The sequence below is a fragment of the Salarias fasciatus genome, chromosome 16, assembly GCF_902148845.1.
Source record: "Salarias fasciatus chromosome 16, fSalaFa1.1, whole genome shotgun sequence".
Taxonomy (NCBI): Eukaryota; Metazoa; Chordata; class Actinopteri; order Blenniiformes; family Blenniidae; genus Salarias; species Salarias fasciatus.
The window spans coordinates 4,052,898-4,170,481 of NC_043760.1; the positions used below are offsets into that span (position 1 = coordinate 4,052,898).

The following is a 117,584-nucleotide window of genomic DNA, read 5'->3' on the forward strand; positions in this document are numbered from 1 at the left end:
TCGCTTGAAGTATAAAATAGGCTTGATGATGTTTAATAAGTATTTATGTCTGTAGCTACAGCTTAGTACTTATAGTTGCACTTGTACTTAATGGAAATCTTGTCGCTCGTCCTTAAATTTCTTTGAAAAAGAGAGAGGAAAAAACAAAAAACATGCTGGTGTCGGTGCTCCATTTTCTGGCTCTTTTCTCCGTGTGTGTGTTTAAAATTTCCTCCATTATTCGTATGACATTGTACTAGAACACCTTTACTTTTTACACATGACCAGAAGACAGACATTGCAGTAAATGACATCCACATGTCCACAGCATCTCCAACATTTCTGTTTTAACTGTAATCCATCTGACTTCATGTGCGGGGCGATAAAGTCATTTTTCCATCCAAATTCCTGCCATTTTCTCAAGTCGGTCGAGGACTGCTGGATGTTATACAGTGAAAACCAATCACTCTCAGACAATGTGACATTAAGTTTTTGTTCTCATTTTGATGTGAAATAGAATCATTTTCTTTCGATACATACTTGAAGACTGCGACACAGTTTCAGTCTAATGTTTGATGCCTCCTTATTTTGAGGTCAGTGGCTTCAGTCCCACTCCATTACGTTGGCCTCACCAGATCGAGGCCTCAGGATCTGCAGAGTCACTATCAGTTTCACACATCTTCTGAACCAGGGATAGAAAAAAGCGTAGATCAGCGGATTTAGACAGGAGTTAAAGTACAGCAGATTTAAAACAAAAGCGATGGATGAAAGATTGTACGCTGTGTCCTGACCTGAGATTGTGACGCAGTAAAACGGACAGAGACACAACAGAAACACCAGCACCACCACGCCCAGAGACCGGGCAGCTTTCAGCTCTGATTTCTTCACCAGAACCGTCCCCGAGCTCTGCAGGGTCACCACTGCGACGTGAGACCTCATGGCCCGAGCCTGAGACACCGCCACCACAAACACTCTCATATACAGAAGAATGATGACAGCAACAGGACCGATAAATGTCAGGATGAGATTCATAATTCCAGCAACAGGAGTCATCCCTAACACACACTCTCCAGCGCAGGATTTAAAGCTTCCTGGGTGTTTCAGGTTCTCTTTGAGCAACAAAGTGTGACAGAGAGCAGAACCTAACCAGCACTGCAGCACGATCAGCTTCACTCTGTTCTCCGTCACTTTGCTGGAATAATGTAGTGGATCACAAACTGCAATATAGCGATCGACCGATATCAGCACCATGGTTCCCACAGAGGCAGATGTGACAATGTAATCAAAATATAAATATATTACACAAGTGAGGTCACCAAGATACCAGCAACCATTGATGCCAAGAATCTGAAATAACATGATGAAGCCCACAAGGAAATCTGAGACAGCCAGAGAGAGGAGGAGGATGTTGGTGGGAGTGTGGAGCTTCCTGAAGAGGAAACACAGCAAGAATTAAGACACAACATAAGGAGTCGAACACAAAATGGGCATTTTCTCAAAACATTTGACTACTTGAAATGAGAGATGGAGATGATGACCAGCAGGTTGAGGGCCACAGTGAGCAGAGAGATGCAGGACAGTGTGACGTAAGCCGTCATTGACACTGAGTGAGGATTCACGGTTCTCCTGCAGGAAGAGTTGGGGAGTGTTGGGAAGCAGAGCTCAGTTTCATCAGTAGCTTCCATGTTCCACTGAGGAGAAGATGGTGGCTTCTGCCAGCTTTGTGCCTCACACTCGATCGTATAACTGACTCATTCTGCTTCCAGCTCGCTGCTCCGCCCTTCAGGCAGAGTGACGTAGAACCTGGAGACTTAGACCCATGACAACCGCTCAGCACAGGAGCATTACTGGATCAATGGACTTCATCTTTATCCCACTAAAAAACAATGTCTTCCCAACACTCAACCTGAACCAGGGATTGAATTCCTCCCCAAATCTGTCTGTCTCTCCCCTCCTTTTTTCTACTCTCTTCTAACTCCGACCAGAACAGCAGAAAAATTCCACTTAAAGGGGCTGTATCATGCTTTTTTAGCTAGTCCAAACCCTAGAAATGGCATTAACATGGTAATAGTTTATTTTTGGCGCTAAGGAAAAGTCATTTTGTGTGAAATAAAAGATTTTCTGGGGCTAATTCTGAAACCCGGAAGAGAAAATGCTCTGTTTCACTGAAATCCCGCCTCTCCCCCTGTGGACTTTGACTGACAGTGTACTTCAACCAATCAGCGCTTCAAAACAAATACGCTGGCTAGCTTTAGCTCTTTAGCTCTAGCTTCTCTACACACAAAGACACGCGAAAACGTCTTTTCTTGTTAGAAACTCACCAAGCACAGACCCTTCAGACTCTTGCTCTTGCTTGATTGTTGCTTTCAGATGATGGTTAAAGTTTATCTCCGTAATCAGGGTTAGAAAAACCTCCCGCAGGCCCTCGGCAACGCTGATTGCCGAGGGCCTGCGGGAGGGGGGGAGGGGGAGCCATCTTCACCGCGTGACGTGAATGTGGGAAACAGAGCGTTTTCACGGGTACGGGAGGGGCTGCCTCTCTGAGCAGTTGAAACATAAGGAAAGCTCAAACACGCAGGCATGGAGGAAAAAATGCTTTGGGGGTGTTTTTGGTGAGTACATAGCTATATAACAAGGTTAAAACATACAGAAAGTGAATTTTGCATGATACAGCCCCTTTAACAATTCCAAAACCAAAAGGGTGTTCCTAATAGACGTCACGGTCACGTGACCTTCCACAACAACCGCCATGTTGGAGGACACACACGGTGTGGTCACACAGCAGTTTCAAGCAGACTGAACAGTTTATCCGGTACATATCATCGCCCCTGCATGACTAGAGTAGTCCAGACTGACAATGGTGAACTTTTGTGCTGTTTTGGGATGCGGGCAGACTGCGATGTGGGTCGTTTTTTTTTTTTTTATTTTTGTTTTTTTTTTCGGATACCGGCTGTTTTCACGCACCAAGGACAGCAGACTCCACAAGTCTCACAAGGCTGGCTGGCTAACGAGGATTTCAGGAGCTGATGTGCAGGAATTAAGCATAAAGAACATGAGAGTCTGTGATCTCCACTTTGTATCCGGTAAGATCAGTATTGTTACTTGATGATTTTATGCAGCATTTGAGTAGAATGACTATTGTGTGAACCCCGTTCTCTGCACTGTGGCGCAACCGAACTTATATTAGACTACTGTCTAAAATTATAGCATGTTTTTGGTGCTGGAGTTAGAATTGACTATTACTTCGGGTTATTGCTGCTTTTAGGAACAATTTTGAATCAGAGCAACTGATACTTGAGAGCAGCCACACCTGGGGGACCCTCAAGTAAATGTGCCCCAAAATAACAAATCAACTTCCAATGCACCATATTAATTTTTTGGTATTGTAAGGATAGAGTTCAGCATTTCTTAAACTTCAAGGTTTAGAGTAATTCTGTGAGCATGTGTGGATGTGTATATAATACTATAGCCTTTATTTATCTCACCATGGAGAAATTTACCATTACAGAGTCTCAAAGAACACACAGGGGGGTGCAGGACAGTGAGGAAATGTGTAAATAAGGAATGAGAATAAATAATAGTCCAAATCTTAATAAGAATATCAATAGGATAATATAATAATAAGGGAGGAAAGACCTAACTTTAAATAGAACATAAATCTAAAATATAACAGGAGCTATTATATATGTGTGTGTGTGTGTGTATATATATATATATATATATATATATATATATATATATATATATATATATATATATATATATATATATGCTAATATGTACGGTGTGTTTTAGTGCAACAGAATGTGTGTATGATGAAGTGACTATGATTTATTATTATGGAAGTTAAAAAGTGACCATGTAATGATCTGTTTGTGACACAGATTTTTTTTTTTTAATTTATTTTTTTTTTATTTTTTTTTTATCTTTCCACTCCAGGACATCCATCAGACCTGTTATCCCCAGAAACAACTGACTGGTTGCCATTAGTGGAAATGGGCCACAACAAGGTCCCAGCACCACCTCCTGGAGCCCAGGCCCGTGCTGAACGTGCTGGAAGCTGCAACACGAGGAGGAAAGATTGAGAAGCTGCTGAGAGTTTAGTGGACATGTCACAGAACATGTCATGAAGTGACTGTGCGACTGGTGGTTGTGAACCAGTGGAGGAGCAGATCTACATGCTGCAGCCAGAAGAGGATGAAGACGAAACTGTGCACCTGTGCTGTGCAGTGACAAACATCAGTGACACCGTTGTGCCTTTTGACTGAACTGTAAATGTTTCTGTGCAGTATTAAAGAACAGCTGTATTCTTTTTCATGAAAACTTAGGAGTCCATGCTACTGCTTTTTATGTTTTTTCATAACATGTTTCTCATGGCTTGTATTTGAACTGCCAAATAAATATATGTCCTTCCTTTTAGTCGGTTACCAATTGAATGATAAATGCAAAGAAACAATTCCACTCGAAAACACTTTTATTTGGTATCAGCATGCCTGCAGATTCACGGACAATTAAGAGGTAAGAACCAATTACATTAGACACATATATTGTAGGTTCCTGAATAATGAAGCCCAAGCTTGACGTTCCTATCTCCTCAGTTTACTCATCAATCCTCAGTTTACTCCATAACATCCAACAAACCTTATCCATATGGATTTTTAACCTAAACTTATTTATACACATATTTTCAAAAGTAATTAACCACAAAATGAACTGTGCCTAATCATCTGTGAATATTTTAACCTGTAATTGCAGGTTAAATGCTTATTTGTGGTTGAGATGTGAAGTGATTATTTAAATAATCACTTCACACATTATTTAAATAATCACTTCACGTCTCAAACACAAATAAGCATTTAAATATGAAATGGCAATTTTCACATTGATAAACTTGAACTGTGTTTAAGCTCCTGTATATATGTTGGTATGGATTTTGTCACAATCACATCAGAATATGTAAAATGTTTCAGCAAGCTGAGTAGACATGAAAACACATCTCCAGCATTTATATAAAAACAAACAAGAAAAGGCCAGATAACTTAAAAATAACACATATAGATCAATTACTACCAAAACTTGAGTCACATGTCACATCAGACTTCAGTAACACCTCTAGCAGGTGTAAAGCAACTGAGGAGCTGTAATGTCATGAGCTGCTTTAACGACTCTTTTTCCTGCTACCTCTGCATTCTGGACAGAACCCAGAACCCCGCACACCCTTTGGGGTTTCCTTGATGTTCACACAGCCTAATGGAACTGCTGCATTTTGCAGTTTTCGTTGTCACAGCGTACAGACGGTTTAGCGAGTAGACCAGGTAATTAACGATGTCGAAGTAGCTGATGTCAGCCCATTTCTCCTCCTTCCGGGTAAATTCCATGCTTGCAATCAAGTATGGGTGCCCTTTTCGCGATACAGAATCCTGTATTTTTCGCTCAAAAGTCCGCAGTAATCCGCCACCGTCTTATCTCATGTGTTTATAACTCTGTGTATGCCCTCCAACATGGCGCCTGAAACTGTTGCTCAGCAACTGATGACATCATTAGGAACACCCTATTCCACATGAACAAGCATTGGAGACAGAAGAAAAGAAAAAACACAGACTCAGAGGTGCAGACTCTGTGACAGAAACTTTCTGCAGAACCAGATTTTGTAATCGGGTTTCGATCCATCTAGTCTGATTGGAAGTTTCGAAATTGGTGAAAATAATATCATAGGAAATGTAGAAAAAAAAATCGACAATTCACCAAAAAAAGTTTTTATGGTTGGAGGGTGAGATTTGCTCAGCAATAAAAGCAAACTGGTGTTGACTGGAGATCTTGTCATACATAGTGTATGTTTTGGCGGCCACAGATAAATCTATGTTGGTGGCTGACCTAGAGAAAGCGCTCGGGTGCAAAATAAACTGTGATACTAAATTAGGGATGTGCGAGTACCGATACCAGGTATCGGTATCGGGCCGATACTGGCCTTATTTCAAGGTATCGGGTACTCGTGAAGGCTACCGATGCCAGCCGCCGATACTCACGGCAAGAAAACCCCACGCGTAGTAAGCCCTCCTCACCAGCAGTTGGCGGTAGTGCAACTAAATGGGATGCAAGCTGCCGACAAACATGAAAGAGGAAGAAGCTCCTCTCTGGAGCGCTGACAGGCGCAGGGCTGCACTGCAGCGGGCTGACTTCTCCATGAGTCTCATCCAGAGCAGAGACAACAGGATGAATCCAGAACGGCTGCTCGTCTCACCAAAACTCCGCCGGGGTGGAAATTCTTTTATACAAGTGAAAACGAGCCGAGCTTTGCAGAATGCTAACTCTGCAATGCTAAAATTGCTAAAGGAGGTGCGCGATGTTGTTCATTTACCACTAGTAATTTGTTTAAACACCTCAGGGCGAAGCTTGTGGACGAGAGTCTGACGCTGTTGTGCTGGAAAAAAGAAAACTCCGGCAGCAACTCGACAGCAAACTCTGCAGAAGACCGAGAAACTGAAGAGCAGAGATCCAAGAGCAGCACAAATAACACGAGCAACTCTTTAAACTCAGGGGTTTTTCTATCTTTGACTTTAGTTCATAAAAAAATCATTAAAATTAGTACATTTAAAAACCTTAGTTAATGTAAAGTGTAAAACTCAGAGAAATTGTTTTATCTTGCATTTAATTTCATTTAAATAAGTGCAAACTCAGAGTTGCTTGTTTTATTTTTCAGACTATTATTTTGGACTTAAACATAGTGGCTGGGCTGCCTTTTTATTGGAAATAAAATTCATTTTCAAAAATAATCTCATTGCATTATTTTACATTTTATGTATATAAAGTATCGGTATGCAAGTATCGGTATCGGTGAGTACTGAAGATGAAGTACTCATACTTGGTATCGGTCTGAAAAAAAGTGGTATCGCACATCCCTATACTAAATGATATTAAACCAATATAAACCAACAATCTATGTGCCTCATTTTCAATAAACAAACTACAATATAAAAGTGGATAAGCAGCTTGAGGCCCCCTCCAGGGCTAGCTCACGATGGCCCAGAAGTCCAACCTACACAGGGGATATCTAGGGTGAAGAATCTCTGTAGACTGGGCACAGGGATGACCCAAACGCCATAGAGCCCTCTTGGGGAAGGGACTCCAGGACTCTCTTGAAGAAGCTGAGAGGGATACAGACACTGGTCTGGTGGGCACTGGCCAGTACTAGAGGCTGGAACACCAGAGCTAGAGCCAGTGCTGGAATCAGAAGCTGGAGAGCCAGAGGCAGAGTAGGAGTCGGAGGCTCGCGAGCTGGAGCCGGAGATCTGGAGCCAGAGCCTGGGGAGGCGCAATCAGAATCTGAGGGGCCAGAGCCAGAGTTTGACCCAGAGACTGGAGCACTGTGGCAGAAGCTATCACCCAAACCTGTTTTCTGCGTCTGTGTGCTGCACCTCACATTTCCATTTTACCTTATTAACTAATCCCCTTCCAGCACCTTTCCTCGTGACTGTATTTAGCTCTGTCTCTGCTGCCTGTCTGTGTCGGGTTGTCTGATATGAGTTATATGTCTGACGTGCTCTGATGTATCCTGTCTTTGTGGAGTTTCTCTGTAGAAACAGACTCAGAGGTGGATACTTGACTTAGTACAGTTGTGTGAGGACTCAACATTCAGTTTTTCTGACTTTTGGGAATTTTTTAGGCCAGAACACCTGGCAGTCTAAATGACCCAACTGCTAAGAGAAGGGAACCAGCCACAGTGGTTGGCCCCAAGTCCAACAGTCCTCTTCATGAAGGACCCCCAGAAGGGAACAATACCATCCAACTCCCAGCCTATATGTAGTGCCTCAGCAATACATGGAAGCTTTTATCTGGCATCATAGCTGCTATGATGAGCAGTCACAAGGAGCAATACATGAGCAGGGCCCAGAAAGGAATTGGCAATAACAGCAGAGAAGCCAGGTACCAGTTACAGATCGACAAGACAGTAAGACCAGAAACCCCAACATGTGCACTGCCTGGATTAATTACAAGAAGCCTATGACTCAATGCCCTACACATGGACACTGGAATGCCTGACTCTGTATAAAATCAACAAGGAACTGAGAACCTTACTGGGAAACTTGATGAGGCTATGGAAGACAACTATGGAAGCTTACCTTGACATCAGTGGCAGAGCTGAGCATCAAACGTGGCATATACCAAGGAGACACTCTGTTCCCCCTACTGTTCTGCAGAGGCCTGAACCCCCTCAGCCAGATCATCACCAAGAGTGGATTTGGGTACCGATTCAGCAATGGAACAATCATCAATCACCTCCTCTACATAGATGACATCAAACTGTATGCCAAGAGTGACTCCCTGATTCACCTCACCAGGATAAACAGCAATAACATTGGGATGTCATTGGAACTAAATAAGTGCTGGTGGATGGTACCAAGAAGAGGGAAGATGATCACTACTGAAGGGGTTCAACTACCTGAAGGCAACATCAGAGATGTGGAAGACAGCTACAAATACCTGAGGATACCACAGGCAAAAGGCAACCAGGATGAAGTAGCCTGGAGGTCAGGAGGTCAACCACAGCCAGATACCTACAGAGGGTGAGACAGGTCCTGAACAGTCAGCTGAATGGCAAGAATCAAATCCAGGCCATTAACATGTCTGCTATACCAGTAATCAGATACCCAGCTGGAATAATATCCTGGCGACTGGAAGAGATGCAAGCTACTGACATCAAGACAAGGAATCTCCTCACAAAACACGGAGGGTTCCACCTGAACTCCAGTGTCCTGACGCTGGACACGAAGCACAGTGAGGGAGGCCGAGGACTGATGAGTGTCAAAGCCACCATCCAGGAGGAAACATCATCCCTTCAAGAACACAGCCAGAAAATGGCCCCAATGACAACCTGCTCAGTGATTGCCTCAGACAAGTAAAGAAAGAGGAGCCAGAGGTGGGATCATGGAAAGACAAACCCTACACGGCATGAACCACCGATAAATTGAAGAAGTGGCTGACATAGAGAGAGCATACCGGTGGCTGGAAAAGGCAGGATTGAAAGAGCACAGAGGCTCTGATCATAGCTGCAAAAGAACAGGCCCTAAACACAAGATCAATAGAGACTCTAGACAAACCTGCAGGAGCAGACTGTGACAGGAAGTCCCCAAAACAGTACAGCACATCACAGCACGGTGCAAGATGCTGGCAGGAAAGGCAGACATGGAACACCAAAACTTGGTTGCGGATATAGTAAACAGAAACATCTGTGGCAAGTACGGACAGGAGATCCCAGAGCCTAGATGGAGAACACCCCCAAAAGTGGTGCAGAACAACCAAGCCAAGCTCCTGAGGGACTTCAAGATTCAGGTTGACAAACGTATGATGGCCAGTCAGCTGGACATTGTGGTGGTGGACAAACATGAGAAGAGAGCAGTAGTGACGGATGTAGCAATCCCCTAGTGACAGCAGCAGCAGAAAGAAGGAACAGGAACAGCTGGAGAAATACCAACGGCTGAAAGAGCAGCTGTGGGCTGTAAAGGCAACAGTGGTGCCATGCAGCCTATGATCAGGTCAGCTGGGGATTCTAAATTAAACTAAACTAAACTAAACTAAACTAAACTAAACTAAACTAAACTAAACTAAAACAAACCAAACCAAACTAAAGTAAACCAAACCAAACTACAGTAAACCAAACTAAACTAAACTAAACTAAACCAAACTAAACCAAACTAAACCAAACCAAACCAAACTAAACTAAACTAAACTAAACTAAACTAAACCAAACCAAATTACACTAAACAAATTTAAACTAAACCAAACTACATTAAACTAAATTAAACTATACTAACTAAATACTAGTTTAAACAGTTAAGTATCCACAAAGCTGCCCTCGGAGCTAGAATGCTGTGGGAAGTACGGTGCACTGAGCCCTGTCCTCTAATGTCTGAATGTTATTCCCTTTAGTCCGTTCATTGCTTTTCACCTGTTGTCCCCCCCCTTCGAGGGGGAGTCTTCTCCAGTTTCAGTTGCTGACTCCACTATTACGAGGGCCTATGAACAAGCTCCGTCCGGACCGGGAGGACACTCCTGTCGGTCCTGCCCGTGGACTGGCTTCGGTTCTACTGCTGGGATCCGTGGTTCTTGTGCTGGACCGTCCAACGGACTGTACTCAACATTGTCCTAGGCTTTACTTCTTATTGTCTCATGCTAGCTGTTGCCAAAGCTGTCCATCCCTGGGAGAGGGATCCCTCCATACTGTGGTTCTCCCCAAGATTTCTTCTTTTCCCACTGGGTTTTTGGAGTTTTTTCTTGCCGGATGTGAGGGTCGAAGGCGGTGGTTGCTTCGTTCTGTCTCGTTACTGTAAATATTGACATATTACCATTATGCTTATTCACTGTTTTTACTTTTACCGACCAGTGTAACATCTTGAAGCCCTCTGAGGCAACTGTTGTGATACTGGGCTATACAAAAAATAAATTGATTGATTGATTGAGTAGTGATGGGGGGGGGCAGGAACCCCCAAGCTGGATGCATGGCTCTCGGAAATACCAGGAACAACATTCCAGAAGAGCGCAGTGCTAGGAACAGATAAGATCCTGCAGAACCTTCAAGCTCCCAGGCCTCTGGTAGAGGATCCCAGCTTGAAGGACGTACCACAAAGGAAGGGCCAGAACCTTCCATTTTTAATACTTTGGTTGATTATCTTGCAAATTGTGTTGCATAATGTTTAAATCAGGGGTGTCATACTGCATTCCTGCAGGGCCACAGCCCTGAATGTTTTCCACGTCTCTCTGCTTCAACACACCTGAATCCCTGTAAAGTTTCATGGCCGAGTCCAGCAGAAAGCCTGATAACGAGCATCATTACAGTCAGCTGTGTTGAAGCAGGGAGACATGGAAGACATGCAGGACGCAGGCCCTCGAGGACTGGAATTCGACACATTTGTTCTAAATCAAAGAACCTTTGCTGGATGTGCATGACTTTCCATGCACAGTGTGGCTGGAGAGCACATATTGTCAGTGTTGCCACCACCAAGGAAGGGCGAGAACACAGGTTTTTTTTTTTTTTTTTAAAGGGATACTTCAACATTTTGGCAAATTGGCCCATTTAGCACAATTCCTTTGTCATTTCGAACAGCATACTTACTTTTTTTGTGAAGGCGAGCTATTGTTTATTCAGAGGCGAGTTGGGGAAGGTTTTCGGGACGGACACAATGGAAGTGGATGGTATTTTTGGTTCCCCTCGTCAAACTCATCAAATACAAAATCCAACAACCCCAAAACACTTTGGTGGACACATTATAATCCACACATTCACTACGCAGTGGAACACCAACAAATAATATTGTAGCGTTACGACACTGAAGCAAATACTGGGAACTACTTTTTCTTTTGAGATCACTACGCTCAGACGCCATGTTTAGTAAGTAGTTCCGTCTTAGCAATCTTCGCATACACAACTCAATCTCGTAATTTTGCATTAATATTTCACAGCGTAGTGAATGTGCGGATTATAACGTGTCCACCAAAGTGTTTTGGGGTTGTTGGATTGTGTATTTGATGAGTTTGACGAGCGGAACCAAAAATACCGTTCACTTCCATTGTGTCCATCCCGAAAACCTTCCCCGACTCACCTCTGGATAAACAAGAGCTCGCCCTCACAAAAAAAGTAAGTGTGCTGTTCGAAATGACTAAGGAATTGCGCTAAAAGGGCCAATTTGCCAAAATGTTGAAGTATCCCTTTAATGACAATGTTTCTGAAGCTCAGCAGTCTGCAAGTCTTGCATGTCCAGTCAAACCATTTATTCATCACAAGCACAAGTATGCACACTTTAATACGTATGCTGTGAAATGTGCACAGCACCCTTTCCCAGACTTTCACTAATATAGTAGTTAGAATCACGAATAAAGATAAAAATTTAAAACAGGTAAAAAGTGAGTACTTCACACAGTTATGTGTTTCTTTGGGCATTACTGCTCTACAATTGAATACCTGTCTTTCACTTCGTCTGGTGAACTGTATCTTCAGAAAAATGTGAAAACATGATATCTTTTGAAAAAAAGCAAAAAAACCTCTAAATATCTCCCTGGTGTATCAGAACATTTATTCTTCATAGGCAAATGTGTCAGATTGTTACATTCATCTGTCAGTGATAATCCAGGTCCATCAGCTGCTGGACACATTTTTTATTTATGTGTTCGAGACATTTTTTATTCTTCTTTCACAGGGGGTTGTTAAAATCTCTTGATTTTATTGTTGTGTCTAATAACGAGGTGGATTGGCATTTTATTCATTTATATCACAAATCAGTTTAAAGGTTTGAGAGTCTGTCATTTACTCAAAGATGAGCTTTTAAAGAGGCTAAAGAGAAAGAAGAATCACAAAAGGATAAAAAAAAGAACGTGCCAAGAGAGTTCCAGAAGACAGGGTTTTATTGAAGCTCAATTCTTACTGAGCTGGTGGAAGCTCATAGTTCAGCCTCATCGCCACAGAACATCACAAAAACAAGACGTATTTCACATTGAGTGTGTTTCAAGATTCATTCAACTTTGCTTTATGACTGTACAATGTGTGGTCGGGGGCCGTTGACTGAAGAAAAAGGTTGAGAATCACTGACATAAACTGTTTATGCTTCAATTTACTGCTTCGACTCCAGTCTGTTTCCTCACTGCTGTGCTATAAATCACACACAGTCACACTGATCAGAAAGATTTCATCTGGATGGATGATTAAAGAAATACAGCTTATGAACGGATGCATCTCATTTAATTCATTCATACAGCGTCAAGCACAACACAGAGATCTCTTAGAGGAAAAACCAGCAATCCTACATGAAGAGGAAACCCTCCCCAGAGAGGAAATATCTCAGAGGGGACAACCATTCTGTGCAGCAGCAGGATTTCAGGGTACGAATAATGATGTCTCCATTCCGTCTGAAATGTGACTTAATGAGTGACAGCATGAATCCTAAAGGTTTAAGAATATGAACACAGACAAATCAAACACCTTTCCTTCTACTTGATTGAAATCCCTCATCAGTTCATGTCTACATTATCTTAGCGTGGCGAGAGTTGGGCTTCAGGATCTGCAGTGTCACAATGATTTTGATGGATTTCCTGAACCAGGGGTAAAACATAGTGTAGATCAGAGGGTTCAGACATGAGTTCAAATACGCCAACCAGACCACAAACGAAGAGGTGAAGGTATTTTCCTCCACACCCTGACCTATGAAGGTTGGAGCGTAATAAGGACACAGACAGATCACAAACACCACCACCACCACGCCCAGGGTCTTTGCTGCTTTCAGCTCAGATTTCTTGACGGCGAGGGAGCGCTGATGTGCTGCGACGTGAGAGCGCATGGCCTGAGCCTGAGACACCGCCACCGCAAACACCCTCAGATACAGAATGATGATGACCGTGATGGGAGCGCTGAAGTTCACCACAAAGTCCACGGTGACCGTGGCGTTACTGAGGATCACCACACACTCTCCCCTGCAGGCGCTGTGAGAATCCGACTGTCGGAGGAAGTTTCTCAGGATGAGGGTGGTGTTATAGATGGAGGAACAGACCCAGCAGAGACAGATGCAGACTTTAGTTCTGTTCAGAGTGACTCTGTTGGGGTAGTGCAGGGGATCGCAGACAGCCAAGTAGCGGTCGATTGATATGAGCACCGCACTTCCTACAGAAGAAGAAGTGATGATAAAAGTGACAATGTAGTACAGAGCACACGCAGCATCACCCAGGAGCCAGCAGGTATCGGAGGAAAGGATTTCAACCGGCATCAGCAGGAGGCCCACCAGGAAGTCTGACACTGCCAGAGAGAGGAGCAGGAGGTTGGTGGAGGTGTGGAGCTGCCTGGAGGAGGAGGAGGAGGAGGAGGAAGACATTACTCCTCACACCATGATGTGAGGACGCCACCAAGTGATTCTAAACTCTGTATTTATAGACATGACAGAAACACATTCACATGAACAACATGACGCGAAGCGTGTTAATGTCTGAAGACTGATGTGCCTGAAGTGTGAGATGGAAATGATGACCAGCATGTTGAGGACAGCAGTGAGCACAGAGGCGAAGGACAGCAGGACGTGGACCAGCACGGCCGTGGCCGTGGACGGAGGAGCTGGAGGCTTCCTGCAGGAGGAGTTGAAGAGCTGAGGAAAGCAGAGTTCAGCTGGTTCTGCAGCGTCCATCCTCACCGAGAGGAGGAAGAGAGCTGCTGAGTCCTCTGACTCTCCTCTGATCAACCCCAGAAACCGCCCTCTTTCTCTCTCTCTCCCCCACCTCGCGCATCGCCCCCCCCCCCCCCCCACCACCACCACCACCACCTCTCTCTCTCTCATGTCACATGTAGCGCAATATTAGCTTCAAACTCCCTTTTTTTCGCGCCACAGTTAATGTTTGTTTCAGAAATAGCCTGAACTTTGTAAACATGACAAGAAGGCAGGCACAATATATCTGACAGTGGAAAAATCAGACATATGAGTAAAATATATATAACTGCCCAAAGAAAACCAGTCTGGGAATCAAGACTTGCAGGGCAACTGCAGTGTTGTGCTTGTTACTGAAAAACAGTAAGTACTTACAGTTGTTAGTTACTTCATGAAAAAAGTAACTCAGTTCGTAACTGAGTTGCTTAAACCAAAAAGTAATGCGTTACTGAAAAAAGTAACTTTTTAGTTACTTTTTTCAGTGCTCTGAAAAAAGATGACTGATTGAACTCCCCTGTAGCCCTTATTTAAGTCTGTACTGATGTTATACAACAAACTGTTGATTAAACCGACCATTTCAGTTCATTTGCATCCACATAACTGAATTTAACTGCTAACTAGCCATGGAATATTATCCGTTGTGCACCAACACAAACACCAAAGTATTTTTTTTCAATGCCTATTTATTTTATTGAACAGCCTGCAAAAATTAATGTTACTTCAAGCAAATATAGACATTCTGATATAATCTATTATTCAGAATCAAGTTGGACAAATGAATGTGCTTTCACTCAGCGCCTACGAACTTCTGTTAAAGACAATGAATGAAATATGACATGCATACTGATGCATAACACCATATGCATATCAATACAAAAACAGCCAATGATATCACAGGGAAAACAAAAAAAATCCCCTTAAACGCAGTAACATATTGTGGCGGCAGCAGGCGCTGCTGGGGGCCGCTGTACTATTATACTGTGTGTTTGGTGTCGCAAGGCATCATGGGAAGGTATTGTTCGGGCCGTTTCATTCCGTATTTTGTGTTTAATTGTGTTAAAATGTACTTTCTTTTGTTCTAGATGTGTTAATTTTTTTTTTATGCGTTGATGCCATTTTTCCGGTCTTTTTATGTTAAGCTTCATTTACGTTATGTCGGACCAGGAGTGAGAAGGGTCGGTATGAGAGTGACGTGGCCTGTCTGCCAGCAGCGAAAAGCCAGAGCCAAATGCATAGTTATTGTAACAATAAGGTTTTCGTTTGTTAAATTCTAAAAAGCTTTCACGCTGCTGCTGCCGTTGCTGCTGCCGCTGCCGCTAACACTACTGCTAGGGCTGCCACCACAGCCACTAGCGCTGCTGCCGCGGTTAGCACTGCCACGAGCCCTACTACTAGCACTGTGGCTAGCACTGCTGCTAGCACTGCCGCTGGCACTGCCGCCGCTGCACCCGCTCACAGCTTACTTGCTTTAACAATAAAACAGCGGTGTCTTGAGACTGCCAGAGCATTCACAATCCTCCTGCTGCTGCCGCCGCTCACAGCTCAGTTGTTTTAACAATAGAGCTGCAGTGTGCTGGAACCTGAATAGCATTCTCAATCCTCCTCAAGTTGCCACTCTGTGCTACACTGGTGTCAGAAGTCGATGGAGCTGCTACAGATCCAAGAGAATCGCCTGCGGGAAGAGAGAGCAGCATGGATAGCTGAGCAGCTGCGGACGCTGAGCCAAACAGATGGGTCCAGTGGCCGGAGAAAGCCTCATCTGGAGATGGTGCGAGAGGCCAAGGATGGAAGCAGCCACGGGGGCAAAGGAGCCAGTTTCCCCGCTGCTGCGGCGAAATCTGCCGTCAAGCTGCCGAAATATGACGGCACCAGCCTGCTAGAGCTGTACCAGGCAAGTACAAGTTGCAGCTGCTCACAATGGGTGGAGCGACCAGGACACCGCCACACACCTCGCCCTAGCCTTGGAGGCCCAGGCTCAGCAGATCCTTCTTGACCTGGCGCCCGGTGAAGAAGGACTCCTGACGGTGCTAACCACCGCACTCGATCATCGCTTCGGCCGGCGCACAGCAGAAACGTCTGAGAGAGAGAAACTAAATAACCGCCGCCGCCAAGATGGGGAAAGCCTGGGTGCATTTACTGCTCACGTCCAGCTGCACGCACGGCAAGGCTTGCAGGGCTTCCCCAACTTCCCAAGGGACACCCTGGAAGAGTTAGCCCTCCACACGTTCCTGCAGGGGCTTACACCAGAGCGGCTCCACCAGCACGTCCGACTCACCACACCCCAGACCCTGGATGAAGCACTCTGGGAGGTGGAGCGTGCCGAGACAGTCCTCTCCACGCCGCACCGCAGACCCGGGGTGCAGCCCTACGCCCGCCTCGCCGACTGTGACGACGAGACAGAAGAAGGAGTGTTGTTGTGAGGGGATCACCCCTCCCACCCGTCTCCCCTCGCTGAGAGCAGCACCTGCTATAGTGCGGCCACGGAAAAGGGCTGTTCCTGTCCTGTGTCATCGATGACTATCCCTGCCACGCATTGGTGGACACCGGATCCACCATCTCACTGGTGTGCCCCGGTCTCCTCCCAGGCACGGCGGGTCGCCCCTCCGCTGCCTGGACTGCTACCGACGTTAAATTGATGACTGTCTCCGGCGAGAAGATTGGTATGGGCAGGAAAAAGCAGCTGACCGTCCGCGTGGGCGACCGGGAGGTGAGTCATGAATTCTGGCTCGCTGATATCCAGGACCTGTGCATTATAGGGCTGGACCTGTTAGACCGCTGGAAAGCTCGCCTCAACATCGCCAGAGAAACCGTCATCCTGGGGTCCCGCATCTTCAAGCTGTGATCAAGCCCGGAGAAGATCGTCGAGAGAAAGAGAGAGGTTCACTCCGCCGCCGTTGAGCGAGAGGTTCACTCTGCCGCCGTTGAGCGAGAGAATAACTCTGCTGCTACAGGGCCAGCTCTGTCGTCAGTTGCACCGCCGAACAGCCGCAGAGCATTGCTGAGACCACGCCCCCCGTCAGCCTCTCAGTGACACGCCCCCCCACGCCGGCAAGCTACTGGCAGCGTAGCCACCACGGGCCAACTCCTAGCCAGCAGCAGCAGCAGCTGAAAATGCTCCTGGAGGAGCACAGACATCTTTGCGGCCAGTGTAAAAGATTGCCGGCGGACCTCCATGGTTCAATATCGCATCGAAACAGGAGATGCTGCACCCATCCTTCTGCACACCCATCGGCTCACGTTCACCAAACGACAGGCTGCCGAAGAAATCGTGAAGGAGATGCTATGGCAGAGTGGTGGAGCCGTCCGATAGTCGCTGGGCTGCGTCGGTTGTGCTGGTGAAAAGAAAAGGAGGTGGGTGGCGTTTCTGTGTGGATTACCCGCGGCTGAACAGCGTAACAAAGAACGACTTGTACCCCCTGCCACACATCGACGATGCCCTCGATTATACCTCTGGTTCCAGCTGACTCAGCTTCCTCGACCTCCGCAGCGGCTACTGGCAGGTGGAGCTGGCCCCCGAAGCAAAGCTAAGACTTCACCTTCAGCCAGGGGCTGTGGCAGTTGCGAGTTATGCCTTTCGGTCTCTGTAATGCAAACTCCGTACTGCGCCACAAGGCAGGCGCAGTGAGTGGGGGCCCAATGCTCGCGACGTCTCTACTGCTGTGCCCACTCCGCCGGCAGCCTCCCATCATCGCCTGAAGCAGCGCCTCGTACAGGCCGCTCCCTCAAGAGAGTGATGTGTCGCGCTCAGCGCCGGGCCCCGCGCTCCCTCGTCAGCTCTCCCCCCACAGCGGTTTCGCTCTGCGGCCGGGGAGTGAGTCACAGTGGCGAGTCGGGCCTGTTTTGCCCTCATGTAAATGAGGTAAATTGCAATAGGCACAGTTCATTAAGTGGATCCAGCATCCAAGAGGAGTGTCGGTAAGAACACACGGAGGGAGGTTTATTGCTCTTCAGATGTGTTTATTAGTTGATGAATCCTGATCCACAAGCAGTTCTGCAATAAACAATAATAAGGAAAAATCAACTTCAGCCTCTATATTCCACTCACATTAATATAAATTATAAATAGTCATAATCATGGATAAAGGTAAATTATCTACGTCTACTATCCAATAGGCACCAGAACAAAGAATCATCTCATCGAAGGCAAATAACTAAGTGGAGCTGAAGAATAAACACCGCCCGCCCGGACACACAGGTGAAGGAGACGAGCGCTCTAACATATATGCAGGGTGGAAACAATACAGATGAATCACGCGGAATAGAAACCTAAGGGGATCACCACTGCCTGCCTGGCACGAGCCGGTGTGGAAACAAAGGCTCCCGCCCCACCGGGGCGGAAACAACACCACTGAACGACGAGTAAACGTATTAGGAGTTTATCACCGCCCGCCTGGACTGCACAGGGGGAGGAGAACGAGCGCTCCCGACGGCACAGAACCCGACACTCCACCGGTCTCTCGCTCAGGAAATAACATGTCTCAGAGTATTAAACAAGTGCCCCGGCACCTTCACAGCGACAGGAACGGGAACAAACAACATCTTCCTGCGGTGCGGAGGCCGTCACGGCTTGCACAGACGCACAGATCACGGGAACAAACTCACACGGCGGATGAATGGCACTCACGTTCTGTCATTTACTGGGATCCGGGCATCAACAACAACGTACGCGTCTGTGAGGTAAGGCAAGTACCAGACTCAATGGCCGGTCTGGTCCAACCCGCAGGTCGGCTAGTCCACAAACTCACACCGCCGGCGAACAACAGCTGACGCCTCACGTTACTTCCGCCTGCTGAGAACCAACCCGGACACTCCCCAACCCAGCCTTTTATACACCTCATGCCATGCGTTACGCACAAGAGGAGCACCTCCGGTGACTTACTGTCACCTTGCAAGCGCCCCAGGCTGCGTGTTCCGCTTGCTTGCATCTCCCTGTGTGAGTGCAGCGCAGCCTCAGAGCTTTGGGACCCCGCTCGGACCCTGACATCATTGGCGAGGCTCGTGGCCCGAAATGTCTCGGGATCACACCGCCTCCGCCGGCTTCGGCAACAGCAAAGCGCTGGTGCGCGCCCCGAGGCAGCCGCCCACGCCGCTTCTTAGGATGCCCCATCTGCAGCCCTTTCGCCAAGGGCCCCTCGTCTCCCGAGGCCGGGAGGATGGGTGGGCTGCCTCCCTCGGCCATGGTCATGGTACAGTGGCTGTCGCTCCACTTCCAGACATGGTGTGCGATGCTGGGTCTGCTCTCACCTTGGCTGTCCAGGACGCTGAGATGCAGTTACGCCCTGCAGTTCGCGTGTCGCCCACCTCCTTTCAACGGTATCCTTCGTACGCGGTTCGCGTGCCCTGCGGGGGTGGCCGCTCTTGAAGTAGAGGTGTCCTCGCTCCTACGCCCCCTACTTCTTGGTTCCCAAGAAGAGCGGTGGGATGAGACCCATTCTGGACTTGCGGGTCCTGAATGCTCATGTGGCCACCAGGAGGTTCTGTATGCTGACGGTCAAATACCTCCTGGAGAGCGTCCGCCCGGGGGACTGGATGACGTCAGTCGATATCACGGACGCCTACTTTTACATCCCCATTCTGAGGAGACACAGGATCTTCCTCATGTTCGACGTGGTAGACTGGTGTTTTCTATACAACCGGCTCCCCTTCGGCTGCTCTCTTGTTCTACGCACCTTCACCAAGTGTGTCTAGGCCGCGCTGGAGCCAGTCCGTCGTTGTGGTCTGAGGATTCTCACCTACATCGACGACTGGCTCATACTAGTGCCCTCTTATCAGGAGGCAGTGGAGCATACGGCCCAGGTCCTGCACCACATTGAGCTCCTGGGGTTCGTGGTGACCCAGGACTAGAGTGCGCACATCCCTGCTCAGCAGATGGCTTATCTGGGATTGGAGCTGGATGCTCTCACCATGACGGCCCGCCTCTCCAAAGAGAGACGAGTCTCTCTCCTGTTGACCCTGAGGTCCCTGATAGCGGTGCCCATAGTTCGGGTCCACCTAATAATCAGGACCGTCCTGGGACTGATGGCTGCGGCCCACCTAGTAGTTGGGTTGGGTCTTCTGCACATGCGCAGTGCGCAGGCTCCAATGGTGGTTCAGTTGCCTCCGCCTCTTGGGGAAACAGAACAGACACAAAAAGGTCTTGATCACCCCCCAGGCGCGTGCCCCCCCCCCCCCCCCCCGCAGGCCCTCAGCAATCAGCGTTGCCACTTTTTTCTAACTCTGATTACAGAGATAAACTTTAACCATCGTCTGAAAGCAACAATCAAGCAAGAGCAAGAGTCTGAAGAGTCTGCACTTGGTGAGTTTCTAACAGGAAAAGACATTTTCGTGTGTCTTTGTGTGTAGAGAAGCTAGAGCTAAAGAGCTAAAGCTAGCCAGCGTATTTGTGTTTGAAGCGCTGATTGGTTGAAGTACGCTGCCAGTCAAAGTCCACAGGGGGAGAGGTGGGATTTTCAGTGAAACAGAGCGTTTTCTCTTCCGGGTTTCAGAATTAGCCCCAGAAAATCTTTTATTTCACACAAAATTACTTTTCCTTAGCGCCAAAAATAAACTATTACCATGTTAATGCCATTTCTAGGGTATGGACTAGCTAAAAAAGCATGATACAGCCCCTTTAAGTAAAGTCGCTAATGCTTTATATTCTTTATCAGGGTTCAGTAGCATTTGGGCTAGCATGCTAACTTGCTACTCACCTTCGTATTTTTCTTTGAAGTTTTCGTGGAAAAACTTGTATCCTTTCTTCATTTTTGTTTTTTTTCGTGACTGACTTCTCTTCCACGATCCTCTCCACATCAGCGAAGGAAATGCCGGGCAAATGTTGAAGAAAAGTACTGAAAACACGATCCATCTCAAAGGAAGTGAATGGATTTGGCACTTGACCGGAAGAGAAGTTACCCACTGATTGCGTATTTCCAGTTTTTGTGAAAAACTATTTTGTGTTTTGGCCAGATGGGGCGTGTGTCCTACGGGTTCGCCATGAGGCATCTGATTGAGTATCCCCAATTCCCCACTAAAGAAAAGTAACCCTTTGAATATGCCAAAGGCTACTCGATAGTAGGATGCCTAATCATTTTATTTGTGATTTTAATTTTTTTTATTACAAATTATTTTAGTAATTCAAAAACCGTTAAGTATTTGTACTTGGAAATGATGTTTAATCACTGATATACACCTACTATTAGTATACACACAAATAACAACTGTTAGGCCTAATATAATTTTTTTTAATCCCCCCACCTGTGTTAGATGTCATTTTGACATCCAAAAAAGTCAGGTGAAATTATTAACTATATTTAGACGTCTAATAGAGGTCATAGTTTGACGTCGAAATAGTAGACCTAATTTGCACGTCATTTTTTGGTAAAGAACTGGTCTTAGACGGACGGATGCGATGTGGACATGATCTGAACGTTTATGCGACGTCCTATGTTTAGTGGGTTCAAGCTCCTGCTGTGTGACATAATTTTCCGCTGAGCATCCATTCCGGACCCGTAACGAAACCACAGCGAAATGGTCCCTTATGCTTGCTCACATGGAATCATTGGGTTTCTCTGTAAAAGTGCCTAGAAATGACTGCTGCACCTGGCACTCGATGAATAGAGATGAATTCAACAAACGCTGAGTCTCACCCTGAACTGTGAGCAGATCTGCTCTGTGACAGGAAATATCTCACTTTTTGGTTCCTGAAAAGTTGATTTGAATTAGTTAGATCAACTCTGAATAGTTTAACCCGGAGTGACACCCGTGCACCACTGCTTTAAAGGTGCCTTAAGGAGTTTGCACGTTTTATGCGAAACAGCGCCCCCTGCAGGCCTTGGGCGTAATGCAGCTTAGTGAAAAACTCCTCCCTGTGGCTTGCGTGCACGGAAGAGGGGGACTCCGTCTTCGCTCGTTTAGTAGCGCTCAAGTAAGATTTGAGTTTCTTTTACCTGGTGGAGTCTGTGCTGGAGCTGTGGCAGTGCTAGAAGCCAGTCTTTTCTTACTTTCTGGAAGATCCTGCTCAGTTGTTGCTCTCTAAGCATCTGGCAGAGTAATGGCGGACAAAATGAAACCTAACCAGCCGGCGCGCGCATTACGTCATTCCTTTCAAATTCTCCCCCAAAAAATTCTGGTGCCGGACCGGCACTGCAACTTTCAAGTGACAATTTAGCGCTGTTAGCGGTACTTGTAATGAATATGTCAGGGAACATTGTACACATCATTAAAAATGTGTAACATATTTATGGTGGAAAATAAGTATTTTTAAGGTTGAAAAAATCCTTAATGCACCTTTAAAAAGACAACATAAATGCAACCCTGTCACCATGGCATGTGGGAGGGGTTTTCATTTTAATGCGCTCATACAGAACATTTGAATATGTTTTTATGAAACAGTGTAACATGCTGCAGCTGCAAAAAACAAACAAACAAACAAAAAAAACATTGCTGTTCGGTTCATTGAATCAGTTTGAATGTAGTCTGTTGCAATCACAATAATGTTACATGGAAATAATGTAATGGGAGCACCACGCAGATTTTCAATGTTCTACAATGCAAAGTAAATATTAAGTGTCTGTTTGATAGTGCATTATGAATCATCCGACTTTCCTCTATCCCATTTTTTTCCAACCGGATCATGATTAGTTCATCCAAAATAATCAAGATACCCCGGCCTAATCCCTGATCTTGGCTTTGTGCAACATGTCTGAATCCAACTTTTGTGCAACAGGCTGTGTGTCCATTCTTTACCTGTGGTCCAATTCATATGTGTGTCCTTTGTGTACATGTGTTCCAATTTGAGTGTATCATTTGTGTTTATGTTTTCCAGTTCGTGTGTGTCCTCTTTTTACCTGTGTTCCAGTTTATATGTGTCCGTTGTTTACCTGTTTCTTCAAGGGAATGTGTATCTACATGTGTGTTCTTCGCATAATGTCCTACTTTTGTTACTGTGGTTATGTTGTGTTGTTTTTACATGTACTGTGTATACATACATATATTGATGTAGCACTTTGCACTTTGCCCAAGACAAATTTCCGCTGTTTGACAAACAAGTTTATTTTATCTTATCTTATCTTATCTTATCTTATCTTATCTTATCTTATCTTATCTTATCTTATCTTAAAGAGGCCTTTAAAGAGGCTAAAGAGAAAGATGAATCAGTCACAAAAGGATAAAAAAAGAACACACCAAGAGAGTTCCAGAGGACAGGGTTTTATTGAAGTTTAATTCTTCCTGAGCTGGCGTAAGCTCATAGTTCAGCCTCATCACCACAGAACATCACAAAAACAAGCCATATTTCATATTGACTGTGTTGTAAGATTCATTCAACTTTGTTTTATGACTGTACAATGTGTGGTCGGGGGGGGCGTTGACTGTGTTTACAGTTGTAAAAATGTGGGTCTCTGAAGAAAAAGGTTGAGAATCACTGACATAAACTGTTTATGCTTAAATTTACTGCTTCAACTCCAGTCTTTTTCCTCACTGCTGTGCTATAAATCACACACAGTCACACTGATCAGAAAGATTTCATCTGGATGGATGATTAAAGAAATTCAGCTCATGAAAAGATGCATCTCGTTTAATTCACTCATACAGCGTCAAGCACAACACAGAGATCTCTTAGAGAAAAAACCAGCAATCCTACATGAAGAGGAAACCCTCCCCAGAGAGGAAATATCTCAGAGGGGACAACCATTCTGTGCAGCAGCAGGATTTCAGGGTACGAATAACGAGAATTATCAGAAAAACAGAGTTCAGAAACAACAATCAAACCAGTCTGAGCCTGGCGGTTGATTTTGCAGCTAAAGATGATCTAATGTCTCCATTCCGTCTGAAATGTGACTTAATGAGTGACAGCATGAATCCTAAAGGTTTAAGAATATGAACACAGACAAATCAAACACCTTTCCTTCTTCTTGATTGAAATCCCTCATCAGTTCATGTCTACATTATCTTAGCGTGGTAAGAGTTGGGCTTCAGGATCTGCAGTGTCACAATGACTTTAATGGATTTCCTGAACCAGGGGTAAAACATAGTATAGATCAGAGGGTTCAGACATGAGTTCAAATACGCCAACCAGAGAACAAACGGAGAGGTGGAGGGGCTTTCCTCCACACCCTGACCCATGAAGGTTGGAGCGTAATAAGGACACAGACAGATCAGAAACACCACCACCACCACGCCCAGGGTCTTTGCTGCTTTCAGCTCAGATTTCTTGACGGCGAGGGAGCGCTGATGTGCTGCGACGTGAGAGCGCACGGCCCGAGCCTGAGACACCGCCACCGCAAACACCCTCAGATACAGAATGATGATGACCGTGATGGGAGCGCTGAAGTTCACCACAAAGTCCACGGTGACCGTGGCGTTACTGAGGATCACCACACACTCTCCCCTGCAGGCGCCGTGAGAATCCGACTGTCGGAGGAAGTTTCTCAGGATGAGGGTGGCGTTATAGATGGAGGAACAGACCCAGCAGAGACAGATGCAGACTTTAGTTCTGTTCAGAGTGACTCTGTTGGGGTAGTGCAGGGGATCGCAGACAGCCAAGTAGCGGTCGATTGATATGAGCACCACACTTCCTACTGAAGAAGAGGTAATGATAAAACCTACAATGTAGTACAGAGCACACGTAGCATCACCCAGGAGCCAGCAGGTATCGGAGGAAAGGATTTCAACCGGCATCAGCAGGAGGCCCACCAGGAAGTCTGACACTGCCAGAGAGAGGAGCAGGAGGTTGGTGGAGGTGTGGAGCTGCCTGGAGGAGGAGGAGGAGGAGGAGGAAGACATTACTCCTCACACCATGATGTGAGGACGCCACCAAGTGATTCTAAACTCTGTATTTATAGACATGACAGAAACACATTCACATGAACAGCATGACGCTAAGCGTGTTAATGTCTGAAGACTGATGTGCCTGAAGTGTGAGATGGAAATGATGACCAGCATGTTGAGGACAGCAGTGAGCACAGAGGCGAAGGACAGCAGGACGTGAACCAGCACGGCCGTGGCCGTGGACGGAGGAGCTGGAGGCTTCCTGCAGGAGGAGTTGAAGAGCTGAGGAAAGCAGAGTTCAGCTGGTTCTGCAGCGTCCATCCTCACTGAGAGGAGGAAGAGAGCTGCTGAGTCCTCTGACTCTCCTCTGATCAACCCCAGAAACCGCCTTCTCTCTCTCTCTCTCTCTCTCTCTCTCTCTCTCTCTCTCTCTCTCTCTCTCTCCCACCTCGTTCACCCCCCACCACCCTTCTCTCTCTCTCATGTCGCATGTAACCATGTACTAACCTTAGTTTCAAACTCTCTTTTTTTCGCGCCACAGTTAATGTTATGCTTCAGAAATCACCCGAAGTGTGTGAACACGACAAGAACGCAGGCACAATATATCTCACAGTGTAAAAATCAGACATATGAGTAAAATATGTATAACTGCTCAGAGAAAAACCAGTCTGGGCATCAAGACTTTGTGACCAAAGCCTTATGCTGCTCCTTGGCCCACCTTCATGTCTGTGTTCTGGTCCTGGTCTTGATGTGTTTCACCTGTGTCTGAGTCTGTGATTGTCTTCATAAATATATTGGGCTACTGTTGTGTGTCTTGTTGTGGTCTGCTGAGTGGGATCAGTCCGTTCTCTCTTTTCTCTCCTATTCCTTCACCCCAACCGGAAGAGCCTGGTTCTGCAGGTTTCTTCCTTTCCACAGTGGGGCTAATGGTAGTAGCCATATCTATGGCCATTTATCGGTGTTTCAAGCTCCTGCTGTGTGATGTAAATTTTCCGCTGAGCATCCATTTCAGATCCGTAACGAAACCACAGTGAAATGGCCCCTTGTGATTGCTCACATGGAATCATTGGGTTTCTCTGTAAACGTGCCTAGAAATAACTGTTGTACCTGGCACTATATGAATAGAAAAAATTTCAACAAGCTTTGAGTCTGCTCTGTAACAGGAAAAATTTAACTTTTCAGTTCCAGAAAAGCTGATTTGAATTAGATCAACTCTGAATATTTTAACCCGGAGTTACGCTTGTGCACCACCGTTTTAAAAGGACAACATAAAGTATGACTGGGTATGAATGGGTGTGGTGGAGGGGGGCGTCTAAGTGGCCTCAATCACTGCACCCTTCGGTGGCTCGCCTCTCAGTTTTAATTACATCTAGACATCTAACATGACCAAATACATACAACACACACATCTGGGGGACTTGGCACGCCGTGTCGGGGGTGGGGCTGCTCAGGTAGGTGGGACTGCTCGTTTGGCCTCGCTCTCGGCATGGTGTGGTTACTGCCCCTCAATTTTAATCACAAACAACTAGGGATGGGACGAGATCTCGTGTCACGAGATCTTGCGAGATCGAAACGCCGCGAGATCGAAACGCCACGAGATCTCGCGAGATCGAATGCCGCAAGATTGAGTACGTTTATATGCAGGCAATAACTCTTTATTAACTGGAATATTGACGGAATAATACATTACATGACGCACAGCAATATAAACACGTGCAAAACCCTGAATATGCTCATATTCATATTTAAAAACCCAGTCGAAAGTTCTGCGCATGTTCTATTCGCAAGGAATCTTGGTCTTTTGAGTACACAAACTATTTATCATACAGTTTGATTGATACGACGTAAGAGAAATGTGCTGAAACGATCGTTCAGTTCTTCTCTTTTATTGAAAAAATGGTGCATCGCATCAACGAACATTTTACCACGTCTTGCCGGCTCACACTCTTTTTCTAACAACATGCAGAGAGAGCCTGCAGAGGCTGCGGCGCCCTTCTTCCTCTGTGGTGTCTGTGTAAAATAAGGTTGAACATGCAAACAGCACACCTAGTGGCATGAAGTGCAAATGCAGTCATGGCATCGTCTGTGCGCCGCTGTTTGAACGTGAATAGCCCGCCCCCGGTCTCGTCTCGTCTCGATCTCGTGGACTCAATCTCGTGAGACATCTCGTCTCGTGGAATTTGTGTCTCGTCCCACCCCTACAAACAACATATACTTCATCACTACTCATAAAGGGGGGAGGAGAGGGAAACGGAGTCTTCTGCACCCCTGTTTCTGGGGGGGGTTGCAGTGTTCTGCTTGCAGGTCTGCCAGCGACTGTGCGTTAGTGTTGTGTGGCACCTCTTTCTCACAGATACTCTTCCAGTATTGCTCAGTCTCCCCCCTGGGTGGGTCTGCTGTGGTCTTACTGTCCTGCCTTTGAGAGGATACCTTTACTGGATTGTTGGAGAATGCTGTTTATTTTCCTGGTTTCTACTTTTCTTGTATATATTATGCGGGTAGCTAGGGCTGTGAATCTTTGCTTAGCAGTATCCAGTGTCTGAGCTTTTGAGGTACAGGCATTCAGGGCCCACCTGGTTATTCTTAGCCCTTACCAGGGGTTGAGCCCACAACCTTCCGATTTCAGAGCCAACGCTGGAACATGCTCATAATGACAGCGGGTGTTGTTGAAAGTGGAATAAATATTGGTTTTTGTTTGTGAGGACTTCTGACTGAGACTGAATAACAAATTCTGGAACAGATCCTGATCTGGAGCAGACAAACTCCACAGAATAAATCTCCATGGTAACTAATGTGAAAACATGCCCCACTTTCCCCTGTCCTACTTTAGAGCAACTCGATCATGGACATGTTTGTCCAGGATAACAAAGACACCCTGACTTAATCTCTGATCATGGTTTTGTGCAACAGGCCCCAGTTTATCTGTATACTTTGATTTCCTGTGCTCCAGTTACATATAAATCAATTAATTAATCAATTAAATTAATCAATTGCTCTGTCAGGCTTTTTGATGCCTCCCTTGACTGGAGACAGATTAAAGCAGCACTGAGACACAGCGCGCAGCAGCACTGACGCTTGGAACCTAGGCGGAGCGGCAGCTCATGAGTGGCGAACCGGTAGCGGTGAATCCAGGAGCGGTGAGGCAGCAAGACGGCGGTTACACCAGTAGTGAACCCGGGCACCAGGGACAGAGGTGTGTGCCCGTGGGTACCAGTGTGCAAGGCCGTGCCGCCAGCCCAACATGGCCACAGCGTTGCACCGCGGACCTCGCCTGCACCCCCTGGTTGTGAAGGCGGACAGGATCGTCGCTGACCTGAGGGAGGACATCCGCCGGCTGTCGGAGGAGCTCAGGGAAAAAGACGATCTGCTGGAGCAGGCCCAGATGTTGGCCGAAGGACAATCCATGATCATCTCGTCCTTCATGAACACCACCGCTCCAGCACCCTGGGCTCCCTCCTGCTCTACTCTGGACCATCAGCGCTTCTGGGTGGAGGTGGTGGTGCGGGGCCACAAGCCTACGTCCACCGCGGCTTTGCCTCCACTGCCCCTCTCGAACTGCTTCCATGCCCTGGTGCAATACGACAGCCCAGCAGGTGGTGAGGGTCCGCGGCCTGCTGTGGCCTCTGGCGGGTCCGCAGCTCGCCGCCACGACACCCTGGAAGCCACGCCACCAGACACCGCTAGGCACCGCCCTCGCTCCGCCACAGCTCCGGATCACTACACCCCGGCCCCAGAAATGGCTCTCTCCAACGCGGCCCACTCCACCTCGGCCCCAGAGAAGGAGCTCCCCGCCGCGGCCACAGATCACTCCGCCGCGGCCCGGGCCCACTCCACCTTGGCCTCGGAGAAGGAGCTCCCCGCCGCTGCCCCGGCGAAGGATGTCCCCACTGCGGCCCTGGATCGCTCCGCCACGGCCCTGGAGCCGGACCACTCCCCGGCGGCGATCGCCCCGGACCGTGGCCTCCACTGCACACCTGAGGCTGATCAGGGAGGCGGTGAGGAGGCATTCCGGGAGCCACCACCACCACCGCGGGGAGAACCGGGACCAGGGCCAGGACCACCGCTCCAGCAGCGAGGTTGCTGCCGGCGGTGCCGCTGCACCAGCGGAGCGCTCCCCAGCCCCGGAAACCGACATCGTCGCCCCGCAGCCGCCCCCGCCCCGTCCCCTCTTCTCCCCCATGTCACTCCTCGTTGGGGAGTAGCATCAGGAATATTCGCTTTTTTAATGCCATCACACAGTGTATTCCTGGTGCTACTGTCCCCACGATTCTCCACGGACTCCCGGAGCTCCTGCAGTCCCTCCCCTCCACTGTCCGCTGGGTCATTGTGCACGTCGGCACTAACAACACGGCCCGGTGGCAGTTGGAGGTCACCAAGCAGGATTTTAAAGACCTTTTTAACCTGTTGGCAAGCTGTGGAAGGTCGGTTTTTATCTCTGGACCTTTGCCGACCTTCTCCAGGGGCGCTGAACGCTTCTCCAGACTGCTCAGCCTAAACACCTGGCTTCAGCGCTCCTGCACAGCCCCCAACTTTTATTTCATTGACAATTTTAACCTTTTCTGGAACCGCCCAGCTTTTTATCCCCCCTGTTATAATCCGCACATTCACTACGCTGTGGAACACCAACAAATAATATTGTAGCGTTACGACACTGAAGCAAATACTGGGAACTACTTTTTCTTTTGAGATCACTACGCCCAGACGCCATGTTTAGTAAGTAGTTCCGTCTTAGCAATCTTCGCAAAAACAACTCAATCTGGTAATTTTGCATTAATATTTCACAGCGTAGTGAACTTGCAGATTATAACATGTCCACCAAAGTGTTTTGGGGTTATTGGATTTTGTATTTGATGAGTTTGATGAGGGGGAACAAAAATACCATCCACTTCCATTGTGTCCATCCCGAAAACCTTCCCCGACTCGCCTCTGAATAAACAACAGCTCACCCTCACAAAAACAGTAAGTATGCTGTTCGAAATGACTAAGGAATTGCGCTAAATGGGCCAATGTGCCAAAATGTTGAAGTATCGCTTTCAGAATATAGCCAGAGTCCGCCCGTTTCTCTCTCAGGCCAGTACAGAGGTGCTAATGCATGCTTTTATCTCCTGTAGATTAGATTACTGTAATGCCTTGCTCTCTGGTCTTCCCAAAAAGAATATTTCAAACCTACAGTTATTACAAAACTCAGCCGCAAGCGTCCTGACGAGGACCAGGGGGCGGGCCCACATTATACTGGTTTTACAGTCGTTGCATTGGCTCCCTGTCAGCCTCAGGATCGTTTTTAAAGTTCTCTCATTAGTTTTTAAATGTCTTAACAGCCTTGCGCCTTCTTATTTAACTGACTTGTGTTTACCCTATCGACCCTCTCGGCCCTGAGGTCCTCTGGCAGTGGCTTATTGTGTGTTCCTAAAGCTAGAACCAAGACTCATGGCGAGGCGGCTTTTAGCCATTACGGCCCCCGCCTGTGGAACAGCCTGCCGGAGAACCTCAGGACCGCAGAGACTGCTGATATTTTTAAAGGGAGGTTGAAAACGCACCTTTTTAATCAGGCTTTTAACTGACCTTTTATAGTCCTCTTATTCCATTCTTATTTATGTAATTTTATTCTATTTTATTATGTACTTTCAACTTGTTTTACTTTTTTTACTTTATAATCCTATTTGATTATTTTATTTTAATTTCGTGTCATATTTTATCATGTTTTAGCTGTTTAATTCCAGTGTTTCCTCAGGGGGGGTCCTTCACACCGGGAGTCGGTCCTGGTCCAACGCTGGGGTTACTGTGCCCGGGTCCTCGGGTCCTCGGGTCCTGGCTGGCCTGGGGGGCTCCACACTTTGGTGTGCGGGTTCCCTTGGTCTGTCGGGGTCGGGGGTCGGGCGCTGGAGCCCCAGTATTAATTGACCCTTGATTTGTCCTGGTGTGGGCGGCCCCACTGGTGGTGTTTTCCCAAGATGCTCAGTGCCATGCCATGTCTCCTTTGTTCTGTGCAAATTAATGGGAGAATGTGTGCGTGTGCGTGTGTGTGTGTTTGCGTGCGTGCGTGTGTGGTGCATACTGTTTGATGGCGCGGTTTTTATTCTTTTTATTTTTATGACTGTTTTTACTGTTCAGCACTTGGCGTTGTTTTTATTAATATGAAAAGTGCTATATAAATAACATTTGATTTGATTTGATTTAAAAGCAACACTTCTGTTTCAAATACCATATCACTGCACTGCAAAAATGCTTCATTGTAAAAAAGACCGCATGAGACTGGTTCCACTAAAAAGTGATGGTTTTGCAGTGTTTCAGTTATTTCTCTGCTGCCCCCTGCTGCTCTCTTTCTGATCTCCCCATGCAGAGAATCAGACTCTTTAATCATCAGTGGTGGAGACAGACAGAACAGAAGTCTGATTACAGAAACAAACAGCATTTTAAGGAGAAGCATTTTAAGCAAACCTAATATCAGGCCTGATTGACTTCCACAAGGACCGCTTTATTATTAGTGTGGATTTTTCCCCCTTTTATACAACATTGTTTTCAAGTGAATCACTTAAAAAAAAAAAAACCTCAAAATTGCAGTATGAAGCCTATTTTAATGAAGCCTTCTCGTGCAAAATCCAGTGAAATGTCCTTGAAACGTCTTTGGCTTTCATTCTAAAGATTTATCCAAACTCCCCCTGACAGCATGGCTTTGAGGCAACTTTAATATTAAGCAGGTAGTTAGTTTTCAGGGCAGCATCTCTCATGTCTCAGCTCGGCTCTGAGTGTCGTGTTGTGTTTCTAACTCTGGAGAAAATTATCAGAAAATCAAAGACTTGATTGAATTGGTTAAATTTGTCCTGGTGTTTTGGTCTGATGGGAGCCTCTTGCTCTGGCTGCTGAGGGGTGAACACAAAGGATGACTGCAGCTGGATCAGGTCAGTGAGACGCCGCAGCGGAAGTCAGGTTTATTGCGTAACAGTGAACTCAACATTCATTTAGTTCAACTTGAACTTTATTTTTTCTTTTAAAATTCAACCCAAGAAAAGATCCATCACAAAGAAATTTAATGAAACTTGAATGATTTATTACGGCAACCTTGATTCACACACAAGATATTTCAATGACTCACTGAATCCTGAAACAAGACTTCTGATGTTTGTGGGAGTCAACGCTGAAAAAGAAAGTCTTTTACTTCAGAGGATGTGTGAACAGTGCAACATTAAAAGGTTGTGCTCTTCCAGTTAGAGACGATCTAAATCAGGTTTCACTGAGATGTGAGAGAAAGTCATGACATGAAAGAGATTCATGTTGGATTTAGTTGCGCAGGACAGAGTTTGGTCTTTTTTAAGTTAAAAAAAAAAGCAGCATTTGTCTGACAAAGTGACAGTTTTGCATAAGAAGTTGGCTTTCCTTTTGAAAAAAAAAAAATTCATGCCATTTTTAGGAAAATCTACAATGTGAAAGAAAACTACCAAGACTCTGACAGCAATCAGCCATAACATTATGACCACCTGTTTCATTCTCTTTGTGCAGCGCCTGCAGTGATTTGAGCAGCAACACATTTCATCCTTAAAGTTTCAATTACAAGCAGAACAATAGACCTTAGTGCCTCCTTAGTTTGAGGCCAGTGGCTTCAGTCCCACTCCATTACGTTGGCCTCACCAGATCGAGGCCTCAGGATCTGCAGAGTCACTATCAGTTTCACGCATCTCCTGAACCAGGGATAGAAAAAAGCGTAGATCAGAGGGTTCAGACAGGAGTTAAAGTAATACAGATTTAAAACAAAAGCGATGGATGAAACACTGAACGCCGTGACCTCATTTGACATTGTGACGCAGAAAAAAGGACAGAGACACAACAGAAACACCAGCACCACCACGCCCAGAGACCGGGCAGCTTTCAGCTCCGATTTCTTCACCAGAACCGTCCCCGAGCTCTGCAGGGTCACCACTGCAACGTGAGACCTCATGGCTCGAGCCTGAGACACCGCCACCACAAACACTCTCATATACAGAAGAATGATGACAGCAACAGGAGCGATAAATGTCAGGATGAGATTTACAATTCCAGCAACAGGAGTAATCCCTAACACACACTCTCCAGTGCAGGATTTAAAGCTTCCTGGGTGTTTCAGGTTCTCTTTGAGCAACAAAGTGTGACAGAGAGCAGAACCGAACCAGCACTGCAGCACGATCAGCTTCACTCTGTTCTCCGTCACTTTGGTGGAATAATGTAATGGATCACAAACTGCAATATAGCGATCGACCGATATCAGCACCATGGTTCCTATAGAGGCAGAAGTGATGACGTATTCTAAAACTCCATAGAGTGCACACATAGAGTCACCAAGATACCAGCAGCCATTGATGTTGAGAAACTGTAACAAAATGATGAAGCCCACAAGGAAATCTGAGACAGCCAGAGAGAGGAGGAGGATGTTGGTGGGAGTGTGGAGCTTCCTGAAGAGGAAACACAGCAAGAATTAAGACACAACATGAGGAGTCGAACACAAAACGGGCATTTTCTCAAAACATTTGACTACTTGAAATGAGAGATGGAGATGATGACCAGCAGGTTGAGGGCCACAGTGAGCAGAGAGATGCAGGACAGTGTGACGTAAGCCGTCATTGACACTGAGGGAGGATTCACGGTTCTCCTGCAGGAAGAGTTGGGGAGTGTTGGGAAGCAGAGCTCAGTTTCATCAGTAGCTTCCATGTTCCACTGAGGAGAAGATGGTGGCTTCTGCCGGCTTTGTGCCTCACACTCTGTCGTATAACTGACTCATTCTGCTTCCAGCTCGCCGCTCCGCCCTTCAGGCAGAGTGACGTAGAACCTGGAGACTTAGACCCATGAGAACCGCTCAGCACAGGAGCATTACTGGATCAATGGACTTCATCTTTATCCCCAAAAAAACTATTGCAATATTTAAAAGTAGAAATAAACTTAAGCAAAATGAAAAGAAAAGAGTGAGAAAAGTTGTCTCCTCTTGTCTTATCTTATTGGGTCTTGTCCATTTGGTTATGACATAGAGTTTATGATCATAAATGAAGATAGAAAACATAGATTGACTAGCAAATTGAGAGCTTTACCTTCTGGCTCAGTTCCTTTTTCACTTCACTGGTCCCATATAGCTCTGGACTTTGTTACTGGTCTGCCCCCCTTCAGTAGTAAGCCTGCCCATCTCCATTGTGGATAGGTTTTCTAAGGCTGCTCACTTTGTTGACCTCGGTAAGCTCCCTTCGACCAAGGAGATGGCAGATCTTTGTCTTGGAGGTGTTTCCCCACTTCACTCCCAAGGTTTGAAGGACATTCTGTTCCGCCCTGGCCTTCCCGGTCTCCTGCTGGACCCCTAGTTTTTGTCTCCACAGCCACTCAGGCTGCAGTTCACTTGGCCTGCCAGTACCCGTCAACTGGAGGCACACTGGACACAACAACAAAGTCAATCATCAAACCTCTGGTCTAGAGTGTCCTGGTGCCACACTCACTCATGGACGCCCCTGTGCTCGAACAACATGTTCATTATAGATAAGCTGTGACTAGCACAGACATCCAATAGCAGAACACCACTCGGGCTCAGATCAGGGAAGCCGTGTGTTCCAGTCACCTCCAGGTCTCACTGTCTCTGCTCAAGTTGGCGTTGAAGTCCCTCAGTAGAACGATGGAGTCCCTAGTCCAGCACCCCTCCCAGGGACTTCTAGAAGGCCGGGTAGTCTGCACTTTGAGAGTGGAGGGTGGTGTGAAGTGAGCTGGAGGTGGGCAGGGTGGAGGTGGGAGGGAGGGGAGGGTGGAAGTTGGCTAGGTGGAGGGGGGGGGGGGGGCGTCGACCAGGGACTGCCCTGGTCGACCGGATGGCTGTCTGTGGGAACCGGTTCTCCTGCAGCCAGACAGCCATGACCTTATCATGGCTGTCTGGCCGCTCTGTTGGTCAGACTGTTTCTGCAGGGGATAAACAAGTCATGGAGGCTGGACCCAGCGGCCAAATACCAGACCATTGTGAGTCTGATACAGTCTGACCAGTGGCATCAGTCAGTGAGGGGTACACCAGGAGCAGCATTTTACTGACTCTAAAGGTTAACAGACACTGTAGTGTCAGGGAAAGTCAACAGACCTATAAATTCACTGAAAAGTCTGGTTGGATGACTCTTTCTGTTCCCTGATTTCAATCAAGGCTTCACTGACACTGTGTAATACAAACTAATGTTGATGTTTTGCTCTTACGTGTCACAGATCAGATCTGCTTTGAACAACGTAAGCAGGAAAAAGATACATGCATTCAGGTATTTTGTGATGGAATGCAGTTATCATTCATGTGAGGAAATAAATCAGATCTCAATCAGATATGTGTGAGTGTGACCGCGCTATAACCAGGCTGATTGGATTTTCTTAACATCTCAAATCTGTGACCATCTCACTGATTTTGTGGCATGAATATAGAAGACATGGTAAATATACGACAGACACAGAGGCTATCTGTCAAGAGGCACATCCTGCTCAGTGGTCAGTTGAAGCGGTCACATGACATGTCAGGCAATATTTGCAGCAGATGCACCAGATGCAAAATGTTTATTTTCACAAAAGCAAAAAGTTATTACAAAAAGTGCCCCTACTCGAAATGCAATGATGCAAAACGCAGTGAAATTTCTCCTGCAGCTGCTGCATTCTGCGTGTTTTTCCAAACACCCTTGACAGCATGGCTCTGAGGTATCAACCAGGTATCGGGTTTTCACTGATCTCTCAGCTCGGCTCTCAGTGTCGTGTTGTGTTTCTACTCTGAAGAAAGTTGTCAGAAAATCACTGTTTTGTTAAAATGACATCAAATTTTTCCATAGTGTTTTGGCCTGATTGGAGCCTCTTTCAGGCCTTATGTTTGACACCCAGACTCTTCCCACATCTGAGTGCTGAGGGCTGAACACAAAGGGTGAGTACAGCTGGTCCAGGTCAGCGAGACACCGCAATGAAAATCAGGTTTATTAACCACAGTGAACTCAACATTCATTTAGTTCAATTTAACTTTATTTTTTCTTTAAATTTCAGCCCAACAAAAGATCTATAAAAAAGAACATGAGTGAAACATTAATGATTTATCACACCAACCTCGATTCACACAGGATATTATAATGACTCATTCAGTCCTGAAACCAGATGATTGATGTTTCTGAGTCTCTATTGGGGGGGGAAAAAAAAAAACTCTTTGTTCAGAGGACGTTTGAACAGTGTGACGTTAATCTTTCTGTAGTTCCTGTTAGGGAAGCTCTAAATCAAGGTTTCACTGAGATGTGAGAGACATTCATGACAGGCCAGGGATTTAGGTTGGCTTTAGTGACGCAGGACAGATTTTGGTCATTAGAAAAGTGGAACTTTCCAGCTGAAAAAAAAAAAAAAAAAACATTTAATGTAATTTTGTTTTTTTGTAATTTTGGGAAAATGTACAATATGAAAGACAAATATAAAGGCTCTCACAGAAATCAGCCATAACATTATGACCACCTGCTTCATTCTCTTTGTGCAGCATCTGCAGCGGTTTGAGCAGAAACACATTTCGTCCTTAAAGTTTCTGTTACAAGTAGAACAATAGACCTGACTGGCTCACATATTTCATCCTGCAGCTCTGCTGTAATACTTGGGAGATTCTTTGCGGTTTGTTTCAGAGGTTTGTAAGGAAGTAAAAAAGTGGGGTGGAGAAGGTGGATCAGTGTTCCTGAAATCAAGCAGACCGGCTCCTGTCACTCAGCTGTTGAAATACTCAGGGCTGCAGAGCCTGATGTGTATGAGGCTGTAAAAGGCAGTCTGGAGCAGGTGGTTATAATGTTGTGGCTGAAGTGCGTGCATCTGCTTCATCGTCACACGCTGAAGTGGCCGTGTGACTACAGCATGTTGGTGTCACAGGAGTCGGGCTGCAGGATCTGCAGCGTCACGATGAGCCTGATGGATTTCCTGAACCAGGGGTAGAAGAAAGCGTAGATGATGGGGTTGAGAGAGGAGTTGAAGTAGAACAAATACACCATAAAGGCAGCTAACGAGGAATCTAAAGCGTTCTCCTGGCCAGAGAGACTGACACAGTAATATGGGCACATACAGATCAGAAAAACCACAATGACCGTCCCGAGCGCCCGGGCCGCCTTCATCTCAGACTTCTTGGGAGTGGCTCTTCCGGACTTGTGAGGTCCGGCCGGAACGAGCTGCTGCCTCATGGCCCGAGCCTGAGACACGGCCACCACAAACACCCTCAGATACAAGATCAGTATCACAGTGATGGGAACCACGAAGGAGAAGACCAGGTCGGCCAGCGCGGCGGTCTGGCTGATGACGAAGACGCACTCTCCAACGCAGCTGGTGAAGCGGCCCGACTGCTGGAAGCTGTCCATCAGGTTCAGGCACTGGAAGAGGACAGAGCAGATCCAACACAGGCACACACACACCTGGACCCTCTGCTGCGTGATCCTGCTGGAGTACTGCAGGGGGCAACAGATGGCCACGTAACGGTCCACAGATATGACCACCATGGTGCCCAGCGAGGCCGAGGTGATCACGTAGGCCAGACACTGGTAGAGCGTGCACATGAAGTCCCCCAGGTACCAGCAGCCATCGATCAGCATCGTCTGGAAGCACATGAGGAGGCCCACCAGGAAGTCAGACACGGCCAGAGAGAGGAGCAGGAGGTTGGTGGGAGTCTGGAGCTGCCTGGAGGAGGAAACAAAAAGGAGAGAGCGATTCAGCTGTGTGTGGAGAATGGCTCATTTCCAGCCAGCAGCTGAATCCCAGATGTGAGGAGGCCCCACCTGAAGTGGGAGATGGAGATGACAACCAGCAGGTTGAGGACGACGGTGAGCAGGGAGACGCAGGACAGCAGGACGTAGATGAGCAGCGTCTCGAAGTGCGGCCGCGGCGGCCTCCCGCAGGAGGCGTTCAGGAGCTGCGGAAAGCAGAGATCAGCGGCCTCCATCCCTGAGAGGAGGAGAAGCAGCTGAGCTCCACAGACACAGCTGATTTATCTCCACCCTCCACCACCCGCCTCCACCCACATCACCACTCTTTCCTGCCATCGTCATGGTTCACCAATAACCTCCAATTGTTTAGGGAATAATATGGAACTGCATGCACTGTAAAAAACAAAATGATCAAAGAGAAGCGTTTTGATTGAACAAGCTTAATTAACACCCTTAACTTTTTATGTAAAATCAATATGCACCAATAACACTTCTTGAAAGAATAAGTCTTTATTAATACCAACCTTGAAGTATGAATACTAACCTTTAGTTATCTGCCAATATCGAGTAATGATACCAGCACCAACCTTTAGCTGCTTGGCGATTCAGATTGTTGATTGATTACTGTCGTTGAAATAAAAGTCCATATCCTTTTTTATTGTGAGAAAGTGTTCCTGCCAATAGTCATATCTGATTGGATTTACATTACAATGTTGCGCAGGAGAACTCAGTTCTGCTTGTGGCAACAAGATCGCCTGAAATTTTCCACAACTGCCGTAACAACCTCACTGCATTCGATCTGTTGAAGGTAGAAATGGTGAAAGATGATGTCATGTTTGAAAAAGCTACGCCTTGGTCTGGTTTGGCTCTTGATGCAGGGTCAGCATTAATGTGGCTTTTATGCATGTTTCATTCTATTTCTTGTGTTTAAATCACCTCCAGTGGGCTCACCACCCAGTGAGGGGCTGGGTGCAGATTAGATTGAGTGGCAGTCGATGGCAGTTTGTCCGACGATCCAATTCCCGGACACAGAGACCAGCTCTAGGGACATGGAATGTCACCTTGTTGGGGGGAGGGGACCCTGAGCTTGTGAGGAAGGTTGAGAGGTACCGGCTAGATATATCGGACTCACCTCCACACCCAGCCTGGACTCTAGAACTCAATCTCTCGAGAAGGGCTGGACTCTCCACTTCTCTGACTTTACCCAAAGTGAGAGGCGGTGGACTGGTGTGGGTTTGCTTATAGCCCCACAGCTCAGCCGCAATGTGTTGGTGTTTACCCCAGTGGATGAGAGGGTGGCGTCCCTGCACCTTCAGGTCAGGGACAAGTGCCTCACTGTTGTCTCGGCTTACGAGCCGAACAACAGTGCAAAGTACCCGGACTTCTTGGAGTCGCTGGTAGGGGCGCTGGACAGTGCAACTGGGGACTCCATTGCTCTACTGGGGGACTTCAATGCTTACGTTGACAGTGACAGTGAGACCTGGAGGGGGGTGATTGGATTGCACTGCCTCCCTAATCTGAACCACAGTGGTGCTTTGTTATTGGACTTCTGTGCTAGTCACAGTTTGTCCATAACGAACACCATGTTCCAGACAGGGGTATCCATGAGTGCACTTGGCACCAGGACACCCTAGGTCGGATGTCGTTGATCGACTTTGTTGTCGTGTCATCTGATCTCCGGCTGAGTGTTTTGGACACTCGGGTGAAGAGAGGGGCAGAGCTGTCGACCGATCACCACCTGGTGGTGAGTTGGATTCGCTGGCGGAGGAGGAAACCGGACAGATTTGGCAGACGTGTTGTGAGGGTCTCTTGGGAACGTCTGGTGGAACCCTCTGTCAGCATGGTTTTCAACTCCCACCTCCGGGAGACCTTCTCTCATGTCCTGTGGGAGGCTGGGGACATTGAGTCCGAGTGGACCATGTTCTCCACCTCCATTGTCGAAGCAGCTGCTCGGAGCTGTGGTCGTAAGGTCTCCGGTGCCTGCCGTGGCGGCAACCTTCAAATCCGGTGGTGGAAACTGGAAGTAATGGCTGCTGTCAAGCTGAAGAAGGAGTCCTATTGAGCCTTGTTGGCTCATGGGACTCCAGAAGTAGCTGACAGGTACCAGCAGGCCAAGCGAACTGCAGCCCGAGTGGTTGTGGAGGCAAAAACTTGGGTCTGGGAAGAGTTCGGGGAGGCCATGGAGGAGGACTACCGGTCGGCCTCGAAGAAATTCTGGCAAACCGTCCAGCGCCTCAGAAGGGGAAAGCAGGTCTCCACCAACACCTCCACTGTCTTCTGTGGAGGAAGCAGAGGCTGAGGTCCCAAAGGTGGACTCGTCCATCACCCAAGCTGAAGTCACCGAAGTGGTCAGTAAGCTCCTCGGTGGCAAGGCACCGGGGGTGGATGAGATTCACCCTGAGTACCTTAAGTCCTGGATGTGCAGGGACTGTCTTTGTTTGACATGTCTCTGCAATATTGCATGGCAATCGGTGACGGTGCCTCTGGATTGGCAGACTGGGGTGGTGGTCCCCCTGTTTAAAAAGGGGGACCGGAGAATGTGCTCCAACTATAGGGGGGTCACACTCCTCAGCCTCCTTGGGAAAGTCTATTCCAGGATACTGGAGAGGAGGATTGGACCGATAGTCGAACATCAGATCCAGGAGGAACAATGTGGTTTTTGTCCTGGACCAGCTTTGTACCCTCTATAGAGTGCTCATGGGAGTTCGCCCAACCAGTCCACAGATGTTTTGTGGATTTGGAGAAGCTGTTCGACTGCGTCCCTCACGGCGTCTTGTTGGAGTGTTTTGGGAGTACAGAGTCAGGGGCTCCTTGTTAAAGTCCACCAGGTCTCTGTATAACCAAAGCAGGAGTCTGGTCCGTATTGCCGGCAGTAAGTTAGACCTGTTCTTTGTGCATGTTGGACTCCGGCAGGGCTGCCCTTTGTCACTGTTTCTAGGTGCAGCCAGGGGCTGGAGGGGGTCCGGTTTGGGGAACACAGGACTTCATCTCTGCTTTTTGCAGACAATGTTGTCCTGTTGGCTTCATCGAACCTGGACCTACAGCATTTACTGGAGCAGTTTGCAGCTGTGTGTGTGGCTCCGTCACCTTTTGAACTGTGAATGTGTTTTTTTTTTTTTTTTTGTGAAAATCTTAAAGGTGCTTTAAATAACATTTCCTCACTTAACGTTCTTTTACCCTCCACTGTTTGTCAGTTTAGGAGAGTTTAGGCGAGTTTAGACAGTTTTCGGGACGTCACAGCAGCAGCACAGACACAAAGTACAGAACGCTGCGCTGCTTGTGTGGCAGCCTCGGGAACTCACAGATGATTGGCTCAGGAACCAAGCCAATTTCTTACTTATTGCACCTTTAAATCGATGAGATAACTGTGCTTTTAAAGAATTTTAAAACTAGCCTAATCCTCAGTATTCATTTATTCAGAGCAGAACTCAAACTTTTCTGGGAAAGTTTGTGTGAAATAATGATTTTTGGAAAACAACAATCAGGAGAAAGAGCTGCAAAGACCTGGAGGGACCGACTGAACTCACTGTGAGTGCAATACACACACACACACACACACACACCACACACACACACACACACACACCCAGGATGCCTCGGGAGGCTTGATCTCAGAACAAACATTCAAACAAACGGTTGAAACTCTCCAATGAATCCCTCACTTTCACACTTTCAGCCCTCATTAATACAAACTCTGTTCTCAGGGGGACGAACCAATCAGAGGTGATAAAAGGTCTGTGTAAACATATGATGCAAGCTCACACGCACACAAGCACACGCACACACATGCACACACACACACACACGCACAGTGATCTAACTTGAGTTTTGAAGGCTGCTTTAATTTGACTCAACAAGAAACTGAATCCTGATTTTACTGACCATTGACCCCACCTCCACCTAATCATTGACCCTACCTAAACCTGATCATTGACCCCACCTCCACCTGATCTCAGCTGTTCTGTGCAGAGCTAACTGCCGTGTTTGAACCCCGTCCTCCTCCCACCTTTAGCACTAAACCACAGTTCCAGATGAACAGAGGTGTGAATCCTGTTTGAGATCAGCGGCCATTTTCAGTCCAGTTTCACTCTGACGGGTTGAAATGGTAAACAAAATAAAAACTTTTAACTTTAAATTCAAAGCTTTTCTTTACACAGCTGAAAATTTTTAAAATTAAAATCATATTTTCTTTGACATTTTGACCATTTCTAAGCGGTTTGGCCGGATTGAGCCTCTGCGGGCCAGTTTTGGCTCACAGGCCTAAGTTTTGACCCCTCAGGGTAAAGTTTATTATAAAGAACATGAAACCATGTTCAAAGTCAGCTCGTGTTGATTTTTAGGATTTCTTCAAATCACTACAAACTGTGAGACTTCTGCTTTAAACTGGAGATTTCTTGTCATGAACGGTGAAGAGTCTGAAGTGAAAATCACCTCTGACTGCACCCAGAGCTCTGAATCACCTGCTGATGCAGAAAATCACATCAAATAGTGAGACTGGTTTAATCACACTGCAGGAAATTATAAAATCACTATTCTTTATAACATTTTACAGAATACACAACAGTAAAGAAAAAATAGAAAAGAGAAAAATGCAACATGTCTTTTGGTTTTCACTCTTCTCTTTAATAGAGCAGAAATGATAACAATGCTACAAGCTAGATGGTACATATGATTGAAACCCAACTGATACACTCATTAACAATTTTAATCTCAATATTTTTCCGCAGACTGGAAGAATAGTGTAAATCGCCCTATTGAGGGCTTAACAAACTGTTTTTAAAAAAATGACTGAGTTAGGCAAAAGAAAGAAGCTGACTCAAGAGAAGATTTTTTTCAAAAATAGAACTCAATGCAGATTAAAGGAAATTTAAAAGTACATTTTCAAATTAAACATTTTTGTACTTTCTTTGCCAAATGATCCACGGACCAGTCCCGGAACCGATGGCTGGGGATTCAGTCCGCAGTGTGTCACAGACGCTTCCAGGGTGTAAAATTAACACCCGCTAAGCGCCAGTGGAGGGTTAAACCTGAGCTCAGCCTGTAAAACAACAACACAAACCCTCCAGTGGCCATCGGAATATTTACAACAGCATGTCACTTTTTCTTTTCATGCATTTCTTCCCACTGACGTCTGTATCTTTCTGCAGGTTCTGCCTCCCCCTGCTGGTCGTCTGTAGAACTGCACTCGTGTTCACACGAGGAGTGAAACATGAAGATGGACACATGGAAAAATGAAATGAAATCACGACCAACAGCGAGCTCCGGTGCGTCAAAAGGCAAGTTTCATCTGCGAGGGGAAGGAGCTTTCTTCATCTCCACATATGTGGTGTTCTCCATCACTGTTCTGACCTGGAACTGACAAAAAACAACAACCACAAATACAACTGTGAACTGATATATATCTATATATTCTACAAATTTATCAAAAAAAGAAGTTTTTTTTCTTCCCAGCTGAGTTCTGTTTACAATCCAGAACCAATTTGATGTATTGTTTCAACACTTTCTGAAATATTCAGACTTCAGACATATTCAGGCACATGTATGTGTATGTGTATGTGTATGTGTATGTGTATGGGTGTATGTATGTACATAGAGATATACATACATATTCTTGTTTTTACTCATTTTTATCTTGTTTTCTGACACTTAGCAGGGGGGGACTTAAAGCTAGGGTAGACGATGTTGTCCAAAAGCACTTTTTGTCATACTGAGTGAAATGCTCCCTGCCCCCTGGGAGAAGTCAATACATTATGTGGACGGAAAAAGGTGCGGAAAAAAATCTGACAACTGTAGCAGCCAAAGGACAGTAAAAACTCCGACCAATCGTAAGGCGCGGACCGCTCTTAAGAAACCAATCAAATCCCTTCGCCGTTCTACCAGCCCCCTGCACGTACATTTCAATGGCGTGCACTGGCCCTGGTTCAGTCAAGGAGCTCTCGGCGCTCGCGGCTCTTGTGAAAAATAGAAGGAAGCGGAGCGGCGCGCTGCGCTCCTATGGGCGTTGTGTGCGGCAGTCAGAAAGGTTAATAACATTGGAGGCGATCACAAACTCCGTGCGCGTGGCGCTTCCGTGTCCAGTGCGTTCGCTCCCAACGGGAGCTCCTCCAATCGGGTGGGAGCTGGGCGGAGCCTTGGGGAGATGCTACATTGAAATTCATGCTAGTTTTCCAAGATCGCCGACCCGAGCTTTATCGTGCAATTTTGTTGTACTATAATGACAATAACGACATTCTGTTCTGTTCTGTTCTACTTTCATGACTGAGATCTGCAGAAAAATTATCCAATTTGCAACAAGAAGGAAAATCAGCTGCTATACATACAGTGTATTCAGTATTTGTGTGTTATTTTGTTCTTTTTTTTCTTGAACTTTTCATATTTTCCTCACATAACAAGTGCTTTATTTTGGATTTATGTGGCAGACCCCTGTTGGAGGTTTGTGCTGGAGGGTGAACCTCCACCACAGCCTTTTCTTTTCACACACCAACACTCCTGTGCTCTATTTTGTCTCCGCTCATCTTGCGCTCACTCTGAGCAGCCTCCCCATCCCTCCCCGCAGCATGATGCTGCCTCCACCGTGCTTCACCGTGGGATGGTGTTTAGCAGTTAATCCAGAACCTTCCGTTTTATGTTTGTGGTTGTAACGCGACAAAATGTGGAGAAGTTCACAGGGGATCCATATTTCCAAGGCCAGTGTGTGTGTCAGGGGTGGAGTGTGACGCTCACCTTCCCTCTGATGAAGAGGACGGTGATGGCACAGCTGTACAGTAACGTCACAGCCAGCAGACCAATCAGAATCCAGCTGAGGTAACGCGACAGAAGAGAAGCAGGAGGAGGGAGAGGAGGAGGGGAAGGAGGGGAAGGAGGGGAAGGAGTGGGCGGGGAGCCTCTTTCTGTTTCCTGTTGACCTGAAAAAAAGAAAGAGGTCATGTTGGAAATGTGTTTTATTATCATTGTTAAATTTTGTATTGAACTCTGCACAGGAAAGTGAAAGTCGACAAAGTGGAAGAAACTATCAGTAAACTGTCTGCAGTCTGCAAAATACTAATTAGGTTGTCTTAACTTTGCTGATTGGGTTGTGTCTTATCTTTTTCCTGTACAGCGGTTGCTTTGTGAACGTTCACATAAGGACTGACTGAAACCAATCTTTACCCATGAGCCACATGTAAGTGTGTGTTCAATAAAAGCTGCAGGAGAACAGCTATCAGGCGGAGAAAAGGAAGCTGCCATATGAGTAAGCGGTTTCTCTCTTTGCAAGTGAAAGAATTTCACTTTGTCTTGTTTCATTGTCACAGATCTGACAGGTTGTTTCCTGTTAGTTCACATCAACACGCAGAACATTTTCCTGAAGTCTCCAGTTTTTAGATGGCGTTCCTCCATCTTGCCTGTCTAAAATGCTCTCTTCATGCAAACTCATTTCCCAGACTTCACCTGTTTTCCATTGTTCTGGTCTGACTCACCTTGAACCAGCTTGGTTGGAGTTCCTTTCTCGGTAAAGAACTTTGGGATATTTCCATTTTCCTGAATCGTCACTTCACACTGGTATGTACAGCTCATCTCTTCTGGACCGACGTTCAGCAGAAGGAAAACTTGCTGTTTGCCAGTTGTGGGCAATTTGATGCAGTCTTGTGTTCCTGGGCAGATCTTCGAGGAACTTCCTGTTCTGAGAGTAAATAAAGAAAAATCAGCCAAAACTCACAAACAAGATCTATGATCAGGAAGACCAGCTTCAACCACATAGGACATGTGCTATGTCGTCATGGCAACGTGATGCTGCTCATGTCGTCATGGAAATATGTTGAAGTATGACGTGTGTGTGTGTGTGTGTGTGTGTGTGTGTGTGTGCGTGCGTGTGGGCGTGCGTGTGTGTGTGTGTGTGTGTGTGTGTGTGCGTGCGTGTGAGCGTGCGTGCGTGCGTGTGTGTGTGTGTGTGTGTGTGTGTGTGTGTGTGCACGCCTGTGTTTCCTTCTGATCAACCCTCTCCTCTTATCTCACTGCTCGATCATCTCGGTCTTCACCTCCAGACACTCAACGGTTCTCAGTGTTTTCTGATTGTTCTCCCAGCATCCTCAGTGTTCTCCTGGTGTTCTGACAGCTCTAGAAGAGTTTTCCTAGTGCTCCCCCGGTGTTCCACCAGTGTTCTCCTAGTGTTCTTCCAGTGTTGTCACAAATCCTAATTTTTCAGTCCCAGATTAAAAAACATATTTTTCTCCTTTTGTTGCAGTAAATGTAGTGAAACCTGCATCAAAAACTGTGAAATTTTTCAGAAAATTGGAATTTGTGCAAATCTGATTGTGACATTGTGCAAAAAATGTTCAATATATGTAAAATATTTTCTCATGAATTTTTTTTTTCTTGTAAAATACAAACCAATTACAACTCTATGAGTTTCCCCCACAAGGCACAGATTCAGTGTCCTTCAGCTACAGATCGCCTCCACTGAGATATTTATAGGCAATGAAGACAAAGGTGGGGCTGATCTGACAGCCAATCAGAGGGGAGGGGCTTTTAACCCACAGCCAAATCAATCGATCGATCAATCAAGCTTTATTTCTATAGCACTTTTCATGTTCATATATAAAAAACAACACAAAGTGCTAAACAGTCAAATCAGTATAAAAGCCAATCAAGGTGACACACACACACACACACACACACACACACACACACACACACACACACTCACACATTCAAACACACACGCTCCCAGTTCATTTCATACAAAAGAGGAGACATGGCACGGCACTGAGCATCATGGGAAACACCACCTGTGGGGCTGCCCATACTGGGAGAAGTCAAAGGTCAGGACTGCTGGGGTTCAGGCGCCCGACCCCCGATCCCGCCAGGCCAAGGGAACCCCCACAACAAGGTGGGGAGCCCCCCAGGCCAGCCGGGACCGGAGGACCAACACGCAGCGCCCCCAGCAACTAATCAGATTAGAGTCCCAGAGTGAAGGACCCCCCCCCTCAGGAAACACTGGAGGTAAACAACTAAAAACTTAAAAGGATGTAATATAAAATTGACGTAAAATAATTAACTGAAGATTAAGTAAAGCTATGCAATAAAATAGAACAAAGTTCCATAAATAATGATGACAATAATTATTTAACAATGTGAAAGGCCTGATTAAAAAGGTCTGGACAGTCTCTGCGGTCCTGAGGTTCTCCGGCAGGCTGTTCCACAGGCGGGGGCCGTAGTGGCTAAAGGCCGCCTCACCATGGGTCTCGGTTCTGGCTTTTGAGACGCACAATAAGGCACTGCCAGAGGAGCTCAGGGCCCGCGAGGGTCGATATGGTAAAAAAAAAACCCAGCTAGATAAGAAGGTGCAAGGCCATTAAGATATTTAAAACTAATAAGAGAACTTAAAATCGATCCTGAAGCGGACAGGGAGCCAATCCGGCCACTTTAAAACTGGTGTATTGTGGCCCCCGCCCCCTGGTCCTCGTCAGCACGGCGGCTGAATTCTGTGGAAATTGGAGGTCTGAAATATTCTTTTTGTTTCAGACCAGAGAGCAAGGCATTACAGCAATCTAACCGACAGGAGATAAAAGCAACCTTAGCTCCTCCTGCTGGCCTGAGAGAGAAACGGGCGACTCTGGACTTATTCTCAAAATGATAAAATCCAATCTTAGCTATATTTTTAATATGTGGAATAAAATTCAGCTCAGAGTCGAAAATCACGCCCAGGTTTTTAACCGATTGCGCTGGTTTAACATCTTGTAGTTTTGGTAAATGTTTCTCATTCTGGGCTTCGGGACCGATAACTTATAGTTTGTCCTGGTTGAGCTGCAGGAAATTCACTGCCATCCATGACTTGATGTCTGAAATACAGTTAAAAAGGGTTTCTATTGGTCCTGAGTCACCAGGAGACACAGCGATGAACAGCTGAGTGTCGTCAGCGTAGCTATGGAAACTGATGTGCATCGATCTGTGAGATAAGAACTGAACCAGTTAAGAACAGTACCAGAGAGGCCCACCAGGAGTCTCGGTCTATTTATTAAAACGTGGTGGTCTACTGTGTCAAAGGCGGCACTCAGGTCCAGCAGAACCCTGTGAGTTTTTTTTTTGTGTCTAAATTCCACCTGATGTTATTCAAAATCTTTGAAAGGGCGTCTCAGTTCTGTGATTCAGTCTACAACCAGACTGATGTCTTTCTAAAATGTTATTTCTGATTAAAAAGTCATTGACTTGGTTAAAGACCAGTTTTTCTGAACTTTACTTCAAAACTGCAGGTCTGTAGTTATTAAGAACATCAGGGTCTAAATTGCTCGTCTTCAGAAGGGGCTTCACCACCGCCGTTTTAAAGGCAGTGGGGAAGACGCCCGTCTGAAGAGAGCAGTTCATGATATTTAAAATCTGTTCCTCAAGGAATCCATTAAATGATTTTAAAAGGCAGGTTGTTGGTTTAACCTGAGAGAAAACTGGACCAAGAGTCCTTCATCAACCAGGTCCAAACTGTCCAGTGTGTCCTCAGGCCTGGACAACGGTTCAGCTGTGTTCACTGATAAAACCTGTTGGGGTAAAAAGCTGGACCTGATGGCCATGATTTTAGTTCTGAAGTGGTCTGCAAAGTCTTCAGAGAGTGTCTGTCGGCACCTCAAAAGCTTAATTAAAATTAGTGCCTGTTAAAATGTTGAAGGTGGAGAGGAGGAAGCGGGGGTTGTCTAAACAGTCTGCAGAAACTTTGGAGAAATGGGAAGTTCGGGGCTTTTTGACTGAGTTATTATAAATTTTGAGTTGTTGCTGTGAGATCTCATAATGAACAGTTAATTTAGAATTCCTCCATCTCCTCTCAGCGCTCCTGCAGTTTCTTTTTAATGTTATGATTGTGACAGTGCTTCTCCACAGAGGAATGGGTTTCCTCTTCATTGTTTTAGTTAAAAGTGGAGCTACTGAGTCCAGGCTGGACTTCAGTTTACTGTTAAAATCGTCAGCGATAAAATCACAAGGTGCAGGTAAAATCCCAGCAGGAGTGCTCTGTAAAATCTCTATAAAATCTGCAGCCACTTCAGAAGTAAGGTAGCATCTCCTCACTGTTCTCACCGGGGCTTCGTGCTGGTTAAAACTGGTGTTATTAAAAAACACACAGTAGTGGTCAGACACAGCCAGGTCAACAACAGACACACTGATGGACAGACTGTAGGTTAGAACCAGGTCCAGGGTGTGTCCTCTGTTGTCGGTCGGCTGTGTGACATGCTGTTTAAAAACTAAACAGTTTAAAAGGTTTAAAAATCCTCAAATTCACGAATATCTTAACAATGCTTTTCTTTGCCTGCGCTCATGTCGTGTAATATTATTTAAAGGTGCATTAAGGAGTTTTTCAAGTTCAAAAATACTTATTTTCCATCATAAATATTGTAGCGACCGCGGGGGTCGCTAGGGGCGCTAGAGAGCCACTGCCCAGAACTGACTGTTCCAGGGAGCCGCGGGGCATTATGGGAGCTCCCTGTTTGGGACTTTTGGGGCTATTTGCGGGGTTTCTCTGCGTTCCTGTTGTTTGCTTTTATTATGGTTATGTTCCACGTTTGTGTTACTGTCTTGTGAGTTAATTTGTGTTGCCTTTATGTTTATTATGTGTCGGACCGTGGGCCAGAGGGGTTGCTTGGGGGGTGTGACTTGGGGCCTGCGAGCTACCATATTTTGTCTTGATGTTGGTGTGTCATGTTCCCTTGCTTGGTTGTTTTCACAATAAAGCTTCGGTTGAGCAATAGAGCAGATCTCGCCTCGTCTTCTTGCCTGCAAGTCGCCGCTCGAACGCCACAATATGTTACACATTTCTAATGATGTGTACAATGTGCCCTGACATATTCACTGCAAGTACCTCTAACAGCGCTAAATTGTCACTTGAAAGTTGCAGTGCCGGTCCGGCACCAGAATTTTTTTGGGGAGAATTTGAGAGGAATGACGTAATGCACGCTCCGGCTGTCCTGATTGAGTTAGGTTTCGTTTTGTCCGCCATTACTCCGCCAGATGCTTAGTGAGCAACAACTGTCTTCCAGAAAGTAAGAACAGACTGGCTTCTAGCACTGCCACAGCTCCAGCACAGACTCCACCAGGTAAAAAAAAAATTACATTTTACTCGAGCGCTACTAAAAGAGCGAGGAAGGAGTCCCCCTCTTCCGTGCACGTGAGCTACAGGCACGAGTTTTTCACTAAGCTGTATTACGCCCAAGGCCTGCAGGGGGCGCCGTTTCGCATAAAACATGCAAACTCCTTAATGCACCTTTTATGAAGGAAATGTCACAGTGACTCCAGTCCCTTCGCTGCTTTGAACCCATTGTCAGGGTTCTTGTCTGTGTTTGTGACAATGGTTGGTTGTGATGGAAACATAATGCTCCTCATTGTCAGCCTTCATCTGATACGAAACTCTGCTCCACTTCTCACACGCCTCCACCCCCACCACCCCCACCTCCACATCTGAGAACCAGAGACGAGCTCCCGTCATCAGACCTCAACCACCGCCGGACATCAGCCAGAACGACGGTGGTGCAGAGCGCCGACTACACCCGTTATTGGTGTGATTAGTCCAGAAACATCACCATCTGCCTGATTTCAAAGCAGTTTTACGTACGGTGAGATGCGGTTGAGTCGAACATCCACAACCGAGCTGATCTCAGCTGTGTGTTCACAGGTGATGGAAGCCAAGGAGACCAGGTCCACGGTCCAGTTCTGAGGCTGGACCACCTCGAAACCTGAGCACAGAAAACCACATAAAGACCCAGAGAAACAGAGAAACCTTTAAACCTGACAGCGTTTACCTTTCTCCTGTCAAGAGACGAACTCTGCTGTAGTTTGATATGATCGTCTCAAAAACATGGAAGATGATGGTCAGCATTTTAAAAAAGAGAAACAAAAAACCGACTGCACAGAGAAATTCTGATCAGACAAAGTTTCTTCTTCTCAACTGGAAAAATGAAAATTCTTTACAGTCCAACATGGGTTCTGACAGTGAACTGTGCACAGTAAAATCTAAAAGCACGTTGTCATGACACTTTTCTGAAGTGAGTATATTATCGCCATTTTTTAAGTTCTGCCATTGTGATTTAAATGACTTTAATCAACTTCTGTTGGTTTATAGAACTTGTTTTTAATGTAGTAAAATACGATTATTTCATTGTGTTTCATTCTATGAATCATTTTGTTCATCTGGCAAATAATTAAAAGGAACAGCTACAAATATTTTTAGTCATATATTTATGCCATATTTCATTCTATTTATTAATTATTGGTTAGTTTTATGTTTTTTTCTTTAAATGTTTATTTCTTGTAGTCCTGTTCTTTGAGCCTGGCCGTCCCAGTCGACGCTTTGTGCCGTTTTCCCCCCATCCGGTGAAACTTCGTAGAAGTTTGAACTCTACCCACAGGGATCAATTAAGTCACTTTGAACTTTCATTTTCATTAACGATCCCTGAAATGGTACAAATTTGCAGCCACTGAGGTGAAAACACTCATCTGACTGAACCGTCAGTTGGAGTTGAGCTAACGCTGCAGGTTTTACAGTCTTCCTCTAACAGCTGCAATCTCTGCAGAGTCGAGATTTGTTTGAAGAATCGTCAATGGAAAGAAGGAAACTTTGAGCAGGAGTCCTACCATGGTTCAGTCTGACGATCAAACTCAGGTAAACGGTGAAGATGATGAAGGCCATGTCTCTTCCTCGATGCTCTGCAGTGAACTAAACTCAAGGCAATCGAGCAGCTTGCTTATCTGAATCATCAGCTCAAGTGAAAAACATGTCTGAGGTCGAACTGTGAGCTGATCTCACCAGATTTTGTCTTGTTGTTTCAGGTCATGTTATGTTCTGTGGTTTCTGGCGGCGTCAGTCCTGCACATCATCGGACCACTTCCTCTGCTGTGAGGAAACATCTGCTGTCTGCGTCTTTCTCTGAAAATAGATCATAAAAGGTTCAAGACTCCTTCACAGCTTCTGTGATCGCAGCTGGTCGTATCGTTGGTTTGAATTCATGCTGAGAGGTTCAGTGGCACAAAACCAAGACCCAGGATTAGGTCAGGATATCTTGGTTATCCTGGATAAACTTGTCCATGATCTGGTTGCTCTAAAGCAGGATAGGGGAAAGTGGGTGGCGTTACCACTGAGATTTATTCTGTGAAGCTCTCTGCTTCAGACCGGAATCAGTTCCAGGGTTTATTCAATCTCAACCAGAAGTCCCCACAAACGAAAAGTGACATTTATTCCACTTTCAACAAGATTCACTATTTAAACATTTGAGATCACTAATTAAAGCTAGGGTTGGCGATCTGAATGAGATACATTTTTTTAATGGTAGAAATGATCTTTATGACCCGATGGGGAGCAATTCATAGCGTGTTTTTAAAGTAGTTTGGAAAATATCCACTATTTACAGCAGGAGTAAAACGGGAAAAACAGCAACCGATAGTCTTGCCGGGACACCTTTCATTTAAACCAATCAAATCCCTTCGCCATTCGATCTGCCCCCTGCGCGTACATGTCAATGACGTGCACTGACCCTGGTTCAGTGCGCGCGTAGAAGGACGGAGCGTCGTTGCAGAACGGCGGAGAAGAATGTTTGGGGTTTACTTACCGTTGAGTAACTTGGGCGTAGTGCAAATAAAGAAAAACGAAGAAACGAAGCGCTGAGGACAGATTACGCCAGGAACGCACTGGACGCGGAAGCGACGCGAACATCTCCGCGTCTCCGCTCCCAACGGGAGCTCCTCCAATGGGGTGGGAGCTGGGCGGAGCTGGGCGGGGCCTTGGGGAGATGCTACATTCGTGCTACATGCTAGTTTTCCAAGATTGCCAAGCCTAGCTTTAAGTCTTTTTAGAGACATTATGATGTTGGATGATTGTTCAATCATTAATAACAGTTATCAATATGAACATACATTCAGAAAAGTTCAAATAAAAATCAAGGAGTAACATGATGTTCATTTCCTGAATAAGAATTAATCCGAGCTGTAAACCACCAGCTATTTTTACAAGTGAGGTTACATGGTCTGTGCCTCTGGGCCCAGGATGTGGGGGGGCATAGCACCCTCAAGAAATATGACTTTAAAACAAAAAAAGTGATGTATTTTATCCGTCATTGATCTAACTGTATTAATGTTTCTTATTTTCAGTGGTGTGTTTAAGAGGCAGGCTTGTAAATGTTAGGGTGAGGGGTCACCAGGGGTCCTTTCTGTGTTCGTTCACTTTGGAGAAAAGACAGATGACTGGTTAAAATTATGCTTTACATTTATTAGTGGAATTTACATTGACAATCCATGAATGTTTTAGCAAGCGGTGCAGTCTCTGTCATGCCCTCTTAATTACTTTGCGGTGCACCAGGAGGCGCACATTTGGAGGGGGGTACTGTCATACCCTGTACCTCTGCGGCCAGATGGAGGGCGCTTGGGGCCGTTTTTTTTTTTTTTTGTACTTGCCCTGTCTCACCTGTTTCTGTCTACTCCTCGTGTTCTCCTGCCTGGTCACCTGCCTCATTGTTGGCCTAATGTGTGGTACCTGTGTCTCCCCTATTTAGGCCCTGCTTTCCCTCACTTGTCTGGTCGGCTCCTTGTGGGTCTGTCCACGTGTCTCAGGAGACCCGGAGGAAAGTCAGTCTCTGAGTTCACCTTGTAAAGGTGGCCTGGGAGCGCCGTCTCCGTCCAACCGTAACAAACGGCCTTTTCAGACAGTTTCAGACAGCTCCTCATCATCGCTCCCCGGATGCAGACCTTTACCTCTGGTTCTGTCTCACATCCTGATTGGTGACGACTTGGTTAGCAGGTCTCAGGTCTGTTTGTCCAGTCCTGTGTGGCTGCTTCCTGTTTTCTATAAGACTTGTGGTATTTAGAATTGTTCTGAAACTAAAGTTCAGATACGCTGATAAATGCACCCTGCTGTGTGACACGAATGAATTTGCTTGCTGTGTTTGTGTGTGATGTGTTCGGCACAGTGATGGAAATAACTGCGTTAAAATGAACGGCGTTACTATTTTTAACAAGTAATCTAATTACTTTTTCCAGCATTGCAACACTGTAACTGTTACCAACAGTAACATGAGGAGCAATTCTATCACTATTTACTGCTTTCAGCTGGTTTTTCTGGCTGGAGTCCAGCTGAGCAGAGCATGAAGTTTAACAGAAAGAAGGTAATGTATTGGTCCAAAGTTTGTCACGTGACATGACAGAGGCACAGCCAGAGGGAGCCCTGATCATTCAGTAAGACCGCTTTTAAATGAAGTACATTCATCTATTAACGTATGTGAATCGATATGTGTTCATTATCATGAACCTTCAAAAGGAAGGTTTCTTCCTTTAAAGAGTTTTTCCTTTCCACTTGCTGATGTGGAACTGCTGGGTTTTACCTGTAAAAGCGCCGACTTGACTATGTTGTACTTGGCACTATATCAGTAAAGCTGAATTGAATTGGATGGTGAGTTGTGTTTTATATAAATATTACAATGTCATAATTGAAATGAAAGTGCATAATGTGAAATGACATGTTTTACATTAGTAATTGAAATAAACATGATGCATTTTATTATGTTTTGTTTAAAAAAAAAGAACAATGTTGCATTAAAATGATTGCTTGCCATCTCCTCAGTCAGGAAAGTTCTACATGATGTCATCATTTAATTTGCATATCTGCTCATTTGCATATCCAGGTAAAATTAGACAAGGATTGCATTTAAAACAGATATTGTTGCCAACACCTCAGTCAGTAATATTTTAAATTGTCATCTTCACTCTTATTGGTTTGTGTACAGAAAAAATTAACCATATTGGTGCAAAGTGCGTCACGTGACATGACCCAGATACAGGTATAGAGCCCACATCATTCAAAAGCAGCTTTTCCATGGAAGCACATACATCTGTTGTGTTTTATTATTCTTTTACAAATGCTATCTACACTTACAAATGAAATTTGATTGGCGTCTTGTCTCATCTTTTCACACGGCATCATTTGAATAATTTAGATTCATGTTTGTGATTTTCCAAGCATCCTCTTATTTCATTAATCATATATTCAGTTTTATATTAATTGAACATGCATGTTTAAGTTCCATTAAGAGGGGATCCAAATTCTATTTTAAGTAATATTGTGACTTTGCCTTGTAAATTAGTTAAGATATTTCAACTCAGTTACTTTTATGAAGAAGTAACTACTATAACTAATTACTTTTTTAAAGTAACTTGCTCAATACTGGTTATATATAATCTTAAGTGTGACAAGCCAGCTGATTAAATGCAAGTAGCGGCTCGCTACAGGGTGGGGTATCAGCGGTCCGGACTTCTAGGGTCCCTCCAGGAGAACTTCCTGTTCCAGAGGAGAGAAGGACGCTGCTCCGGCTGTGATGGTGAATCCGTGATTCTGTGATCGATTGCAGGGGTCTGTTTGAGGAATCACATGGATTGCTTTCACCTGAATTGATGAATCTATGTGTTCTTATCCTCTCTTGGTCTTTGTGCCACCTGGTAAGCCTGAACCATCTGGTTTGGGATTGGATGAGCCTGGATCAGTGAATCCTACCTTAGTGAAACAAACCCCAGGTTCATATCAGACCTGATGGACTGGATCGTGTGTGCGTGTGTGTGTGTGTGTGTGTGTGTGTGTGTGTGTGTGTGTATGGAGAAATGCCGCTTGTGACTCATAATCTTGCTCGCCTAATCAGACATACGCTAATGTTCATGCAAGGAATCTTTGAGCTAGCCTCGTGAACCAGACCCGCCCACTCCTCATCCACATTGGATTTGGATTTGGGCTTAGCCTGGATAGGAGCCCATAGAAACTTCTTACAGGGGGTGTCGGTTACTCCTTTGACTGACAGTGCACCTCAGCCAATCAGTGCTTCAAAACAAATACGTCATCAACATGTGTTCGCTTCTCTAAGGGTTAGCATTAGCACATTAGCTCTAGCTTCCCTACATGCAAAAACACGCGAAAACGTCTTTTCCTGTAAGAAACTCACCAGGCGCAGACTTTTGCTCTTGCTTGATTGTTATAATAGTTGGTATTTGGGCTATAACTTTACTTATTGCAGCTTTCAGACGATGATTAAAGTCTGTAATATCCGCTACGCGCAGTGATGGTGTCACTTCCGGTTTAGCCACCGGAATTCACCAAAAAAAAATTGAAAACAAAAAGCGGAAACGCTGATTCCTCGGCCATTCACAACCGAGTGAAATCCCGTTCTATGGGCTCCTACCCAGACTGAGACCAACTCCAAAATCCAAAGGCGGATGAGGAGTGGGCGGGACTGGTTTACGAGGCAATCTTTGAGTATCTCTGTGCAGAAAGACAACTCCTGATCAGGCAGAGCGGCTGTGCTGGGACAACAGCTGGAACACCGGATCCACATCAGTGCGAGAGAAGCAGATGCCCAACCAGCCCAGACCAGCTCCAGGGATTTGTGACGCAGAAGAATGAAAATATCACCCCACCTGTGAGCGAAAGACTTCATAAATGCACACACATTAGAGTAGACATCGTCTTTTGCTCTGACTCTGTCAGTGAGGGCTGCTCGCGGACAGACTAGGACACAGAGGACCAGAGTTCTGTCTAGAGGCTTCGCACAAATAAATTGTAATCAGCGTTGGAAATCTGAATTGGGACTCTTTATTTCTGCACTCTATTTGGGATCCAAGAAAGAATCTGATTGGTACGAGGAGCAATCGGAGGGGAGCCCAGCCCGGCACCGGAGGGAAGAAAACTCGCTGTGACCTTGTGTTTGTTTTCTCTCTCCTCTGTGTCAGGTGGGTGGAGCTGGGCTGTGTTTGAGATTTGTGATTGTTTCCTTGTTTTCACCTGCAGAGTCAGGCGGATATCATTCCCCTGATGAGAAGCAACTTTATTTAACTGGACCTCAGACTCCACCTGATGCTGGAGGGTGGAGTCATTCCAGACAGAAAGTTGTGACGTGTTTCTGTTCGGAAATATTAACCCAGCTACTGGCCAGCCAAACGGTCACTGATTCCCCTCATCACCTCAGCTTACCGTAATTCTGTGCTTCCAGAACCATCATCAGCTGTTTCAGCACTGCTGGACTCTGGAGCTGAATCTATTTTCATGGACATTTTGGTTGCTTGTCAGTTTGACATCCTGTCTGTCCTGCTGGAGTCCAAACAGAGGCCTGCTCAATAAATGGCCTTCATCTTGCTCAAGTCATTCATAAGATGACTCCCGTTACCCCGGAGCTCACTGGGAACACCAGGAGAACCCTCTGCTTCCACCTGATCAACCACTCCCATAGGCCTCTGGTGTTGGGTTTGTCTTGGCTATGGACCCAAAATCGATGGAGTCCATCGATGATCGACTGGGAGAAAGAGGAGATCGGATCCTGGGGCCCTGAGAGCCTGAACCACTGCCGACACTCTGCTCTCACGCCCAATGCCCTGTCCCGGCTGCTCTCAGGAAGGGAATCCATTCAGAACCAGCTCCGATTCCACACAGTGTCGACAGCTGGAACACAAAGAACTCCGAGTGGTGAAATAACTCTGAAATTTGCTGATTTTCTCAAACAGTGAAAAATGCTGATGTTCTGGACTGTTCTGTTTGTCCTGAAGTTCTCTCCAGTGTGTTCTGCTCACCTGCTTGCTGTTCTTTCATGTTGGGATTAGTCTGGTTGATTTGCTAATGCAGCTCTTATTTAGTTCTGAATCATCATCAGAGTGAGGTGATATACTGAATCTCTCAAATCTGTGTTACTTTGTTCTTCTTAATGCTTGAAGCTGTTTCCTTCCTCTAAATCATGTGTTTCTCAAATGGTGGGTCTTGACCCAAAAGTGGGTCGCAGGCTGTTTTCAGTGGTCGTGGTTCTTTGTCTGGGAAAGAAATGAAGTTCAGGAACAAAAGTCCTGCAGGTCGATTCATACTCCCTGACAATAGATGGCACTAATTCCCTGTAATGCAGTTCGACAGTCAACCTTTGACCCCAGCAGAAGAAGACCACTGAGTTTGTTTTGATGCTAATTGAAGAAGAAGGAACTCATAAGACTTAATGTGTTTTCGAGTTCAGTCTCTGGAGGTGTGCAGCAGCTCTGTGCTGAGAACAGTTCTGCCTTTATCTGTGAGTGTTTCCTCTCAGCTCTATTCAGCTGAACACACACACACACACACACACACACACACACACACACACACACACACTGAACTCTGATCTTTGTCTTTTAAAACTCTGGTAAACTGAGACTTTCTTCGGGGGGTAAAAACAGCCTCAGTTCTTCCTTTAATTCCTCCAAACCCAGAGTTTCATCAGCTGTAGAAAAGTCACCTTTTGTTACTTGAAACTTTTTAAATTACACTTTTGGTTGAATTTATTTTCAATTTGTGTATAAATTCTGTTATTGAAGAAATAGATTTTTTTTTTCAGTACAGTTTTGGTTTGATAGGTTCAGAAAGGATTCTCACCCTTTATCAACATAATCTGAAGTTTTGAAAAAAATATATTTAAAGTAGTTGAAGTTTTAATTTCATGTATTCTGCCTGAAAACACTGAGTCTGTTAAAAATGTCTGTTAATGAAATGTTCTGGATCAGACCCTGAGTTCAGCGCGTGCCACAACTTTAGAAAGACAGCATCAATGGAGACCAGGTGGTCTGTGGGAATCACCTCCATTGCTGATGAGCCCGACGAGGGCTCAGCCACCTGCAGGTGGAGACTGGCACGATCAGCTGGTGCAGCTTGTCCTGCAGGAGAGCTGGGATGATTGTGTTGAAAGCAGAGCTCAAGTCCACAAACAGGATCCTGGTTCGGCTCGTGCGTCAGTTTAAATCCGGTCTGTTGCAATCATGATAATGTTAGAGAGATAACTGTTTGAATCGTACAATACAGTAAATACAATACAATAAACTCTGGTAAGAAATGCTTTACATTATGGGCTTAAAACTGCCTTGAAATGCAAAATAACCGAATTTTGAATGTGATTAATTGCAGTTAACGTTATGAAATTATGGGATTAATCAAGATTATAAAATTCATTTGATTCTCCTAATTTCAATACTACAAAAGTGTCTACAAGAGTCCAAATTTAACACTCTGAGTTCATTCAACACTGGACAGCTTGCTGTGGACTATCAGGCCCTGATCAGCTGAGAGCTGAAGAATGGAAAGAGGAGCCGGCAGGGTGTGGATCTGACTGGAGGGACGTCCACAGGAGGAGCGCCGTCTCCGTCCGGGCGGAGCGGAGCAGCTGGAGTCCGCCGGCTGGAGCGACAGAGCAGCTGAGAGAGCCGTCACGACGCCCGACGGTCAGAAGCACCAAAGTTCACGACTCACAGCAAGTCGTGTTCAGAAGAGAAGCAGCGGTTGATGACTTTTCAGTTTAGCGTGTTTTCTAAAGGTCTTTTTGAAAAGTACTTTGGGTTTGAAATTTCCACCGAATGTTCCACAAAGGGTTAAACTAGAGAAGCAGAAGCAGCGATGCTGATACCAGGCCCCGAAGAGACCGAGGAGATGCAGCCATGCGTAGCCTTCACATGTAGGAATCAGGATTTATGGGTTTTATGGCTTTGGCAAATACACTGTGAAAATAAGATTTGGCCAGTTGTTGAACTGAAGCCGTTTGTGAGTTCATGTAGTTCAGCTTTCGTAGTTTTTCTGTGGGACTCAACTTTTCTACTTTCTGTAAAATATACTTCTCCACTTTGCAAGTTAAAAGTGCATTTCTACTTCATGTCACCTTGTCAAATTTAGTTTTATTTGTCCTTCAGCGTCATCCGTCTGACGTTCCTTCATTTTTCTCCCTGCAGCTGCAGTTTTGTTCAAGCAGGTTTATTTGTCAAGATTTGGAAGGAATTCCAGCTACAACATCTTATTTGTATCGTTTGAATCTGTTCTGTTGAATATCTAATTATTCTACTGATTTGATGTTGTTAGATTTCATTTTTTAAAGTATTTATTAAAGGTGATTATCCCCAGCAACAGAAGTTTGTCAGTTTAATGTTTGTAAGGTTTTCCCTTGAACTAGTTCCATTTTTGTATTTAATAAGAAATTTAAAATTTCAACCTTTTTCTTGTGAAAGTGAGGAATTGAAGTGTCATTTGTGAGCTCTGAGTCTTTAAACATGTTCATTCAGACATGATGTCAGTGTTGGTTGATTGTTTCTTCCCCGCCGTGTTGCAGACTCTGAGCCTTCCTGTCATCGCAGGACACATGGAAACCATGATGACTCTCCCATTAAAGCCCAGCTCTTATACTCACTGTGTCACAAATTGCGGCGTCTGAGGCGGACTTTCCATGTGTGGGTCTGAAGCAGTGCGGCGCTCCCAGAACTGAGAAAGGTAGGCATCATTTCCTCCCGGATCTGGAACCAATTCAGACCCGTTTCAGCCTGAAGTCTTTGAAGCGTGAGTGCAAACTGCCGTGCTCTGAGATAACTGTGGAAGTCCACAACCGCTCTTTAAATAAAGTCACACTCAGTGTGGCGGCTCATTCATTCTCCATGAGTCCGGTGCAGTGCTGCAGATGTGGCCCTTCAGCTCCTTGGGAAATCCTCAATCAAAAGAAAATTACTGCTATTTATGGCTTAAATACATGACAAAGGCCACATTGTTGACATTTTTGGCCATTACAACATTACTGGTTGGGTCTTGTTGACTGCTTCTCATTAAGACATAATCCTTATCGAGTAAAACTGGACTCCCTTCAAGCCTCGGCCCTCAATAGTAGTGTTAGTTTTTCCATGTGACTCTGGGGAAAATGAATTGTCCTCAGTGGTCCAGCGTGTTGGAATGAGAATGTAGAGTCTGTCCACCAGAGGGCGTCGCTCCAAATCATCATTTCAAAAACCCAGCCTTTGTTTCTGAGTCTGTTGGTACCTCAAAAGGATTCTGGTGGACTGAGTCGAGCTTTTTCAGAACCCTCAGATCCCTTCAGATCCATAAGAACCCCTCAGGTCCCTCAGATTCGTTCAGATCTCTTGAGATTCCTTCTAATCCCTCGTATCCGATCTATCAGATCATGTCAGATTCCTTTCAGATCCTTTCAGATCCCTTCAGTCCCTCTGATCCCCTCAAGTCCCTCAGATCCTTTCAGATTCCTTCAGGTCCCTCAGATCCCTCGAGATTCCTTCTTATCTCTCGGATCCCTTCAGATCCTTTCAGATTCCTTCAGGTCCCTCGGATCCCTCAGGTCCCTTCAGATCACTTCAGATCCCTCTAGGTCCCTCAGATCCCTTCAGGTCCTGGCCTCTTGACATCACTTCACCTCCCTGAGCACATGCCTCACTCTGCCCTGCCTCACTTTGTCCTCCGGTTCAGGACATCCGGGGTTCGGGGGTGGTGGGACGGGGGTTCTGGACCCCCTGAGGCCCCGTTACACCCCACGCTGCCTGCCTGCCACTGAGAACAACATTTTTAAAAACAGCTCCCAAGATGGAACTTTTTGAAAATGTTCCATCTCTATATAAACAGATGAAAACCAAATAATGATGGCGCTCCGACTCCGGCCTCAGTCAGGGCGCTGACGGCCTCGGTCTCGTACCCTGACGTTAAACTCCGCCTCCTCCGTCCACATGAAAACACAAAGACGGAGTTTTTCCCAAATCTCAACTTTGGAGTTTTTTCTTTTTTGGTGACTAGTAGCTTTGTTTACTTATAAATGAATGATTCAAATATCACAGTTTTACTGCACGTCAATTGTAGAAAATAAGAAAACACTGGAAAGCACTCCGAGTCTGGAAGGAAAACTACATCACTGTGGAAACAACCATCTTTTGCAGAACGTCGTCGTGCAGACGTGAAACTTTTGTGAGACGAAGATGCAACAACGATGTTTTCACTTGAACCACCGTCTAAACAGGAGACTCTTATTGCGCCACGGTCCTGCAGACGGAGGAAGCGGTCACTCCGTGTTCGGGTGGATCCGTCTCCCCTCCTAGTTTTAATGAACCACATAAATTCACTGGAGGACGACTGGCTGGACGTTGGGGAGTTGGTCAGACGGGTGGAGCCGCCCAGCCACATCATGCTCTGATTGCCCCCCCAAACCCACGCTTGTTTGTTCCTGGAACTAGTCCGTCTGGTGTTATTGCATCACATTAAAACGTCAGCAGTACTGAGTCAGTGTCGCTTTGCAGGAAACACTCATGCAGTCATCAGGGAAACGGTGGGGCTCCGGTAGTAGGGGCAGCTCTCAAGACCTGCGTTGCTGGGTCCTGGATTCCTGGGGTGCTGGGGTCTCCTGGGGTCCTGGGGAGACTTTTGGTTACCACTTTCACCTGAAGCTTGTGGGGCTGTGACTCAGTGTCCAGTGTTGTTGGTTCGGGTGTCGTCACATCATGAGATTGTTGCCGTCAACCTGCGGTCTGTTGAGTCAGGGTTTCTGCTCAGGTGCAGGTTTTTTTGTTTTTTTTTGTACTTTATGAATAAAATATCATATATTTGTACTTCATGCTGAAGGTGAGCATTTGGGTCCACTAATATCTGGTTCTTTATTTTCTTACTTTCACTCAAGAGAAGACAGAATGGATACTTTCAGCTGTTACTGAAGTCTATTTTCTTCACACCAAAATCTGTTATTCTTCAAATTCACATATTTTTTGGGACTGAGTGACACTTTATTGTTGTTGTTAGGTTGACTTGTATTCAGAAATGATAATAAATGGTTCATATAATCTGTGACCATGAGCTGCCTGACCACAGAAAGCTGCCACAGCATCACAGGAAAACCCCCGTTGTGACTGGATGTGACTGACAGGGTGAGAAAAACGTCTCCAGAAAGAGAAATTCCTCAGTTTCATCGGTCTTCATAGCGCCCTGGTTCGCCAGACCTCCCTGGAGCCGGGTGACGTCTGAGCCGATTCCATCTTATTGGTGGTGTAGTCTGAGTAGTTTGGTTTGTTTCAGAGGGAAAACAATGCCGCTCTTGTTTCTGAGCAGTTGCTCAACACCCGGGGACAGCAGAGCTGACGGGAGGATTCACCGCTGAGTAAGAGGAGCAGCACAGCGAGGTTTTCCAGATGTTCAGGGTCTCCGACGCGATATGACGTGAAGCAGGATGTTTTCTCAACAGTTTGGGTGGAGATCAGAGGCATTCCCCCAACGACCACTGGAGGATCCTAAAGAGAGCAGAGTTCAGTAGCTTCACGCCACAGAATCAACAAGCTGACCAGTCACACCGAACTGTTCTGGGAGATTCGCAGCTCCTGAATGGTGGGAGTTGGGTTCGCTCTGGATGTGTTGTGGTTCCCGGGAAAGATAGACGTGGATTAAAGCTCGAATGAACCTCAGACTTTAGTTTATGTACCAGAGGTAGAAAGGAGCCCAGTGTTTGTATTGTATTTCAGGAGTTTTAAACTTCAGATGGGTAATTCCCATTTTTAAATGAGAAAACCGTTTATTTAGGTTCGTATCAGGATTTAGCATGATGCTGCCTCCGCCATGCTTCACTGTGAGGATGGTGTTGCTAAACTGATCATCGATTCCTGGTTTCCTCCAACCATGACGCCTGATGTTCGCTCCAAGGAGTTCAGTCTTCGTCTCATCAGACCAGAGACGGCAGTCCCTCCCGGTCTGGGTGTTGGGAATGACTGGAGAGGATTATCTCCAGCCAGCAGGAGTTACAGGAGGAGGAGGAGGGAAGTGGCGCTGCAGTGGGTTCCTAAAGGAAGCAGGAGGACGGGTCAGAAGCTGGGAGTATATAAAGGGAGCAGCAGGAGGAAGAGGAGGAGGAGGACGGACCTGAAGCCTCACTCTGCCACACGATGCGCGTCCTGACGCTGCTCTGGACGCTGCTGGTCCTCGTCCAGGAGGCGAACACATGGGCTATAAAAACGGCGTCTTCCACAACTCCATATGGCTCGGTGAGTTCCTCCTTTCGTCTCTGTGACTTCTCCTCTCAGTCATCCTGAAGTGACGAACCTCATCAGTTTGACCTGCCGGAAAGTGAATGAAAGGAGGTTTAGTGAAGCTCTGTGACAAGTGAGTGTTTCCTCCTGGTTGGTTTCCGGCTGCTGTTTTCTGTTCTCATAAAGTGTTGCCGTGCTCAGTAGCTTTATGAGCTGGAGAACAGAGAAGAGAAAGAGTCCAGATCTGGTTATATCGCCTAAGATCTGTTTTTTTTTTTTTTTTTTTTTTTGGTCAGAATTGTGGGACTTCTTCTATTTCTGCTATATAATGTATTTAAAACACACACAGTGGATTTAATCACACTCAGTTGTGTCTCATTCATAAAGAGAACTTCTTACCCACACAAACTAAATATTCATCTAAACCAAAGGTGCCCAACATAAGGCTCATGGGTTATAGCCAGCCCAGAACAGGCTCCAATCCGACCAGACCACCAAAAAAAAGAAGAAAAGAATTTCAAAGAAAATCTTTTTTTTTTAAGTCATTTTCTTCAGGGTATCAGACTCAACACGATGCTCAGAGCCGAGCCGAGGTTTCAGTGATGCTGCCATAAAACCTGGGTGATATCAGACTGGCCTCGAAACCAAGCTGTCAGGGGTGTTTGGAAAAACACCCATAATGCATCAGCTGCAGGAGAATTTCCACAGTCGTTTATTGGATTTGATCCAGAAGTTTTCATTCAGTCTCTTTATCTTGAGACTGGAGTCATTTTCTGTAGTAATTCTGTGGTTAACGGCATTGAGTGCTCCTGTCGGTACCTACAGCTCAGTGCTCGCACTTTTACTTATTCTTTTTAAAAAAAATGGTATCAACGCATCTCTGTATATGAACGATAAACCGGCTTTCGTCACACACTTATGCTCTCAGTGAATTGCTTCTCGCTGTTGTCATTATTTAGGCCTCATTTCCACTCGTGAGGACGATGTCGAAAACAAGTACTAATAGTAACAATGGGAGGTAACACCACCACCCCCCCCCCCCACCCCCACCACCACCACCACCACTACCCCCACCCCCACCCCTCCACCCCTGGGTGAGAGGATGGAGACCAAACGCAGGGCTCAGTGTGTGTGTCAGTGTGTGTTTGTACACAGCAGCTGTTGAAGTGCTGCAGACACCCCCACTCTGCTCGGACTTCAAACTCCTCACAGTTTAAACTATCCGGCCGTCCCGGCAGGGCTTCATCCGTCACCAGCAGACCACCCAGACGCTCTCCTGGCTGAGGAGCTGCAGGGCCGCTCAGACATCGGGAGTTTACCGAGAGGAAGACTCGGACTGTTCTGAGCTTCTGCTCCGGCGAGACGTTCAGAGTGTTTCCTGAGCAGAAACGGTGGAAGCGCCGTGCTGCGGGGGCTTTGTTCAGAGGGAAGCGGGTCGCTTTGAACACTGCAATGGTTTCAAAGCTAAACACTTTGGCTGTGGGTTTTTTTAAATTACACAACAGCGAAGTTCAAAGCCTCTGAAGACGCAGCTTTCTGACTGAAGCGTTTCAGATCCTCTCCGCTGTTTGCTGCAGACGTTTGCTGGAGGCAGTTCAGGCCCCTGCAGAGCAGCAGCAGTGTTATTAGTGTGAAATAACATCCAGCAAACTAACCAGCAGGGTTTTTTAATGCGGTCATGCAGGTTTAAAGCCAGAGGAGGCTCAGCAGAGGACTTCCTGCTGAGCGGCGCAGAGACACGTGAGCTTCTGAAAGGAGACGAGGTGAACGTTCAGCTTCACTTGAGCTCCACTGAAACTCCGTCTCTGGTCGACTCAACGTTTGACACCACAAACTGAGCCCGAAGAACTCACTGCTCTCTCATTGAAACGTTAACATTTTCACCCGTTCATCTTCTATAAAACTTCAAGTTGGTTCAATAATAATCCACCTTGGTCTGTCCATATGAACGTCCATGTTCTCCCATTGTTAAGAACGTACTGTTCTCTGCAGTGTGTGTGTGTGTGTGTGTGTGTGTCTGTGTGTGGGGTTCCATTAGAGAAAATAGCAACAGCACCACCTAGTGGACCAACAGGAAAACCTCATGGTTCAGCTGCTGTTGTCCTGGAAAAGCAGACCTCGTTTTCAGCCTGTTGTTGTGTAAACACCAAAGTTTGCTGAAGCAAAAACTCTGAAATGATACATTTTACATGGAAGGTTGCCATGGAAACAGAGTCTTAGGGTCAAAAAGTAACCTCATGTGCACGTTGTTCTGATTTCGAATATCTTTCTTTCGACATTCATATTGTGTAAAAAGTGTTAAAATGACTTCTATGAAAAACTCTGGTTTTCTGGTTTTCAGTTGAACAACAGTCGGTTTTAAACAAAAGCAGACTGCGGTGTGGAGCGCTGTGCCGTCGGCAGCCGTTCTTCACCGTCCTCTGTCTTCTCCCCCCCAGAGCAAGCAGCGGGAGTTTACCACCGGGAATCACGCAAAGGACGATACCAGCTGACGTATAAGGAGGCCAAAGCTGTCTGCAAGTACGAGGGCGGAGCTCTGGCCACGTACGAGCAGCTGGAGGCCGCCCGGCAGATCGGTGGGTTTCAACACGACGACCCGGTGCCGCTCGCCTTTAGTGATTCATGTGCTTCCCTGGAAGCAGTCAGCAGGAGATACATGGCCGCCGCTCCCGGCTGGAATGCTGTTAACACGAGGCTCTCATGTAGGGAGGGTAAAGGTCAGGGAGGCACGCGCTCAGAGGATCCCACAGGTATCGCAAAGGCCTGGAAACACGAACAGGCGCAGATTAGACGGAGCCCGTTTCCTCCTGCTCACAGACGGCGGTCCTGGTTTTATCAGCAGGACGGCGTCTGCTGGGAAATCCAGATAGAACCTCAGACCTGCGCTGAAGCCCCGTTCACACCGCAACAAGTCACACCAGAATCCAAAAGCTCCAGAGCATTTTGTGTCTGTTTTTGGGTTCTTTCATTCTTCACTTTCAGCCAATATGCTGAGTGTTAACATTATAAACCAGACGGTGATGGACGATCTGAACATCCACGCCGAGCGGCAGCCATCAGACAGCGCCGGTGGTTTGATTTTATGTCATTTACGTGTTCTTCAGTCATTGATGGCATCGTTACTAAAACCCGCCTCCTCTGGGCTCCAAGCTGCTCATCTGCTCTTTTATTAAAATGATCTCTAGATAAAGAAGCACCTCCATTATTATTTTATTAATATTTGTCATTGCAGTTCATTTAGTTTTTTCCCATTTCTGTTTCGCCCTCTCTTGGCCATCAGGCTCGTTTACTGGAGCCTTCTGGTTTTTTGTGCTGCTGCCACGTTTACATGAGAGTTTCAGTTCGCCTTTATTTCCGAAATAAAATTCAATTCCACTTCAAAACGGCCTCAAAAAACAACCAAATTCCAAAAGAAAATTACCATTTAATTCTGAATGGAGTGAGTGCCGCTTTATTCTGATTAACGTGAACTTTTCCGCTCACTCTCTTGTCCTGTTGAAACAATGTACAAATTCCAAGATGGCCGCCGGAAGCGATCGTCGGATTCCAACAGAGATGATTATTTAACTAGAGCCTTAGAAGAAATGGATATAATGAAAAGAATCAATGGGCAGAAGCATAAAATATGGTCCTTTATAAAGTCATCATAGTTAATCAAGCACGAAAAGAAGCAGGAAGTGTTTGTTTGCTTCTGCAGACGTAAATGTGACGGGGGTCGGTTTTCATGAACTAATGTGTACTAATTGTTTCTCTTTGTGGTTTCAGAGGATTTTATTGAGTGTGTGTGTTTTGTAAGTGACCCTGAACACCTTGTAGGCAGCAATCAGCAGGATTGTCAGCAGGTGTGTTCAAAGCAGCAGGGAAGCCGGCCAGGTTATATTTATTTATTTATTTATTAGCAAAAATAAAGTATTAAACTTGATTTGGGTTATTTGTAACTCTGCTCACCAGTGAAAGAAAAGACCCGGTGTTAAGCGAGCTGAGAGGGAAAGTCTTCTCCTGTTTAAACGTTTCGGGTTGTTGGACGGAGTCCAGGACCCGGCAGAGCAGCACTAGGAGTTTATTAGTGTGAAAAAAAAACCAAGTGGTCTGCAAGCAGTCATGCAGGCTTGAAGCCAGAGCCGGATCAGAGGACCCCCTGCCGAGAGGCCCGAAGGCCACGTGAGGCTCTGTGAAGCTCCGTCAGACTCGGTCATGGAAAAAGCTTCCAGTCCTGACCAAACGTTCTGCTTATTGTCTGTAAGTTTCAGTGAGTGGTGCTGATTGTTACTGTCTGTCTGTACGTCTTTCACACAAGAGCTTCAGTTTCCTCGGTCAACCAAAAGTAGTATGAAAATAAACATTTAGACAAACTCCAAAGCTCTCCAGAGAACAGCTGAAAACTACTTCCAGTAAAAAATAATGAACTAACGTGGAACCAGTGAAAGATGGACTAAATCTGACTAAACTAAGCTCAAAGTTACGCTTTAATCCAAAGCTTGGCTGTAATGTTGCAGCATTTAAGACCAGTCTGGAGCAAATTAGGGGGAACTGGGTCTTTGGTTGAAACCCGACCCCTCAAAGTCTTGGTCTTGCCTTGGTCCTGGGATGGGATTCTCTGGTCTTGGTCTTGTCTACAACACTACCAGATATAACAAACCCAAACTTAGCTTGATATCAGTCCACAGGTCCGTCCTGGACCAGTCCATATGACCCTGAAAGAAGTTCCCATCCAGTCTATAGTTAGTCTGAATTCAGTCCATCGTCACCAGAGAGGAGTGAAGAAAGTCATCCAGGCGAAACAAATCCATTGTTCTGTCACGGGAAGAAACAGCGTCAGCTTCCATTCAGGTTCTAACAGTGAAACTCCGTTTTCTGTCTCTTGGTCAGGTTTTCATGTGTGTGCTGCCGGCTGGTTCGACAGAGGCCGCGTCGGATATCCCATCGTTAAAGCCGGGCTCAACTGCGGCTTCGGGAAAGTCGGCATTGTCGACTACGGATACAGGCTGAACAAGAGCGAGAAGTGGGACGTGTACTGCTACAACCCCCACTGTGAGTCCCGGCTTCATCTGACACCCATGCTAACGCTTCCGCTAACGATATCTGCTAATGGCTCTGCTAACCGAGACGCTAAGCTCCCCGCTGCGTTTCTGGGAGTCAGTCCACTCGGCCACGGGACACAGAGTCGCTGAAAACGCACCTTTTTCAAAACCTTCCACCCTGGAAACAGGAAAAAGTGCAACTTTTTGAAAATGCCTGAGACTGCACATGTTCTGCTGTGACTCTGATCATGTGTGTGTACCGTACCGTGCACATAACACAGTGAAAGCTCTGCAATTTTAAAATGTCATTATGCAACACAATGCACAAGATATTCAGCCAACCGACCACGATTAAATGTTTACAAGCCTCTTAAAAACCACTGAATGTAAACTTTGACACAGTTCTGTCCACCGACAGGGACGAGGACAAACAGTCACTACGCAGAACACACAGCAGGTTTTATCTGGGCCTCAAACGCAGAGAACCACAAACCAGACACCGAACAGAGACCTAAAACCTCCACATTCAGCTGAAGAGAGCTGAAGACATTTTAACAAACTCTCATTGAAATAACCAGGAGTCCGACTGAATCTCAGGAGCCAAGAGCAGGCACATGTTTTATTGATGCTTTATTCACTTGAGTGACTGAAGGAAAAACTCTGAGTTCCCTCAGTGGATTTCTGTGTTCTGGAGTGACGCAGTGCTGACTCGGTAGACCCCCCCACCACCCCCCACTGAGCCGCCACCAGGAAGAACCCAGCAGAGCGTCAGAGCAGGGAGAGACTGCCTCACAGGGAACCCTCCGGGGAACCCTCGGATCTGATCCAGGATCTGTTCCAGGAAACTGAAACTTCCCCTCTTGACTCACCGCTTCTAACGTTACCAGATAATCTGCACTCCAGCGTCACTTAAACCCTTCTCAGATCCTTCTTTCAACTTAGGCCTCAAGGCTTCCACTGATTTAGTAAAAGTGAAGCAATAAATCTGAACAGTTTCTCTTCTTTTATTTTGTTTTTACTGAACGCATCCAACTGACACATAAGGGAGTTTGTTTTTGTTTATTAATCCAGGTTTTTTTTTTTTATTACAAATTAAAAATGACCACATAAATAAATTAAAAATGACCAAATAAAATTAAATTAAGCAATTCTCAAACTTGGACATACCTTTTAAATACAATATCTCTTTCTTCATAATGATTCCTTTTCTCTGCTATTTAGTACAAGCTTATAAAAGTGGTTTTTTTTAACGCCCCTGTATCCCCACCATTTACACACACACCACACACAACACACACACACACACATGTCCCCACGACCATACGAAAGCCACACACACAACACACACACACACACACAAACACACACACACAAAACACAGTGTCATGCATTTATCTTTCTGGTTTTAACGAACAGATTCTCAAGTATCAAGTGTATGTCTGTTAATAAATCGTTTTTTGTTGTTTTGTTTTTTACTTTGAACCAAACACAGACAGAATATCCAAATCTATACCGTTATTAAAAGGAGTAATAGTAACACCACATCACATAACTTATTTTTATTTTTTTATTGAGCTTTAACACTACCGACTGCATCAGGTCAGACCACAGATCAAACCTTTAATCAATTTAAAATAGATGATCTGAAGTAAACTGCTCTTTTATCTGCACACAAGAAACAGGATGCTTTGAATGAGCTGCAGCCTCTTTTAAAGAGTTGATCAATAACTCGTGTCCACATGTCCTCACTACTTGTGTCCAGACTGTGGATCTAAAGCTGAAGCTGGAGGTTTTATATCTGAACAGATGTGAAGTTACTGCTGGATGATGAAGAGAAACATTTCGCCCTCTGCTGGAAAAAACAGGAACTTTTTTCAACCTGGTTTTTAATCATAAGACTAAAATGAAGCATTTAATTTGGGGGGGGGGGGGGGTCGATTTTTGAACAAGAAAATCAGTAGAAAAATACCAAAAGAAAAAATTCTTATGTTTATGTGGCTGATTTTCTTCCCTCACCCCTACTGCACAGTCATAGAGCCGTTTTCTGTCTTTTCTTCAGCTGTGGACAATCGATTCACCTGTTTATAGTTAAACCGCAGTACTGGTCCAGGTATGCACTGCACACACCAAACGTTTGTGCCGCCATCTTTCTTCAACCTGTTCCATCAGTTTGTGTGTTTGTGTTTTCAATCTTTCGAAGTGTAGCACCACAGCATGTGAGTTGGCAGGTGTGTGTGTTGCCATGGAGACGAGGTGCATACAGCAGCCATGACAGTGAGTCAGCAGGTGTGCGTGTTGCCATGGAGACGAGGTGCATACAGCAGCCATGAGTGAGTCAGCAGGTTTCCATTCATTTTGAATGGGTGAACAAATGTCATTTTTTGAGATCTGAGAGATGAATTTGGAAGAAAAAGAAAAAAGAAATTCTACTGTGAGTGTCAGAGGCTCCTGTGGAATTATCCTGAAGTTTTCATGTCTGTAGAATCATCCATTTAGCAGGAATTAGTTGCTTTTCGGCAAGTAAATCTCTCTGGAAAATGCTTTGATGCGGACGGGAGAAATTTTGACATTTGTCTTGAACAAATGCATTTTCAGAGAACTGATCCAGTTACTGACACAAGTAAACATTCATTAGAAGCAGGAGGTCTGTAGCTACGTTTTGATGTAAAATATGCTGATTTGGGGTGATTTGGGGCGATCATCTCAGAGATGTGTGGAGCCTCCAGCTGAAACAGATGTTTAAACTGTTCCACATCCATATGGAGTAAATTTAAAGACCCCCGCTCTTCGCATCGTAATCATGGCCATAAAAAACACAAGAACTGTACGTTCCCTTCTCTTCTGCAGATTTACTGACAATCATCCAGGTTTCTGCAGTTGACCTTTCTCTCCTTCACTTTTAGACTTCAGTTGAGTTTGGATCTGATGGTAGAACGTTCATCATCAGGATGTTCCTCTGAATCCAGATCAGCGTTACTCTGATCTCTGAACCCGTCATGTTGAACATGGAGCTCCGTCGATCTCCACGCTCTCCGTCACCATGTGGGTTTGATTTGCTCTCCGCCGCCTGACAGATTCCAGCTCCTTCTTCCTTCTTGTGTTCTGAATTTATTCAGAGCTCAGACGCTTGCAGCCGGGAGCCAGGAGGCTGGGGGTCTCACCGAGGCTCACAGAGCCTCTGAGTGGCATCGAACCGTAACTCCACAAACCACGATATTCCGTCTGAGTCCATCCAACAGAGAGACGCTCTGGACCTGCAGTCAGTCCACACGCCGACGTCCTTGTTCCACCTGATGAACTACAAGATCCGTCTTTCACTGTTGAAATTAAACTACCAACTGCTGGAAGACGTCCGCTCAGACTTTCTCAGTGTGTTAGTGTAAATTCCATCGATGTCCCAGCTGTGTGGGCTAAAGTAAAAAACAGTTTGTGATCATCTCATCTCCTTCACTCCTTCAGCCCTGCGAGATGCTGAAAACGATGATCTCTGAAACAAAGTGATTTGGTAAAAGTCCGTCTTTGAGTTTTCATGTAGACGGAGGAGACGGAGGTTAACGCCACAGTTTGAGACAGAAGCATCGTCGGTATTGAGAAGGTCCTGCTAGCCGCTGCCGCTAGCTTTCCAACCAGCTAACCAGATCCTCAGATAACTCCTCATAGGCTGCTGTGAAGCTCGCTGGCTTTAAGCCGTGACTCTGAAAACACAATCCTCCCATTAATGATCAGCAAAGCAAAAGTAAGCATATGATTAGCATAATAGCTGCACATGTTAGCATTAGCATGTTGGCGCTAGCATATGTTGTTAGCATGTCGGCACAATAGTTTAGGCTGTGTTCGAAACCACATACTGCCTACTACATCCTTCCATACTCATACTATCCATCCTGCATCTGCTACTAGTCCATCAAACAGTATGCAAAGCGTTTACACTACAGCATACTACATAATAACCCAATGCATTGCACTCCTCCCTGAGCAGAAATCGACCTGCTAAAGCTGATTTCACTTTAGCTCTAAACTCTTCAAATGTATAACTTCATCGAGATTTTTTTTGTAAATTAGGCGACAAGTGGTGGTTTAGAGCCCGAGTGTGTCGTTTATTGTCCGAATATCAGCCGTTTATGATTTTTTTCGGACGAATTCGGCGAAATTCAAGCCAGCCGCAGTGAGCAACGCACTTCCGGTTATTTTCACCAAAAAAACCACCCCTTTCCCTTTGTCATGCAAAAAAACCTCAGTGATAAATCTGTGCTTTTACTTTGAAAACAAGAAGGCAATCTTTCAGCAATATATCTCGCTTAACATCGCCGTGGACCGGTGTCCGGTTAACGGACCAGTTGATGCCAATTATGATGCTTTACCGACGGAGAGTTTTTCGGCTCTTCAACAAAGATCGGCTCGCCGTCTTCGGTACAACATGGTCGCTTCAACATGGACTTGTTGTCAGATGTGTTTTTATATATATATATATGTATTTATATATTTATATATATATATATATAGAATTTATGTATTGATATATTTTTAATCAATGTAAATCCAATCAGAAATCTCGTAACATAACATACCTACGAGCACAAAATTGGAGGGAAAAATATTGTAGAACCATACTCCTTGTTAAATGTACATCATTAAGAAACAATCATTGTGAACTGAATAAAGTTTATTCAAATGTCCGTCGCGTTGCATCTTGGGTAATTTCGTATGAGTGAACTCACGATGTCTACTCAACATTTCTAGCGAATGCAGTATGCATCCGGGAACTTCTCGCCTACTCAAAATCGCATACTGCCAGTGTAAACACACTGCATACTCAATAAGTTAGTGTGAGTAGTAGGTAAGTACGTGGTTTCGAACACAGCCTTAGTGGCTCTTGGGTCATAACTGTGCCACCTGTGTTTTTTTTTCTGGATTCTGATTGGCTAGCCTGGCTTCATGCTTCTGGTTACACTGCCCCCTGTTGGTGTGGCATTCTCAAGGCAGCTCTGAACGGGTTTCTGTGTAGGGGAGGCAATAAATACCTGCTGTGTAAAAGTGGCTCGAAGGAGCTACAACCCAGAGCAGTGGAAATACTGAGTTTTTTTACAGTCTATTCAGTTCAAAATTGTAAAGCCTATAGGGGAAAAAAACAAGTTTAAAGAAGCAGTTAGCAAAATACTCCGTTTCCACGACGATGTGTTCAAGTGATGTCAGAAATATTTTTTGTACCGTTTTGGGGTTCAGTTTAATCAACAACAGTCCTCAGATCAATCAAAATGCTAATTTTTGAGAATTGCTGCTAAGGTGGAACTTTTTGAAAACACTCCTACTCATCTCCATAGAAACTTGGGAAACGGTAACTTTTGAAGCTGCTCTGAGATCACCTAAATGGAAACTGACGTAAATGCACGTTTTTGAAAGTGCTACGACTGTATCTCCATGCGAACTGATGAAAGTGCAACTCTTTGAAAGCACTTGAACTCCGTCTTGGTGCAAACTGACAAAAGCAACCTTTTGAGAACACTCCAACTCTGTCTCCATGGAAACAGGGGAAATGGGCATTGTTTTCAGAACGTTACTGTTAATAGAGTTATCTTTGCACAGCATTTAGCGTAACCTAATCACCACAGCACGCTTCTTTCCTGTTTGTGTGTGAACCCCCATTTCCACGGGCACCCTGAGTTTTATTCAGTGACACATCATTCAGTTGGGTCACATGATCAGTGGTTGCCATGACGAAATGAACACAAATCCTCCACAGGGAAAAAACAACAACAATAAAGGTCCAAATGAGAGCACATCTCAGCAGTTACCATGGAAACATGAAACTTTTCTGAAACAAAAAAGATGTTTTCATTGGCAGCATTGGTGAAGAAATGAGGCCAATTGTTCCCTTTTATGTTCAGGTAACAGTCAGGTCTCAGTTTTTTTTCTAACTTCAGTTCTGTTACCCTGCATTGAAGTTATCCTGTTATTCAATCAACAAACTGACCAGCTACCAAGCAGTGACAGCATGAAAACAGACCTGATGTGACCTGGAGGTGACCCTGGTCCCTGTAACTCCACGCTCGTTCATCTGATGATTTAGTTGATGGTATTGGTGGTGTCTGTTCCTACACATCCAACATGGATGAGCAGTGAGTCCGTCGGGTTTCGAGCCCCTGCACCCCTCACCCTCCGGCCCGTGTCTTTCAGCCAAAGAGTGCGGCGGCGTGCTGACCGACCAGCAGAAGACCATCCGGTCGCCCGGTTTCCCCGAGGAGTACCAGGACAGAGCAGATCTGCTACTGGCATCCGCGTCCGCCTGGGCCAGAGATCCACCTGCACTTCCTGGAGTTCGACGTGGAGGACGACGCCGGCTGCCTGGCCGACTACCTGGAGTGTACGACAGCTACGACGACGTGTCGGGCTTCGCTGGCAGGTAACAGACCCTCTGCTCCCACGGGAAGAGCTCGCCATGGAAACCGCAACGGGGAAATGTCTGACTGCCGGAGTCGTATTTGCAGCACGAGAAGTAAAACTTGATTAACGATTATCCAAATGTGTTTCATGAACATATGAAATTCTGAAACTGTCTCCAGGTTCTGTGGGGATTATCTGCCAGAGGACATCATCAGCACAGGTGAGTTCCTCACACTTGTTTTTTTTTTTTTTTTTTTTTTAACAGAAACTATAAATAAACTCTGAAGTCAAATCAAATCGTTTGTCTTCCCAGGAAACGTGATGACGCTGAAGTTCCTCTCTGATGCCTCGGTGACCGCCGGCGGCTTCCAGCTGCGTTACAAGCCGTCAATGCATCGCTGCACTCACCGATCGCACGCACCTCCTCCACTAGCTGGACTCTGATGTGAACCTGGTCTTTATAGTGCCGACTGTTACCTCCCGTTCTGGAGCCAGTGAAAGAAGAGCTGATATAAACTGAAGTATTTCTCTTCCTGTCCATTGACTCTGTACATCCAGATGTGGATTTGAATTATTACAGCAGATTAGAAGTCAGCTGTCAGCGATGTTTGTTTATAACTTCAACTATAACTTTTTTTTCATTTTTTAAAATATTTATTTCCCTTTAAAGGGGCTGTATCATGCTTTTTAGCTAGTCCAAACCCTAGAAATGGCATTAAAGTTACACTAAGGAACTTTCAGTTTTCGTTGATTTTGGCGGCGCCAGTGGACAAAAGCGGTAGTGTTTTGCCTGAAGTAACACTACAGTTCCCATGAGCACTAGCGCGTGGCGTCGTCAAATGCTGCTCCCGGTCGCATGCTGTTGGGCTGAACTCGCTCACATGTGTTTCCAGTGGCTGTGAAGGATGGACAGCGACGAGGTAATGAATCTAATGATGGCTAAACAATGTTATCATGATGCAGAAAATAAACGTTTAACTTTGGTAAACGTAACTTTGTTTTTCTACCGCTTTTCCCCCCTCTGAGACCACAGACATCCACCAAGCAGCTCACATAAATAGTGATCCCCCCATCACTACAGTCCTATATTTATTGTAAACGCACATTGTTGAATGATATCAATCTGCATGAAGTGTGATTACTGTGCTCCGCTGTGCTTCCAGCGGGCGATATGGCCAGTCTGAAGGGACTGTGAGTGAGCAGGGCCGTTTCTATAATGTTAATCGGTTAATAGGCAATCCGGATCATTACTAAAATGTAATAATTTGTTCCCTTTACCAATTAGGACATTTCCTAAAAAAATAATTCAAATCAATTTTGTAGTTTTTGAGTTATCTTGCAAACAAAGAAATAAACAGCAGACGGCAAAAACATAACCTTCTTGGCGAAGGGAGGGTTAGAATATTTCACAGTAAACACACACATACAGATCCTGGCAGGAAGGTGCTGCGTTGCCTGATTATTAATCCTGCACAATTTGCACAAATATACTTTGAAGTCTCTCAGGGAAAGTGCTACTACTCAGTTTCTTACCATTTTATTTTTTCTGTTATAATTGTATTATTAGGATTCTATATGGCTAATTCTGCATTCATTTATTACTAAAATGATTCTGATGTTGATTAAACATAAAAAAAATGTTACGTTTGTGACTTTTTTTTTCAGGAATTCCCTGTCCCAGAAACTACCTCCACCTCTTCTGAGTGTGAGCCCCCACGCACTAGTGCTGGCAGAGGGAGGGGCAGAGGGAGAAGTAGGACACCAGAAGACTTGAACCCCGAGACCCAGCAGAGAGTACAGGATCTGCACGAACGCAGAAACAGAGAGATGCAAGCCAGAATACAAGCACTGGACCACAATCAGAGGGGAGAGCTCCTATAAGTGTTCCTATCAACACCTGGCTTGGTGTTCGACATTTTGGACCTGCTGGAGGACCCTAATCGTCAGAGAGTCCCAGGTGGAGGTGATCTACATCGGTGCTCCTGCGCAAACTGTAACGAGATGAACACTGACCTGGAGAGAGTTTTCCAGACCCAATGGGGCAGTACACCGGATTCCTGGTCCGCAGACTATGTAGCGTGTCATTGTTTGACTGCACTGTAATAAGTTTTTATAGTTTTTTTTGTACAGAATTTGCCTTTAGACTGTCCACTTGTTGTGTGTGTTTCAAAATAAATACATCTGTGCAAAACAAGACAAACGTTTATTTATACACCATCTTTCACTGTTTTCAAATTTCAAGTACTTTGTCTTTGGCACTTGTTCCTTCACAGTAAAGTGAGTAAGTAATAAAACAGGACCTAGAGAAAAAAGGAAAAACAGGCACATGCACACTCTTAGCGTGAATGCAATGTGCATTTTTACAATGGCAGGATATGTGTATGTTTTGATTGAACAAACTATGACAGTATAAATAAAAAATACTGAATAATCTGTGTGACAATGTTAGAAGTTACTGAGAACAATTACAATAAGTACAGTAGCAGCAGTGTGGGTGGGGGTCCAGTAAAGCTGTCACTATGTGTCTGTAGTCAGCCTGTCAGAGTGATATGTTGTATTGATGTGCATTTATGAAAGCAGACAAGGAAGGATCGTCAGTGTTCACTTTGGGGAACACCTTCACCATATTTCACGTGCGTCCTCACAAGCTCAGCTGTTGGTGGCGGCTGTGTTGAAGCCAGAACCCGAAATTCCGGGGGTCATCTGGCCTCAGGGTCTGTGTCTTGGGAAGGCCACCTCCACTTTCAAGCCTCTTCCGAAGAATGCCTCTCTGCAGGTCTTGAATGTAGGAGTACTTCTTTTCCTTCACTGTGCAGACACTCCAGGATTTGGACTTCTTATTGTAGCATCGTCTGTAACTGAAAGGAAGCACAAATACTAGAACACACGTATTTCACAACTACAGTATCAGGCAAACACTATGATATTCCATTCTGGAGTTGTCCTTAGATACGCTAACAGCTTACATCTTGTGTCCATCTTTGTTTCGTGCCGGGGCGCGGCCATTGTCACAGTTGTAGTCTATCGCAGCAAGCAGAGTCCGCGTCCGATACACTGCTGGAGTATAGGAGAACCGCTTTCCTGCGTACATGAGTATGTGATTCTGGAAGCTTTCCAGATCGGATGTTGTCCTGTATAGTATGACAAGAAACTATACAAATCATTGTACACAGACCAAAGTACCAATTATTACATAGATATCGACATTTGATATAACAGCAAAAAAACCAACTTTGCCATTTTAATCGTGTTTTTCAAACACAGACGGTTGTGTTGATAAAAGGAAAAGTGCATACCTGAAGTTGATGAACTTCACAACATTCTTCAATCATCGCTTCTCCAGGACGATGGCTACAAGAGCCTGGTGAGCTGCTGAACCTGTAACCACACATCTCGTTGTGAGATGGATAAAATTCCAAGTAAAGCAACAAAAACCCCCTTGAAAATACATTACAATTACCTTGTTTTATCCATGGTTTTTCCTGTATATCTTCCCAGTGGCTCATGCTCACAAGATCCAGTGGCCCATGTGTGCTGGTTCCGAATGTGATGAATTACAGCATGCCATTTCATCTACAGCATTAAGAATCATGTGTGAACTTGTGTGATCTCACTTGCCTTCTCTTCACAATGAAAGCATGTTTTAGTTTACCTCACAACTTTACTTCCTACAGACATACCTTGAACTGCTCGACAGTGGATGCCTGCTTGGCACAGTACCAGAAATGGTTCACAATGTCTTTAATCCAAGGCAAGATTTCAGACTGGTCTCTGGCTGCACCAGCCTGAAACAAGGATGTGCTGTTGTTAGAAAGCCACCATAGAAATGCTGCTGTTTTTCTGCAAGGTATGAACACGCAGAAGTCACGTCAGTAAACAAAAGTAATAATGCAGTAACACTCTCCCGTCTGAGCTGTGATGCACTGTTTGTGACAGAAGTCCCTCCCCTTCTGTCCTGCACCACTCAGCATACTGTTCCATGTGAGTCCTGTGCAATGTGCCTGAGCCCATGAGCAAACAGCATGGGACCTTTGGTGAATGACGCAACTCATTATGCCAGTGTTGTGAAACAGTAGGCAAGTGTTCCCAGACAGATGACCAAGGGCTCACACCATCAACCCATTTACAGAAACTCACCTGGCCTCTAATACACCAGCTTCTTTGCCCCAGTGCCTTCTTCCAGGATTTGGACACCCTCTATCAGTTCTCCCCTGAGTCAAAACAGAAAACATTTGAAAAATACTAAACTCTGCCCAAAACAACAAATGCAGGCCCTGGGAAAAGTACCTATCATGGTCCGACCTCTTCTGTTATGCTGGAAACTATACTGCAGTGGTTGGAGGTGTTGCTTGTGGGGAGTAGAAGTTACTTGCTCCTTTTGATAGCTGTAGAGAAATAAGAAGTATGAAACTGATATAGATCAAGAGTAATACAAGAGAAACAAAAATATACACACAGGAAATAAAAGCACTACATAACAATCATCAAAAAAACATCTTTTGTCACAGTAGAGAATTATAATAAGAATAACAATAAGTAGGAATACAACATCATAAATAACAATAATTAGGGAACAACATTGTATACCTTACACAACACAATGTCCAATAGGCAAACATAACAACAAAACAATATCTTGTTTTCATTCTGACCTGAATATGTCATGTTTACTGGCTAACTGAGATTGTAATCTTCAAAGTTAGGCGCTTGGTGCTGCTGAAGTGAGCTACATAAGTGGCCTTCAGGACTGACTAAATAAACGTTACATGTAGAATTGCAAACATGCAACAATCCCTGTAATTTTACCGACAGCGCAAGGTGCTATTGATGAACAGGACTTTGAAAAGTCATACCTCAATGCACAGGTGTTTTGTTTTACTGATTATTTAGAGCAAACAACACGGTTTGTCTTGTTTTGCGATCACCGTTTGTCAACTAAACAAAAGACGACCAGAATTCAGTTTTTCTCTGAAATTATTGCATAAGAATCATCAGAAGCTACTATCACGTACATACAAAATGACACGATAATACTACAATGGTTCTGTATGGCTGATCTTTCCACAGCAGGAACTTTATATTTGCATTTTGCAGTCATCGCATTGTTTTTACCTCCGCCAAGGATGTAAAGTTTTCGCCTGCGTCTGTCTGTTTGCTACAGCTTGTAGTAGCATCACTGTGAGCACACTGACGTCATAGAAACATGCAGGCAGCTCTGCTCGCTGGCACACATCGCCGAGTGAAAGCATCGCAGTAGTTTGTAGTTTGCTGTGTGGCTGTTCGTGTCGGTGTGTAACTGTGAAATATCAAGCTGATGGCTAATTACTGCTACCACGCAATTTTCCGATCGCTAGCATTAGCATTTGATTTGAGCATCGAAAGCTACTTACTAGTCCAGCAGGAACAGAGCCAAGGCAGCGTCGGTCGGAAATCCCTCCTGATCTTTCAGCTCACGCCAGCGAGTGAAAGCCGGGCCAATGTCGATCCTGGACTGTGCTTTTATCCGAGTAGCCTCTCTTTTTCTTTTTTTTTGCCTCCTCAGACAAAACTTTTGGCTTCTTTCTCTGTTGTCCACCTTCCGCCATGTTTGCAAAATCCCACACTGGAGTTCTGTCCTTATAACGACAGGGGAAGTGACGCATGCCGTAAAGCAGTCCGCACATTTTGTAGTTTTTGCGTGCATGGTTCCTACCACCCTCCTCACAGTTTCTTAGTCAAAGTAAAAACAATACTGACGTCCTCAGCCCGTGAAAGAGGGGTCATTCAACTAGTTGTAAGCCGATGTATCATCACAAAAGATATTAAAATGTTTTATAAGGTTGAAAAGTTCCTTAGTATCGCTTTAACATGGTAATAGTTTATTTTGGCGCTAAGGAAAAGTCATTTTGTGTGAAATAAAAGATTTTCTGGGGCTAATTCTGAAACCCGGAAGAGAAAACGCTCCGTTTCACTGAAAATCCCCCTCTCCCCCTGTGGACGTTGACTGACAGCGTACTTCAGCCAATCAGCGCTTCAAAACAAATACGCTAGCTTTTAGCTCTTTAGCTCTAGCTTCTCTACACACAAATACACGCGAAAACGTCTTTTCCTGTGAGAAACTCACCAAGCGCAGACCCTTCAGACCCTTCAGACCATTCAGACTCTTGCTCCTGCTTGACTGTTGCTTTCAGACGATGGTCAAAGTTTATCTCCGTAATCAGAGTTAGAAAAAAGCGGCAACGCTGATTGCCGAGGGCCTGCGGGAGGGGGGCTCAGGGGAGACATCTTCACCGTGTGACGTGACCATGGGAAACAGAGCGTTTTCACGGGTGCGGGGGGGCTGCCTCTCTGAGCAGCACAAACATGAGGAAAGCTCAAACACACAGGCACGGAGGAAAAAAATGCTTTGGGGGTGTTTTTGGTGAGTACATAACTATAACAGGTTAAACATACAAAAAGTGAATTTTGCATGATACAGCCCCTTTAAGAAATGACATTTCCTTCATTCTTTCACAGCCTGTCATTATTTTCAGCTAAATTGTAGAAATGAATAAACTGTCAGATAATCATTGTGCTGCAGGTTGAAAAGCATTATTATTAGTAGTAGTTTTAGTTAATTAATAAATAAAATTATTAAATTATTTAATCTTTTGTGTTGTTCCTCTTTTCCTCACTTTCTAAATCAGTGCTTTGTTTAAAGAAAGTTTGAATTCAACCAAAAAATGCTGCCTAATGACCAATAGTAACCCTGAGGTTCAGTCTTTCAACACATCATCAGCAGGGAAAACTAACCAGTCTGACAGGGTCTAACCAGCTAACCCCGTTAGTGGGTGGACAGTCCGACGCCTAGGGAAGTCTGCTTCATTATTACCCCTTTCCCACTGCAACTAGCGGGTCGACCGGTGTCTGCGACCCGCTAACTGTCGCCTTTTTAGGCGCCTTTCCCACCGCCTGCAGACCCGCATCTCACCTCCTGTTGGCGAGCCGCGTCGCTGCGTTTTCCCGCACTGATGGTGTCCCACGTTGATGACATCATCAGCGCGACGGAGCAAAACGAAAGTAAACAATGCAGTGGAAAACAGTCCCTGTTACCTGTAGACGAATCTCCTCTTCCCCGCGATCAGGGGAAGCTCTCTGGTCTCGCTATCTTGCCATTGCTGGGTCATGTTGACAAAGGAAATCTCACGCTGTGTCCAGAAACAACAACTAGCCGCTAACTTAGCCGTGCTGCGTCGACGTCATCATGTAAGTTCCCGGATGTGTCCCTCCCACTAAAAGCCGGTAGAAAGCTGACCCGGGAATTTACCGGGTCGATTGCAGGTGAACGACCCGGGTCGAAATCCCAGGTCAAACCTTTTCCCACTGCCATGACTTAGCGGGTTTAAACGGGTTTTTTGGCCAGTGGGAAAGGGGTATATGACAGGAAGAAGACGTCAAAGGATCAAAGGTGAAAAGTCAGTCTGGTGGCGTCGCTCTAACCGTCTGGATTCATCCATGAAGCCACGTTCGGTCCCCGTCCTCCAGCGGGTTCCTGTCCTCCCTGCGACACCGCTGGACGGGAGCACCGCCCCGATCGACTCCCCACCGCGGCGTCATGCTCAACGGCACTCATCCTTCTAAGGTCATGTCAGTGACGCCACCCGCTCTGCACCACCTTACTACCAGTCACTTTGGCCCCCCCTCTCACCCAGCAGCACACCGTCACTCGTCCACTTCCTGGTCACTTCCTGTCTGGAGTACGGCGACTGCACAGTCAACATGTGGAGAGGAACTAACTAGTCCAAAATGCTGCTGCTCACATGATCACATGACCTCTGTCCTTCAACCACACAATCCATCACCTCTCTGACCTCCATCACCTCACTGACCTCCATCACCTCACTGACCTCCATCACCTCTCTGACCTCCATCACCTCTCTGACCTCCATCACCTCACTGACCTCCATCACCTCTCTGACCTCCATCACCTCTCTGACCTCCATCACCTCACTGACCTCCATCACCTCACTGACCTCCATCACCTCTCTGACCTCCATCACCTCTCTGACCTCCATCACCTCACTGACCTCCATCACCTCTCGACCTCCATCACCTCACTGACCTCCATCACCTCTCTGACCTCCATCACCTCTCTGACCTCCATCACCTCACTGACCTCCATCACCTCTCTGACCTCCATCACCTCACTGACCTCATCACCTCACTGACCTCCATCACCTCTCTGACCTCCATCACCTCTCTGACCTCCATCACCTCACTGACCTCCTCCATCACCTCACTGACAGAAGAAGCTATTCTTAAAACTTATCTTTTTCGAACAGCACGTACACATTCTACATTGGTCATTGGCATTATTCTTATTCTTATTCTTATTATTATTATTATTATTATCAGAACAAGAATTCAAAAAACAAAGACATAATCATTGCATGTAATTGCTTGTAATCATCAATACATGAAATGTATAGATACAAGAAACTGTCTGTCCTATCTAATTCTCTTTCTGTCCCCTCACCCCGACCGGAGCAGCAGAAAGCCGCCTCCTCTGAGCCTGGTTCTGCAAAGGTTTCTTCCTGTTAAAAGAGAGTTTTTTTTCATTTCCACGGCCCTTCATGCTTGCTCATGTGGATCTGATGGGTTTTCTCTGTAAAAGTGTCTAGAGATGACTATCTTGTAATTGGCACTTCATAAATAAAGCTGAATTGAATAAAATTTTGTTTCAATCAATTACTCAATCAAGATCTCTCTCTCTCTTTCTCTCTCTCTCTCTCTCTCTCTCTCTCTCTCTCTCTCTCTCTCTCTCTCATATAAAAAACTGTGTTCTCGCCACCCCGGCGGTATTGTGTGTGTCTCCTTCAAGCTCGGGTCCTCTACCAGAGGCCTGGGAGCTTGCGGGTTTTGAGTAGGATCTTAGCTGTTCCTAGGATTGCGCTCTTCTGAACAGAGCTCTCAGATGTTGTTCCTGTATCTGCTGGAGCCATCCTCCCAGCTTGGGGTTCCTGCTCCCAGTGTCCCGATCACTACTGGTATCACTGTTGCCTTCACGCCTCACTCTCTCTATCTCTTCACTCAGCCCTTGGTATTTCTCCAGCTTCTCCTGCTCCTTTATCTGATGTTCCATCACTTGGGATTGCTACATCTATCACCACAGCTGTCTTCTGCTGTTTATCCACCCAGGGCCGGCGATTAGGCTGGGCATCCGGGGCACTTGCCCAGGGCGCTGAGCCACAGGGGGGTGCTTGATGAGGCCGTGAGGCGCACCGCACAGGATGCGCCGCTGTGACGGCCATTTGAGCAGCGCACTGCTTGGTTCGCTTGCTCGCACCCGTCGACAACTGGAGGTGTCTCCCATCTTGACCCTGGGACCTCCAGTCCATACTCGGTACATATGTTCCTGTACACGATGCCCGCTACCTGGTTGTGCCGTTCCATGTATGCCTTGCCTGCCAGCATCTGACCCCCTGCTGTGATGGTCTGTACTGTCTCTGGGGCTTCTTGGCACAGTCTGCACCTGGGGTCTTGTTTGGTGTGGTAGATACCGGCCTCTATTGATCTTGTGTTCAGGGCCTGTTCTTGTGCAGCCATGATTAGTGCCTCTGTGCTGTCCTTCAGTCCAGCCTTTTCCAGCCACTGGTATGTTTTCTCAATGTCAGCCACTTCTTCAATGTGTCGGTGGTTCATGCCATGCAGGGCTTTGTCTGTCCATGATAGCTCCTCTGGCTCCTCCTTACTGGGCTTTTGATGTCTGAGGCATTCACTTAGCAGATCATCACTGGGGCCATCTTCTTGGTATACTCGTGGAGGCTCTTGGTTTCCTCCTGGATAGTGGCTCTGACACTCACTAGTCCTCAGCCTCCCTCCTTTCTCTTGGTGTATAGCCTCAGTATGCTGGACTTAGGGTGGAACCCTCCATGCATTGTAAGGAGCTTTCTTGTCTTGATATCAGTGGCTTGCATTTCTTCCAGTGGCCAGGATATTATGCCAGCAGGGTATCTGATTACTGGTAGGGCGTAGGTCTGGATCTTATTTTTGCCATTCAGCTGGCTCTTCAGGACCTGTCTTACTCTCTGTAGGTATTTGGCTGTGGCTGACTTTCGAGCTGCCTCCTCATGGTTATCATTTACCTGTGGTATCCCCTGGTACTTGTAGCTGTCCTGCACATCTGTTATGTTCCCTTCAGGTAATTAAAGGGATAGTTCAGGATTTTTGACATGAATCTGTGTGGCATCCCCGTCAGCAGTGTTGTGCATTCACACAGACTCACCCCTGACGGCGTCCAGTGAACGGAGATCCTGTCCGGTTTTGGTCCAGACAAAAGTAGTCCAGCAAGTTTGCTGGGGTCACCAAAATAAAGCGTTTTTCATCTCAAACCAATATGTTTTCGAAAGAGTGATATATTTGCATCACAAACCGTTGACGGTGAAAAAGTCAGACCTCGTAAACGCTTGGCACTATTTTCTCTCCCTTCATATCACTCCGCGAGATGCTAACAGCTAGAGCTAGAGCTAGCTAGCTCTTTAGTAGCGGTAAACACAGTGAAACCAGCAAGGCTGCCATACGTATATGTATCACTGTTCACAGAATTAAGATTTATTACAGCAACACAATACACAATATTGTAATTACAAGTTACAACAAGAAATCCCAGATGACAGATGGAATTGTGAACTTTCCTAAAAAAATTTAATTTTGAAACACCCGATAGTAAAATCTGCAGCAATGTGATGTGATGTTCAGTGTGTTGGAAAAATCTGGAAATTAGGAAAAAGTTTCTAAAATGGCAACATAATAATAATAATAATAATATAATAATAATAATAATAATATAATGATAATGAGGATGAGGATGACGATGATGATGATGTAAACGGTAGGTGCGTTCGACACGAGAAAGCCAGAGGCAGACTTTTGAGCCGCCCCGCCCAGATTTGGCCCGGCGTCACTGACACTAGGACCTACGTAGGGCATCGAAAACTCGCGAGATCGGTCACAGAGGTAGCCGCGGTGAGTTGCTCCAGAGCAACTCACCGCGGCTACCTGGCCCACCTCTTTGTTTCATACAGGCAGGGGATTGGACCCCAGCCCACTCGTCATCAGTTTGATGACAACGCGCTTTATTTGCATAAATAAACACCCAGTCCCGGCTCCAGCCCAGTGTAGTCGGGGGTCGGGGGGCGGTGGCTTAAACCCGGGGGGGGGGGGGGGGGGGGGGGGGGGGGGGGCGGCGCATAGGTGCCGAAAAAGTAACGGAGCAACACAAAACAGAATCCACAGATCAGAGGCGCTGTTCTACCTGTCCAACAACGTATGATCATTAACCACACTGCTTAAAAGCACAAATAGTAAAAAAAACAACAACAAAAAAAAAACAAATGATAAAATAAGCAGCTCTCACCTTTAGCAGAGCTGGAGTCTCCTCTTTTTTTGACTTTTGAATAGCACAACACTTCATATTGATCTGAGCAAGCCAGCAGAGTTTGCTGTTGTTTTTTAAGGACATAATAGACTGAAAACTTAATGTTTTTAATGAAATACTATATTTTGACTGAGGGGGCGAGGCAGTCTGCCCCCCCCTGACGCCAGGTCCGCACTTGCAGCACACGCACGTGTCACATGTAACTTAAAATTATTTTTTTTTATTTTATTTATTTCAGTTAACTGAATATGTCACAATGTGACACACGAAAGAAATTATGAATTTTTGTTTTTAATAAATAAAAAAATTACCCCTCTGACAGCCAGGGAGGGGTGGGGGGGGGAGGGGTGGGGGGGGCAAGGAGGCACGGGCGGGGGCATTGCCCCCCTAATTGACACCCCGGACGACGGGCCTGTAAACACCCCCACTGTGGGAGTCATGAGAACACAAACATGGAGAACATAGGGTTGTCCGAGTTGGAGGCTGACTGGGGAAGTATACTGAGGCCTTTAAGGCCTCAAGGCCTCAGTATACTCCACCGTCGCCGCCACGGCGTTCCTACGCCAACAACCCTACGCCGCTACTGAACATATCTTGCTCCTGCGTCAAGGGAACGCCCTCCTCTGCCAAGCCGCTGGCAGTCCAACAACAATGCGGCTTCCGTAGCTCCGGCTTTACCTAGACATAGATCTATAGACATAGATTTCTAGACGTACGTATCTAGACACGCGTGCATTTACCGAACATATATCTGCATATATGACATATCTGGCGACACCGAGCTGTCGTGGAGAGAGGCATGAGCGGACCGTGATGAAATATTGGTGAAACTAATGAGCTTTTGGACGATTAAAGCCATTTTCGGAGCGGCTATCACATAGCCCCGTCTGCTAACAGTGCTAACACTGCTAACAGTATAGGGATGTGCGCCGCTCAATTTGGATCTATATTTCTCCGAAGCACTGTTCGGGCCAGAAAAGTTTTCCGGTGAGTTCTACTTTATTCTATAAACAACGCGAAAGCGGACCAATCACAGCCCTCGACGTTCACGTCACCACGCGTCGAAACGACGCGAAGTCACAATTTTCGGGAGGCGCACGTCAAGCCCCGACGTAGCCCGACGTAGCCGTCGTAGGGCTACGACGTCTACGTCGTAGGAACGACGTAGCGGCGACGGGAAGTATACAGGCCTCATATACTCCCCCGTCGCCGCCACGGCGTTCCTACGCCGGCAACCCTACGCCGCTACTGAACATATCTTGCTCCTGCGTCAAGGGAACGCCCTCCTCTGCCAAGCCGCTAGCAGTCACAACAACAATGCGGCTTCCGTAGCTCCGGCTTTACCTAGACATAGATCTATAGACATAGATTTCTAGACATACGTATCTAGACACGCGTGCATTTACCGAACATATATCTGCATATATGACATATCTGGTGACACCGGGCTGTGGTGGAGGAGAGGCTGAGCAGACCGTGATGAAATATTGGTGAAACTAATGAGCTTTTGGACGATTAAAGCCGTTTTCGGAGCGGCTATACACGTAGCCCCGTCTGCTAACAGTGCTAACACTGCTAACAATATGGGGATGTGCGCCGCTCAATTTTGGATCTCAATTTCTCCCGAAGCACTGTTCGGATCAGAAAAGCATTTCGGGTGAGTTCTACTTTATTCTATAAACAACGCGAAAGCGGACCAATCACAGCCCTCGACGTTCACGTCACCACGCGTCGAAACGACGCAAAGTCACAATTTTCGGGAGGCGCACGTCAAGCCCCGACGTAGCCCTACGACGGGCTACGTCGTAGGGCTACGACGTCTACGTCGTAGGAACGACGTAGCGGCGACGGGGAAGTATACTGAGGCCTTACTTCGCCGCTACGTCGTTCCTACGACGTAGACGTCGTAGCCCTACGACGGGCTACGTCGGGCTACGTCGGGGCTTGACGTGCGCCTCCCGAAAATTGTGACTTCGCGTCGTTTCGACGCGTGGTGACGTGAACGTCGAGGGCTGTGATTGGTCCGCTTTCGCGTTGTTTATAGAATAAAGTAGAACTCACCCGAAATGCTTTTCTGATCCGAACAGTGCTTCGGGAGAAATTGAGATCCAAAATTGAGCGGCGCACATCCCTATACTGTGTTAGCACTGTTAGCAGACGGGGCTATGTGTATAGCCGCTCCGAAAACGGCTTTAATCGTCCAAAAGCTCATTAGTTTCACCAATATTTCATCACGGTCTGCTCAGCCTCTCCTCCACCACAGCCCGGTGTCACCAGATATGTCATATATGCAGAATATGTTCGGTAAATGCACGCGTGTCTAGATACGTACGTCTAGAAATCTATGTCATAGATCTATGTCTAGGTAAAGCCGGAGCTACGGAAGCCGCATTGTTGTTGTGATTGCTAGCGGCTTGGCAGAGGAGGGCGTTCCCTTGACGCAGGAGCAAGATATGTTCAGTAGCGGCGTAGGGTTGTCGGCGTAGGAACGCCGTGGCGGCGACGGGGGAGTATACTCCGCCCCGGCTGCGCCGTCTGCTTCGTCTAGCTCCGTCTACTTGGCTTGCCATCGTGAACGCACCTGGTTTCAATGTTTTCCTAATTAGGTAGTAAGTGGGCGGTGTCTTGAGTGACGTCACGGGGTCAGAGTTAATTTCGTACGTCAGCGTGCGTGCAGTTTGGCGCGGGTAGATTTCGCGGGGTGAAAGTCAGAGCGGAGCAACAAGAGGGAGCGAAGAGGAGGAAAAAGGAGAAACAGGGACAAAAGTGGAATTTAGAAGCTCCACGGAGCTCCCAGCGCGAGGCGAGGCGAGCCGAGCCGAGGAGAAGCCCCCACGCCGGGTTTGATGGTGTTTCCGCGTCCCGTCTGATCGAGCGGAGAGCGGCCAGGCTGCTGAGGGGGCTGCGGGGCAGCTGCGAGCCTCTGCCGGGTGTCTGCCTCCACGGAGCCGCTGTGGAGGCGGGTTGACCCCCTCCTGTCGACTGGCTGCGGGTTGTCTGACAGGTGAGGCGGGTTATCGGGCAGGAAAAGTTCTCCTAGCGGCGGCTAACTTCCAGGCTACCTCGCGTTAGCATGGTGCTCACTGCTTTATGACTCGGGCTGCTTTCCCGGGCTCTTTGGTTCCTGGGGGTCGCTGCAGCCTGGTGGGGGGACTTCTGGGGGTCCCGGAGTGACTGGATGGGTGTCTGTTTCACTTGTCCAGATAACGCGTTGTGCAGGTGCATGCAGCAATCCTTCAAACTGCTTGCAAATAATGTGGCTCAGAAACAATGCAGAGCCTCATGGAGATCACTGCTCCCCTGTATAGATCTATGGGTTGTTTTAATGGGTTTAATGACCTACATTTTTATTCGGCTTTTTCAATACAAGCAAAGAGCAGTGGATAAAGTGACAGCAAACACAGCAAAACAAAGAACTCCTTAAAGGTTTGTCCAGTTACCACCATTAGATCAGGAATCACAATCCTTAAATACTCAGTGTCCATATTATCATGTCTATCTTACAATTCAGAGATGCTGTAGGTTCCAAGTATTTATATCAGGGTTCCCAACCCTGGTCCTCAGGGAACACTATCCTGCATGTTTTGGATGTTTCCCTCTTCCAACACACCTGATTCACATGACCAGCTCGTTATCAAGCTCTGCAGAAGCCTAGTAACAATCCTGATCATTTGGATCAGGTGTGTTGGAAGAGGGAAACATCCAAAACATGCAGGATAGTGTACCCCGAGGACCAGGGTTGGGAAACCCTGGTTTATTTAACCCCCCCCCCCCCCCCCCCACCCCCCCCCCCACACACACACACACACACACACACACGTTTATATACACCATCATATTTATAAGCACTAATGATTCATTGAAACTGAGGTTGACAAAGATGATTAGAGTACAAATTGACAATGGAAAAGTTGGACAGTAATGAAATAATAAACACTGGACATGGGCCTGTCATGTCTTGTTCATTGAGTGAAAAAGCAGAATTTTTTTCCCCATTTATCATTTCAATTCTCTTCCTCATTCATCAAGCTATAATAATTTCCTGAGATTCTGCCGCCTGACCCAGTTCAGAGACCCGTCCTGAAATAATGGGCCCACAACGTCTCTCCACTTTCTCATTATCCTGCGTTTACCAGTCATGTTGCTGGTTTGGACCCAGTCGGCTGAAGGTTTTACCGAGTGGCTGCCGGCTTTAGGTTTATGCCAGTGTGTACAGTAGAGGAGAGCGTTTGTAGTCTGTCCCTGAGATGTAATTAGGAATCCTGGTCCAGAAAGCCTGGACCTGTGTGCATGAACTAGATTCCACCCTGCTGCATCTCCAGCTGTCTGGGATGTCTTTCAACCCTGATCTAAGCAACCTGCTAAGGCACTGATGATATCGGTGGAGAATTTTGAACTTGTATCTGGAGGCATACTCATTAATGCCAATAATTTAGCCCAATCTTGGTCTTCAATAAAAATCTAACTCTCTTTTTCCCCCACGTTGTTTTCATGGCTGTGATGTTATTATGGCCAGAATTATTTTATGAGCGCAGAATAATAGAGAGGCGTCTTTCCATATGGCTGCGGATTGTCCTATTAGGAGTTTAGGATTGTCCCACAACCCACAAGACTTCCTAAAATATGGGTTTATTATTTGTAATAATGGCCACTGTCCTCCAGATTTCCTTCATGTCAGAAAGGATGGGATGGGATGGAGCATTTGGTGGCATTCTGGAGGACGAGAACAGCAGTGGGGGAAGTGAGGAGCGGTGCGATTGTTCTATGTGAACCGTGGGGGAAGAGTCGGTGTGGCCAGGTCTCTCAGGCTGATGCAGAATGACAACAAACCACACTTTTGGAAGACCCAGTCCTCGTTTTTCTGTTTTGTAGTTGTAGCTTTCCTAGATTCATTCTTGGCTTTTTGACATTCCAAAAAATATTTTTTTTATGTTGTTTGACAGAGTAATTTAATTATTTCTAAAGGACTGGTGGGAATATTCAGGGGGAGAGACGGAAGAATATCATTACTTGGGAGCACAGTTCGCCTTGATAACCTTGAGCCACAGAGAGATAGAAAGCAGTGACTGCCTTTCCATATCTGCCCATTTTTTTCAAGGAGCGGATAAAGATTGCGTTTCACTAAATCATGAAGTTGTCTGGGAATAAGAACTGCCGAGTTTGATTTCATTGAGACTCCACTGAAATGGCGGTCGGGGGAAGAACCTCCGACTCCTGTTAACCTTGTCGTCTTTCTCTGAAACCGGCTGAGTGCTTCCTGGTCGTGTTTGGGGTCGTTGTCCTGCTGAAACAGCCTCGCTACATCTTCATCGTGCTGGTAGAGGGCGGCGGTGGTATGAAGTAACTTTAAAGGAGCTTAAAGCTCGTGTCCGGAGTTTTGAAAGAGAGAGGTTTTTTTTCATCCAAAGTCTCAGGTTCCGCCCTCCCTCTGCTTTCATGACCGACCAAGCCACGCCCCCCTTAATTGTGCACGCTATTATCCGGGTGAAAATGAGAGCCTCTGAGTCCTACAGCATCCTACATGTTGAGCTGTTTATGGTGGATGTTCAGCAGACAGTGGATAAATTTTTATATTGCTTTATGCTAATATTATATTGTAGTATGGAACCAGACTGACACATTTAAGTTCTGTTGAAAAATGATGCATAAGTTGGAAACGAACGGAAACTCCGGACACGAGCTTTAAGCGTTGTTCTTGGCAGTGTTGTCTGGCGTGCTGGGCGTGCGACGTGAACAGGACCTGGCGGTTGAGCACATCACCCACTCGAGTCATGACCTCCTCTCAACCAATCAGAAAAAGGCGTTCTATTACTCGACCCAAACCCCGGGACGAGTGCAGCAAGGCAGGAAAGGAAAGTGGTTGAGATTGAAGTGTGGAGTCATTTTCTTTAAGAAACTGCGGACATGTCGATCACAGCTTTTTACCCCAAGATTCCCCAGAATGCATTAAAAAAGTCTTCGTATTACGCTCGCCGCCGTCATGACCCTGGAGCGACGTGGCTCCTCTCCTCCTCACACCCAGAGCGCCGGTTCAGCTGCAGCCTTTCCCCTCCAGGTGTGGTTGACCGGGCTCTCCGGGCTCCTCCTCCAGACTCCAGGCGTCCAGGAGGGGAGCAGTACTGATGGCGGGGCGGGGCCTGCGGACCGCCTGCGGCCTCCTGCCGCTGCTGGAGACCCTGGAGGAGCGCTCCGCCGGACAGGCGGAGCACACGGACGCCTACCTGACCATCGCCAGGTGAGCGCCGCTCCCGGACGCCCCCCTGACTGGGGGCGAGGCGGGTGCAGAGTTTGACCCCTCCTCTTCCTCCTGCAGCCGAATCAGCGGAGACGAGGGCCGTCAGTTCCTCCCGGCGGTGGAGAAGTACTTCTGCCTCCTGGCGAACTCCATCCTGGTGAGGAACGCTCCGTCTGATGGATCGCTCCGTCGGCTTCCCGCCGCCGCCGCCGCCGCCGCCGCGCCTCATGTTGGTGTTTTGCAGGGTCACATGAGCAGCTCCAGCCCCGAGCTGAGCCAGGCCGCCCTGCAGGCCCTGGGCTTCTGCGTCTATCACCCCCAGGTCGCCGCCAGGCTGTCGGGTGCGTTTGTTTCCCCGCACGGCGCGGCCCTGAGTGGGCGGAGGAGCCGTACTGAAGCCTGTCTGTCTCTGCAGAAACCTTCACCGGGGAGATCCTGGCGGGGCTGTGCTCGGTGGTGATCAAATCCACCGAAAAGAAACACTGCACCCGGGCATTGTGGGTAATCTCCAAACAGAACTTCCCCGCAGACATGGTCGCCAAAAAAGTGAGTGTGTGTCGTCGTGGAGGAGGGGGCGGGGGCGGGTCTGAACCCCGGGTCATCCTGGACCGTGTCCCCCTCAGGTGCCGTCCATCCTGGGGAGGTGGAGAGCGTGTGGGTCCGGGAGGACGTCCAGTCCGTCACCCATGGAGCACGAAGCCCTCAACGTCATCATCAGGTGCTCGCCGTCGGCGAATCAGAGGAGCGTTAGCATCACGACGCGCCCCGGTGTAGGGACCTGTTCAGCCTGGAGGAGGATGCAGCGGCCGCTGTCCTCGTCCTCCTGCTGGCGTCGTCATGGCGCCGTGATGTCAATGTCGTCATCAACATGACGACGATGAGGCGCCGTCGTCTTGTCACAATGTAGTGAAGTTGTTTTGAGGTCGCGGTGCATCGACGGCTTTCCTCCTCTGCGTTGCCAGTTGCTGTTTTTCCTCTTTGTTGTCATGGTGATGTGAAGCCGACGCGGTCGTAGCTCGGGACTCGTGCCGCCTCCTCCTCGCCGTCGGCCCCGGTTCCACTCATCGTCTCTCCGTCCTCAGGCCTGCTGGAGCAGGTTCCCTCCTCCATGGGCGAGGACGCCGTGCGGGGGGCCAAGCTGGTCGTCCCGCTGGTCGTCCACTCCGCCTCCAAGGTGCGTCTGCGTGCGGCGGCGGCCATGGAGCTGGGGCTGCCGCTGCTGCTGGAGAGGCAGGCGGAGGTGGCCGCCGGTCATCGAGCCCATGATGTCCACGGTGAGCGAGGGTTATCTTCACACCGAGCTCCCGGAGCTGGCCCCGCCCTCCCGGAGCTGGCCCCGCCCTCCTGGAGCTAACTTCCTCCCTCCCCTGACAGAAACTGATCCCGGAGCGCAGAAGCTCTTCATGTCTAAGAACGAGAGCAACGTCCTGAAGCTGTGGCCGCCTGTTCGTGAAGCTGCTGGGGAAGGTAAGGGAGGGGCCGTCAGGGCTGCGGGGACAGTGGGCGGAGTCAGGAAAGTAGGCCCGCTGTTTGTCTGGCAGCTGCTGCACCGAGGCGGCCCGTTCATCACTCGCTGCTCCCCCTGGAGGAGCTCGGCTTCCGCAGCTCGTCTCCCGCCATCAAGAAGATCGCCTTCATCGCCTGGAAGAGCCTCACGACAACTTCGCTCTCAACCAGGTGAGGTCGCGTCACGGCCCCGCCCCCTCGGAGGCCCCCCCCCCCCCCCCCCCTCCCTGACGCCCCTCCCTCCTCCGCCTCCCGCAGACATCCTGTCCAGCGCCAAGCGCATGAAGCTGCTGATGCAGCCGCTGTCCTCATCCACGTGCGCACCGAGGCGCTGCTGCGCTCACCAAGGTGGAGGTTGTGGTGGTACCTGGCCGTGCAGGCTCGGGCCCAACCTGTCCTCCAACTTCGACTGGTCGGTTTTCCTGACTTCGCCGTCAGAGACGTGGCTTCAGGCTCAACCTGGCGAGGCTTTTTGTAGAGGTCCGTGTTGTTGTTGAGCTCTCTCTCTCTCTCTCTCGTCCCCCCTCCCACCCCCAGGTGTCTGTCCCCCTCCTCCAGTGCACCTTCGGGTTCGACTCTTCGTCTTCCAGAAGCTCCATCTCAAATGGAACTGCTTCCCCCGCCACCCCCAAGTCAGGTGGGGGTCTGTCACTTCAACACACACACACACACACACACACACACACGAGCTTGTGTGATGTCCCCCTGCGGTGTGTGTGTGCAGGCTTCAGCAGTCGGGCAGCTCGTTCCGGTTCTCTCTGAACCACAGCGTCACGTCGCCGTCCAGCTTCCGTCCATCCAGCTGCTGGCCTGGAGATGCTGCTGCAACTACTCCGGGACCGGAAGCCGCCGCCGCCGCCCAAGAACCAGCTGACCCTGAGTCTGGGTGAGTCCCGCTCCAGCTCCGGCTCCAGGTCGTTTGAGTTGGCAGTTTACCGTAGCGACAGTCCGACGTGACGATCCGTCCGTATGAATGTCTGTGTTTCTCTGCAACCGCTTAAAACGAGCGGCGGTTTCATCGACAACACTCACCGAACCACGATTGCACCTCTTCGCGTCCCTCCAGAAGCCGCTGAGCCACCCGCTGCTGTCCGGAGCGTCGTCCTTCAACAAGCCGCCGCCGTGCTGATCTCCAGCGTCCGAGACGGCTTCGGCTGCGTGGGGACAGAAGCGCCAGGTAACGGGAGGCGGTTCCAGCTCAAGGGAAACCGTCGTCCTGCAGCAGGAGCCTCGTCTCTGCTCGTCTGCTCGTTTCCAGAAAGCCCCGCCGGGATGGGAGGCGTCGGGTTTTCAGTCTGACTTGTTTTTTTATGTCTTTCAGAGTCTCTTCTGACCGGTCATCTGGACAAACTTGCTGCGATTCGTCAACTTGACCATCGAGTCCGGTGAGTGTCTCTCTGATCAGACGCTCGCTCTCGCCGTCGTCTCCGCGTCGTCCATCTTCCTGTCAGAGCGAGTTCTCACTGTCCTTGTCTCCACTGTGTCGCTGCTCTGTGGGCGGCGCCCTTCAAGCCGTGGCCCGCCCCCGCAGCCCCACAAAGATCACTCTGATTGGTTCTGGGCTCCGTCCCGACGGGAGGGGACCGGCGAGACCCCGTCCCCCCCTCCTGCCCAGAACCACTCACACTGTCATCAGTTTAAGTCTGAGCGTCCGGCAGCCCCGGCGGTCTGACGGCTGTGAGAGCGAAGACACTCTGAGGGGGACGACCCCGATGATGAACCTTCACGTCTCAGGACCCGGTCCAGATCCAGGTCTGGTCCAGAGAACTGACCCTGTGTCTCCCGGTTCCATCAGGCGGCAGCAAGAAGGAGCGCCAGGGCTGCGTGACGCTGACGCTGCAGGCGCTGCAGAGCGTCGTGGAGTCGGAGCAACTGCCTGCCGACAGAGTGATGGTAAGAACCGTCCAGACAGGAAGTACCGGACCACCGCGTCCAGACAGAAGTACCGGACCAACCGCGTCCAGACAGGAAGTACCGGACCAACCGCGTCCAGACAGGAAGTACCGGACCAACCGCGTCCAGGCGAACCCGTCGGCGGCGCCGTCGTCTGGTTGGCGACGTCCCGGAGATTTAACTGTAAAGAGCTGCGATCGTACCCGACCGGCTTTTCAGCGCTAGCACCGCTATCGGCTTTTAAGATTCTATGGTTTAAAAGATACGAAGGCTCCATCCAGGAAATACGTGTTTTTGAAAACAGTTTGTTTCCATAGAAGCGGCAGAAACCCGCCGGTCTGGAACCGTGAGCTTCTTTCACGATTCGATTCGATTCTCAAATTCCGCTGGTTTTTAATCGGCTTTAACTTCAGAACGGAAACGGTTGAATCGTGTTCCTGAAGACTTTCTGAAGTAGATGCTCTGAAGCAAACGCCTGTCGGTAGGGCTGCACGATTAATTGAAATCTAATCGACATTGAGGTTTGGCCTCGCGCAATAATGTAAACGTAAGACGCTACGGTTTTTTCTTTTCCTTTTTTTTTTTTTTTTTTTTTGCAGCCTCCCCGCTTTGACGTAGTGACGTAGGATTAAACAAGTTTGTCTGCGCTCCTGTTGCTGCGATCAAATATGATGAGACCGTTTGTCTACGGTTCCCATAATCCTTTGCCACCTGATCACATGTGCAAATAACATCTGCTTGCTTGTAGCTATGCTAGCCAGGTGGCTCCTCTAAAACTAACTGACTCATTATTTTGGCAGTTTCATGCAGATGTCTTCGATATCTGAAATATAAAAATTGAAAATCGAATCTCAATATTGGTCTGGAAAATCGCCATTAGGTTTTTTGCCGGAAGCGTGCAGCCCGCCTGTTGGCCGTTTAAATCTGTGTCTCTCCGCCCTCCGGCTCCTCAGGCTCTGCTGGAGGCCACGGTGCAGACTCTCCCTCCCAAAGTCCTCAGCTCCGCCTCCTACCAGGTCGGGAAGATGGACGTGCTGAACGTGAGTCAGCCGGCGGCCGGTCTCCGTGGCAACGCAGCGACGGCGGTTTCTGACCGTGTCTTGTCTCCCCTCAGGGCACGCCGGCGCTCTTCCTCATCCTGCTCCTGTACGACAGCGGCGCTCTGTCCTCCCCCGCCCTCCACGACAGGTGAGGGGTCGTCCTGCCGTAGCCCCGCCCCCTGCTGGACCGCCATAACCCGCCCCCCTCCGCCCTCAGGTTCCTGGACTGCCTCCAGGCGCTGGTTGGCTGCGGCCTTTCCGGCCCCGCCTCCCCGCTGGCGTTCGCCGAGGCGGTGCTGGCGGCGGCGAGCCGCTGCGCCCCCCAGCTGCAGAGCAAGGAGGTGCTGTGGAGGATGTGGAGCGCGGTGGTCGGCCCGCTCACCGACACCATCACACAGGTGGGGGAGGCTCCGCCCCCGGGGGGCGGGGCTCGATGACGCTCAGTCCAGCTGAGACGAGAGAGCAGCTGATCTGTTGATGGAAGAGAAGAAGAGTCTATCATGTTTTCAGTCAGTTTGATTGATCAATACCGTTTCGGAACTTGTGTTAAGTTAAAATCAAATACAGAAAATTGAAAATCGCGATACGACGACATACCGTGATATCGGTTCAATTCAGCTTTATTTATGAAGTGCCGATTACAACACGGTCGCCTCCAGACACGCTCAGTAACCTCCTCCTGCTTCCAGTCCAATGAGGTGAACCAAGGCGACGCTCTGGAGCACGACTTCAGCGCTGTGCACTCGGCGCTGACGTTCCCCGTCACGCAGCTCCTTCCGGGCGCCGCACTCCCGCAGGTCTGTCTGTCGCCGCGTCCCGTGTTCCCCCCCGGAGGCCTCCCTGACCCCTGACCCCTGACTTCTGACTCCCCCGTGTTGCGTTCAGGCGTCCCAGAAGGCCATGCTCCTCTCCTGGTCCCGGCTGTACAGGGTGTTCGACCGCTGCTCCGCTCTGGTCGTCACGGCCGAGGAGAACATCTGCTGCGAGGAGCTGAGCGCCAAGATGGCGGCGGCGCTGGACCCGGAGGCTCTGAGCGTGAGTAGAGGAGAGGTCAGAGGTCGGCGCGTACCGGCTCCTGCTCCAGGTCCATGTTCTGATTGGCCTTCCAGTCTGACCGCCTGCCGTGTCCCTCAGGCTCCGCCCACGGCGAGCGCGCTGGCCGGCATGCTGCAGGTGATGGTGGAGTGTGTGGACTTCTCTCCGTTCACGCCGCAGTTCCAGCAGAAGCTGCAGTGTAAGAGCAGATCAGACATCCGTCCCGGTTCGGTCCGGGCGCCTTGTTAAAGGGTAGTCAGGAAGTGGTGTGTGTGTCCTGGTTGTAACCCCGCCCCTCCCGCAGCTCCTCACACGCCGGTCGGCCGGACGCAGAAGAAGAGCCGCGCTCTGGGGAACCTGTCCGGGTTCCTGTCGCTGCTGGTGCGCTGCCTCGTCGCCTGGCTGGACGCCCCCGCCTCGTCCTGCGAGGCCGCGGCGCCGGCGCTGCTCGCCGTCGTGTCGGCGCTCTTCGGCGGCCTCGCCCTGCCCGACGCCGTTCGGGAGGCGCTGGCCGGCCTGGTCCCGACGCTCGCCCGCCTGTTCGGGGAGGAGGGCGGCGAGCCTCACGTAAAGGTGGGTGGGGCCAGCGGAGTGGGCGGGGCAGTTGGGCGGGTCCGAATGGGTCGGTGACGGAGCTCCGCCTCCCGCAGGTGGACAAGCAGCTGGAGAAGCTCCTGGCGGACGTGCTGGGCGGCCTGCAGACCCGCTCGGCTCTGGCCTTCGACTCGGAGCTGCTGGCGCTGCTCTCGCCTCTGCTCTGCGCCGCCTTCCCGCACAGGAACAAGCAGGTCCGCCTCGCCGCCACGCACTTCTGGAACGCCACCTTCGCCAACACCGCCAGCCTGTCGTACCCCGAAGAGATCAGGTACAGGCGTCCGGATCGTCGGCGCTCAGAAGTGCGATTGTGAACAATTCATCATTTAAAGTCTTTACAGATAATACAGTAGAAATGATTAAATGATTCGACGTTGAGTCGAGAAGCTGACAGCCTCCCTGTTTCCTCTCCCCAGGCCCGTCCTGCTGCAGGTGAGGCAGAGAACTCCCATCATCCTCCCCGGCTTCCAGGCGTCGGACGTTCCCGGCGAGCTGGGCGGACTGGAGGCGGTGAGGTTTTTACCGATCGGAGCGTTTCAGAGACGTCCGGCTGGAGACGCCTCAGGATGACTCCTCTTCCTCCTCCTCAGAGTGAGAGCTCCCAGCTGGAGACGAAGATCAGCGGCATCCCCGTCTCGGTGGGACTGAAGGACTGTCGGGTCAGTCTGCCGGCCGGGTCAAAGGACAAGACCCCCACGACCCCCAAGACCCCCAAACCGGCCTCTGTGAGTCAAAAGGCTTCGTGTCGCGTGACGTCAGTTCACAAGAAGTAACAACAAAACTGAAGCGCCAGTGTCACGACGAATTCCATTTCTGATCCTAGAGGCTTCTGGGTAAAGCTGGATATACAGCAAACACCACAGAGCAAAGCATTCTGGGAACTGAAATGGCTCACGATATTCCCAGTACTGCAAATGTGTCGATTGGATCTGATTGGCTGCAACGGGACCATGCTCGCATATCAGTATGACAATATTAGCCGCTCCAGCAGCATCGTTCACATAAATCCTGTGGAAAAACAAATTTATGTCCTGATGCTGTCGCAGTAGTAGCTAGCGGCCTTCCTGAGCTAGCGCTCCTGCTAGCTGACATCAGGCTGTGACGCCGTCGCTGGAACGTTGCTGCTCTACTCATACTCTAGATGGCGCTCTGAGTGTAGCCTGTGTGATGCTGACGGAGCGGCTGGGCTGTGAAGGAGTCGTATCAGGAGCAGGGTGGAGCGCCGTTAGCGTCCGTGCTAACTCTCCGGCTCGTGTTTCGAATCCCTTATCGAGACCTCACTGCTGTTTTTCTTTATTTCCTTCTTTCAGACCAAACTGGACTTCGGCTCTCCCAAACCGCCTCGCCGAGACGTCCTGGAGGAAGAAGCCTCCATCGACTTCGTCTTCATCCCCCCGGAGGCCAAAGAGCGAGTCCTGACGGAGCACCAGAAGGAGGTGATGAGGACCAAAAGGTTGGTGCGAATCCGTCCGGGGTCCCTGAAGGGTCGACGTCACCGACGGCCGTTTCCTCGCCCGCTGCTCTGCTGACGGCGGCCTTTCTTTTCCCATCTGCAGAGTGGACATCCCGGCCATGTACAACAACCTCGACGCCTCTCTGGACACCACGGCGTTCAGCCAGTACACACAGAGCCAGGACGACTCGCAGTACGTCCCAGCATGCACCCTGCACTCACATGTAGGTCCAGGAAACACTGGTGTCAACTGCTGTGTCTCCACAGGGACAAGCTGCCAGCGCAACCCGCCGCCGCCGGAGACTCCGCCGCTCAGGTAAGCAGAGCGTGCGGTCCCGGTCACGGTGGAGGGAGTCGTGGGCGGGGCCTGTTCCGGGGCGGCGCTGAAGACGACAGCGGGAGCTTCAGCAGGCTCCGAGCTCCGTCACACTGACGGGCTGAACGTCCCCGTGAAGCACCGATATGAGGAAAAATACTGACGGCACACACCGTTTCCCAACCTGAGGTCCAGGGCCTTGTTGAAGGTCCATCAAAGATCACAGGGAGCCCCAGGCTTGGCCTGCTGACATTGTTGGGGGTCATATTTAAACATGTCAATGTTGATTTATTTTTTTGCTCATTTGAGGATGTTTTTGTTTTCCGCTGAAAATACCAATCGGTAAAAAACACAAAAAAGAAGAAACCCACAAAAGGACAAGTCCAGATGTCCCAGGCTTTTATGTTCAAGCTGTCCTCTCTCCATCGGTTTGATGGTGATTGGATGAGAATCAGAAGAGTTTCACTCTGAGATGAAACCTTGACTGTTCCTGAAATGAAGGGCTGCTAACAAGTTGGTCTAAATTTAAATAGTTAATAAGAGATTTTTGACTGACCTGACTTTGGTTTATTTTAGGTTCCCCAAAAAGAGGTAGCAATCCAGGAAGTCTCTGAAGTTGTCGCTGAAGATGGGGAGAGGGCGGAGCCTCGTCCCGATTCTGCTGGCATTCCTGCAGCGGAAGAGGGCGAGTGTGACGAGACGGCGCCGGCGGACGGCGGGTCGAAAGAAAGCCCCGGCCTCAACGCGTCGTCGTCCTCGGACGTGGTGTCGGGAACTCCACAGAAGCTCAACAGTCGTCGTCAGTCATTCATCACCCTGGAGAAGTACGCCGAGGGGAAGTCTGGCAGCCCGAGCGTCGTGTCCTCTTTCACCGGTCCTCTGGCGAAAGCCTCCACAGGGTCGAGCCAGACGTCCCCCTCTCCGGAGGCCGCCTCGCCCCCCAACTTGCAGTCCAGCCAGACGACAAGTTCCCAACACTCCGCCGAGTCGCCTCGACGGCCGAAAGAGTCTCTGGGCAAACCGGAGCCCATCAAACTGACGGAGAGGCTTCCCGGCGACGCAGCGGCCGAGGACGACGTCATCCCAGACACACAGGCCCGGGACGGAAAGGAAATTTGTAAAACACCTTCCATGTCGGAGGAAATGGGGTCTCCCAGTCAGGAAGAGGAGGCCGAGTCAGTGCTGGATGATTCCCAGTCATCCGTGTCCAGCTCAAGTCGGTCCAGACGGCCCAGAGTCCCGCCTCCGCTCCCCGGAGAGGACCTCAGCCAGCGGGACGCCAAGTTGTCTCAGCTCAAGAGGAAACGATCTCAAGAAGAATCTCAAAGCGAGCCGGAGCAACAACGGCGAAACACCCGGAGCCAGCAGGCCGCCGAGGAAATGAGCCGCAGGATACGGACGAGATCGAAGGGGGACGGGGGTTTATCCAGCCCGAAGGACTCGCAGGAAAAACAGCGCAAGAGAATCAAGCTGTTCAACAACTCAGAGGACTTAGAACGCAGGCGTAAAAGGTCCAGCGGCCCGGAGTCCAGTCAGACGGACGACGACAGTCAGACGCCGAAGAGGCGCGGTCGGCCGAAGAAAGCCGTCAACGCTATCCGTGAACCGAGCGCCGCGGAAGCGACGAGTTTTTCTGACAAAGAGGACTCCAGTTCGAAGGAATCCAGTTCGATTGCTGACGAGCCCTTGGAGCCGAACGAGGACATTAAGTTAAATGAAGACTCACAGATCCGGTGTCCTCAAAGTGCTGGCAGCCCCCAAGAGTCTGAACCTGCTACACAGACCGAAAAAGACCAGGACGAGCCCAACAAGGGTTCACAAGTTGTTGCTTCGCCCCCCAAAAAACAGTCCCGAGAGCACGAGCCGGAGTTGGAGGCGAGTCCTCCTTCAGAGAGGAAGTCCTCGGATGACGTGAGCTCTAGACCTACAGCAGCAGGAAGTCTGGATGAACCCCTGAGTCAAGAGGACTCAGAGGTTCTCACACCCTCTTCTGATAGCCAGTCACAACGTAGATCCAGAAGAATCAAGGCGTCTCCCGAAACAGTGGAATCACAAGACCAAAGCAAGGATTCACAGAAACGGCAAACGAGGTCCAGTTCCCAGATCCAGAGTGAAGGAAGAACTACGAAGAGGAACTCTGCCCCCGCTTCGGGGGCCAGTGCAGACTCCTCTGGATCAGAATCCTCAGACGCCAAAGAAAGCCCAGCGACTGTCAAAAAGAAAGGGTATGTTCATCGAATAGTGCTGCGAAATCCTCAAGTCATGACGTTAAAGGAGCTGACCGGCCCAGACAGCGACGAGTTCCAGGAGGCAGAGAGCCCCTCCGACACCGAAGAATCCTCTGACCTGGAGGTTCTCCAGGGACCACAGGATGCTGAGAACAAATCCACGACAGAGCTGGAGGAGGCAGCTCCTCTGAAAGAAGAAGACGGTACAAAAGATCCGTCCCCTGTTCAGGCCGAGCAAAGAGATTCCAGAACAAGTCAAGAGACGACTTCACAAGGTGACGCTGCCGAGGTGGAGTCTTCAGGCGTCCTAGAAGAAGCAGAAGAACCTCGAAAAGATGACGAAGATGGGGCTGCAACACTTCCACCACTCAATGAGACGACTGAGAGCGCCGTCTCAGAGTCTTCAGGAGCTGAAATGGATTCTGGAAAAACTCCTGATGATTCAGACGCTGACTGCCTCCAACATCCAGAGGAGGCCGGAGAAGAGACGGATCTGGAGACGAGCCGAGTCCAGGACGAGGAGGAGCAGCAGCATCCCGACACCTCTGCCGAGGACGGAGCCTCGTCTGTGGCGGAGAACAACCAAGACTTGAAAACCCAGATTTCAGAGAGTCTGGAGGACCCGGCGAGTTCCGACAAAGAAGAGCCCGGCGTAAATACCCACGCTGCCCCGGGAGAACTCTGCAGGACTAATCTGCAAGATTCTCCATTGAAACAGAAAGACCTGGAGGCCGTGGTGGCCTCGGACGTGGGCCAGAGCCCCGGCGGCGGCAGGACCAGAGGGATCTGGTCTCCGTCGGCCTCGCCGTCCAGCAGCATCCTGAAGAAGAGCCAGAAGAGGCAGCTGGAGGCCGACAGTCCGTCGCCCCTGGTCAAGGTCAGTGGAAGACACGAGTGTCCGTCTGTGGATGGAGACGGTTTCACCTCATCCGTCCTTAAGATTCACATGTTTCCAAAGAGGTGGCAGAAGCACCGTAAAACGTCTCATTGGTTCTCTGCTCTCTCCAGTCCAGGCGAGTGTCTTTCGCCAATCCGATCCAACAGCAGGAGACCGCTGACGACATCGACCGCCGCAGCCCGGCGGTCAGAACCAGCTCGCCCAGACGCTCCAAAGGCGGCGGCAACCCTCCGCCGAAGGTAGGACCGGCGTTCGGCAGCACTTCAGCAACCGAGGCCGAAACTCTGACCGTAACGTCTGCGTCTGTTACCAGCTGGTGACGACTCCGACGAAGGGCCTGCTGATCCTGAGCCCCCGGAACCTTCACAGCTCCGGCTTCAAGAGCTCCAAGAAGTGTCTGGTACGTTCACGAAGGAGTCCGAGTGGCGTTCGTCCGTCCGGCGGCGGCCTGGGTTCGTTGCTCCAGCCTCTTGTTGAACCGGGCGCTTCGTTTCCCCTCCAGATTTCCGAGATGAGCCAGGAGCCCCGCCCCGTCTCCAAACACTGCATCTACCCGGCGCTGGTGGGCTGCTCCGCCCCCGTGGAGGCGGTGCTGCCTCAGATCTCCAACATGTGGTGAGAGCGCCGTCGGCTCGGCACCCTGACCCTTCGCCGCGTTTCCGCCGTCTCACCGCCGCCGCCGCTTCCTCCCGCAGGTCTCGAGGCTTCGGCCAGCTGGTCCGGGCCAGAAACATCAAGACGGTGGGCGACCTGAGCGCTCTGACCCCCGCCGAGGTCAAGACCCTGCCCATCCGCTCCCCCAAGATGTCCAACGTCAAGAAGGCGCTCCAGACCTACGAGCAGCAGGTGAGGAACCGGCACCGGCGCCGCGGCCCCGGCGAGCCGGCGACTCGGCCTGGGCGCGTTTCAACAGACGCTCGTCTCCACAGAGGAAAGGACGCGGCGGCGGCGACGAGACGGAGAGGATGACGTCTGAGGTGGAGGAAACGAGCGCTCCCCAGACCACCGACGAGGACGACATGACCACCGGAGAGACTCTGGGTGAGCGACGGCTCTTCATCGGGACGGTTAAACTCAGAACACCTGTACATTCAAGCTTCTGAATCCGTGGAGAAAATGTCGATTTTTTTTTTTTTTTTTAACAACACCAAAAAAAAAAATCACAGAAAGTTACTTTAATCTCAACATGAAGCCAATTTTGCATTCTGGGTATTTTCTCGGTGGCAGCATCAGCGATATCTCAGCTCTGTGTTATTCTGAAGAATCTCTTACAAGAAGAAAACAAGAATTTTTTCTTTAACACTTTGATCGTTTTCTTGGTGGTTTGTCCATATTAGAGCTTCTTACGGCCCAGTTTCGGCCCTCGTGCCTCATGTTTGACATCTCTGAAACCAGAACCTGTTACTGAGTGTTTTCGCTTGAACTGGACCTTAAACCCGAACTCTTCAGTTCAAACCTCTCAGTCATTAAACGGTGTAATTTGACCCCTGGATCGCCGTCGTTTGGTGGTGAGCCTGGGCTCGAGGGGGAAGCTGAACTGTGTGTTCTGGTGTTTTCAGCCACGGAGCTGCCGGACGAGGTCGTCGCAGAGCCGCAGGAGGCCCGGGGACTCCCGGAGGTCAGGGAGGCCCCCCTGCTGTCGGAGCTGCAGGCGCTGTGCTGCAGGGCGAGCCCGGCGGCGCTCGGCCGCTGCTCGCTGCAGGAGCTGGTCGACGCCCACCAGCTGCTGGGAGGCCTGATGAGCAGCGTAGTGAGGGAGCTGAAGAGCCGGGCAGAGGGGGCGGGGCCTGTGCCTTAGGACCGCCTCTGGGGGGAGACGGGGGGGGGTCTGTGAACTTGTTCTTTTATTTTTTTTTTTCTCCATTTCCACTTTTTTTCAGCTTTTAAATACTTGAATAAAAATAAATGGTTTTCTGAATTTGAAAACTTTTCAGCAGTGTTTACTGTTCAGAGCTGCTCCACTGGTCACCCGAGCGTCACGGCCGCCATCTTGGAATCAGCCAGAACTCGCATCTAAACTGATCTTCTGGGGTTTTTTTCCTGGAAACATCTCAGACGTACGTAGGTTTGATACAGAAGACACGGTTCACCATAGTTCAATATTTATAGCGGGTTAAATGGTAATGGAATATTCTGATGTGACATATGATCGATAGTTAGCAAAACACGTGTGATCGAGGAGCAGAAACTGTTGGCTTCATTTTCCAACGTATTGAAATACAAATGGATGGAGTATAAAGCACAGCAGATCAGTTCTAGACCAGATGGTACAAATGAAGATAGAAATCTTACAAAAAATATAAAATTTAAAGTTTCCACAAGGTGACACCAGTCGAACTGTATTTCAGATTGTTGCTCCTCCTGTTCTTCCTCCTCTTCCTCAACTCTTGGAAAACCTTTACAATGAAAAATGGGAGATCTGAGACGGTAAACGCAAACATTTCAAAAAGATTCTACTTAAATTTTTTTCTTTCTTGCCAATTTCTTCCTTCAGACTTTATTTCTTTCTTACTCTTCTCCTGCCAGACGTTCTGCTGTCTGGATCTGTAACTCGGTGGAGGATGAGAAGAATCAGACTTCTGTCAACGTGAATAGACGACATCCTGCGTCGCCTCTGTTTTCAACCAGCATGATTTGTTTCATTTCTACAATATTCTAGTGTGAGCTGTAATCTGTTATTGAAATACATTATTCCTGAAGTCTCAGCTGGACTAGTGCCAGATGAACAGCCTGGCTAATGCTAGCTGGCTACATGATGTTACTCTGTAAAGAAACATTTTAGCTAGAAGAGATTAATAAACACGGTTCAGAAACATGAGAGAGACGGTCTCCAGTGAGCTGCGGTGGCGTCACAGGAATGGAAAGAAAAACTTTTATTTATTATTAAAGTGACACTAAGTTTAGTTTCTTGCCTCCTGTCAGGTGGGAGATGCTGCAGAGAGGCAACGTCTGCTAAAACACCCGTCCAAACACTTAAAGAAGCTCATCTGTCTCTTGAGGACCATTCATTACTGATACGCGCTCAAAACATTATCAAGTTTAGTATTTCCACAAAATGCATGCCTTTTTTTTCAGGAACGTTTCTCTCCATTTAACAGAATCGATCCAAAAAGCCTGAACAGTTTCCAGCCTCTGCTGCTGCCAAGTGAAGCCAGCGCTGAAGAGAAAAGCTGTGATTCCGGGGCAGTTCCAGCAGGGGGCGATGATGATGACGGTTTCAAAAAGAGCCCGAGTCCCACTGGAACCCATTCAGCCAGGCTGAATTTCAGAGGGCAAATAAACACATTAAAATCCTGGTTTCAGAACATGTTCTGGTTTCTATCGGTGGTTTCTACAGTCGTGTCGGTTTGACCAGAGTCCGAACAGAGAGTCTACAGTCTGGAGAGAGAGAGGGAGAGAGGGGAGGTGGATCTGCTTTGTGTTCAGTCTTCTTCATCTCAACTCAACCTGGAAAATCAAGTTCCTGCAGATTCACCCGTCAGATGTTCTGAAGAGCCTCGGGGACGTTCCAGCAGCCGTGCAGGAGTGTCTGTAACACCGGTGTTGTGCTGCAGTCCCCTCATCAGACCCCTCTTTGGCTCAGCCATGGAAGCAATTTATGTGATTATCCTCCAGCGCCGTGCCAGAGGCTGCGCCGCAGACGGACGGACGCTCAGCCTGCAAGCGTAGCAGCTTTTCTGCTGTGTGGCCGGGCTGGACCATGACCAGGAGCAGAGCCGCAGGACGGATCCCAGCAGGGAAGGACTGCAGAGCCCGGAGCAGGTACCGCCGCCGCCGCCACCGCCGCCGGCCGCATGCTGCCGTGCACGACAGGACAAATGACACCCCGAGCCGCCACGGCCGCCAGCGAGGCTGCAGGCGTCTCTTCGGACATCAGTCAGTTCAGCAGAGGCAGTAGATTGGACGAGTTTGGAGGAGTGTGGAGCCCCGGCCGGGTTCTCGGAGTCTGTTTCTGTCCAAACGGACTCACTCATGTTGGAAGACGTTTCACCGTTTGTCTCCAGGTCGTCCACCGAGACTCTAAAAGAACCAGACGTCTTCCTGACAACACTTGGACTTGGTTCATTGTTGCTTTTGTCTTTTCAGGCAGGTACATTGATATATTGGACCGTGTTCTGAAAGCAATCATGAACTGAATCCAGGTGTTACTGGACTCAGAAGTATTTCCTTGGTCTGTTCACGGCTCGTCCACGCTGATTGCTGACGGGCAGTTCCGTCCACACTACGGTTTGAGTTCACGCCGGAACGTGTTCCCACGCATCTCAAGATGAGCGTCATGCAGGACCCAAAGGTCCCGGCGTCTCCTCGAACCACGACGTCTCGCCACGTTCGGGAGGATTTACTGAGGGTTCAAACACTAATCCGCCGATTGAGAGCGAGGCTGTAGCTCCGGACCGAACCCAACCCAACTCTCCCATAATTTCAGTCCACGTGTGTCGACACAGAGAAAGGCGTCGGGTGTTTGAACGTCATCGGGTTTTTACAACGCTGCAATGTAAAAATCCACCAGTCTGAAAGTAGTTTGTCCCTGAAGCATGTGGAGATTTCGGAATGATCTGTTTCCTTTAGCAGTGAAGTTAAAATTTTAGTTTTGTTCGCAAATTAAAAAGTTTCCCTTCTGTCTCTGAACTTGTCCCTGAATGTCGAGGCTTCAGAGGGTTGAGATCTCCGGACCGACGGGCCGTTTCCTCCTGCAGGAGTCCCCATGCTGCTGCTGCTGCTGCTGCTGCTGCTCCGGGCTGGAGCGCCGGGCTGCGAGGCCTCCGGCGGGTCGCCGCCTCCTCGCCGACGCCCCGTGAGTACCGACCGGGCTCCCGTCCACACCGGGAGCCGACGGATTCCAACATCACACAAGATCAAATCACGAGAAACTCTCTCTGATTTCCAAATCATTGGTTTTAAATCGTCGTGTCAAACCTAAAGCACGCTACAGGTTAGCTTCACTGCTAACGCTGCGATTTTACAGTAAATCCTCTGATAATGACCTGGATTCCATTAGAAAGCCCGTCTCCTTTAATGACCAGGTGCCCCTTTTTTTTTCTTTTTTTTTTAAATGTGAAGCGCTACGGCGCTGTACTGACAGTCATCTGTGCTCCAGCGCCAGTCCTCCTGGTGTGGCGACTGTGTGTATTACACGCGTCCGGCAGAAATGGCGGAAGGACAGAAAACATTAAACTTGATGTTGACATTTAATTTTTTTCACATCGATTGAAAAAATAAAATCGAATTAATCGAATTAATTCGATGTATCGCCCAGCTCCAAACTGCACTACTGTTTATTACTGTTTTAGTACCTGTTTTAAGTAAATGAGCTCAGTACATTTTACTGGGTTCAAACTGACACAAAAGATGTTTTTGCTTATTTTGAGAATTTTAAAATATAAGCCTCTCTCTTATACATGCCAGCGTCCATTAAAAGACTGGTGCCAGCTACACTTGAGACAAATAGAAGCCCCGGCTACTATAAGAGGATTTACAAGTTGAATGTTTCACTGGAGGACAGAAATGAAAGAAACGGCAATAACCAGATAAAATGGCTGAAGAGGACAAACTATACATTTAAGAGTAACGGACATGCACTTAAAGCTAGGGTTGGCGATTTGAATGAGATACATTTTTTTGAATACTGGTTAAAATGATCTTTGTGACCCGATGGGGAGCAATTCATAGCGCGTTTTTAAAGTAGTTTGGAAAATATCCGCTATCTACAGCAGGAGTAAAACGGGAAAAACAGCAACCAATAGTCTTGAGGGAACACCTTTTTTTAAACCAATCAAATCCCTTCGCCGTTCGACCTGCCCCCTGCGCGTTCATGTACGCGTGCACCGACCCTGGTTCAGTGCGCGCGTAGAAGGACGGAGCGTCGTTGCAGAATGGCGGAGAAGAATGTTTGGGGGGTTTACTTACCGTTGAGTACACCATAACTTGGCGTAGTGCAAATAAAGAAAAAAAGAAGAAACGAAGCGCTGAGGACAGGTTACGCCAGGAACGCACTGGATGCACCGCGCGCCGTGAACGTCTCCGCGTCTCCGCTCCCAACGGAGCTCCTCCAATGGGGTGGGAGCTGGGCGGAGCTAGCTAGGCGGAGCCTTGGGGAGATGCTACATGCTAAAGCTAGCTTCCAAGATCGCCAACCCTAGCTTTAATATCAGTTTTCATGGTTAATACAGTTTAAACAGCTCCCTTTGCTAAAACTAAGTAAACAGCAGTTTTCTTAAACATTTCAAAACCCTATCAGTTATCTCACTCTTAATCCTATGAACACTATGTTTTAATATGACAATTTAATATATAATATATTAATAATTAATATAATTATAAAACATTTTAGCACACTGTTTCAGCATGCTACTTTAGCATTGTATGTTTTCAAACACTGTTGATTCATGTGCTCTGCTTGAGCATGCTCTGGTTTAGTCAGTAGAATTTATCTGTAAAGCGCTTCTCACCGAGCAGTCGTCACAAAGTGCTTCACAGCAGTGGAGAATCATAATCACAGCAGAGGTAGAGGGATAAGACAAAATACCAGATAAACAGTACGGTCCGTTACAAAACTCTTGTCGCTTATCCATTTTGTAGAAACAGCGGTTTATAACCTGACTGTTAATTAATCTGTCGGTTATAGAAATGACTCACATGAAAGCTAAAACCCTCCCAGATCAATAGTTAATATACTAAAATAAATTTGCTTCACTTATGAAAGATTGATCATTCAATGAACACAAAAATGTCAGATTTAGGCAAGATTAAAGTTTAGTCTCCTACAGAGTCATGTGAAAATTAAACAAATAATTTGCTTCTAATACAAAACTGTGCTGCAGAACATCAGTGAATGACGTGGTGTTGCTGTGAGATCCAAATTTAAGATGTTGCAGGACTTCCAGCTTGAAGGACTGAATCCATGCGGTTCAACAATGATTCATGCAATTTATTGATGAAGACATCAGGAATAGCAAAGAAAAACGGTCTACAGCAGGGATGGGCAACTTAAATGATGGAGAGGGCCACAATTTTTTGTCAACACGACCAGAGGGCTGCGTAAGACCGCACGCGTTACCAGATATGATAAAACTGACATTTTACATGTTTGTATAAGTTTACTGGCCCACCACAATAACTTGACATTTTCATTATCAAATGCATGTATAAAAGTTGTGATCTTCGTTGAAAATGAGAATACAAAAGGTTTGAAGCCCACAAAAAAAATAACCATTTACTTTTTTTGTGTGTAAAGGGCTCTTATGAATAAAACATACAAATCAACCTTTTTCAAAGATGCAGGGAGCCACAGAAAAACATAACATTAATTGCAATTACAGAACTTATTTTGTGAATTTTTAAACTACACTCTTTTTTTTTACATTTTAACATTCTCCATGAATACAAGAAAAATACAAATCAACCCATCTCAAAGGCGAATGGCAGGGAGGCTTTGCTTTGTGCAGCGTATTATAGTGGCGACTTAAATTAAAATCTTTCATTGCAGATCAGGTCTCTAAGCAGACCGAGCACAGAGGTCTGCCTTTAAATTCTGTAAACAGATATTCTGCTTCCCATTTAACCTGAAAGACACGGCTTTCCCCGTCTAGTTTTGTGTTTTTCTCGTCTGTCGCCATGACTCTGTCTTTTTCTTCTTCACTGGTGGAGAACGCTGCTGGAAAGAAGGGCTTCTCCATTCACGGTGCCATCTGGTGGCCAAAGTATGTCATTACAACTGAATCAGTGCAGCAAAAGACACATTTTTATCGTTTTCAAAAAATAATTTAAGGGCCGTATGGAGTGAGGGTGCCGGCTGTATGCGGCCCGCGGGCCGCCGGTTGCCCATCCCTGGTCAACAGCCTCCCAGAGTTTAGGATTCTTTGGTTTTGTCTTCCATGCTTCCTCCTTCATTCTATCCCAGCCATGCTCAGTGACGGAGCAGTGGCGGAGCAGTGGCGGTCGGTGCTCCATCACCAGACATGAACATCACTCAGCATGTGGATTTTGTCTCTTCTTATTGACACAAAAGGTCAAAAAGTCATCGCCGTCTGCCTTACAGCGCACAGGGGCAGCTAGCGAAGCGGCGGATTCAGCTCACGATGGTTTAGCACGAAATGCTTCAGCAGACTGTGTTGTAGCTGTGCTGCGGTTGCTGCATTTCCAGTGTTGTTGTTTCGTGAATGTATTTTAGAGCATTTCCAAAGTCTTTCCACTGCTGCTTCTTGTCTTCATCACATTTCTTAACGTCAGTCTGTAACGTCACATTGATGAACTTCAGCCGCCGCGGCTGGAGGACAAGACAAACTCACGGGTGGTGCGTCTCTGTCTCCGTCAGGATGGAGGGCCTTTGGGTCATGTGACGTCTTCCCTCCTCCACCTCCACCCCCCTTCCCTCCTGTCCAGCACAGAGACCTGCTGACGGTGAGAAACAGAAACACAGGGATTCAGGAAGAATCCTAAAATAACAAAAACAGTGTGTTATAGAGTGTGTGTTTCTCTCCAGGTGGATTACAGTGTGTGTATAGAGTGTGTGTTTCTCTCCAGGTGGATTACAGTGTGTGTTATAGAGTGTGTGTTTCTCTCCAGGTGGATTACAGTGTGTGTTATAGAGTGTGTGTTTCTCTCCAGGTGGATATTAACGACCACATCAGAGGAGCAGAAGGAGAAAAGGTGAAAACTGAAGATTTAAAAAAATCCTTTAACAGTTTAAACATTGAGAAGTCTCACTTCTCATCTGCTGTTTGTGTTTCAGGGCTGCAGAGGAGCCAGAGGACCGCGAGTACACGCACGCACACGCACACACACACACACACACTCACACGCTTACACACATGCACACACACACACACACACACACACACACACACACACACACACACACACACACACTCACACGCTTACACACACACACACACACACACACACACACACACACACACACACACACACACACACGTGCAATCTTGTATTTCTATCCTTGTGGGGACCGTCCATTGACTCCCATTCATGTCTAGCCCCTAACCCTGACCCTTACCCTAACCCTAACCCACACCACAACACAGCCTAACCCTAAAGAAATGTTTTTGCACTTTTACTTTTTCAGTAACAACAACATGGTCAAGAAAACACTGTTTCTCCTACTTAGGACCGGAAGAAGGTCCCCACAAGGCACGTCGTTCCACGTTTTGCTATCCTTGTGGGGACATTTGGCCCCAACAAGGATAGAAATACGAGAACGCACGCACGCACGCACGCACACACACACACACACACACACACACACACACACACACTGATGAACATATGATTTCCAGGGTCCGCCCGGTGAGGACGGTCCACAGGGAGAAAGAGGACCACCAGGAGTTCTGGGACCTCCGGGGCAGAAGGTGACGGTCCATGGGGGGATGTGGAGAGGTGGGGGGAATAGAGATGATGGAGAGGTGGGGGGGGGGGGGGGGGGGGGGGGGGGGGGGGGGGGTGTGGGGGATGGGGATGGTGGGATGTGGGGGTGGAGATGATAGAGATGTGGATGTGGGGGTGGGATGTGGGAAATAATGGCGATGTTGGGGATGGAGATGTGGAGGGATGTAGTTGATGGAAATGATGGGATGTGGGGGGATGGAGACGTGGGGGGATGGAGATTTGGAGGATGGAGATGTGGGGGATCGCGATGGTGAGATTTGGGGGTGGAGATGTAGAGGCTATAGATAGCTGGATGTGGGGAGATGGAGACGATGGAGATGTGGGGATGTGGGGAAGAGAGATGTGGAGGATGGAGATGTGGAGATGTGGGGATGTGGGGATGTGTGGATGTGGGGATGTGTGGATGTGGGGATGTGGGGTGCTCTGGTCCTCATGTGTGTCTCCTCAGGGGGAGAAAGGCCATCGGGGCTGGAGGGGGCTGTATGGAGACATTGGGACCCCCGGAATGATCAAGGTGAGAAAGTTAATGATCGGATGAATGAATGAATGAATGAGTGAATGGATGGATGATGGATTAGGACTATTCCTCCTGTGCACTGTTTGACCTTTGACCTTCTGGGCCACAATACATTTTAAACTGTGTCTGCAGGGAAGTGAAGGAGGACCAGGAGTCAAGGTGAGGGGAACCTCCTCCTCCTCCTCTTCCTCCTCCTCCTCCTCCTCCTCCTCCTCCTCCTCTTCCTCCTCCTCCTCCTCCTCCTCTCTCCTCCTCCTCCTCCTCCTCCTCCTCCTCCTCCTCCTCCTCCTCCTCCTCCCCCCCCCCCCCCCCCCCTCCTCCCCCCCCCCCCCCCCCCCCCCTCCTCTCACAGTCTCTGTTGTTTCTCCTTCAGGGTGATCAGGGTCTGTCGGGGAGGCGTGGCCTCCGCGGGGAGCCGGTGAGTGCTGATTGGCTGCTCTAGGTCATCTGACTTCTTTAAAGGTGACCAGGATCCGATGGTGTCTCTGCAGGGCGACCGCGGGCTCCCCGGGACCGTCGGGGAGAAGGTACGAGTCTGGACCTTCAGAGAGGGAGGAGGGGGGGAGGGGGAGGGGGAGGAGCTTCTGAAGGCTGTGCTGTTTTTCAGGGGGATCCGGGTCCAAGGGGAGATTTGGGGCGAAGGGGGAAGGAGGGGCCCCGAGGAGAGCCTGGAGCCAGGGGCCACATGGTGGGTCTACAGGAAGGAGAGGATGGATGGATGGATGGATGGATGGATGGATGGATGGATGGATGGATGGAGGATGTGATCATGGGTTGTGTTCAGGGTTCGAAGGGGTTTCGTGGACTGAGTGGACATCTTGGTTATCCTGGACGAGCGGGACTTCCTGGTCTCCCCGGAAAACCTGGACTTCCTGGACAAGGTCTGTCACAGTTTGTTGGCCAATCAGCTTGCAGCTTTGTAAGTTTCACTTCATGTCTCGATCAAACGTCAAAACCAGTGAAAGACCATCCATGACCGACCGAAGACTGGACAGTCAGCATGTGATCCGTCACACTTCCGGTCCAGGAGAATCTGGACTGGGTCCAGGAGCAGGACCAGGACCAGAGCTTCAGAAACGTTTGCATGCAGGCAGAGTTGTAGGTTTATCAGAAAGTTGTGTTTCCACAGAGAGTCTTCTTCAGTGGCTCTGAGCACCGTGGTCATGTAAACAGACGTCCAAAACACGAGGAAAGCTTTGTGTTTTCACCTGAAATCATTTCTTTGTCGATGGACTCTGAATCTGGATCTGGATCCTCGGGGGTCCAGTCATTATCCTTCCAGGACTTCAGGGGAACCGAGGAGATCCGGGTCAGTCTGCGCCGTGCAACTGTTCAGGTCCCGGTTCAAGACCACTGCTGGAGGCCGTCCACACGGTCAGAGACAAACACACACACACACACACACACACACACACACACACACACACACACACACACACACACACACATACACACACACACACGCGATGCTGACGATTATGACTGTGTTTACCTCAGATCTTCATCGCAGACTCGGAGAAGGAGATGAGAGCGCTGAGGGTGGAGAACGTCATGGTGCTGCGTACCGACAGAAATGCTCTTTACATCTACTCTCAGTCGCAGTGGATCAACGTGCTGGTAACGACTCCCTCCCTCCAGAAATCAGATTATAGAGTAACTTCATGACAACAGTAAGAAGTAACACTCAGTGCTACTGGTGGTACTTGACAGCACCTGCTGGCGTCTGACAATATCTGATAGTACCTGATCATAGTTGATAGTATCTGATGGTAGTTGGTTGTATCTAATAGTATGATGGTACCTGATGGTATCTGCTGGTGTCTTATGACACCTAATGGTGACACCAATGGTACCTAATGGTACCTGATGGTCTGAACTGGATCTGTAAGAACAAAGAGTAGACACACTGCCGATGATAACCATGACCTCATTTCTGTCTTTCTGTCTTGTTCTGGACCAAAAGGACCCCCGAAACTGACCCTGTGGACTCTTGCAGACCAGACCGAGGGTTTGAGCAACGTTCCTCTGCATCGATAGAAATCCGATTCCCGACGGAAACTTGTGCATGTGCATCAGGAAAAACCACCTCAGAGAGAAGATCTCAGCTGAATGATTGAGACGGTTTTTATTTCAACTCTCGTCCCTTCAAACCAAATCAAATAAAGTCCATCAGTGGTCTCCTAAAGCAGCCTCAGTTAGAGGTTCGATTCCCATCTCGTACTGTAATATGAAGTGTTTGTTCCAGGGAAGGTTGACACTCCGATTCACCTGGTCCAGTCTCCAGGTCCACATGTCCAGAACCCCATAACCCATCCAGACAGTTCTCCTGTGAAAGAGTGTGTCGATCGGCGAACCGTCCGACCGGTCCGTTTCCTTCTGAGCTGCAGTCACTCTACTACTCTGCATGTTTCTTTTCTCCGTTCTGTAAATCACCTTTTCTACGACTGTTTGGACCTCACGAACCACCTGTCACACCGACACGCTCGCCTGCCACGTGGGGTGCTTAGAAACCGCTGAGTCGGTAAAAACATGCTGGATGAGTGAAGCCCCGTTAATAAAAGCAGGTGTGGACGAACGAGTGATCGACTGAGCGTTATTGATTGATGGGTTTCTGAATTTGTCTGTTGCCTCAGACCGATGAACATCCACAGTGGGCAGGTAGGCACCTCCACCCAAAACCCCCACCTTCAACACGACCTGGGACCAGATGGAGACCTGTCCATTAAAATTATCAAAATTTTTTGTTCAATTTTCACCTGTTGATGGTCTTACTTCAGCTTTACCTCCAATAGTGAAAATGACCAAAAACAATAATTTGGTCAATTTTCACTCATTGATGGTCTGAGGCTACGTTCACACTGCAGGGTGAAGTGACCCAAATCCGAGTTTTTTGCCTCTATGCGACCTGGATCTGATCTTTTCATGACAGTCTGAACGACACAGATCCGACTTTTTCAAATGCGACCCAGGCCACTTGGATATGTGGTCCTAAATCTGATACGTATCTGATCTTTTGCCATGCAACTTCTGTCTGAACGGCCAGGTCGCATTTACCCAACCTACACGTCACAAAAAAGGCGCTTGCATATGTACGTAAAGGAATCTTTTCATTCGAAAATCATTAATGAACTCTGTATCATTAAATCCTCTCACATCGCTATCCTGGCTGCGACCCCGTACCCACGCGTTTCTCTGGATGGATGTTGCTGCCACTGCCCCACAAAACGCAATGGCCAGAAACTTGGCTCCCTTCCTTCTCAACCTTCTTCTTAAAATCAGGTTGTAAATGTGCTTGCTCCGGTTGGACAACAATGTCAGAATCGTAAAATACGCTGCACCGTTATCGTCCATGTTTACTTCCACAAACACTGTGAAGTCGTTATGTCCTCCTCTTCTTCTTTTTGACATTTTATGGCGGTTGGCAACCAACTTAGGTGCATTACCACCACCTACTGTACCGGAGTATGGGTCATTATGTCCTCTTCTGCGCATGCAGGACACTTGGGTGGTATTTAAGGTCAGACGGGCGATCACATACAAGTCACATTTTATTGTAAATGTGAACGAACTCGCAAAAAAAAAAAAATCAGATTTCACAAAATAATCCAAATTGAGCATTAAGCCCTGCATTAAGTCCTGTCGATGTATAGCCTTTCCTCCAAAATGAAGTGAAAATTATCAAAACAATTTTGTTCAATTTTTACCTATCGACGGTCTTAATATAGCCTTACCTCCAAAAAAAATAAAAAAAATTTTATCAAAAAAATAATTTGGTAAATTTTCACCCGTTGATGGTCTAAAGTGAAAATTATCCCAAAAATTTTTTTTTCAGTTTTTAACCATCAATGATCTTACTTTAGCCTTGCCTCCACAATAAAATGAAAATTATCCCAAAAAAAATTGGTCATTTTTCACCTGTCGATGGTCTTACTGTGTGGTTTTTCAGATGTAACCGTGTCCTCTGGCAGTTTGTCCGCCTTGATTCAGGTCAGCACGTCCTCAATTCCAACAAGTTCTAATCATGTGGAGCTCATTTTCTTATTATCTGAGACCTGGACTCCTCTGAACCCTGGACCATTTTGATTCAGACCCTCTGAACCCTCTACCAGTCTGAGGCCTGGGACACTGGGATTTCTACATGTGTGACAGAAAATGTGAAAAAAAAAAAAACAAACCTTTCTTTAAACAAGCAAACGAAACATTTTCGTCTTTAATTTAATTTCACTTTGGACCGGACGCGGGCTGCAGAAAACATTTGATCTGCCGATCACGTCGTGATCAATGGAACCAAGACAATAACTTAAAGGTTTGAGCCACTGTCCTCGTCACATCTTCGCCAATAATTTAATCATTC

The 117,584-nt window shown here is 47.6% G+C and overlaps 9 protein-coding genes, 1 long non-coding RNA gene and 1 pseudogene across 10 annotated transcripts; 4 read left to right on the forward strand and 7 right to left on the reverse strand.

The window, feature by feature from the left end:
- Positions 1-582: 582 nt before the first annotated feature.
- Positions 583-1,664, reverse strand: LOC115403303 (trace amine-associated receptor 3-like). The gene is made up of 2 exons (XM_030112161.1): positions 1,492-1,664; positions 583-1,408 (listed from the first exon to the last, which is right to left on the reverse strand). The coding sequence occupies exons 1-2, from the start codon at positions 1,662-1,664 to the stop codon at positions 583-585; spliced, it is 999 nt and encodes a 332-aa protein (XP_029968021.1).
- An 11,325-nt stretch (positions 1,665-12,989) lies between these two features.
- Positions 12,990-14,138, reverse strand: LOC115403472 (trace amine-associated receptor 8a-like). Its single transcript, XM_030112362.1, has 2 exons — positions 13,960-14,138; positions 12,990-13,800 (listed from the first exon to the last, which is right to left on the reverse strand). Exons 1-2 carry the CDS (start codon positions 14,136-14,138, stop codon positions 12,990-12,992), a joined length of 990 nt encoding a protein of 329 aa, XP_029968222.1.
- Positions 14,139-24,074: 9,936 nt separating this feature from the next.
- On the reverse strand, positions 24,075-25,223 carry LOC115403465 (trace amine-associated receptor 8a-like). The gene is made up of 2 exons (XM_030112358.1): positions 25,045-25,223; positions 24,075-24,885 (listed from the first exon to the last, which is right to left on the reverse strand). The coding sequence occupies exons 1-2, from the start codon at positions 25,221-25,223 to the stop codon at positions 24,075-24,077; spliced, it is 990 nt and encodes a 329-aa protein (XP_029968218.1).
- Positions 25,224-32,499: 7,276 nt separating this feature from the next.
- LOC115403305 (trace amine-associated receptor 3-like) lies at positions 32,500-33,581 on the reverse strand. The gene is made up of 2 exons (XM_030112165.1): positions 33,409-33,581; positions 32,500-33,325 (listed from the first exon to the last, which is right to left on the reverse strand). The coding sequence occupies exons 1-2, from the start codon at positions 33,579-33,581 to the stop codon at positions 32,500-32,502; spliced, it is 999 nt and encodes a 332-aa protein (XP_029968025.1).
- Positions 33,582-36,730: 3,149 nt separating this feature from the next.
- Positions 36,731-37,812, reverse strand: LOC115403463 (trace amine-associated receptor 13c-like). Its single transcript, XM_030112356.1, has 2 exons — positions 37,646-37,812; positions 36,731-37,547 (listed from the first exon to the last, which is right to left on the reverse strand). Exons 1-2 carry the CDS (start codon positions 37,807-37,809, stop codon positions 36,731-36,733), a joined length of 981 nt encoding a protein of 326 aa, XP_029968216.1. The 5' UTR covers positions 37,810-37,812.
- Positions 37,813-42,184: 4,372 nt separating this feature from the next.
- LOC115403784 (uncharacterized) lies at positions 42,185-51,329 on the reverse strand. The gene is made up of 5 exons (XM_030112785.1): positions 51,161-51,329; positions 50,142-50,262; positions 45,031-45,233; positions 44,297-44,478; positions 42,185-42,928 (listed from the first exon to the last, which is right to left on the reverse strand). The coding sequence occupies exons 1-5, from the start codon at positions 51,213-51,215 to the stop codon at positions 42,857-42,859; spliced, it is 633 nt and encodes a 210-aa protein (XP_029968645.1). The 5' UTR covers positions 51,216-51,329; the 3' UTR covers positions 42,185-42,856.
- An 11,903-nt stretch (positions 51,330-63,232) lies between these two features.
- On the forward strand, positions 63,233-75,446 carry tnfaip6 (tumor necrosis factor, alpha-induced protein 6). Its single transcript, XM_030111991.1, is given in 9 exon segments — positions 63,233-63,290; positions 63,293-63,331; positions 65,755-65,892; positions 68,186-68,347; positions 74,512-74,588; positions 74,590-74,695; positions 74,698-74,737; positions 74,898-74,938; positions 75,032-75,446. Coding segments are annotated over 9 exon segments (792 nt in total). The 3' UTR covers positions 75,163-75,446.
- A 1,961-nt stretch (positions 75,447-77,407) lies between these two features.
- Positions 77,408-78,209, reverse strand: LOC115403508 (uncharacterized). The gene is made up of 4 exons (XR_003933215.1): positions 78,179-78,209; positions 78,015-78,096; positions 77,685-77,849; positions 77,408-77,576 (listed from the first exon to the last, which is right to left on the reverse strand). It is a non-coding gene; the product is annotated as an uncharacterized LOC115403508 (long non-coding RNA).
- A 10,562-nt stretch (positions 78,210-88,771) lies between these two features.
- Positions 88,772-94,616, forward strand: LOC115403306 (telomere-associated protein RIF1-like). Its single transcript, XM_030112166.1, is given in 19 exon segments — positions 88,772-89,117; positions 92,169-92,348; positions 92,427-92,505; positions 92,593-92,689; positions 92,764-92,894; positions 92,972-93,067; positions 93,433-93,597; positions 93,599-93,622; positions 93,723-93,735; positions 93,738-93,790; positions 93,792-93,815; positions 93,890-93,914; positions 93,917-94,000; positions 94,003-94,023; positions 94,110-94,160; positions 94,163-94,233; positions 94,235-94,270; positions 94,413-94,491; positions 94,579-94,616. Coding segments are annotated over 18 exon segments (1,200 nt in total). The 5' UTR covers positions 88,772-89,117; positions 92,169-92,235.
- On the forward strand, positions 94,395-97,704 carry LOC115402671 (uncharacterized; annotated as a pseudogene).
- Positions 97,688-105,109, forward strand: LOC115403312 (telomere-associated protein RIF1-like). Its single transcript, XM_030112173.1, has 16 exons — positions 97,688-97,822; positions 97,922-98,021; positions 98,127-98,395; positions 98,473-98,687; positions 98,833-98,926; positions 99,007-99,141; positions 99,727-99,869; positions 99,973-100,062; positions 100,137-100,185; positions 100,762-103,290; positions 103,422-103,550; positions 103,625-103,711; positions 103,814-103,926; positions 104,007-104,157; positions 104,241-104,352; positions 104,871-105,109. The coding sequence occupies exons 1-16, from the start codon at positions 97,688-97,690 to the stop codon at positions 105,107-105,109; spliced, it is 4,590 nt and encodes a 1,529-aa protein (XP_029968033.1).
- The last annotated feature ends 12,475 nt before the right edge of the window (positions 105,110-117,584 follow it).

Excerpts from the sequence above, each read along its gene's own strand:
- LOC115403303 (XM_030112161.1), bottom strand. The coding sequence starts at position 1,664 with ATGGAAGCTACTGATGAAACTGAGCTCTGCTTCCCAACACTCCCCAAC. Across the intron at positions 1,409-1,491 it reads ATCTCCATCTCTCATTTCAA|GAAGCTCCACACTCCCACCA; the intron begins GTAGTCAAATGT and ends TTTCCTCTTCAG.
- LOC115403472 (XM_030112362.1), bottom strand. The coding sequence starts at position 14,138 with ATGGACGCTGCAGAACCAGCTGAACTCTGCTTTCCTCAGCTCTTCAAC. Across the intron at positions 13,801-13,959 it reads ATTTCCATCTCACACTTCAG|GCAGCTCCACACCTCCACCA; the intron begins GCACATCAGTCT and ends CTCCTCCTCCAG.
- LOC115403465 (XM_030112358.1), bottom strand. The coding sequence starts at position 25,223 with ATGGACGCTGCAGAACCAGCTGAACTCTGCTTTCCTCAGCTCTTCAAC. Across the intron at positions 24,886-25,044 it reads ATTTCCATCTCACACTTCAG|GCAGCTCCACACCTCCACCA; the intron begins GCACATCAGTCT and ends CTCCTCCTCCAG.
- LOC115403305 (XM_030112165.1), bottom strand. The coding sequence starts at position 33,581 with ATGGAAGCTACTGATGAAACTGAGCTCTGCTTCCCAACACTCCCCAAC. Across the intron at positions 33,326-33,408 it reads ATCTCCATCTCTCATTTCAA|GAAGCTCCACACTCCCACCA; the intron begins GTAGTCAAATGT and ends TTTCCTCTTCAG.
- LOC115403463 (XM_030112356.1), bottom strand. The coding sequence starts at position 37,809 with ATGGAGGCCGCTGATCTCTGCTTTCCGCAGCTCCTGAACGCCTCCTGC. Across the intron at positions 37,548-37,645 it reads ATCTCCATCTCCCACTTCAG|GCAGCTCCAGACTCCCACCA; the intron begins GTGGGGCCTCCT and ends TTCCTCCTCCAG.
- LOC115403784 (XM_030112785.1), bottom strand. The coding sequence starts at position 51,215 with ATGGCCTTCATCATCTTCACCGTTTACCTGAGTTTGATCGTCAGACTG. Across the intron at positions 50,263-51,160 it reads GATCGTCAGACTGAACCATG|GTTTCGAGGTGGTCCAGCCT; the intron begins GTAGGACTCCTG and ends TTCTGTGCTCAG. Across the intron at positions 45,234-50,141 it reads CGACTCAACCGCATCTCACC|AACAGGAAGTTCCTCGAAGA; the intron begins GTACGTAAAACT and ends ATTTACTCTCAG.
- LOC115403312 (XM_030112173.1), top strand. The coding sequence starts at position 97,688 with ATGCTCCTCTCCTGGTCCCGGCTGTACAGGGTGTTCGACCGCTGCTCC. Across the intron at positions 103,927-104,006 it reads CCTCAGATCTCCAACATGTG|GTCTCGAGGCTTCGGCCAGC; the intron begins GTGAGAGCGCCG and ends TTCCTCCCGCAG. Across the intron at positions 104,353-104,870 it reads GACCACCGGAGAGACTCTGG|CCACGGAGCTGCCGGACGAG; the intron begins GTGAGCGACGGC and ends TGGTGTTTTCAG.